A 144,179-nucleotide genomic window follows, 5' to 3' on the forward strand; every position below is an offset into this window, starting at 1 on the left:
GCTCTGTGAGCTGCGCAGGGCCGGAGTGCGCACCCTCCAGAGGGCACTCGCTGTTCAGGGCGGAGTGATTTGGAGCGCAGGATGCCTGCGGAGCCGAGCGTATCCGTGTATTGGCGTTGCTATGTGCACGCGAATCGTGTATTGGTGTTGCTGTGTGCACGCTAATCGTTTTAAAAACGTTAATCTGATGATCCGCTGATACGGTCTAATGTAAACCCCACCATAGACACAGACAACCATTCACACTCACATTCACACCTACGGTCAATTCAGAGTCACCAGTTAACCTAACCTGCATGTCTTTGGACTGTGGGGGAAACCGGAGCACCTGGAGGAAACCCACGCAGACATGGGGAGAACATGCAAACTCCACACAGAAAGGCCCTCGCCGGCCACGGGGCTCGAACCCGGATCTTCTTGCTGTGAGGCAACAGCGCTAACCACTACACCACCGTGCCACCCCCCAAGCAATCAAAAAGAGGAAATTTATTCAGTATTTTCACTCCTATGTGAAGGAGGGGCTTTAATTCTTCATGATGGAGTTATTTTATATCGAAATCAATTTTACAAAAGCATTTGAATTGTAATCAAAAAAATGTTCCACAGTGGAGGCCAGATAAAGCAAGATACTATCTTTATTCTTATTAAACACAACAAAAGAAACATTGAGTGTTAGGTAAATGCAAAAAAATAGTAAAATTAGAAAATGTATTTTTTGAACATAATGTCCCAAATGAGAGACCAGTTTCTGAGACGGACCCATATATACCGGTATATATATATATATATATATATATATATATATATATATATATATATATATATATATATATAAATCAGTGTTTTCCCCAGAAAAAAATTAAAAAATTAAAGCCCTAAATTCTGGTATAATAATACACAGACAATTGAGTGCCAGCGGTGATAAGCGAAACTAGGGGGGTGCGGGGGCATGCCCCCCCGGCAAATTTTTTGAAAATAGATGCTCTCAGGTGCATTTTCAGGGTCTCAGAGGTTTTAGATACATGATTATAGGATAGATTTTACCAGTGTTTCAATGATTTCTGACCTAAATAGTATTAATGTATACACATTTGAAATTTCACCTTAAAGTTCAACATGCAAGTTAAACTGTTTTGTTACAGATTCCTGAGGTCTATGATAGACTGAAAATCTACGAGGATTCCTTAATTATCTATGGTCAAGTAGTGTTGTAACAAAAATGTGCATGAAAATGTGAACAGTGGTTTGCCCCGTCTTCTGCAATCCAATGAAGAGAATCGATCATCATGACCTCCTGTTGATCACAAAGGGATCTGAACCTAAGACCTGCCACCTTAAAATAAGTTGCTGTATTACTATAACTGTAATGATTTAGAATGTTTCTGATGCAATTACCGTAATATATTTATAATGAAGATACATTGAAAAGAAAAGTAAGTATATTATAAAGTTAAAATTTTGGCACTTTATTAAATGGACTAGAATAAGATTAAAACATTTAAAGGAAAAGAAAACTTAATTCATACATTTAAGTTTGCACAAAGATTATGTACTTATAGACACATTCATGAATGATAATAGACGAGGTCAAACTTTTGTGATTAAAATCAGTCAGCTTTGTCCGTCTGGTGGGGGACGACATCGGCAGCCAATGAGATCGTTGATCATGAATCGGAAAATTCCAGGTCGTCTGATGTTTTCTTTCGATATTTTTATTGGACGGTTTGAACGTGTGATCTTGACATAGCCAACAGATTACAGTTTGTTTACATCATACCACGCGGACATATTACTTTGACAGAATCAACACAAACATTGGAAAAAAAGACCGCTTGTTTCACACAAATATCAATATGTAAATGGGTCTGTTATTTGCTCTCCTATGTATCTAGTTACTAGTGGGTGGGAAATTTAACGTATCAGTATAAATCTACACTACTGTTCAAAAGTTTGGGGTCACTTTGAAATGTCCTTATTTTTGAAAGAAAAGCACTGTTCTTTTCAATGAAGATCACTTTAAACTAATCAGAAATCCACTCTGTACATTGCTAATGTGGTAAATGACTATTCTAGCTGCAAATGTCTGGTTTTTGGTGCAATATCTCCATAGGTGTATAGAGGCCCATTTCCAGCAACTCTCACTCCAGTGTTCTAATGGTACAATGTGTTTGCTCATTGCCTCAGAAGGCTAATGGATGATTAGAAAACCCTTGTACAATCATGTTAGCACAGCTGAAAACAGTTTAGCTCTTTAGAGAAGCTATAAAACTGACCTTCCTTTGAGCAGATTGAGTTTCTGGAGCGTCACATTTGTGGGGTCGATTAAATGCTCAAAATGGCCAGAATAATGTCTTGACTATATTTTCTATTCATTTTACAACTTATGGTGGGAAATAAAAGTGTGACTTTTCATGGAAAACACAAAATTGTCTGGGTGACCCCAAACTTTTGAACGGTAGTGTAAGGGTATCAGATTTTAACTAAAGCGACTAAGCGTATCGGCAGGCAGAGCAAGCGCATCGGGCCCGATACGCTAAAACGCTTTGGGGAAAACCATGTTATATAAAATCATATTTAATTACATTTGAAACATTTGAACATATATAGGCCTACATAACATAATTGCACAAGGACAAGATAAAAAAATAATATGAGCTATATTTCAGCAAATTAATGTTTTGCTAACGCTGGTTGGTTAGCTAGCTAACAACATCTGTCCAATGTATTGTCATTGTATATGTCTAACATTAACATACTTGCCAACTCTACCAATTCACATGGTAGTCTAGCATTTTTAGTTCTAAAAAAATATTCCAAAATAACCTGACCTCATGGGCGGCATGGTGGTGTAATGGTTAGCACTGTTGCCTCACAGCAAGAAGGTCCTGGGTTCGAGCCCAGCGGCCAATGAGGGCCTTTCTGTGTGGAGTTTGCATGTTCTCCCTGTGTTTGTGTGTGTGGTTCCTCCGGGTGCTCCGGTTTCCCCCACATTCCAAAGACATGCAGGTTAGGCTAATTGATGGCTCTAAATTGACCGTAGGTGTGAATGGTTGTTTGTCTCTGTGTCTGATGACCTGGTAACTTGTCCAGGGTGGACCATAGCCCATGTTTACATTAGACCGTATCAGCGGATCATCAGATTAATGTTTTTAAAACGATTAGTGTGCACACAGCAACGCCAATACACGATTTGCGTGCACACAGCAATACCAATACACGGATATGCTCGGCTCCGCAGGCATCCTGCGCTCCAAATCACTCCGCCCTGAACAGCGAGTGCCCTCTGGAGGATGCGCACTCTGGCCTTGCGCAGCTCACAGAGCACGCGAGTGAAGTGAACAAGCTGTGATTCGGGACTGAGCCGCTGTGTGTGTGATCCCAGCGCATATCACTTACCACTTGCAAGTGGAAGGATGGCAAGCCTAAAGACAATCATAACTACACAATGGGCAGTATTTGCATCAGTATTTGCAGTATTTTCATACTTTTATACTCTTTAATGAAAGGTGATACAAGGCGGAAGTCCGCGCCGTTTTTCAGCAGTCGCGTCACATGACCAACGCCAGCGAATCAGGAAGGTGGATGTCACAGTGACGTTGTCCAATGAGACGCCAGCTAGAGCTCAGCACAGCGTATCCACGTATTCTGAATGTTTACACAGCACCGGACCAGACACGATCTGGATTGAATACGTGGACGCTGGCGGATTCCCGTTTCCCGGCGTTTCCAGGCGGTTTAATGTAAACGGACAGTGCATCCGCGAAGAAAATGAGACAGATACGGTCTAATGTAAACGTAGCCATAGTCAGCTGGGATAGGCTCCAGCTTGCCTGCGACCCTGTAGAACAGGATAAGTGGCTACAGATAATGGATGGACGGATGGAACCTAACCTCACTTCAGCTGTTTTCAGCACAGGAGATACAAGTATACAGCATCAAATAGTCATATTAAGTGAAGCCAAGAGTCGATGGAACGGTGCGATAATCATGTTGAATCTAAATTGTATCTCTCTACTGCGCCATTCCACTGGTTCTCATTATAATTCTAGCTAACCAGCAGTGAGATGACATGTTACAACAAATGGCACCAGTATGTATATAAAAACCAAACATGCTCTGGTGATCGTGAACAATGAAAACGCAGAAGAAAAAAGATTCACTATGACAACAAGTTCAAGGCGACTTGGTCGTCAGATCATCCAGCATCAAAGTAAGGTAGGAAGAATGCATTTTGTGAAATATGTCAGTCTGATTTCTCGAACAATTTTCTTCAAATATGACACTCAGAACACAGGAGACCCCCCCCAGGGGAGTATGCCATTAACACCCACTGTTAGATACCCACCTGACTACCATTAACCGCTATGGGAATTAGCTGCTGTTAACTAGCTGTTTAGAAAAGAAATACTGACTAACTTGACCACTTTTATTCAAAACATAAAGCATAACTGTGTAATGACAGCATCAAAAATTCACATTAGGTACTGAACCACCAATAGCCAACTTAACTAAAATTAGCCTACTACAATTCAGCATTTATCTAAGTTATGTTAGCTAGTGAGCTAGCCGGTGAAATCTGTCTAACACTTAATGTGAGGCTGTTTGTCCCACAAATATAGCATGACCAGACGTCCCGGTTTGACCGGGACAGTCCCGATTTTGAGTTGCGTGTCCCCAGTCCCAACAAAGGTCCGTCGGGACGCTGAAATGTCCCGGTTTACACCAAACACTAATAAACTGTCCCGTTTACAGCGATCATATATAGCCAACGAGATGTCAATAAAGCTTCTAGCAATTCAGCATCAATGTGCGTGTGTGCGCAATCAACCTTACAATGTATCTATTTGTACAATGTTACAATATAGAGGCTGCATTATAACGTTTTTTTTCGCTAGCGGCTGTCAACTACTACGTGACAATGCCGAATGGATGAGCGCTGGGCGGAGATGTTCGCGTACTTCAAGAGTAGGGAGATTCCTTACAGCAATGTCAGCCAGCTTTGCCAGTTTGCCATGTGCCTACCTGGCACCAATGCTCCAGTTGAGCGAATATTTTCACTCATGAGCAACACCTGGACTGATGAGAGGAATCGCATGACCGTGCCTACTCTCAAAGCCTTGCTCATTACCCAGGCCAATTTCGACGATACTTGCTCGCAGTTTCACAGCAGGCTCTTGGGCAATAAAGCGCTACTGGAGCAAATTCACTCATCATGTAAATATATGCAATAAAATGGCATCTTCTTTAGGGTGGGTGGGTTGGGTGGCTGTGTTTCTGAAACATTTTCTGTTGTCTTTCATCTGTTTCATCTGTCTTTAATCTGTATCACAGATTGTCTTGACTTGTTTGATGCTGTTGTCAACTCAGGGTTCACATTTTCAAAATAGTTAATAGCCTACACTGGTTAAGATTAAACAGAGGCATTTTGGGTAAAGGTTCGGAGGTGACAACGATTAGGCTCATGTGCTCGTTGCTGTTACAATGCATAGCCTATTGTTTAAAAAAAAGTTCATCGCATAAAATGCTGATGTTAATATGCAAGCAATGCATTTTCTTGGCGTTTTCACAAAGGTGAAATAAATCAGTTGAAATTTAGGCTATTGGCCTAGTCCCTATCCTCACATCTGTTGTCTGATTTTCTTACTTTAACTGAATTTTGAAAGAAGTACATGTAGATAACAAGAAAATACTTGATTATTCTCTGAAATGTATAATGAGCTTCTACAAAATGATAAAAGCACCTGTCTGAGCCATGGTTTGAGCCGGCGCATGTTTACATCAAAACGCGTGTGCGTGCACGAGTATCACGGTCACGCGCAAAGTGTCCCGGTTTTAGACTCAGGAAATCTGGTCACCCTACACAAATAGCTATTGTTAGATATCTAGCTAACTACTATTCACCGCTATGTATCTTAGCTGATGTCAGCTAGTTAGCTATTTAAATATTGTTAATGAGCTAGCTATAAAATTTTAACTTAACCCATTTTATTTAAAACATAATTTTAGTGTAATTACAATACCTAGTAGTCATGTTAGCTATAACCAATAATAGCCAGGGTGGCACGGTGGTGTAGTGGTTAGCGCTGTCGCCTCACAGCAAGAAGGTCCGGGTTCGAGCCCCGTGGCCGGCGAGGGCCTTTCTGTGTGAGTTTGCATGTTCTCCCCGTGTCTGCGTGGGTTTCCTCCGGGTGCTCCGGTTTCCCCCACAGTCCAAAGACATGCAGGTTAGGTTAACTGGTGACTCTAAATTGAGCGTAGGTGTGAATGTGAGTGTGAATGGTTGTCTGTGTCTATGTGTCAGCCCTGTGATGACCTGGCGACTTGTCCAGGGTGTACCCTGCCTTTCGCCCGTAGTCAGCTGGGATAGGATCCAGCTTGCCTGCGACCTTGTAGAAGGATAAAGCGGCTAGAGATAATGAGATGAGATGAGAATAATAGCCAACTTGGCTAACATTAGCAAACTACAATTTCAGTAACACTTGTTAGTTTGCTAGCTAACAGTATTTTCAGACCTGATGACTTTCAGATTCTTTGTAATTTGAAAAGCTACATTTTTAAAATAAGACATGTCTCAGGAACTGAGAGAGAGAGACAGGCTGATGAGGGAAGGACTGATAGTTACTATAACATAAGGGATAACAGGAATTAACTTGTTTCTTGTCTAATAAATAGAAAGTTGTAAATGTTGCCAAAGTATTGTGGTATAAGAGGAATAAAACACATTGGGGTGTGCTATTATAGGGAAATAAACAACTGTGGGCTGATAAGTCACTTGACCGTGAGGTGCACATCACTACATCGTTGATTTTTTTTCTATAAATGCAGACATCATCATGTTTTATTCCTTGCAATGCAGTCTGTCTTCACAGTTTAGAAAAAATATGACTCTTTGTACTGAATCTGCTCATATCCATAAGAGAACATTTCCAGGTAACAGCCACAGATGAAGCATTGTCTCCTAAACTGAAGAGATTAAAGTTATAATAAACAATCACAACAAATTAAAAATTGGGTTCAATTGGGGAAAATACATTTCCTAATGGAAAATAAATGAAACGCATTTTAAGTTAATAAATCTCCCATGGGACTTTTCCAAAGAAAAATAAAACGTTTGTCCGATTCGGAAAAAAAAGGGAGTCAACTGGAGCCAAACTGGGAGTCGACTCTTCATGGTTCCGACTCGGGAAGGAGAGATTGAACAAATCCCGGCTTCTACGCTCCGATTGGTCATTAGTTCATATGACGTATTTCTATAAGCCAACGGAAGCGAGGAGGAGGTTCTGCGCATGCGCACATGTACGCTACGTCAGCGGAGAATCTACGTGGCTTTAATCTAAACTCCACAAAGTGTAGCTGGAACACCGCTTTATCCCCTGCATTTACTCCTACAGGTAAATTCTCCCGGCTGTTTATGATGTAATATGCGGATTTGAATACATTTTTAGTAAAGTATGTTTGAAATATGAACCGGCGTCTTGTCGACCTAGAATATGAGTTACGTAACCGGTGTTAGCAACAGCGCGAGCGCCCTAGCAAATACACTGAGGGAGGAAATGGGTTTGTTACTTGTTGCGCTGTAGATAACATTTGTAGTTCTCTCCTAAAGCGCGCTATTAAATACTGTATAAGAAACATGAAGCGTTCAGGACTTGGACTCTTAACCAGTTTATAGAAAAGTCTGTACTTGTAGCTAGAAGCGGTTTTTCCTAATAACCCTAATAAAGAGGAATATATGCAATCAGCCAGGCTCCGTCCTGTTTCCTACCCTCCCCCGCTTTCTGTTACTCTGTCTCCCCCCTTTGTGTGTGTGTGTGTCCGTCCGTCCCCCCCCCCGTCCGTCCGTCCGTCCGTCCGTCCCCCCCCCCGTCCGTCCCCCGTCCGTCTGTCCCCCCCCCCGTCCGTCCCCCGTCCGTCTGTCCCCCCCCCCCGTCCGTCCGTGTCCCCCGTCCGTCCGTGTCCCCCGTCCGTCCGTGTCCCCCGTCCGTCCGTCTCCCCCGTCCGTCCGTCTCCCCCGTCCGTGTCCCCCGTCCGTCCGTGTCCCCCGTCCGTCCGTCTCCCCCGTCCGTGTCCCCCGTCCGTCCGTCTCCCCCGTCCGTGTCCCCCGTCCGTCCGTCTCCCCCGTCCGTCCGTCTCCCCCGTCCGTGTCCCCCGTCCGTCCGTCTCCCCCGTCCGTGTCCCCCGTCCGTCCGTGTCCCCCGTCCGTCCGTGTCCCCCGTCCGTCCGTGTCCCCCGTCCGTCCGTGTCCCCCGTCCGTCCGTGTCCCCCGTCCGTCCGTCTCCCCCGTCCGTCTCCCCCGTCTGTCTCCCCCCCTCTGTCCGTCTCCCCCGTCTGTCTCCCCCCCTCTGTCCGTCTCCCCCGTCTGTCTCCCCCCCTCTGTCCGTCTCCCCCGTCTGTCTCCCCCCCTCTGTCCGTGTCCCCCCCCCTCTGTCCGTGTCCCCCGTCCGTACCCCCCCTCTGTCCGTGTCCCCCGTCCGTACCCCCCCTCTGTCCGTGTCCCCCGTCCGTACCCCCCCTCTGTCCGTGTCCCCCGTCCGTACCCCCCCTCTGTCCGTGTCCCCCGTCCGTACCCCCCCTCTGTCCGTGTCCCCCGTCCGTACCCCCCCTCTGTCCGTGTCCCCCGTCCGTACCCCCCCTCTGTCCGTGTCCCCCGTCCGTACCCCCCCTCTGTCCGTGTCCCCCGTCCGTACCCCCCCTCTGTCCGTGTCCCCCGTCCGTACCCCCCCTCTGTCCGTGTCCCCCGTCCGTACCCCCCCTCTGTCCGTGTCCCCCGTCCGTACCCCCCCTCTGTCCGTGTCCCCCGTCCGTACCCCCCCTCTGTCCGTGTCCCCCGTCCGTACCCCCCCTCTGTCCGTGTCCCCCGTCCGTACCCCCCCTCTGTCCGTGTCCCCCGTCCGTACCCCCCCTCTGTCCGTGTCCCCCGTCCGTACCCCCCCTCTGTCCGTGTCCCCCGTCCGTACCCCCCCTCTGTCCGTGTCCCCCGTCCGTACCCCCCCTCTGTCCGTGTCCCCCGTCCGTACCCCCCCTCTGTCCGTGTCCCCCGTCCGTACCCCCCCTCTGTCCGTGTCCCCCGTCCGTACCCCCCCTCTGTCCGTGTCCCCCGTCCGTACCCCCCCTCTGTCCGTGTCCCCCGTCCGTACCCCCCCTCTGTCCGTGTCCCCCGTCCGTACCCCCCCTCTGTCCGTGTCCCCCGTCCGTACCCCCCCTCTGTCCGTGTCCCCCGTCCGTACCCCCCCTCTGTCCGTGTCCCCCGTCCGTACCCCCCCTCTGTCCGTGTCCCCCGTCCGTACCCCCCCTCTGTCCGTGTCCCCCGTCCGTACCCCCCCTCTGTCCGTGTCCCCCGTCCGTACCCCCCCTCTGTCCGTGTCCCCCGTCCGTACCCCCCCTCTGTCCGTGTCCCCCGTCTGTCTCCCCCCCCCTCTGTCCGTGTCCCCCGTCTGTCTCCCCCCCCTCTGTCCGTGTCCCCCGTCCGTACCCCCCCTCTGTCCGTGTCCCCCGTCCGTACCCCCCCTCTGTCCGTGTCCCCCGTCCGTACCCCCCCTCTGTCCGTGTCCCCCGTCCGTACCCCCCCTCTGTCCGTGTCCCCCGTCCGTACCCCCCCTCTGTCCGTGTCCCCCGTCCGTACCCCCCCTCTGTCCGTGTCCCCCGTCCGTACCCCCCCTCTGTCCGTGTCCCCCGTCTGTCTCCCCCCCCCTCTGTCCGTGTCCCCCGTCTGTCTCCCCCCCCCTCTGTCCGTGTCCCCCGTCTGTCTCCCCCCCCCTCTGTCCGTGTCCCCCGTCTGTCTCCCCCCCCTCTGTCCGTGTCCCCCGTCTGTCTCCCCCCCCTCTGTCCGTGTCCCCCGTCTGTCTCCCCCCCCCTCTGTCCGTGTCCCCCGTCTGTCTCCCCCCCCCTCTGTCCGTGTCCCCCGTCTGTCTCCCCCCCCCTCTGTCCGTGTCCCCCGTCTGTCTCCCCCCCTCTGTCCGTGTCCCCCGTCTGTCTCCTGTCCCCCGTCTGTCTCCTGTCCCCCGTCTGTCTCCTGTCCCCCGTCTGTCTCCTGTCCCCCGTCTGTCCCCTGTCCCCCGTCTGTCTCCTGTCCCCCGTCTGTCCGTCCCCCGTCTGTCCGTCCCCCCCCCTCTGTCCGTCCCCCCCCCTCTGTCCGTCCCCCCCCCTCTGTCCGTCCCCCCCCTCTGTCCGTCCCCCCGTCTGTCCCCCCCTCTCTGTCCGTGTCCCCGTCTGTCCCCCCCTCTCTGTCCGTGTCCCCGTCTGTCCCCCCCTCTCTGTCCGTGTCCCCCCCCTCTGTCCGTGTCCCCCGTCTGTCTCCCCCCCTCTGTCCGTGTCCCCCGTCTGTCTCCCCCCCCTCTCTGTCCGTGTCCCCCGTCTGTCTCCCCCCCTCTCTGTCCGTGTCCCCCGTCTGTCTCCCCCCCTCTCTGTCCGTGTCCCCCGTCTGTCTCCCCCCTCTCTGTCCGTGTCCCCCGTCTGTCTCCCCCCCTCTCTGTCCGTGTCCCCCGTCTGTCTCCCCCCCCTCTCTGTCCGTGTCCCCCGTCTGTCTCCCCCCCCTCTCTGTCCGTGTCCCCCGTCTGTCTCCCCCCCCTCTGTCCGTGTCCCCCGTCTGTCTCCCCCCCCTCTCTGTCCGTGTCCCCCGTCTGTCTCCCCCCCCTCTCTGTCCGTGTCCCCCGTCTGTCTCCCCCCCTCTCTGTCCGTGTCCCCCGTCTGTCTCCCCCCCTCTCTGTCCGTGTCCCCCGTCTGTCTCCCCCCCTCTCTGTCCGTGTCCCCCGTCTGTCTCCCCCCCTCTCTGTCCGTGTCCCCCGTCTGTCTCCCCCCCCTCTCTGTCCGTGTCCCCCGTCTGTCTCCCCCCCCTCTCTGTCCGTGTCCCCCGTCTGTCTCCCCCCCCTCTCTGTCCGTGTCCCCCGTCTGTCTTCCCCCGCTCTCTGTCCGTGTCCCCCGTCTGTCTCCCCCCCTCTCTGTCCGTGTCCCCCGTCTGTCTCCCCCCCTCTCTGTCCGTGTCCCCCGTCTGTCTCCCCCCCCTCTCTGTCCGTGTCCCCCGTCTGTCTCCCCCCCCTCTCTGTCCGTGTCCCCCGTCTGTCTCCCCCCCCTCTCTGTCCGTGTCCCCCGTCTGTCTCCCCCCCTCTCTGTCCGTGTCCCCCGTCTGTCTCCCCCCCTCTCTGTCCGTGTCCCCCGTCTGTCTCCCCCCCCTCTCTGTCCGTGTCCCCCGTCTGTCTCCCCCCCTCTCTGTCCGTGTCCCCCGTCTGTCTCCCCCCCCTCTCTGTCCGTGTCCCCCGTCTGTCTCCCCCCCCTCTCTGTCCGTGTCCCCCGTCTGTCTCCCCCCCCTCTCTGTCCGTGTCCCCCGTCTGTCTCCCCCCCCTCTCTGTCCGTGTCCCCCGTCTGTCTCCCCCCCCTCTCTGTCCGTGTCCCCCGTCTGTCTCCCCCCCCTCTCTGTCCGTGTCCCCCGTCTGTCTCCCCCCCCTCTCTGTCCGTGTCCCCCGTCTGTCTCCCCCCCCTCTCTGTCCGTGTCCCCCGTCTGTCTCCCCCCCTCTCTGTCCGTGTCCCCCGTCTCTCCCCCCCCTCTCTGTCCGTGTCCCCCGTCTGTCTCCCCCCCCTCTCTGTCCGTGTCCCCCGTCTGTCTCCCCCCCTCTCTGTCCGTGTCCCCCGTCTGTCTCCCCCCCCTCTGTCCGTGTCCCCCGTCTGTCTCCCCCCCCTCTCTGTCCGTGTCCCCCGTCTGTCTCCCCCCCTCTCTGTCCGTGTCCCCCGTCTGTCTCCCCCCCTCTCTGTCCGTGTCCCCCGTCTGTCTCCCCCCCTCTCTGTCCGTGTCCCCCGTCTGTCTCCCCCCCCTCTCTGTCCGTGTCCCCCGTCTGTCTCCCCCCCTCTCTGTCCGTGTCCCCCGTCTGTCTCCCCCGTCTGTCTCCCCCCCTCTCTGTCCGTGTCCCCCGTCTGTCTCCCCCCCCCTCTCTGTCCGTGTCCCCCGTCTGTCTCCCCCCCCTCTCTGTCCGTGTCCCCCGTCTGTCTCCCCCCCCTCTCTGTCCGTGTCCCCCGTCTGTCTCCCCTCCCTCTCTGTCCGTGTCCCCCGTCTGTCTCCCCTCCCTCTCTGTCCGTGTCCCCCGTCTGTCTCCCCCCCCTCTCTGTCCGTGTCCCCCGTCTGTCTCCCCCCCTCTCTGTCCGTGTCCCCCGTCTGTCTCCCCCCCCTCTCTGTCCGTGTCCCCCGTCTGTCTCCCCCCCCTCTCTGTCCGTGTCCCCCGTCTGTCTCCCCCCCTCTCTGTCCGTGTCCCCCGTCTGTCTCCCCCCCCCTCTCTGTCCGTGTCCCCCGTCTCTCCCCCCCCCTCTGTCCGTGTCCCCCGTCTGTCTCCCCCCCCTCTCTGTCCGTGTCCCCCGTCTGTCTCCCCCCCCTCTCTGTCCGTGTCCCCCGTCTGTCTCCCCCCCTCTCTGTCCGTGTCCCCCGTCTGTCTCCCCCCCTCTCTGTCCGTGTCCCCCGTCTGTCTCCCCCGTCTGTCTCCCCCCCTCTCTGTCCGTGTCCCCCGTCTGTCTCCCCCCCCTCTCTGTCCGTGTCCCCCGTCTGTCTCCCCCCCCTCTGTCCGTGTCCCCCGTCTGTCTCCCCCGTCTGTCTCCCCCCCTCTCTGTCCGTGTCCCCCGTCTGTCTCCCCCCCCTCTCTGTCCGTGTCCCCCGTCTGTCTCCCCCCCCTCTCTGTCCGTGTCCCCCGTCTGTCTCCCCCCCCTCTCTGTCCGTGTCCCCCGTCTGTCTCCCCCCCCTCTCTGTCCGTGTCCCCCGTCTGTCTCCCCCCCCTCTCTGTCCGTGTCCCCCGTCTGTCTCCCCCCCTCTCTGTCCGTGTCCCCCGTCTGTCTCCCCCCCCTCTCTGTCCGTGTCCCCCGTCTGTCTCCCCCCCCTCTCTGTCCGTGTCCCCCGTCTGTCTCCCCCCCCTCTCTGTCCGTGTCCCCCGTCTGTCTCCCCCCCCTCTCTGTCCGTGTCCCCCGTCTGTCTCCCCCCCCTCTCTGTCCGTGTCCCCCGTCTGTCTCCCCCCCCTCTCTGTCCGTGTCCCCCGTCTGTCTCCCCCCCCTCTCTGTCCGTGTCCCCCGTCTGTCTCCCCCCCCTCTCTGTCCGTGTCCCCCGTCTGTCTCCCCCCCCTCTCTGTCCGTGTCCCCCGTCTGTCTCCCCCCCTCTCTGTCCGTGTCCCCCGTCTGTCTCCCCCCTCTCTGTCCGTGTCCCCCGTCTCTCCCCCCCCCTCTGTCCGTGTCCCCCGTCTGTCTCCCCCCCCTCTCTGTCCGTGTCCCCCGTCTGTCTCCCCCCCCCTCTGTCCGTGTCCCCCGTCTGTCTCCCCCCCTCTCTGTCCGTGTCCCCCGTCTGTCTCCCCCCCCTCTCTGTCCGTGTCCCCCGTCTGTCTCCCCCCCCTCTGTCCGTGTCCCCCGTCTGTCTCCCCCCCTCTCTGTCCGTGTCCCCCGTCTGTCTCCCCCCCTCTCTGTCCGTGTCCCCCGTCTGTCTCCCCCCCCTCTCTGTCCGTGTCCCCCGTCTGTCTCCCCCCCTCTCTGTCCGTGTCCCCCGTCTGTCTCCCCCCTCTCTGTCCGTGTCCCCCGTCTCTCCCCCCCCTCTGTCCGTGTCCCCCGTCTGTCTCCCCCCCCTCTCTGTCCGTGTCCCCCGTCTGTCTCCCCCCCCCTCTGTCCGTGTCCCCCGTCTGTCTCCCCCCCTCTCTGTCCGTGTCCCCCGTCTGTCTCCCCCCCCTCTCTGTCCGTGTCCCCCCCCCCTCTCTGTCCGTGTCCCCCGTCTGTCTCCCCCCCCTCTCTGTCCGTGTCCCCCGTCTGTCTCCCCCCCTCTCTGTCCGTGTCCCCCGTCTGTCTCCCCCCCTCTCTGTCCGTGTCCCCCGTCTGTCTCCCCCCCCTCTCTGTCCGTGTCCCCCGTCTGTCTCCCCCCCCTCTGTCCGTGTCCCCCGTCTGTCTCCCCCGTCTGTCTCCCCCCCTCTCTGTCTGTGTCCCCCGTCTGTCTCCCCCCCCTCTCTGTCCGTGTCCCCCGTCTGTCTCCCCCCCCTCTCTGTCCGTGTCCCCCGTCTGTCTCCCCCCCCTCTCTGTCCGTGTCCCCCGTCTGTCTCCCCCCCCTCTCTGTCCGTGTCCCCCGTCTGTCTCCCCCCCCTCTCTGTCCGTGTCCCCCGTCTGTCTCCCCCCCCTCTCTGTCCGTGTCCCCCTTCTGTCTCCCCCCCCTCTCTGTCCGTGTCCCCCGTCTGTCTCCCCCCCCTCTCTGTCCGTGTCCCCCGTCTGTCTCCCCCCCCCCCTCTGTCCGTGTCCCCCGTCTGTCTCCCCCCCCCTCTGTCCGTGTCCCCCGTCTGTCTCCCCCCCCCTCTCTGTCCGTGTCCCCCGTCTGTCTCCCCCCCTCTCTGTCCGTGTCCCCCGTCTGTCTCCCCCCCCTCTCTGTCCGTGTCCCCCGTCTGTCTCCCCCCCCTCTCTGTCCGTGTCCCCCGTCTGTCTCCCCCCCCTCTCTGTCCGTGTCCCCCGTCTGTCTCCCCCCCCTCTCTGTCCGTGTCCCCCGTCTGTCTCCCCCCCCTCTCTGTCCGTGTCCCCCGTCTGTCTCCCCCCCCTCTCTGTCCGTGTCCCCCGTCTGTCTCCCCCCCCTCTCTGTCCGTGTCCCCCGTCTGTCCCCCCCCCCCCTCTCTGTCAGTGTCCCCCCTCTCTGTCGGTCTCTGTCTTTCTGTGTTGGCTGCCCCCCACAAAAAATTATTTTAAATTTGGATTAAAACCGTTTGTACTTTTCCTCCTCCTCAGCTTGAAGCCAACATGGATCAGGTCATGCAGTTTGTCGAACCTGGCCGCCAGTTTGTCAAGGACTCCATCAGGCTTGTGAAAAGATGCACAAAACCAGACAGAAAAGGTCAGTTTGCCACAGCTGGCACACAAGCTCATGGTCTGTTAAATCGATTATGCATATTATATCTGCATCATCCAGGGTCCCTGCGGCGATCCTGAGCTCTGATTATGGTCTCTGTTGTAATGTAAAGTCATTACAACTTTAGCACGTTTTTTGCAGTCATTAAAATATGACAACGGCTGACGTAAATATAATTAATATATGCATAAGTAATTTAAAAATGAACTTTTACAAGGACAACTTGTATTGAAAATGCAGTGTTAAAAAAGCTAGACTTAAAGGTAGACTACCTTTCAGATTTTTGAAGTGTAGGTGATGGAGAATTTTCCTTGACACGCAGTTATTTTTGTTTTGTGGACCGAAAGCTACTGAATTCAAATCACAGACTTTCAATTTTATTAGTTTTTTTTTTTAAATAGAATAATTAATGAATTTAGGGCCACATGGCTCTAAATTCTCTATTTTTTTCCTGCTTCACCATGACCCAATTCAAGAGACTGTCACGCATCATGTGGTGGGCTTTCCCTGTTTGCGCAAGGCATTATGGGATACAAATTTGAAACAGGAGAGGGCAATAAAGGATGCGAGTGTGCAAATGAAATGTGAAGGACCGACTACGGTAACAGAAAGCGAGAAGAAAACGCGTTATGTTGCGAAGGAAAAGAAACTCAGGACCAAACTAATAAATATCGGCGGTCAGCGAGCACCTTGGTGCGATCAGCTGTTCGTTTAGCGACAATGATGTAACTGTCAATACATGGTCAAGGTAAACCTGTGCATGTGCACACGGACCTCCTTTGTGCGAAGCGTGTGATTTTATGCACGTTATTTGCTAGGGAATTCCCTCAAATTAAATAACTTCCCAGCCACAGAATGGCCTGATATGTTTATTTCTGTAATCTTTCACAAAATATATCGCAATGACCAAATTTTAGAGGGAACTAAATTTCACCGACTTTTATGAAATTGAAAGGCCGTCTCGCTTTAAAACATTCAGTATTAATATGTGGAAGTTGACTTCCCGGATTTCTAAGGCACAAGGAACTGTGTGTTAATACGAGGTAAAAGAGGATGGCGACGCTTACTTGAAATTCTACTGAAAAGAGAGAGATCTGATTTTTCTACAAGGTCAGAGATAGTAATTGGTGGGGGAATGTACTTGTTTGTAACAGCGTGTAAGTTAGTTCTGGAGGAGAAGCGGCATAGACGGATAAAATGGTCAATATCAGGTTGCTGCCAACCTTCCTTATGTAAGGATCTAAAGCCTCGGTCACAACCGGCTGTATGTGCTCCTACGGCAGGTCTACGTGCAAAAAACGCACGGAGGGCGCGTGTGTGACGTGCTGATTTTCGAGCCGCAGAGGTTCTTTGTCATGTCAAGCAAACTCTACGGGCGCTTACGTTTTTTTCAGGTTGCAAGACAAACTTGCGGCCAACGTGCGTTTTTCTCCATGAACAAAATGCAGCGATTTGGGAAATGCCAAAAATCGCACAGCCAAAAAATCGTACGTCCGGTTGTGACCTAGGCTTAAGGCTGTATCAACACTTGTCTGTATGAGTTTTCATGCTCATTAAATTATTACTCACAGGTTACTCCTAGTATTTTAAGCTTCTCTACTTGCTTTGTTACTAACTGAATTCATGTCTACCTTAGTTTTCTTATGGATGACTAGTTCATTACACTTATTAATATTGCAAGATAATACAATTGTCCCTTGACCAATCAAAATATTGTTCAACCACTTCCTTATATATCTGATCATTAGTATTCTTGCTCTGTATACTTGGATGATAGTATTGTACACATTTAACAATATCAAGATTGTTAATGAACAAATTAAAAAGATGCAGGCCACTGACACTTTCTTGAGTTGTTCCCTTATTAACAAGAGGCTATTGATGAGAATTACCTTTAAAAACAAGCTCTTATTTTCCCTCTTTAAAGGATATGGGACATGGATTTTTACCTGGGCATAATTATGTATAAAGGACATAAGAAATGCCATCTAAATCACTGCAGGGCGTCAAAAATGTGAAAATCATCACATTATTCAAGTTTTTTTTATACATCAGCGTAAAACAAGGATTCGTTAATGAGCTAGGTGGTCACGTGACCCGTGACGTAACAAAAACTTTCCAAGGAGCCAGCGCTTGGGAATCTAATGTAAACAGTTTACCGAAATGGACACCATCGACAGTGATATTCCCGATGTTTCACAGAGATGTGAAGTTAGACCCTATCAATTCGAACCGATAGCTGGAAATTCACATGAACATGGATCTTGTCTTTACTCTGACGGGTCAGATGATTCTGAGAGTGAGAGTTCATTCAGTCCCCATGAAACTGAAAGCGGTCGGCTGGATAACACTTCCTGGTAAGTTAAAAACAATTCTGCTCAAAGGCTAATGATCTGTTGAAAGAAGTATTATTTTTGTATCATACATTGAAAGTTCATCATAGATCTAGCTAAAGTCCGTTGCAAGCTAGGGTTTTTTTGCTGATATTTTTCGAGATTGATTGAGATACAATGCTTCCAGAGTCCGAGATGAAAACATTCAAAATGGCGAAACGAGTCAGAATTATGATAATCAATAATTGATACACCCAAAATTATAATACTAATCCTTACCTTGGCTTTCAGTCGCTTAGCGCAGAGGTCTTCAACAGGGGGGTCGCAAAATCGCACCGGATCACTCATATCAACAAAAATATTCCTGCCCTGTCCCCTGGCCTCCGTGCAGGGATGCAAACAGCGCGCCTTTCGGCGGATGCCGCCTTTTTCACGGCTGAATCGTGCAGATCCGATTTAAAAAAAAAAAAAAAAAAGCGATATTAATTCATGAAACAGGAAGTATAAGGATGAGGAAAAAAAAAAACAGTTTAAATCGGGAAGCTGCGCACATTTGCGCCAGGCTGCACAAATGTGCGCAGCTTCCCGATTTAAACTGTTTGTTTTTTTTTTCTCATCCTTATACTTCCTGTTTCATGAATTAATATCGCTCAGTACCCGAGTATTAATGTTGAAAGAATCCTCAGTGAAATGGTCCGAACACAGTTTGTGGGAAACAGTAGGTGCAAAGGTGTGTTTCAACAGGTTTTCAAAGGTTTCAACAGGTGTTCTGTAAAGTTATCCTACCTCTTGGATTTGTCCTACGAAGCCTACTGCGCATGCGCGAAGCCTACTGCGCATGCGCGAAGCCTACTGCGCATGCGCGAAGCCTACTGCGCATGCGCGAAGCCTACTGCGCATGCGCGAAGCCTACTGCGCATGCGCAGGTGAGCCCACACTTTCCTCAGCTTCGGGTCCTTGGGGAATGCAAAAAACTTACTCCAGGGCATTTCCCATTGGAATTATTGCAACCATAAGCAGCACAATACACCATGATGCCCAATGTATGATGTCCAATGTACTTTAAAGACTATAAAAACAATTTTCTTGTCATCCACTTCTCCATTCATCTACCCGCTTGTGCTGTGCCCGAAAGTTTTTGTGACGTATGATCACGTGACAGCGGCCCTTCCGGTTGCAAAAAATGCATATCGGAAGTCGAGCAGAAATGCCATATAATCATCACGAATATAATGATTTTGCTGAATTTAATAGATGATTTTGTATTTGTTGATGCAATTAATTCATATTTTTAATGGAAAGAAACTGATATAGCGTGCATTTATGTTTCATGTTCCATATCCTTTAAGAAAATTCACTGGGACTTGAATTATCTTAAGGGGTCCATATTGTTATACACATTCCCCTTGTCTATAGGAGTTTCCTCTGGGTTCTCCAACTTCCTCCCAGTACAATTCTAGCCTGGGAAATCCCATGCTGCTTTGCACACTCGTTCCGATCTGAAAAGACAGCATGGAAACTATGGTCTAAAGGCTCGCCTGAGTTAGGGAGCCAATCAGAGAGTGGGGAGGGGTGGAAAGACGGTGATGCGTACTACTCGACAAACGGAAGCTTGTAGTTTATTTGGGACTGTTTACGGATCACATTTAACATGGCGGCGAGCGATACGAACCAAACTTTCGATCAAGCTTTGTCTTGCACAAACGGCAGTAATCGTTCGGTGCCATTGTTTTCCTATTTTTGTTTTGCCTTCTTTCTCTTTCCTTCTCTTCTTCGCCTCTTCGTTGCTCTAACTACGTCACCGGGTACAACTGCCATGACTGGCCATGGGCTACGTATACGCCAAATGATAGACATTCGCAACGTCCAATAAACGGCCATTGACAATCGTAAACCACACCTCCCCTACGAGAAATTCAATAGGCGGATTCCAGACCATATTTCACTTGTGATATGGTCTGGTGTTAACCAGACTAGGACAATTCATCATTTTGCCTTAAAATAAAACCCAAGTCAAAAATAACCTTTCATTTTTAATGACAACTGTAGGTGGATAAGGAGCACAAGTGAATACCAGAAATGGTGTGCATAATTTCTTGCCTGTAGGCATAATGCACCTTGTGGTGTTAAAGTGCATATCACGGGTAAATTCAGGAGCAAGATAAATGTAATTCTCCTATTTTATATTAAACTTTGGTCAAATATCTGTAACGTTTTGCATTTTGTGCAAATTTTTTTTTTTTACCTTGTGCAATACCAGAAAAATTCAGTTGCAATCAAGCCATTTGAGGCGAATTGGTCCGCCTCTGAAAAAACTTGGCATTTGCGTTTCCCGTGAAACACTGATTTTCGTGACGTCGCGTGCGGGACGCCTCCCTCTGAATCCTACATCAGCGCTGGTTTGTTTGAGAAAACGACCTGGTGGTTTTCTGCAAATTTCTTCAACGTTATCGCGTAATTATTAAAATGGTTAACAGATGTATCGTAGGAGGGTGTAGCAACACCAATCATGATGGGATTAGTACTCATTGTTTTCCACATTGTGCTCAGGTGACAATTCCATATTTCAATGCAAAATCGCTAGCTGCTAAACTTGGTCTACACAAGGCTGTGCACTGAAACCATGCAAGCTCTCGCACCCTGCTCGTGCTTCTGCAGGTGACGTCATGAATCTGGCTCCAGACTCCCTTGGGATTTTTCCAGATGCGTTTTTTTTTTTTCTTTTCTGCTGTAGACAGATGGCCTTGTGCAAAATTACCCTTCTGGATGAGTGTGTAAAGGGACATACTTTCATATGTATAAAAAACGAATTTGGTCCAGGATACGACAAGGTTCAAGGACTGAGTTAGATTTTAGTGACATTTAGGGTAAAAAATCAATTTGTGATATATGGACTGAAAATATATCAGTATAGGGTCAAATTTTCTCAGGAATCTGAAAATGACATCATTTATGCAAAATCTTTAATAGTTTTCACACAACAAGCCTTTTATTGATGCAAGGTTTAGAAGAGAGAAACAAATTCCGCCTACAGATTTTACTATATATTAACTGTCAAAATATTAGTCATTTCAGCCCACATGGCAGTTATTCTTCATGTAGATATACAAACTATTAGTCCTTCCTCAGGTCTGACAATGCAAGTTGGTATAGTAGGTGAATTTTGTCACTTTTAGCCGCTCTTGCAGCATCTACTTTGTTTTCTGCAAGAATGTCAACATTCACAGTTCTCACTTTACTGTATCTGTCTTCCCCATACCATTTTACAACAACAAAGTCCTTTCCTTTAGACCTGAATAAATTTTTTTGCAGTTTAGGTGGTACATCATAGCGAGAAACAATTTGAGCAGGGTAGAAGGTTTTTCCATACTTTGCCCACACAATTTCCCCTGGTGCCAGATTTTCATCATCTGATTCAGAGGACAAGTCACTTCCTCCAGTGTCCTCCATATCATGGACTGCTGGAGGAGCAGGCTCTTCTTGTTCATCTGGCACACTGACAGAGGGGGGTGCTTCCTTACATTCCTGGCAAAGTTCCTGAGGGGAACATGCAGTACACGAAAGTCTTTTAGCGAGTATTCCATCTTCCTTGAGCCTTAAACTGTGCATATTTAGTATACCTGACAGTGGATACTCAGGTGTCAAGTCCTCTGTCAAAATATGCAAACTCTTCTACAATAAAAAATGAAAATTTAGCAGTTGTTTCTTTGACCTCACGGCGAATTATTTCAGCAATATCAGAAGCACCTCTTACTCCCTCGCTGTCTTTTGTTATGCCCCTCTGAAACGCACATTTAACAATCGATCCAATACTGTCTGAGATGTTTTTTCCTTCATTGGCCTCGAAGTATTCATATGAAACCTCATTAAGATTGAATTCTTTTCTACAGGAAAGCAACTTGCCATTAACCTTGCGTGAGCGGAATTGTGATGCACAGCCATCACTATATCTTTGCCAGTTGATGATATTACCTGGACATTTCTGTCTTATTATTTGGAACATTCTTTTTTCAAAAGCTTCTACTTGTTGATAGTCCTGTTTTCTGTGGAAACAGTTGTGCTCACTTAATCTATAAAATGTATTATGTAGAAGCTTTTATTAGCTGTCTGGCTGGGTCGATTGACTTCATCATTCAATGGTCATGACAATACTTGAAAAATCTGTAAAAACGGATGTAAAATTTTGTCGTAAAAAAAACTTGATCTCATTTTCAGAAAAGATTTTAGACCAAAATAATGTAAATTGGTTGTAGTCCATATAAATGGGTATAATTGGTTAAATTTAGGTAACTCTACATTCAAAATTGAATGAATGCAAGTTTTTTTTTTTTTTACAACAGTGTTTTTTTTTTTTTCACGAACTGAAAATTGATAGGGGTAGGGTTAGTAAAAGTACTAATTTTACTTATCTGGTGTTAGAATTAACTTATGTATTGGGTACTGTCTTATTCCCAACAAAATTACAAAGAGATTGATGTATAATACATGCAGGTTTATCATTTATATAAACTCAACAGGAAGAATGAAAAGCCAAATCCTTACCCAGAAGCTCAAAATTCCTAAAATTTTTGTCACATGATGTTTGTTGATGAAACTGGCTGGTATGACATTACTTGCTGCAGCCACTGAAACTGATACTTATTTAAAAGAACACAACATAAACTCTTATTCTAAGGTTAATAGATAGCAAGTTTATCACTATTTTGCAAACTGCAACAGGATTAATGTGGATGTTCAAAATATTTTGTCACCAAAAATAGGTCATTTTCACCTACTTTTTAGTAAAAAATCATGCAAAAAGTCAAGTAAGGGCTGATCATACAGCTTTTTAGGTGTTATATTCTGAAACTACAGCATCTTTTCTATAAGGAAAACACAAAATATTGCATATAGGGCCTTTATTTATTCAACAATATTTTTTTCACACCGATGTCACAAAAATCTAACTCAAAGTTTCAACCTTGTCGTATGTACTTTGAGTTTCATGACTCAGTCTGTTAGATTGTGCTACGTTCACACTGCAAGGCTTAATGCTCAATTCCGATTTTTTTGTGAAATCCGATTTTTTTGTGAGGTCGTTCACATTAACAAATATATGCGACTTGTATGTGATCCTCAGTATGAACAAAAAGCGACCTAAAAGTGTTCCGCATGCGCATTGCAGGATACGACGACGTCACACGCAGTGAGCATGGCCAGTGTTTACGGAAGTAAAACCGCCCGGTTGCGGTATGACCCATCCAATCTAGCTTGAATAGCTGTATCCCCCCAAATGGAAATCAGCTCCCTAACCTCTGCGTCCTTCCATTGAGAAGATTCAGAACCTTCACAGCCCGAAGCGTTCCTCGCATTGATGTCATGCGCCATGTTGTTGTAACTTTTTTTGAGAGACCCGCTGCCTACTTCAGCGCAGAATAGTGACGTTTGTGGCTTGTTGATGACGTGTAAGTCGGATGAATGCGACCTGGCGGTTCAGACTGAAGTTGCATATGAAAAGAGCGGATAGGAATCGGAATTAGGACCACATATCCAAACGGCCTGGGTCGGATTTGAAAAAATCGGATCTGTGTCGTTCATATTGTCAATAAAAGATCGGATACAGGTCACATATGGGCGAAAAAATCGGATTTGAGTCACTTCAGCCTGCAGTGTGAACGTAGCCTTGGTTTCTGTTTTAGAACTCAGTTTCAGTGTTGGGTCTCAAGTAGTGGGAGGAGAAATCCTCAAAGTGGAGATGGATCACCCAGTGTGTGTTAATCCTGAGTTACATGTTTCTATGTTGTAGAATTTCAGAAGATTGCAATGGCGACAGCAATTGGGTTCGCCATCATGGGCTTTATCGGATTCTTTGTCAAACTCATCCACATCCCCATCAACAACATTATTGTGTAAGTTATGCTTATTTATATACATAGCCCTGCTTCATTGTTTCACACAATTCATAATTTTTGTGCTTTAGGTACAAAACAAGCGCACACCTCAATTTGTATAGTTTATCAAAAGTAATGTTCCGGCACTCAACTTAAAATGATGGAAGATGTGCTACAAATTTGTGGACACCTGCTCATCACACTCACTTTTTGAACATCCTGTTCCAGATTTAGTCCCCCTTTACTGTTCTAATAACCTCCACTCTTCTGGGGGAAAAAAAAAAGCTTTCCACTAGATCGGAGTGCAGCTGTAGGGCTGTGTTCATTCAGCCACAAGAGCTGTAGTGAGGTCCCCTGACGACACTCCAGTTCATCCTAGAAGTGTCCAGTGGGGTTGAGGTCAGGGCTTTGTGCAGGACACTTGAGTTCTTCCACTGAACTTGTCAAACCATGTGTTCACTGAGAGAGCTTTGTGCATGAGGGTATTGTCATGCTGTACCATACAATTTTTCCTTTCACTTCACATGCAAAGCTACAGCATACAGAAGCAATTTATGCCCAAAAAAAAAAAAATGCCCCCAACAGATTGACTTGAAGGACTGGTGTTATCTGATCAACTTATACTTGTTCCAAATTGGCAACAGTGGGCAGATCAGGTAACAGAATCTACTGTTTAACCCTAGCATTTAAGTTTTAACCCCTTTGGGTTTGGTAACAAGTGGCACTTGTTATAGGAGACTGCAAGTTCAAATCTCAAGGGGGTGAAACTATTCTTGATTTTTCTCAATTCTGTGCAAATTAGCAATTTGAATAAGCAATTTGAATAATGCCTCAGAACTAATCCTATGGTGCACGAGGCCTGGCTTCTTTCCAGTTCCCTAATGTTTCTACAGGCATTTAGCTTCCAACAGAGGCTGGACTGTGTACAAGCACCTTGTCAGCTGCTAGTGTGAACATAGCCCATGTTTACATTAGACCGTATCAGCAGATCAACGTTTTTAAAACGATTAGTGTGCACACAGCAATGCCAATACACGGATACGCTCAGCTCCGCAGGCATCCTGTGCTCCAAATCACTCCGCCCTGAACAGCGAGTGCCCTCTGGAGGGTGCGCACTCCGGCCTTGTGCAGCTCGCAGAGTGCGCGAGTGAAGTGCACAAGCTGTGATTCGGGACTGAGCCGCTGTGTGTGTGATCCCAGCGCATATCACTTACCACTTGCAAGTGGAAGGATGGCAAGCCTAAAGACAATCATAACTACACAATGGGCAGTATTTGCATCAGTATTTTCATACTTTTATACTCTTTAATGAAAGGTGATACAAGGCGGAAGTCCGTGCTGTTTTTCAGCAGTCGCGTCACATAACCAACGCCAGCGAATCAGGAAGGTGGATGTCACAGTGACGTTGTCCAATGAGACGCCAGCTAGAGCTCAGCACAGCGTATCCGCGTATTCTCAATGTTTACACAGCACCGGACCAGACACGATCTAGATTGAATACGTGGACGCTGGCGGATTCCCGTCTCCCGGCGGTTTAATGTAAACGGACAGTGCATCCGTGAAGAAAACGAGACAGATACGGTCTAATGTAAACGTGGCCTTAGTGTTGGGTGATTTCCCCCCCCCCCCCCCCCCCAAAAAAAAAAAACAACCACTATGCAGCACAATAGTGTATATACATTTGACATAATCTTAACGTAAAGTGAAATTCTCTCCTCCCTTTACAGTATAAGATTCAGTCAAATTTTAACACTGATCTGTTATACAAAACCCTGGCCCTGAAGTGTAGTGATTATCATAATTTTGGTCAGCTGTAGTGCATGTTTAGCCATAACTGTGGCACAGCTGCACCTGAGTGAGGCAAAGGTATTATTATTTTAAAAGTGAACTGTAATTTTGCTTCAAAGTCTGTTGTGACTGACTAGTAAACCTAATTTTGCTTTCCTCTTTCAGTGGTGGTTGAACAACCTTTTTTGAACTTCATTGGACATTCGAATCATGGAGCAGCAGTGGATAATGGATTAGGACTGTTTTTTTTTTTTTTTAAATAAATCAAAAAGGGGAAAAAGTGTTTTGTCTTTTTATTTAAAACGTGGTTATAAGGCACATGTATGTCCACTTGTTTATTTGTTGACCATTTTAATACCCATAGTCCATAGAAGAGGTCTGTCTGTGTTGATGGTCACAGGTTTTCTCTCGTCTTCGGCATCGAGCTCTTCGTATGTGTTTGAGGTGCTGACGAGCTTCCCGAACTCCAGCACCTGGTTATCTGTAAAAGATGTAATATAGCAAAGTATCATGCAACTTTTACATTGTCTGTCTGGGGGAAAATGTTCTTTTTGTTCTGAACATAGTCAAGGGGAAACTTTTAGAACGAATGTTTTAGAAGGAAGTACTCAGTGCTGTAGAATTCTAAGTGGTCAGAAGATGCTCATTAATTTAACACAGCAGCTCTTTATTGGTTTGCCAGCAACCTCTACATCAGTAGGACTCTTGACAGATGCTCAACATTAGTAGTCTAATTATTAACCAATTTAAAAGATGATTTTCCAGATGATGCTTAAAATTTATGGAAGGAGTCTCCAGGTGTCTGCACTATAAACAGTCAGGTAAAGCTGCAGCTAAGTTCGACACAGCCAAATCTTCAGGACAGACTTCTCATCTCATTATCTCTAGCCGCTTTATCCTGTTCTACAGGGTCGCAGGCAAGCTGGAGCCTGTCCCAGCTGACTACGGGCGAAAGGCGGGGTACACCCTGGACAAGTCGCCAGGTCATCACAGGGCTGACACAGACACAGACAACCATTCACACTCACATTCACACCTACGGTCAATTTAGAGTCACCAGTTAACCTAACCTGCATGTCTTTGGACTGTGGGGGAAACCGGAGCACCCGGAGGAAACCCACGCGGACACGGGGAGAACATGCAAACTCCACACAGAAAGGCCCTCGCCGGCCACGGGGCTCGAACCCAGGACCTTCTTGCTGTGAGGCGACAGCGCTAACCACTACACCACCGTGCCGCCCAGGACAGACTTTTTTTTTTTAATATTAAATGCCCTCCTACTAAAGGTAGGGGTGGGGGACTTTATAGCTGCTATAACTAACTTGTTCTGTGGTCATAGTACATAACTACAGTAACTAAATGAATAAAAATGATTCATAAATTAATAGTAACTTTGCAAAGTGCCAAATAAATGACAATTCTAATAAGACATGAGGCCAAAAGTAAGAAACATTTCCACTGGAAGAAGAAGAAACCTGTATGCAAGGTGTTGATACTAAGGAACACAGGTGGGGTGTGAGTGAAGGCATGTATGTGCAGCAGGAACTATGTTGAGCTGAACTAAGAGAGACTGAGAGAACCTTATAATTACAAGAGACAGATAAAAAAAAGACTTTAAAGTGGGAGTTCAAAACAAATGTTCACACCAATAAAATCGAATATGACTTAAAAGAAATGTGCAGTTCGTTTGCTGCAGACTGGTGAAGGACTTGGGACATTTTGATAAGCTCACATGAAAAACAGCTTTGAACTCTAAAGGAAAGGGGTATATACAAGACATTTAAAAAAAAAACCCCTCACTTCAAAGAAGTCTGAGGTTATGCAAAATATAAAACCCACCTTCCTCACCCATCTGGACACAAGACTCGTGAGAATGCCACTCACGGGTTTCAGTTCAGCATTTAGTACAATCATTCCTCAACAGCTGATAGAGAAACTGGGCCTGAACACCTCACTTGGCAACTGATTGCTGGATTTTCTCTCTGAGAGACCGCGATTAGTAAGGATTGGCAACAAGGCATCAGGTACCATCAGGCTAAACACGGGGGGGGGGCCCCCCCTAAGGGTGTGTACTCAGTCCCCTGCTGATCCTATCGCTGACCCATGACTGTTCCAACATCCAGCTCCAACCACATCAAATTTGCTGATGACATGACTCTGGTGGGTCTCATCAGCAACAATGACAGGGTTTCCCATACATAGACCACTGTGTGGTGCAGCGCCACACAATCAGACTCGCGATTTTGAAAAAAAAATTCTGTTGCGTATCGTTCTGTTCATTCATAGTGCTCTTTCTTCTCGTTCACACGCGTGTACACAGGCCTGCCATTGCGTATATGACAGGTGTCACGGTCTGATCGTGCGCTGGTATAAATTTACCATGCGCAGACCGATTTTTTTTTTTTTTTTTTCCCCCGGTCAACTTCCGGGAAGTCTAAATTTACCATTTCTTGCTGCGATTTTGTACCGAACATTTCAACACATTTGTGGACTAATAGAACACGAATTGTGACTACAGTTGTGAGATTTGATTATCAGTAGACAAGCTGTTGAATATGGATGAGGAAACAATCATTTCCCAGTCACAAAATGAAGATCAACAAAACACGTAGTCCAAAGAGGCACGAGACCAGCGATTCGCCATTTTCAAAAGAAAGATGACCCAATTCTGACTAGGTCCAATGACAGGAGTCTAATTATACCAGGTTGGTAAATTTGACAGAATAACTATATTATAATCATGATGAGTCTCACTCAAACAAATCAATATTCATCAAGATAAAGTGAAAATAATTTATTTTTGGATCAAGTATGATCATAAAATCATATTAGGCTGGTAAATTCCGACTAGGCCCAATGACAGCAGTCTAATTATACCAGGTTGGTAAATTTGAGAGAATAAATTATAATCATGAGGAGTCTTACTTAAATCAATATTCATCAAGATAAAGTGTAAATAATTCAAGTATGAACATAAATCTCATATTAGGCTGGTAAATTCAGACTAGGCCCAATTATACCAAGTTGGTAAATTTATACTGTGGTAAGGTTAGACTGTGGCTGCTACAGTTTAAATTTACCTGGTAAATTCAGACTGGTGGTAAATTCAGACCGTGACACCGGACTGCAAGTAGGCCTGTTAGGCAAATTAAAAATAACGCAGCCTTCCCGATTCGCCTTCCGACCCCTTATTTTAAAAGGTAGCCTACGTCGTGCTCGTGATGAGCTTTATCATAGCCTTCTTGGCTTACAGGAAACGGACATCCCTGAGTCAGGGTATAAACCAATTTTGATGCAGACAGTAGCAGCTTGACGCAAGGAACCAGCCTTATTGCATTATCCCGCTTCAGCATTCATGCAAGTTATTAATAATGGCTTGACATTCACAATAAATAAGGATTTCCCACTAGCCTAAATAAAATGTTATACTCGCGGGGATGCCTAGTTGATGCCATCTGAAGCATAAAATCTGAATATTTTAAGAAACAATGCGGTAGTTGAGAGAGGCTACTGTAGGATGCCCATAGGCTAATAATAACTTCGTATTTATTTGACTATTATAATTTCATTGACACGCAATGTTTGCTGCTTTTCTCAGCTGGGATTTCTCAGCTATGAATAGGGCAAGCACATAGAAATTCAGTATTCCTTTGTATATTTTTTTGATGTAATGGAAATTTTTAGTGCTTTGATGATGAAGAAAATGTACTTTTTTATCCATAGATTAAAACAGACCTCAGGAATAGGCTCCAAGAGGAACACCTGGCAGCCTGCTTACGAATCTCCATAAATGGTCCCGAACCCAATGACTTCCCTTACGATAGGGCACTTGAGGTTTTTTTCAGGAAGCCACGCAGAATTAAATGTTCTGATAGGGCATGCAGGCTTTGCACCAATTAGGGTAATGCTTTTTCATTACTGTTAGTTGCCTTGGTGTTACCTTAAGTGGTTTCTTACATCTTATTATGATATTTTATTTTATTATTATTTTGTTGTTACATTATACTATTTATTTCATTTTAGTATTGGTTGAGGTAAGTGTTAAGTTCAATATTTAAAATAAAAACCTCCAGCTTGTTTTTTGCAATTTATTCCTTGAATGTCAACTAAAGAATGATTGAAAGATTGCCACCAAAAAGGCAAAAAACTAAGGTAAAAAACTTCAATTTTGGTGAGTAATTTTCATAAATTTAAAAGACAGGTTTTCCACCAACATCAAACCCAGCAAACTAATGGCCTGCCCTGTAATGTAAAGTTGGGTCGAGGAATGAAACCAGGCAGGGTTCTGGTAAAAATTGTTTTAGCTGTCTTCTCTTAAAGAACTTAAAAGAATTTAGATTGAACTGAATAATCTCAAATGCTTCTTGTAGCTTTAAAATAGTCCCAGCAGGTGACTCTGAAGAAAAATACTGTGTGTTTGAGCACCGCCCGCTGTAAACACTTTGCATACACCCCAATGATCGACTCCACCGACCGCCACGACACCACAGCGCACGATTCCCTCATCGGCACAGTGGAGCACCACAAATTGCTACCTGGTCTGTGGGAAACACTGAATGATGAAGCAAATTACAGAAGTGAGGTGAACCAACTGGCCATGTAGTGCATGTATAACAATCTCTCCCTAAAAGTGGGAAGAAAAAAAAAAAAAAAGATTGTTACTGACTTCCTGAAGGTCCACACCCAGCACCCCCCACTGACCATCAAAGGAACTGCTGTGGAATGCGTGAGCAACACAGAGGACCGCTCTGAGAACAACAATGCAGGACTAGTCAAGAAAGCCCAACAGCACCTCTATTTCCTCCAGAAGCTGAAGAGAGCCACGACACACATCATGCACACTTTCTACTATGGCACCTTTGAGAGCATTCTGACCAACTGTGGTTTGGGAGCTGCATAGCTGCTAATCATTAGACCCTGCAGCACATAGTGAATCCAGCGGGGATGATCACTGCTACCTCACTGTCCCCCCTCCTGGACATCTACAACACCCACCACCTTCAGTCTCCTGCCTACTGATAAAAGGTACTGGATCAGCAGAAGTTTCTCAGCATCATATAAATTTTCCAGAAACGTCCATGCTGTTTAAAGAGACCATCCTCTTGGTGTATGTAAACATCTGACCCAAAGCAATTCTGATAAAATGATTGAACGCTGAAATAATTGTCTCCAGTCTACTGTTTTAAAATTACCTCTTAAGTGAACAAATTGGATCTCTTAATTCATCTCATTATCTCTAGCCGCTTATCCTGTTCTACAGGGTCGCAGGCAAGCTGGAGCCTATCCCAGCTGACTACGGGCGAAAGGCGGGGTACACCCTGGACAAGTCGCCAGGTCATCACAGGGCTGACACATAGACACAGACAACCATTCACACTCACATTCACACCTACGGTCAATTTAGAGTCACCAGTTAACCTAACCTGCATGTCTTTGGACTGTGGGGGAAACCGGAGCACCCGGAGGAAACCCACGCGGACACGGGGAGAACATGCAAACTCCGCACAGAAAGGCCCTCGCCGGCCACGGGGCTCGAACCCGGACCTTCTTGCTGTGAGGCGACAGCGCTAACCACTACACCATCGTGCCGCCCCGCAAAAGATACTGGATATTAAAAATATATTTTGTGTACGTTATGAAAAGTAAATAGCGTTTATCAATGTTGGGGGGAGAAACAAAGGAGTTTAACTGCTTACAAATTCACCGATTCAAGTAGCTTCACCCCTCACTGTCCAGTGCTGCATGCTTCATGCAAGTTCCCTTTTGAATTGAGAAAACATTTGTTTCATCAACTAATCATTCAAGTCAAGGTTGTTTTAAAAACAAACAAACAAACAAACAAACAAACAAACAACTGATGTTGGGGTCAAAGTATCACAGTTTTCTACTAAGAGCCGAAACAATTTCTCTTTTTATTTCCCTCTGAAGTTTTAGTGAAAGGCTTATTAGACGTTCTGTGGGCTCCTCGCCAAAAGTTCCCCAAGACACAATCATCTCTCGGTGCCAAATTCTCCTGATGACTCTTTAGTGACAGCCCTTAATATTTAGTCTTGATGTTTCACAGAAATAAAACAGCAAGTCGTCCCGTTCCTGCTTCTGTTACTGAGAATGAGATGCATTATTGTTAAATCGCTAGACGCCATAGTGAACATTTACTAAACGACTTCTTAATGTACAGCCTCTATGTGGCTTTCACCTTTATTGCCATCTCACGCACAATGAGCTTTTCAGCAGTTTAAACCTCTGACAGGAACCTTGACCAGCACAGCTAAGCGTTCTCTCTGTATTACTGCGAAGTAGCTGAAGCTGCAGATGCCTTTATCATTATGCATGGCTCCAGAAACCAGACTTGTTATAAATGGTTCTCCAAAGTTCAGAAGAGTGTCTAATGTGCTTTAACCTCCTAAGACCCAAGCTGTTTTTTTTACATGCATTTTTTATTTCTTTTTGCTATTTGGGCTTATTAGAACCTGATTAGAATAAAAACTAAGCATCATCTTTGATAAGATGTACTTTTTGAGAAAAAGTATGTCCACATATGTGGATTCTTGTTCTGAATTTCTAAAAAGTGCTGTCCACGTATGTGGACGCTAGGCCCTAGGAGGTTAAGCCTTTTTGTCACATTTATTTACCAAAAAAAAAAAGGGTGGGTGGGTGGAGGGGTGTTTCCCCAGCAAAAACTCAGGGAAAAATGTTCCAGGACGTTTGCTCTGTTGGTTTCAAAACAGATCTCAGCCCTCATACTTCCAGCTCTTTCATGTTCGACATAAATTGAATATACTCATTAGATCTAGGTTTATCAAACAAGAAATCAAAGGGGATCTGCTTTTAATCTGAAGAAAAACTGCTGCCTTAAGCACAAACTACGAATTGCAAGCAAACAAAGCATAGATCTCTTATTTTCGATGACCGTGCTATTTTTCCCCCTATGTGGGATTTTGTGAGCAGATCAGAGGATGTCAATTTGCCTCCTGCACACAATTGAGTCACAGAGCCAACCTCCACATCATTATTATTAGTTTTTTGGGTGAAAGCATTTGAAGAACACTCACCCAGGTTCCACTTGAGCCCCGAGGTGCTGGTGAGGCAGGAGCCGCCCACTGGGATCAAACCGCACCACTCTGCCTCCAAACCTGTGTTCACATACAGCTGGTGCTTCCTGCCCTGACAGACATAAACACACCGATACACACCAGTGAGGAAAATCTCTATTGCTTCAGCTTTAATTTCACTAGCGAATGTCCTGTAGGTCCAGAGCCCAGCACAGTTTAATGCTCACACACACAGTGCGCTGTGCTTAAGATCTTCACAGCACTAACCTCATAGTGAGACGACAACACATGGCAAAGTTTAATAAAGTACTTATTGCCCAGCACTCTGGGCATACCCCACCAGGAGGAGACCCCGGGGCAGACCCAGGACACGCTTATATCTCTTGGCTGGCCTGGGAATGCCTTGGTATTCCCCCGGAAGAGCTGGTGGTAGCCGGGAAGAGGGAAGTCTGGGCAGCTCTGCTTAGGCTGCTACCCCCGCGACCCAGATAAGCGGTAGAAAACGGATGGATGGATGTACTTATTGACTGAGTGGGAGGGCCGGACAAGAAAACATTTGGCTTGCGGTCAAGACGTACGGACCAAGCACAGCGGAGTCCCTACAAATGACAGAAAGCCAAATATTTTCCCGTCCAGCCCTCCCACTCAGTCGATAAGCATTTTATCATATGACCTTTTTAACTAACATCCACAGTGGAAAACAATGAACAACAGTGTGCGAAAAACAAACCAATCAATTTTTATTTGATTGACAGCAAACCATTTATATGCTGAATCACCTTTATTATCATATGGCCCATACGGACCCGTGCGTGCACTCTTAATAAAAACCATCGGGAAAAGTTGCATGACTGGGCAAAGTTTACACAGTGGAAAGCAATGAACAATGGTGTGCGAAAAGCGAATACATTTTTATTTGATTGACAGCATGTTTTCTTCTTCTTGTCCTTGTATAAACAAGTGAATTTCTTTGCTTGAAAAGTACCTTTTTTTCATTTTCCTTGACAATTTCAGCTTGTTCAATTAGGTCTGTGTCTGAGAAATCATCTGGATAATAAAAATTCGCTTTCACTGTGTTCAGTTGTGTCACTCATTTTTCAAAGTAACAATTCGGAGCAAAATGAAAAACGGCGGAAGCGAGAAAAAACGGGTCTGGGGCCGCATACGGCTTTTTCCGAACCAGATTCAAAAATCCGTATCTGCCCAGTCACGTGACTTTTCCCAATGGTTTTATTAAAGAGCATGCACACAGGTCCATCATGTGATAAATTTATTTACTTATGTTTATAAACTGTGCCACAGGGTCACACATGACTCATATCATTATTTAATGCCAAAGGTCAAATTAAGGCAAGAGAATATCTACAACCCCGATTCCAAAAACATTGGGACAAAGTACAAATTGTAAATAAAAACAGAATGCAATGATGTGGAAGTTTCAAAATTCCATATTTTATTCAGAATAGAACATAGATGACATATCAAATGTTTAAACTGAGAAAATGTATCATTTAAAGAGAAAAATTAGGTGATTTTAAATTTCATGACATGACAACACATCTCAAAAAAGTTGGGACAAGGCCATGTTTCCCACTGTGAGACATCCCCTTTTCTCTTTACAACAGTCTGTAAACGTCTGGGGACTGAGGAGACAAGTTGCTCAAGTTTAGGGATAGGAATGTTAACCCATTCTTGTCTAATGTAGGATTCTAGTTGCTCAACTGTCTTAGGTCTTTTTTGTCGTATCTTCTGTTGCTCAGTACCCGGACCCTTCTTCTACACAGCCATGATGCTGTAATTGATGCAGTATGTGGTTTGGCATTGTCATGTTGGAAAATGCAAGGTCTTCCCTGAAAGAGACGTCGTCTGGATGGGAGCATATGTTGCTCTAGAACCTGGATATACCTTTCAGCATTGATGATGTCTTTCCAGATGTGTAAGCTGCCCATGCCACACGCACTAATGCAACCCCATACCATCAGAGATGCAGGCTTCTGAACTGAGCGCTGATAACAACTTGGGTCGTCCTTCTCCTCTTTAGTCCGAATGACACGGCGTCCCTGATTTCCATAAAGAACTTCAAATTTTGATTCGTCTGACCACAGAACAGTTTTCCACTTTGCCACAGTCCATTTTAAATGAGCCTTGGCCCAGAGAAGACGTCTGCGCTTCTGGATCGTGTTTAGATACGGCTTCTTCTTTGAACTATAGAGTTTTAGCTGGCAACGGCGGATGGCACGGTGAATTGTGTTCACAGATAATGTTCTCTGGAAATATTCCTGAGCCCATTTTGTGATTTCCAATACAGAAGCATGCCTGTATGTGATGCAGTGCCGTCTAAGGGCCCGAAGATCACGGGCACCCAGTATGGTTTTCCGGCCTTGACCCTTACGCACAGAGATTCTTCCAGATTCTCTGAATCTTTTGATGATATTATGCACTGTAGATGATGATATGTTCAAACTCTGCAATTTTACACTGTCGAACTCCTTTCTGATATTGCTCCACTATTTGTCAGCACAGAATTAGGGAGATTGGTGATCCTCTTCCCATCTTTACTTCTGAGAGCCGCTGCCACTCCAAGATGCTCTTTTTATACCCAGTCATGTCAATGACCTATTGCCAATTGACCTAATGAGTTGCAATTTGGTCCTCCAGCTGTTCCTTTTTTGTACCTTTAACTTTTCCAGCCTCTTATTGCCCCTGTCCCAACTTTTTTGAGATGTGCTGCTGTCATGAAATTTCAAATGAGCCAATATTTGGCATGAAATTTCAAAATGTCTCACTTTCGACATTTGATATGTTGTCTATGTTCTATTGTGAATACAATATCAGTTTTTGAGATTTGTAAATTATTGCATTCCGTTTTTATTGACAATTTGTACTTTGTCCCAACTTTTTTGGAATCGGGGTTGTAATCACCAGTAATTCTTCCACTATAGTAAAATGCCCATAGAGTAATATATTTTTTTTTAACTTTGTGTCTGATGAACGCTTCTTATAGACAATGTGTGACTTAATCAGCAATGCAGCATCACCCACCTGAATATTCCTGCTGTTTAACACAACCAAAAGTGCTATTGTTCTTAGAGTAACATTCAACTGTGTGCTGATCCCAATTAGCACAAAAGCTAAATGCACATACAATCACATGCACACCAAGACCCTGAGAAACTGCCAAGATATCTCTTGGTTTAACACCAATTATCACCTTTTATATGTAACTGAAACTACAAAGATGATTCATCCTTGTCTGTGAACTGATGAAATTTTGATGATAAAAATGTGAAAAGTGGAGAACAATAAGAACAATGAAGCATGCGAGTACAAATAAATACCTATAATCTCAAGGGAGGTTTTTTTTTTGGAGGGGGGGCATCAATACATTTATGAAGTGCAACAAGAAACTTAATCATGATGAAAATATTATGATACAAAATCTTATCATTTGCTCATGTGTTTCAGAGATGTCTCCTGTATAGTAATATCACCATCTCAAAAATAACAGTTCGAGATATTTCCATTTTAGGTTTTATTGTTCATCACGTCTTGGAAATTTATTAATCCTGTATTCATCTTGTACTGTTGGACTATTCGTCCAGTTAAATGCTCTCTAGAATGTATATGCCCTGCACTAGGGGTGTGTCTTGCTATACAGTAGCAACTTGTTTGTAAATAACGTACCCCTTGGTTAAGGAAACAAGAGTGCTCCGAGAGCACAAGATCCCCCTCTACAATAAGTTGCAAACGAAATTGCAATATGCGTATTACTGTCTTATAACAGCATTTTGCCAAGTTTCGTGAAATTCCTCCAAAAATTATGAGGAGGAGGAGGAGGAGTTTATTTCAAAATGTGAGAATCCTTTCTGGGACGGATGGACAGACAGACGGACTTGCCACGACATAATCCCCCTTTGGGCCTTTTGGGCAGCAGGGGATAAAAATCTTTTGCCAAATTACATGAAATTCCTCCAAAAACTGTGAGGGAAGTTGATTTCAGAAAGCAAGAACACCTTGATGAAATTGCCAAAGTACAAGTATGTTAATGCCATAATGCGGGTAAAAATTTACCCAAATTAAACAAAAAAAGTTCAATATGCGTATAACTGCCATATAACAAAGCCTTTTGCCAAGTTTGGTGAAATTCCTCCACAAATTGTGAGAGTTGATTTCAGAAGAACGTACACCCTCATGAAAGTGTCAGAATGCAAGTTATTTAATCAAGGGTCAAAACTCTGGGAAAATTTTCACAAACGAAATTAAATCGCAACCTACGTATTACCAAGGCCTTTTACCCAAGCTTCGAGAAATTCGTCTAAAACTTGTGAGAGGAGTTGATGTCAGAAGGCGAGCGCACCTTCATGAAATTGTGAAAATACAAGGTTGTTAATCAAGGGCCACAACTCTGGGAAATTACGACTGAATTGAACAAAATTTCAACATGCGTACTACCGACATAAGGCCTTTTGCCAGGTTTCGTGAAATTCCTCCAACAACTGTAAGGGGAGGCGGCACAGTGGTGTAGTGGTTAGCGCTGTCGCCTCACAGCAAGAAGGTCCGGGTTCGAGCCCCGTGGCCGGCGAGGGCCTTTCTGTACGGAGTTTGCATGTTCTCCCCGTGGGTTTCCTCCGGGTGCTCTGGTTTCCCCCACAGTCCAAAGACATGCAGGTTAGGTTAACTGGTGACTCTAAATTGACCGTAGGTGTGAATGTGAGTGTGAATGGTTGTCTGTGTCAGCCCTGTGATGACCTGGCGACTTGTCCAGGGTGTACCCCGCCTTTCGCCCGTAGTCAGCTGGGATAGGCTCCAGCTTGCCTGCGACCCTGTAGAACAGGATAAAGCGGCTAGAGATAATGAGATGAGATGAATTGTAAGGGGAGTTGATTTCAGAAGGAAGAGACACACTCATGAAACTGTCAAAGTATAATTTTGTTAATCAAGGGCTGCAACTCTGGTAAAAATGTGACCGAATTGAACTAAATTACAATATGCATACTACCGACATATTTTGCCTCGTCAAGTTTCACGAAATTCCTCCAAAAATTGTCAGAGGAGTTGATTTCAGAAGGTGAGCACCCTTCCCGGGACAGACGGGCGGACAGACATTGCCATGACATAATCCCCCTTCGGCCCTTTCAGCCAGCGGGGGATAAAAATGGTTCTTAATCATTTCGAATAGGGTGGAATTTATGCAAGCTGGCACTTTTAGTATGATTGGCACTTTTTTTTGTAAGTGTGTTTTACCAACTTGGGGTTATTCAGTGCTGTAATGTCGTTACTTCAGGCAGCTTGAGAATGCAATTCGGTCTTTATACATCAAGTTTGGATGACTGATGACTCTGGTGACCGTGAGAAATCATCTACAGCTGAAAAAGTGCTCTTGCTGAACTCTTTGCTATTCTCCATTTTAGACAAATCACTAAGCTACAAGTATGTTTCAAAGATCGAAGGAGTAATTACCTCTCGGAGCAGACAGGCCAGAGAGGAACCCTGGATGACCACCACTGGGATCTCGGACATCTTCTGAATGTGAAAAAGTGTCTCTATGGAAGCCATGATCTGATCAAATCTCCCTCCTAAGCCTCCCAGCGTGACGATGGTGTCCACCTGCCAAAAAGAAGAACCAAATGGGCCATTAATGGATGCTCTCTTATCAATCCAAAACTCCTGTCCTGCAGCACATTAAGCACTGATACCCTTTTTATTCCAAAACGATCTCTCTCTCTCGTGAGAATATTGCAAGGTGAGGAGAGGAAAATCATCAACTTGGCAGAAGTGCTGTGATTACTTCATCCAAGCTGATCCTTGTGACTGATGTTCTTGTGTTCCGAGCTCTCTAAAAGTGTACCCCCAGAGCGAACTGTTATGAGACCCTGACACAAATTGTACGCATTACAGTGGTGGGGTAATTACATTGACATTTAGGGAAATGACTCTGAATCTGAATTACAAATCGTGATGTGAGGCCTCTGGGTTTCACTGCGACTGATTTTCTTTCTTATCTTCTTCACTGACTGCAACAAATTCAACCTGAGCATGAAGAGACTTGTAAATAACAACGCTATATTTTAATAAATAGAAATTTGGCCACATTTTGCACAATGATCGAATAGAGGATGACCTTTGAAATAGTCGGATTTTCCTGTATCTAGATAAATATCAACAGCAAAATTGTCAGCTCATGAACATGACCTCACGTGGGTAGTCTATAAACGGGTTCCTTCCAGGTGCTGGCTCATCCTCTGGCTATTCTGGTCAACCCGAGTGATCCAGGTGTCCTCTGTTCACTTCTAAAGCCTGTTATGCAAGTAGCATTCCATTGTACTTCCAAAACCACCCTTTCTTCTTAACTAATGCTATGTATTAGGCCAGTGGTTCTCAAACTTTTTTCACCAAGTACCACCTCAGAAAATACTTGGCTCTCCAAGTACCACCATAATGACCAACATTAAAATACAGTAGCGTAGTAGGCCTAAGTATTCATTAAAAACAAGGCGGAGGTTTTATTTAACAAGTATATTTAATATTGTTGGCCACTGTAACATTACACACAGTACTTTGAACAGTAACACTGTGTTTAAATATAGGAAAATAAAACACTGTACTTAAATAATGAATCAAATAAATTGGCCAAATCTGCAACATCTGTAGTCTCATCAAGCTGTATGGTAAAATATCTACTGCTCTTAATGCGCTCAATCAGTGTCTTTTTAACATCGTCAGCCATGTCGTTTATTCTCCTTGACACGGTGTCATTTGAAAGCGGCACCAAGTTGGCAGCTTTCTCTCCACACATGATACGTGTCATCTCTTTGGCTAATGGTAAACACAGCAGTTCCCCGATTGTGTGCGGCTTACCGGCTCTGGCGATCAGGAGGCTGGCACGATATGAAGCTTCCTGTGCTTTGGCTACAGGTGTACCATAGGACAGAATGGTGGACTTGGACTGCTTCAGTTCATCACGTTTTCGTAAAAAAAAAAAAAAAATCCATTGGTTTGTCCTTTAGTGCTGTGTGTTTGGTTGTAAGATGCCGTTTGAGATGCGATGGTTTCATGGACTCATTGCTCAGAACGTCCCCGCATACAACACACTGCGGCCTGGGCAGCTCCTCTGTCCCGCTCCAAATGAATCCCAGTTTTATGTATTTTTCGTCATACTTCCTCCTCACTGGTTTCTGCCGTTTGCTAGCAGTTCTGGGGCTGGTTTTGCTACTGTCGTTAGCATCTGCGCTCGGCTCACACACGTCCTCTTCAGTTCTCCCTCTCCCCGATCCACGCTCCCATTCGCGGATTTAAGCCACGACAGTAATTTTGTCGTACTCGTCATAATTAGCAAAGCCACCTCCACCTTTTCCCATCACAGCCTAGTCTATCAATGGCGGATAACCGTCTGTCAGCGGAACCGGCGGGAATGCGTACGTACGCTACGTATGGCTACCCAGAAGCACTTGCAAACTTTTTAAAATTATTAACTTAATTTGTATCTCCTTTCATTTTCTTGTCATCGGTTGATAAGATATTTTCATCCATTTGGATATTATGGATAGTATTTCACGTTTTATTTTATTTTTTAATTAAATATAAATAAAATTTAAGTGATTCTTTGGCATACCACTAGAATGGAGCCCGCATACCACTAGTGGTACGCGTACCACAGTTTGAGAATCACTGTATTAGGCTATGCATCACAAAAAAAAATAAAATAAATAAAGTTCAAAACATCATGATGGCATACCTTGCCAGACAATGGGCAGCACTTGAGTTGAATAGTGCTACATGATACTTTGAGACTGAGGTGGGGTTTACATTAGACCGTATCAGCGGATCATCAGATTAACGTTTTTAAAAACGATTAGCGTGCACACAGCAACACCAATATACGATTCGCGTGCACACAGCAACGCCAATACACGGATAGACGGCACGTAAGTTGAAATGTGTAAATGTGTAATATGTAAATTTCTCCTCAGCGGCTCGGCTCCGCAGGCATCCTGCGCTCCAAATCACTCCACCCTGAACAGCGAGTGCCCTCTGGAGGGTGCGCACTCCGGCCCTGCGCAGCTCACAGAGCGCGCGAGCAGTGATTCGGGACTGAGCCGCTGTGTGTGTGATCCCAGTGCATATCGGGCATGCGCAAGTCACTCACCACTTGCAAGTGGAAGGATGGCAATCATAACTACACAATGGGCAGTATTTGCATCAATATTTGCAGTATTTTCATACTTTTATACTCTTTAATGAAAGGTGATACAAGGCGGAAGTCCGCGCCGTTTTTCAGCAGTCGCGTCACATGACCAACGCCAGCGAATCAGGAAGGTGGATGTCACAGTGACGTTATCCAATGACGACGTCAGCTAGAGCTCAGCACAGCGTATCCGCGTATCCTCAATGTTTACACAGCACCGGACCAGACACGAACTGGGTTGAATACGTGGGCCCTGGCGGATTCCCGTTTCCCGGCGTTTTAATGTGAACGGACAGTGCATCCCCGAAGAAAACGAGACAGATACGGTCTAATGTAAACTTGGCCTGAAAATCACTAAAAGGTGTCAAGGCTTGATACTGCCTTGAGCAGAATCGCTCGATATACTGATACAGCCCTGTATTGAAGGTGAGAATTACTCAAAACGCTGATACTGTACTCTCTTCGGGATGAGAATCATTTGAGTCTTAATATCGTATTCCACCGAACTTGAGGATTACTTGAACACAATACCGGGTTGCAATGAAGGATCATTCAGTCCAAGTAAGTTGTCCAAGGTAGACGGTGACCTTCACACTCCTCTGGCTGTTGCCCAGGAGGTGGCCATAATGCATGTAGGATGTATGCCCTCCCCCACCCCCAACCAAATTTGATCATTTGCCAATTCCCACCCACAAACTAGCGCTCCCCCCTCTCCCAGATGACAGCTAATAACCAGAGGCAGTAAAGGCTAGACTCTTGGCTTCCAGCAACAGATAAGAGATATATCAATAGGATATCAAACCTACAATCTCCTGACGATAGGGTGTAACGGAGGGAAAAAAAAATTCTAGATCCGTGTTCAAGTATACTTCCTTTACCCAGGTTAAAGACGGGCTACAAAGCACACAAACATCTGATCAGCTACTTGCCAGGTGCTAGTCCCTTCCATGTAACCCTCGAGAACCTTTGTTGGATACATTTTAAGAAGAAGAAACCTTTATTTGTCACATGCACACTTCAAGCACAGTGAAATTCATCCACTGCATTTAACCCATCTGAAGCAGTGAACACACACACACACACACACACACACACACACCCAGAGCAGTGGGCAGGGAGCAGTCAAGGGTTAGGTACCTTGCTCAAGGCCACCTCAGCCCAAGGCCACCCCACGTCAACCTAACTGCATGTCTTTGGATCGTGGGGGAAACCGGAGCACCCGGAGGAAACCCACGCGGACACGGGGAGAACATCCACACAGAAAGGCCCTCGCCGGCCGCTGGGTTCGAACCTGGAAGCTTCTTGCTGTGAAGCGACCGTGCTAACCACTACACCACCGTGCCGCCCACGCAACAGCAGATAGGTTTGTAGATTTACTGACATGTTTGGTACGAGTCCTGAGTATTTGAACTCTAGTACCCAATTAGTGCCTGCAAATAATAATGTGTGTATTTGGGAATGTGTCATACACCATACAGTTCCCTGTAAATTAGTTGTTACTATAGTAAAGCATCCCAAGAAACTATTACCAGGTGAAGAGAGAACAGAGAAATACAGACACATGGAAGAAGAAAAAAAACAGCAGTAATAAGAAAGCTCAAAATGAACGTGTATTTGTTTTTGGGCCTCACTTTCTCACACAGTCAGTACGTTTACATGCACATCCAAATCGAGCTACTGTCGGTAATCGAGCAAAGGGTCCCAGCAGGGGTGCCAGAGAAATCCAATCCTACATGCAACTGTGAAATCGAGCTATTGTGTAAGGTGCATTGTGCACCCGAGCCACAGGTGGCGCTACACGCCCCATCGTGTTGGTACACTTCCGGTTGTCGTCATGAAGAAGAGCTATAGTGTTGCCAGATACTGCTGACGTTTTCCAGGCCAAAACATATTCAAATCCGCCAAAATGCACTTAAAACCTCTCAATCTGGCAACACTGGCAGTTCCGTGTTCAAGCTGTTAGGCTTGCTCTAACAGACTGTATGGCTACAAACAAACTGTCCTGCGCAGACCACTGTTTTGTAAGACAACTTATTTTGCACAATTGTATATTTTTCTAAAGTCCATTTTTTTGCTTACAAAAAAAATTTTTTTTTTGCTTACAATTTAACTTGTGTCTTAATAAACACGCAGTTCAATTGTTTTGTTTTTATTGACATTCTTCAGATGTTGGACATTTTATATATATATATATATATATATATATATATATATATATATATATATATACACACACACACACACACACACACACAAATACAATGACTTGTTTATGTACACAATTCACAGCTATGCAACAGCTGTACAGATGTATTTGGTGATGCAGTAAGTGAGCTAAATTTTAACAGTGCAAACAATGCCACAAAAAGAAAAGATTCATGCCGTTGTCATGATTCGTTGTCATGCCGACCGAGGCTGTTGTGTTTCCCGCTTGTGGTCTCGTCACTCGTCACTTCCGGAAGGGGCAGTGCTGAAGTAAGCGGCTCGACTCCGTAGCTCGATAGGGTATACATGCACTAAGTAGCTCGGCAAAAATCGCATAATCTAGGTCGTGTAGCTCGATTGCGAGAAATCAAGTTGGGTTCGATTTCAGCCGAGCTAAGGTGTTTACATGCCATTTAGAACTTCGATTTCAGTCGAGCAACGGCAGAAATTCGATTTTCTCTATGTGCATGTAAACACACTGAGTGGGGCAAAAATCCTGTAAGGCTAGAAGGAAAAAGAAAAAAAAAAAGGGGAAAGTCAGACGTGTGTGTGTGTATGTTTGACGTCTGATACACTGGGGAAGCACCAGAGTGAGAGTGCGCGATGGTCAGCAGGTCGATGTCCTTTAGACAAGCTGTCAAAGTCCAGAGCCACATACACGTGCGTGCACGCACACACACCTTGACAGCATGAGCAGGATGTGAATTCACACGCGTGTTAATCTGACAGCTCAGATACACAGAGGTATGAGGAAAGTAGTGGTGCAAACACCCTTTATCTCCTCGTGTATGAAAAGTTCATCACGTTTATTTCATGCTGCTGAAATATTTCATTTTCTCAAGCTGTCAAATGTTTTGCAGGATGGGCAGCCATATTAGACAGTGAATGATGAACACTGACTACACCTTTTTTCCCCTCACAGCATGCAGCTGGGATGAAGGCAAACCTGCTTCTGCAACCTGGTGAGATTTTGAAAGTGGGTTCAGAGGGCTGAGGATGGAGAAGCTTGGCTAGATGAGAGCAAGACGTACCGGCACTCTTCGCTTCTTGATCTCCTCCAGCATGAGGGCTAAACACTTAGTGAAATCTGTCAGGTCCTGATCAGCGGTTTCAATCAGCTTGCACTTCTGAGACACCACACATATGAGAGAGAGAGAGAGAGAGAGAGAGAGAGAGAGAGAGAGAGAGAGACAGACACAGTTATTATTCTTAAAGAATCTGGAATATCCTTGTGTGTATTAATTAAAGCGATTAACCAGGTCATTTTGAAGTCACAGGGTTATGTCATCATTATACATTAATACAAGATGCTCTAGACAAAAAAAATTAAGCAGACTTTAGCTTTAAAAATAAAAAATGTTAAAGTTGTAACATCAGTCCGTTGAACCATTTCCCCAGGCACGGCCATACTGGATTAGCCAGTATGGATATATGGATGTATTAGGAGACGAAAACAAGGGTGGTGCTGCGTGACGTAGGATTCAGCATGATGTCATGCATCAAATGGATGGAAGATAAGCAGGTAAATATATATTTTTTTAAATAAGCCAGGCAATAAACTAGCCACTATGTTTTTCCTAATACTTCATTGCCATAATTTTTGTGGAGAAATGCAAATAAATTGACCGAGACGTCACGCTAGACCATATTATAATACTATAGTCTAGTTGTCACAACAAAAGGACTCTCAGGCACGCTCTGGTCAGCGCATGCTCCAAGAATGACACACACCTACATGGGATTAAGGCATAATCAGTACGCCTAAATAAGGACTTCAGAATGCACTTGCTTTGCGAGGTATTGTGTTGTCGTGACACATTACCAAGCCTTGTTTTCTGACTGAGTTCCTGGTTTCCGATTCCTGTTCCTCGTTTTTGACCCTGCTTCTGTCCATAATATTCTGTTTGCGCCTCGCTAGACCTTTTGCCTGTTTTATTGTTCACAATATACAGTGTCTTGCAAAACTATTCATTCCCCTTGGTGTTTGTCCTGTTTTGTCGCATTACAAGCTGTTATTAAAATGGATTTTTGGGGGGTTAGCACCATTTGATTTACACAACATGCCTACCACTGTACAGGTGCAGATTGTTTTTATTTATTGTGACACAAAAAATAAGATGAAAAAAACAAACAAATCTGGAGCGTGTATAGGTATTCACCCCCCAGAGTCAATACTTTGTAGAGCCACTTTTTGCTGCAATTACAGCTGCAAGTCTCTTGGGGTATGTCTCTATTAGCTTAGCACATCTAGCCACTGAGATTTGTGCCCATTCCTCAAGGCAAAACTGCTCCAACTCCTTTAGGTTAGACGGATTGTGTTGGTGTACAGCAATCTTCAAGTTATGCCACAGATTCTCAATTGGATTGAGGTCTGGGCTTTGACTAGGCCATTCTAAGGCATTTAAATATTTACCTTTAAACCACTCCAGTGTATCTTTAGCAGTATGTTTAGGGTCATTGTCCTGCTGGAATGTGAACTTTCGTCCCATTCTCAAACCTCTGGCTGACTCATAGGTTTTCCTCAAGAATCGCCCTGTATTTAGTGCCATCCATCTTTCCTCCAGTCCTGACCAGCTTTCCTGTCCCTGCAGATGAAAAACATCCCCACAGCATGATGCTGCCACCACCATGTTTCACTGTAGGAATGGTGTTCTCAGGGTGATGGGTTTGTGGCACACATGGCATTTCCCATGATGGCCAAAAAGATCAATTTTAGTTTCATTTGACCAGAGAATCTTCCATGTGTTTGGGGAGTCTGCCACATGCTGTTCAGCAAACTCCAAATGTGTTTTCTTCTTTCTTTTTTTTCTTTAAGCAATGGCTTTTTTCTGGCCACTCTTCCATAAAGCCCCAGTCTGTGGAGTGTATGGCTTAAAGTGGTCCTATGGACAGATACTCCCATCTCCACTGTGGATCTTTGCAGCTCCTTCAGTGTTATCTTTGGTGTCTTTGTTGCATCTCTGATTAATGCCCTCCTTGCCTGGTCTGAGAGTTTTGGTGGGCAACTTTCTCATCAGGTTTGTAGTGGTGCCATATTCTTTCCATTTTGCTATAATGGATTTAATGGTGCTCCCTGGGATATCCAAAGTTTGGGATATTTTTTATAACCCAACCCTGATCTGTACTTCTCCACAACTTTGTCTCTGACCTGTTTGGAGTGCTCCTTGGTTTTCATGTTGCTTGCTTAGTAGTGTTGCAGAGTCAGGGTCCTTCCCGAACAGGTGGATCGATACAGACATCATGTGACTGATCATGTGACACTGATTGCACACAGGTGGATTTTAATTAATCAATTATGTGACTTAGGAAGTGAATTGGTCGGACCAGCTCTTATTTAGGGGTTTCATACAAAAGGGCGTGAATACCTATGCACACTCCAGATTTCTGTTTTTTCATCTTAATTATTGTTCGTCTCACAATAAAACAATTTTCACCTTAAATGAGGTAGACATGTGTCAATCAAATGGTGCTAACTCCCCAAAAATCCATTTTAATTTCATCTTGTAATGCAACAAAACAGGGCCAACACCAAGGGGGGTGAATACTTTTGCAAGACACTGTACACCTGCCAATTTGGACTGTTTGCCTGCTGCACTTTCCTTTATAATAAAGATCTTCTGCACTTACATCTGTCTCCAACCATCCCTGACAGGATACTGTGCTCTGCTGACACTAGTATAGCATGCACTTATACACCTCCGCTGTGCTTGTGGAAAATGACATCACATACAATGGAGTTATGGCGGCCTCCATGACGAAAAATAGTCCTGTCTATTTTCATCACTTTAGTGGTTATATTGTAAAGAAAAAAAAAATCAACATGCAGCTTTTTTTTTTATAAAGGACAGACAAAAAACGACTTTTAGCTCAATGTGTTTATTTGCGAGACATTTTCTTTAATGAATGTGTAACAAGTCATTAATTAAATGAAATTAATTACCATCAGTTTAATCTGAAAGTTTCTTTCTGGTTGGTGATTATATCAGAACAACTGGGTTATTGAACATTTCAGTTCAAGTCAATATAAATTTAATTAAATGTTAAAATATATAAATATCCCCAAATGAGCATGCCAGAGGCAATATGAGGAAGAAATCTTGAGAGGAACCAGATTGAAAAGGGAACCCATCCTCATCTGGGTGAGGCCATGTGATTAGTGCGATTATAAATTCCCTTCTATAATTGTGTGCTATATCGTCAAAAAGTGCAATTGTGTAACCAGGAAATTCATTACAGTTTTAACATGAAGTCTGCTTTGTCGAAGTTATCAACTGTTCACTGATGGAGACTTGAGTGCAAAACTGTTCAATGGCAATTACAGTCCAAAGCCATCTTCACGGTTTCTACCGGTAAGTGTACCCTTAGGCTCTCCATATGGGGCCGTCCTCAGTAGCAGCAAGTGGTTTCCCAGTGATGAGAACTCCAACCAGAAGATTTCACAAAGTTTATTAAACTTCACCAAGTTCAAATGATCAGTGTGGTTTTATGCTTGGTGTATAAACGACTTCTCTCATTTCAGACTCTTCTATGTGTCCGGAAGGATTGTGGGGAACATGGAGTCTCGCCGTTCTCTGTTCTGCCTGAATAGATGTGTGTACGTGCGCCGATCCAGGTGACTGCTCAGTCACAACAGGGATTACAAAACCGTGCTTCTGACATTCACGAGAGGAGAGCCTTCACATGGCTATTATTCTTACAAATGCTTTAAGCATTATGCCAGTGGCAAAGGTGCCGTGTTTCTTTGGAAATGATGCATTATGTAATAAAATTGTATGAGAGTGTAGGGTTTGGCAGTGAATAAAATGTCAGCCTGCACTCTGAAAGCTAAATTTCTAAATCAAAGCAATGGGACCAGAACAGGATGAAAATAAACAGTGCATCCTGTGCATTTATATAATTATTGCATTCGACAGAGAAAACAGTGCATTCAGTACAATTATAGAATCAATCTAAATTACATAGAAGGAAACCGTGAAACCAATGCAATTATGAATTTAACAGAAATGACAACAAAGAAAACGGTGCGTTCTGGAAAATTATAGAATGTATAGAAATGACATCAAAGAAAACAGTGCATTTATTATAATTTTACAACCCACAGTGCATTCAGTACAATTATAGAATTAATGTGTCACTTCAGTGAAGAATGATAAATGTGCGTGAAAGTGTGCGTGGGTGTGAGTGAGAGAAAGAGAGAGAAAAAGAGACAAAGATGAAGAGGGTGCAAAAAGAAAAAATACCTTTTCTGAATAGAAAGTCTTGACCTCGGGCATAATTGAATCAAAATCACCACTTATATAATCTGGAAGAAAACTTCAGAGAGAGAGAGAGAGAGAGAGAGAGAGAGAGAACACAAGAGATTTGAGAGACTTTTTAATATCAACTTTCGAGCATCATCCAAGATATTTTTGATCTGAAAGGAAGTTACGGCATTACAAAGACCACGCAGGTCCTGGCAATCACCTAGACTCAGATACAAGCAATTTTGTAACAGCAGCGCTGATTGAGATGGAGACTGATTCGAGAATGAAGCACAGGACTACTGATTCAATTCTGTGGTATTTTATACCCATTGCATACTGATACATACTGTATGCGATCGTATACAACTCCATATACACTTATGTGCAAAATAATAGCAGTCTAACATCACTAATGTGTTTAATTACTGATTTTGCCAGAAAAGATAATGCAACATGGGAAAAAATAGGTGTAGCCAAGTAATGGGCAACCAACAGAATCAACAGTCATGACATCCACTCTGCTAATTGGGTGTAATTGACTCATTTAATAAAAGGGGCGTGTTCAAATTAATAGCAGTGTGGAGTTCAATTAGTGAGGTCATTCATTCTGTGAAGAAACAGGCGTCAATTATGGCCCTTATTTAAAGAAGGAGGGCAGCAAATGTTGTACCTGCTGGTTTTAGCCCTTGTTCAGTGAGTAAAATGGGTCGTTCCAGACATTGTACCAAAGGAGAAAGAACTTTGATCAAGAAGTTGATTGGAGAGGGGAAAACATATAAAGAAGTGCAGAAAATAATTGGCTGCTCAGCTAAAATGATCTCAAATGCTTTAAAATGGCAAACAAAACCTGAAACACATGGTAGGAAAAGAAATGCTACCATCCGCATAGATCATAGAATAACAAGAATGGCAAAGAAGCATCCAATGATCAACTCCAGGGAAATCAAAGGTCTTCAGTTACTTGTGAGTACTGAAACAATCAGAAGACGCCTATGTGAAGCCAAACTATTTGCAAGAAACCCTCGTAAAGTACCATTGCTGAAAAAAAGCCGTGTTGAAAAGGTTACAGTTTGCCAAAGAACACACTGACTGGCCTAAAGAGAAGTGGCACAACATTCTATGGACAGATGAGAGCAAGACTGTTCTTATTGGGTCTAATGGCCACAGACAGTTTGTGAGACGACCCGTAAACACTGAATTCAAGCCACAGTACCCTGTGAAGACTGTAAAACATGGAGGTGCAAGCATAATGGTTTGGGGATGTTTCTCATACTTTGGAGTCGGGCCCATTTATCGCATACCAGGCACCATGGACCAGTTTGAATATATCAAAATACTGGAAGAGGTCATGCTGCCTTATGCTGAAGAAGAAATGCCCTTGAAATGGGTGTTTCAGCAGGACGACCCCAAACATACCAGCAAGCGGGCAACATCCTGGTTCCAGACCAACAAGATTGATGTTATGAAGTGGCCAGCCCAATCTCCAGACCTCAAGCTGATTGAGAATTTGTGGAGTGACATCAAAAATGCTGTTTTTGATGCAAAACGCAAGAATGCAGAAGAACTGTGGAATGTAGTCCAGTCAGCTTGGGCTGGAATATATCTCTTCGCAGGTGTCAGATGTTAGTTGACTCCATGCCACACAGATGTACAGCAGTTATCAGAAATAAAGGTTATACAACTAAATATTAGTTCAGTGATTAACAGAAAAGCTAAATCTGTAAACAAATTTCAGTTTATACTGTAAATATTCGAGTTTGTAAATGAAAATGCAGACACTGCTTTTTTTTTTTGAACAGCTTATGATTCTTTTTTCTTCATTTTCAGTTTAAAATTGATATTTTGTTCATGTTTTCATTTGGAATTGAACGTGCAGTGCTCCCAGTGCCTTTGTGGATATGGAAATAAATGCTATTATGAGGATTGAGCTTTTTCTCCATTGTTTTAAACACACTGCTACTATTTTGCACATAAAAGTGTACGTGTGCGTGCACACATAAAACTGGTTATTTTGTTACCTGGCTATATATCAGATATCTGTACACTCAATGCCATCCAAGCCAACCCAAATGTTTAGAACTCAATATGGGTCAGATTTGATCTGAAATGTGCACTGAAAAAAGTAACCTATAGAATTTACCCAATAAATCTGAGGTAACAATTTGCATTGACTTGTTTGGGGTAGATTTAATTCCATATATTGAGTATAAAATAACTGAAATAAAAAGCTATGAAATACTTAAATAAATTGGGTAAAATTTACCTCACATTTATGTATCTATTCAACAGCTACTTTCTCATTGAAATTGGGTAATCTCTTCTTTGCTAGTAGGTAATACCTGATAATTACTAATCAAATGTAATTAATATCACTTAGCAACCATTACTTATTCGGAGAAGGTAAGATGTACCCCCCAAAAAAAGACTTTCAGATGGTTCATCATCTCAATGTTTTTAATCCATAAAATCATCAAAAAAAAAAAAAAAAAAACACAGAATAAAGTGCAGTACAACAGCTTCACACAACATTTCAAGTAATGAACCTGTTTTATAACTCACTAACTAACAGCTTCAAATGTTGTTTCTGGACTGACCAAATCTGCAGTCCAGGTGCATTTATACAACAAATAACTGAACTGCCTTGTTTATATGCAGCAATGATGCACCAAATGATCAAAAAACACAAAATAAAGTGCAGTACAACAGCTTCACACAACATTTCAAGTAATGAACCTGTTTTATAACTCACTAAACTAACAGCCGGAGAGAGGAAGATGGCAGTCCGAGAGTTCCCTGTCCCGCTCACTCAAACGCGTGGTCTGACGCATGCGCAATTTGGAGGACAGGACTCACGGCTTTGGGGTACATTTTACTGTATTTTTCCATGTAACGGTTGTTACTGTTAACGAATAGGTAGCATATTTATAATTTACCCATTACTTTATAATTCCTTGGCTGACTGCAATAATCAAGTAAATTTTATCTGGTTTGCATAGATTATATTTACCACTCTCCAAAATCACTTCTTACAGTGTGTGTTTGGAGAGCTTGGAGAAAAATCTTATCAGTACACAGAGAATTTTTTTACCAAGCCTAAAATCATGTCTGTCCTAATAACAGACTGATTTGTTTAAAATAAATAAACTACTTCATCTTGTGATTCACTCTGATTTCCCTCTGGGTCCTACCACTGATGCAGAATAGTATTGTTAGATAGCTGTTCTAAATAAATAAATCCTACACAAACACCCAGTCTCTGCGTATTGGTGTTGGGAATCCATAAATAAAAAATAAGCTCCAGCCCAGAAAAGTCAGCAGCCACTTTAAAGTGGCCTCAATAGAGACCTTTCTTCCTGACATCTCCCTTACACATGAAACATTTTGGCGACAAAACTCCAATTGGAACCCAAGCGTGCCTTTCTTCCATTCAAATTAAAGTGTCACTTAAAGTGATAAGAATAATGGGAAAGCTTGGCCAGCTGTAAATAAGCTCAATTCTGACTGGCGTAGCCCAAATTACGATTACAGAATGCAGCCAGTGCAAGAGTTTGGGACTTAAATCGGCTTGAGAACAAAACACCCGTCATGCCTCATGCAGTTTGTTACAGCACAAAGTGAGAAAATTAGAGACTTCAGCTCGGTCGTCGCTTTTTTGTTCCACGCAGTCGGACCATGCTGATGGACACTGACTATCCACAAAACTGCTTTCAAGCTATACTTAAATTGAGATCTAAAGCTTGTTTGTTTTGGCTTCACATGGGCTAGGTAAAGGAAACTCTTTGAACAAACTACAAAAACATTAGTCATGCCTTATTCAGGAGACAAAAATTAATTAGAGGGACAAAATAATGTCCAGTCCAGTTCCTACTGGACTGGACACTATAGTAGCCCGGGTACCTGATAGGCTCCGGACAACTGATGATAGTTTCAGGAATCTTCCAGAGATCCCAACTATCATGATATCTACCAAGTCAGAAGATTTAAATGTGTCAGAGTTAATGCACTTAGCTAGCTAACGAGCCATTTTATGACATTATACAGTACTAGCTACTAGTTTTGTAGTAAAGACCACATAAACCAAGAACAAGTCATGACCAAGACACAAGTGTATCAACATCTGGCTCATTTATTTATCGAGATATTTGCTTGGCATGCTTGAGACTGGTACAGGCTGTTCTGATTGCTACTTGTGTTGGTTAGTTAAGTCCTTGAGATTTATCTTCACTCGTACGTTCTGTTTTGCTTAATGAAGGTTAAAGAAGCAGCTTAACGACCAATAGGTGGCCATTTCGATTCCCAGCAGAAATGGCTGAAGTGCACTTGAGCAAAGCATCTAACCCCCAACTGCTCCCCAGGCTGCTCTGGGTATGCTGTATGTCGCTCTGGATAAGAGTGTCTGCTAAAAACCATTAATGTAATGTTGACTAGTAATGCCTTTCTTCTTTCATAAGATTATGATCCTGATGGGTGATGTAATAGTACATACTGTCTCTTCTTTCATACAGTAGTGTCATCTAAACCTGTCAGGTTATGCTTCATTGGATGATGATTATGATGTGATGATGAAGCTAAATTATCTATGTATGACCGGGTAACGGAAATCCATTACCCTGTCATACACAGATAACTTAGCTTCATCAATCACATCATCATCCAAAATCACTTAGCAACAACACACTCTTGAATGTGAATATACTGTATTATACTCGTCCGTCAGTGAATGTTTACTCCCAGATATCGGTGAGGTAGAATCTCCTTGGCAGCAGAGGTTTACATTCCAAGACCATACTTTATCAATTCAACTTCCTTCAGTACAGACAGATCAAAACCTATCCGTTGCAGACAAGCTCCTAATCTAAAACACCCGGCTTGGTTGCAGACAAGCTCCTAATCTAAAACACCCGGCTCGGTTGCAGACAAGCTCCTAATCTAAAACACCCAGCTCGGTTGCAGACAAGCTCCTAATCTAAAACACCCGGCTCGGTTGCAGACAAGCTCCTAATCTAAAACACCCGGCTCGGTTGCAGACAAGCTCCTAATCTAAAACACCCGGCTCGGTTGCAGACAAGCTCCTAATCTAAAACACCCGGCTCGGTTGCAGACAAGCTCCTAATCTGAACACCCGGCTCGGTTGCAGACAAGCTCCTAATCTGAACACCCGGCTCGGTTGCAGACAAGCTCCTAATCTGAACACCCGGCTCGGTTACAGACAAGCTCCTAATCTGAACACCCGGCTCGGTTACAGACAAGCTCCTAATCTGAACATCTGGCTCAGTTACAGACAAGCTCTGAATATAAAATACCCGGCTCAGTTACAGACAAGCTCCTAATCTGAACACCCGGCTCGGTTACAGACAAGCTCCTAATCTGAACATCTGGCTCAGTTACAGACAAGCTCTGAATATAAAATACCCGGCTCGGTTGCAGACAAGCTCCTAATCTGAACACCCGGCTCGGTTACAGACAAGCTCCTAATCTGAACATCTGGCTCAGTTACAGACAAGCTCTGAATATAAAATACCCGGCTCGGTTGCAGACAAGCTCCTAATCTGAACACCCGGCTCGGTTGCAGACAAGCTCCTAATCTGAACACCCGGCTCGGTTGCAGACAAGCTCCTAATCTGAACACCCGGCTCGGTTACAGACAAGCTCCTAATCTGAACATCTGGCTCAGTTACAGACAAGCTCTGAATATAAAATACCCGGCTCAGTTACAGACAAGCTCCTAATCTGAACACCCGGCTCGGTTACAGACAAGCTCCTAATCTGAACATCTGGCTCAGTTACAGACAAGCTCTGAATATAAAATACCCGGCTCGGTTGCAGACAAGCTCCTAATCTGAACACCCGGCTCGGTTACAGACAAGCTCCTAATCTGAACATCTGGCTCGGTTATGGACAAGCTCCTAATCTGAACATCTGGCTCCGAGACCCTGAATCATTATATCAAGGACAAGAACACTTTCTTTACTCCAAGGTTGAACAAAGGAGCCATCATTCAGAATGCACAAAGGAGGATACACATTTATATTTTCATGTTCATTGTGCAGTATTTCAGTTCCAGCTCCCCTGTTTATTTAACCAATCTAAAGAGAGCTCAAATCTCTGTACTTACAGAAAGAATCCAGAGACACTAAAGATAAAATAATCCGCTTTTGTATCAGTCCTACTGTTATCAGCCTGCAGTAATACTATGTTCACAGCTCCTGCTCCAGTTAAATGCGTTCATCTAAAGCTAATCAAACAGTAAAGGTCACTAAGAAAATTACATTCACATAAACCAACAAATCCCAGTTCAGTCCATGACCCTACACTGTTAACAAAACTCCATCCTGTGCGTGTAATTCTCACATAACATTAAATAAAAAGTGAATAAGTCTGTTCTGAATACACGTGTGCAATTTTGGAATATAATCCTCATTAAACACGTATAACTGAACTCTCAGTATGGTCCTAATCATTATAGCTGCCCTTAACATGACAGGATGAGAGGTCACCAAGCCCTGAGAAAAGTTCTTTCAAACTCTGATGAACAAAACAAATCAAGAGCAAAAACGACAAGTGAGCAGCCTGATTTACAAGTACAATCAGCCCTGCACTGAGCGTTCAAGAGACCTCCCTGATCTCGCCCGTCTTTGATTACGCTTTCCTTGAGAAAGGGCAATTTAGCCAGGAGTCCGTTTTTTTTTTTTTAAGAACCCCTTCTTCTTTCAACCATAGCATCACAAAATCACAGAAGGTTTTGTTTATTCTTCAGACCATTATAATTGCAGTCTAACAATTTTGACACGTACAAGTGATTTGATGGATGATGGAGGACAACACTTTTTTTTTTTTTTAAAAACATCCTTTGAGACATCTTGATTAACAAACAGAATGCTACAAAGAATCCTAATCTGTTCACCAGATCATTAGGTTCCTCGTGTGGAGCTCCTGTTGTTTTAGTTCTCTTTAATACTGCCGTATGTTGTCGAATTGAATCACATTTTGCACAAATACACCAAGTATTAAAATATATTGTCACATGACCTCTATCTTATGGCACGTTTGTCGTGCTCTACTCCGATTTGCAAATTTCTTAGATGAAATGCCAATCTGCAAAATTAAAGGGCTCCTGACAGCAAAATTATCCTCTAAAATAGGTTTCTGTAATAAAACTACAAACACCACTGATCACTTTCATGATAGAACTAACCACCAACAGAACGAAATCAGTAGATTTGTCTTTGTGCCAAGTTGCGTCAATCTGGCCAAGCGCTAAGCCACTGTCAGTGGCCGCCATATTTGCCGTGATGTCACATGCAAAACGACTGCTCGGCCTTCAAGGCAGCTATGGCCGACGAAACAGAGCGATTTTCTGACCAGTCTTCAGAAACCGAGGCCCTTTTTGAGGTTGACACTGGACATGTCAGATTACATGAAGATGAAGCAGTGGGTGGCATTTTGCCTTATCGTTTTCAGCCGTATCTGGATGATTTGCCTGCAGAAGGCGAGATTTCCGACTCGGACACAGACGACGATGGGCCCAATGCAGAGGATGTCGTGATCCCAGTTGACATCGGGAGGCTCCAAAACACTGAATGGTAATATAATAATAATAGATCTAGTCCTCTGGGGGGGGGGCATGCAGACAATATTACCGCACTGATTTCCTTTTTAAAAAATATGCTCTCTTGAAAGTTCATGGTCTTTTAGATTTGGGCCGTTTTCTCACATTTTTATTTGATAAGAATAAAAACTTCTATGCACTGATGAAATTCAATTGCATGTTCGGCCTATAAGGTCCAGCCAACACGGTATTGCAGCGGAACTGTGGCAGAACTTTGAATCATGAACAAATTCACCTATTGCTATTATTTAGTAGTAAATATTACAAGATGGAGATCTACACCGAAAAATCATCAATCAACAGCTAATCAAACAAGTGTCACAAGTCTGTCAGAGGCCCACCTGTCATTGGGAGTCCACATGTCCCGTGTCCGGCGCACTTTGTTTTGCCCGCGTCTGATGGGATCCTTGGGAAAGGTATACAGACTATACCTGGCTTCCCTGGTGTTGGAGCAAAATCCAGCCACACAACGAGCAGGCATATTCACCAAAATAAACGACTCAGATGCAAAAATATTCACTTGCAAAAGCACTGGTGAACAACGAGAAGTTGAGAAAATGTCTGTCAGTGGTTCTGCATGTGACGTCATATCCGCCTTCTTCCTCAGCCCTGGGTTGGCTCGCTATGATATCGATTTATCTGCGTGGCGGGCCATTCAAAACGATGTTTCTTACTATTCTGTCACGCGATGTGTGAAGTAAATCTGTCATTTTATTCAACTCAATATGGCAGAAATTAACAAATTAACATTTTTTGCTGTCAGGAGCCCTTTAACTTTTATGGTTGAAATTCATATTTGGCTATAATAAAAATTCTGAAATTTATCATGTTCTCAGTAACACTGCATGTTTTTCAAAAAGGAAAGGAATTTATGGCAAAACTACTATTTGAAATTTATACAATTTATATGCGCTCCTTGTGTATATAAGGAATAAACACATTAGTGCATGCTGTTATAGGAAAACAATCAACGACAGGGTGGTGCTCCAATAACAATGCATCCCAAAGCATTTTATTTCTCTTATAAAACACAGCAATTTGTTATAGCACTCACTGTTTTATTTAAAGAATGATACATACCCTACGTCGGGGCGGCACGGTGGTGTAGTGGTTAGCGCTGTCGCCTCACAGCAAGAAGGTCCGGGTTCGAGCCCCGTGGCCGGTGAGGGCCTTTCTGTGCGGAGTTTGCATGTTCTCCCCGTGTCCGCGTGGGTTTCCTCCGGGTGCTCCGGTTTCCCCCACAGTCCAAAGACATGCAGGTTAGGTTAACTGGTGACTCTAAATTGACCGTAGGTGTGAATGTGAGTGTGAATGGTTGTCTGTGTCTATGTGTCAGCCCTGTGATGATCTGGCGACTTGTCCAGGGTGTACCCCGCCTTTCGCCCGTAGTCAGCTGGGATAGGCTCCAGCTTGCCTGCGACCCTGTAGAACAGGATAAAGCGGCTAGAGATAATGAGATGAGATAAGACATACCCTACGTCATAGATTTTATCTGTTTAAAGCAGGGCTTTGAACCAGAGTTTTTTTCCTATTGGTTCATTCCGAACAGAAACGGAATTTTAACGTTTCCGGTTTTGGGTTCCACCATTAAATAGACGTTCCCGAACCGGTTAGAACAAAAAAAAAAATCGTTCCCGGAACGGTTAATTATGTTCCCTGTCAGCTGTTTAACAAATGGCTATAAAATTATGTCTCTGTCTCATCCAGCTTAAGCCAAATGTAGGCTAATTCTATTACAACCTTCATTAAATAAGACAAGAAATAATTCAAAACTATTATTATTTCAAATGTTGGCAATTTGGATTCTCAGTATGTCTTCCCATCTACACAAACAGAAAAAGTGCCAAAAATGAAAGATAATTCGTTTAGTGTGTTACCAAAGGCTAGTCAGGCCCTATGCATTGATAGGCTAACAGAGGTTAACGTCATTTAATGTTCGCGAGCCTCTCATTAACGTGGACAAATATATTGATATCATGTTTGATGTTTTTGAATAATGATAGACTGCAATATTTACCTCTTATTTAAGATGTGGAGACGTGATAGTAGTCCACCCTCCCGCTCTCTCCATTCAGTCAGCGAATGTCACACAGGAAGTGAACCCCAGCGGGTCATAGAAACTTGCGCAGGAGAAGAATGACTTTATTTGTAGGCTACGGAAACTTTGAGGAACGAAATAAAAACCGGTATTAACCGGTTACCATTATTTTTAATAAGCGTTTCTGTTCCGGAACATAAAAACTAATAAAGTTTCTGGTTTCGTTTCTGTTCCATGTGAAATAGAAAAAGTTCCCGGTTTTCGTTTTTGTTCCTTGAACCGGTTCAAAGCCCTGGTTTAAAGGGCATATCCTGGATCAAATCCGTTTGTTTGTTTTTTTTTTTATATGAAAGTATGTCCCTTTACACACTCATCCAGAAGGGTAATTTTGCACAAGGCCATCTGTCTACAGCAGAAAAAAATAAAATAACAAAACACATCTGGAAAAATCCCAAGGGAGTCTGGAGCCAGATTCGTAACGTCACCTGCGGAAGCGCCAGCAGGCTGCGAGAGCTTGCGCAGTTTCAGTCTGTGTACACCAAGTTTAGCAGCTAGCGATTTTGCATTGAAATATGGAATTGTTGCCTGAGCGCAATGTTTCCGGTACTTCACCTTTGGATGAAGAATGTAATGAGATGTCAGAGTTGGGGCTTCATCTGTTTGGATTTGATGATGATTCAAGTAGTGAAGACGATGGAGACAACGTAAATAATACATGTGAAGCAAGTGTATTATCGCCCAGCGCTTTCGTGTTGTTTACTTTTGTGTGTGTCAAAAAACATTATCCGTGTACCCAGGGCTCTACAGTGCGCACATTTCACTCGCATTTGCGAGCGAATTTTTCGGCATGCGAATGACAAAAAAAAAAACGCGCATTCGTGCGAGGGCTTCTTGCGGCCGACAATTTAGGAAAGTACTGAGCACAGACGCGACGAGTTTAACATTCTAAAATGTATCAAACGTTAAACTGCAAAGTATGTAAATCCAGCGCTGGATAGCCTACCTAATATAGTGTAACGAGTAACGGCCTGTATTGTTGTACGTGTGTGTGTTCAGTGTTGTGTACGTGTGTGTGTGTTCTGCCTGCGCCTTGCTCCCTGTCTGTAGTTGCGTGCGTTGCCTCTGTCTAGCACTGCGGTGGTTCCCACGGTAGCCAGGGGGTTGGGGGGGGTGGGTGGGGTGAAAAAGTTACTTTTTTTTTTTTGCCGTTCTGCCATGCTAGTGCGTTCTACCGGGACATGAGATTTCAGCATTTTTATTCTTCTCAGTCTGTAGCTTCAGTTAAAGTTGAGTCTGGTGCTTTTGTGCTGACGCTACAATAGCCTACTATCACAATAAATATCCCCCGTAACATTTCCCATTTTCTACTCATCTTTCTGTGATTGCCCCTCTTTCCCACGGTTGTATGTTGTGGGTGTGGCATTAGGTGGGAAAAGTGCTTTTTAGGGATTCATCAGATCATTCAACTGAGAGATAACTGAGAGCTGGTTCGGACCGAGCTGAGAAATATATTCGCTATGCAGAGAATAACGGCGTTTTTTAAAAGCAATGATGGTGGAAACAAGAATAAAAGAACGGACGAGGAAGAAAGTGTAGTGAAGAAAGCTAGAACGACGGGAGAAGGTGCGGGAAAATTATACAAATTCAACCCTCAGTGGTTAAAAGATTTCGAGTGGCTGGAATATGATGCTACTACGAAGGAGATGTTCTGCAAATTTTGTAGGGCAGCCCCGTCAGCAACGGCAGGCTCCAACCGATAGTGACATGATTTTTGTTTAATAGAATAATGAGATGGAAATCACACACCCCAGTGCAAACATTTAGATGGGAACATACAACACAGCAGAAAAACAAATAATATACAGTATATACAAATGGTGCATGTCACAACACAGCAGAAAAACAAAGAATATATATACAGCTGGGCGTGTTGAGTTGCAGATGTTAATTGCACATTAGTTATAGAAACTCAGTTCAGCTACAAAACTCAGGATATTGCACTGTATTTGGTATTGCATTGTATTGGGTATGGATGTAAAAGTGTAGTAATATAAATATAAAATATACAAAAGCTATAAAAACTAAAAAGTTGCTCTGTGAGGTTGCACTGTAATAAGTATTGCACTGTATCAGGTAAGTGTGAGAATATTGTCCTTTTAGGTCCTTGTTGGTGCATTGCTGCACCTGCCAGAAGTGGCATCAGTCAGTGCATGTAATTAGCCTTTTTCACATTACATCACTTGCAGAAGAACCTCGCATCCGTTTTCAGCCTTTTGAATGGAAGAAGAGGCGGCATGCTAATCTGCTGGCTAACAAGTAGCAACCATAGAAAGTCAGTAAACTTCCTTTCCAAAACAAGGCAGATAGGTGACTGGAATGGTCGCTAACAATACGTAATGATAAACAACAATGCGCAATATTATTATCAATCTTATCTGTGAATGACACAGTTTTGTTAACACATGTTGCCACCTTATACCTCTTCTTCCATTCAAAAGGATGAAAACGGATACGAGTTCCCCTGCAAGTGACGTAATGTGAAAAAGGCTAACTGTTCAAGGTGGTTATGACCTGTGGGAAAAAACTGTTTGAGTCTGTTGGGCCTTGCTTTGATGCACCTGTAACGCCTGCCTGAGGGCAGCAAGTCAAAGAACTCAGAGCCAGGGTGGGAGCTGTCCTTGATGATGTTGTTAGCTCTGCTGAGCTCTGCTCTCTGTTTAGCTACTGTTTGTTCATTCATTCAGTTGTTCGTTATTCATTTGTTTGTTCATTCATTCATTCGTTCATTCTCAATTGAATTTTGCGTTTTGTGTGTTGGTGTGTCTAAGGTTTGCGCTGCAATAAACCTTTAAAATGAAAACCTACTTGTGCTTGTGCCCCCATTTTTTTTCCCTATGCTCCTAAAATTTTTAACTTAGGAGCACGTGTGCTCCTGAAAAAAAAAAGTTAGTTAGTGTAGAGCCCTGCGTGTACCACACAAACACAGGAACACCTAATTTAGAGTACAGTCTCTCTTATTTCTTACCCTGGCAACAGTCAACTTGTGAATTGCCGATTTTCTTGGTCTTTTTCTCGGCTCTGCTTGGTCCTCGGCTTCGAGGGCCTCAGTGGATGCGGCACTTCGCCTTCTGTTAGGGAAGACGAACACAGCTGGCTCCTTTGGTGACGCTGACACAGATAGAGACGGTGTTGCTTTGGGCATTCTGACAGATGGAACTGTGTCTTTTTTCAGATCAAGTTGCCTCGTGAAGCCCATTTCCCACTGCAAATAGTTCTCAAAGTCGTCGGGCCTTGTAGATGCTGTAGTCTGTAGCATGTAGCCAATTTTTCCGGGTGCCTCGCACGAAGCGCTCCCATTTCTCTCTCTTTGTCCGGTCTTTTGGGAAACGATGAGTACTAATCCCATCAAGATTGGTGTTGCTACACCCTCCTACGATACATCTGTTAACCATTTTAATAATTACGCGATAACGTTGAAGAAATTTGCAGAAAACCGCCAGGTCGTTTTCTCAAACAAACCAGAGCTGACGTAGGATTCAGAGGGAGGCGTCCCGCACGCGACGTCACGAAAATCAATGTTTGCCGGGAAATCCAAATGCCAAGTTTTTTCAGAGGCGGACCAATTCGCCTCAAATGGCTTGATTTCAACTGAATTTTTCTGGTATTGCGCAAGGTAAAAAAATTGCACAAAATGCAAAATGTTACAGATATTTGACCAAAGTTTAATATAAAATAGGAGAATTACATTGATCTGGTTCCTGAATTTACCTGTGATATGTACTTTAATGTTATGGAGCATCTGCAAAACAATGTAGTTCGTGTTCCCTTGACATTAATGAGGAAAAAAAAAATCACATTTCCTATGTAAAAAATAAATAAATAAAAAAAAGCCTTCAAGTATCTTTAACTGCTGCAAAGCACTGACACTTAAAATTAATCATCTTCTGAACAACTGACACTTCAACAAGATTGTGATATAATTAAACTATACTCAGAAATGTCTAATCTACAGTTCAAATGTTTAATATAAACATCCCTTTTATACAGAGCTGAGATTTTGGTTCATTTTGGCTCAAATGAAGGGACAAATAATAGAGAACTGAGAAGTGGAGCCAATATAAAAGGGGTCTACAAATGATTTTAACATATCACCAAGTGATGTATGTTAAACTATTAAAACCACTCAATCGTGATCTAGTAAACTCCCCCTTCCTGAAGGCATTTTAAACTCTTCGAGAGCATGAAAAGTTTACTGTATTCAAAATTAAGAAGGAGAGAAGGTGAAGTATTCAAAGTTAAGAAGGAGAGAAGGTGAAGTAGCTGTCCTTACCTTTCCTTTTGGCTCCCTGTCAGTTCGTAAAGATGGTTGGCCCCGCCATCTGCGCATGCTCGGATCACGGCTGAAACAACACGCAACACATCAGCTCACATAAGCTTCAGTCCAGCAGATTCCCCTGCTTGACATCTGACACTTAAAGGGGAACTGAAATCATTTTTAAACTGGCTTTATTTCTTAATTAACGTGCTATTCAATTACGTTTTCGGTTTTATTAACCTTATATCGTGACTCGTATTGGCATATTATATTACACTTATCAGCTTTTTTGGTTTTTAGCCATGCTGAATGTAGTTCATACAGTGGAAGAAATAATTATTTGATCCCTTGCTGATTTTGTAAGTTTGCCCACTGGCAAAGATATGAACAGTCTATAATTTTAAGGGTAGGTTTATTTTAACAGTGAGAGATACACTGTAAAAAAATATATTTGTTGTTTTAACTTAAAAAAGTTAGTGCAAGGGCTGCCTTAAAATTTTGAGTTCACTGGAATTCACATAGTAAGTTAAATTGTTGTGAACTTACTATATTAATTTCAGTGAACTCAAAATTTTAAGGCAGCCCTTAAGGCAACCCTTGCACTAACTTTAAGTTAAAACAACAAATCATTTTTTACAGTGTAGAATATCAAAAAGAAAATCCAGAAAATCACATTTTATAAAATAAATAAATTGATTTGCATTTCGTTGAGTATTTGATCCCCTACCAACCATTAAGAGTTCTGGCTCCCACAGACCGGTTAGACACTCCTAATCAACTCGTTACCTGCACTAAAGACAGCTGTCTTAAATTGACACCTGTATAAAAAAAAGACACCTGTCCACAGAATCAATCAATCAGACTCCAACCTCTCCAACATGGGCAAGACCAAAGAGCTGTCTAAGGATGTCAGGGACAAGATTGTAGAGCTGCACAAGGCTGGACTGGGCTACAAAACCATAAGCAAGAAGCTGGGTGAGAAGGAGACAACTGTTGGTGCAGTAGTTCGAAAATGGAAGAAATACAAAATGACCATCAATCGACCTTGGTCTGGGGCCCCACGCAAGATCTCACCTCGTGGGGTATCAATGATCACGAGAAAGGTGAGAGATCAGCCTAGAATTACACGGGAGGAGCTTGTGAATGATCTTAAGGCAGCTGGGACCACAGTCACCAAGAAAACCATTGGTAACACATTACGCCGTAATGGATTAAAATCCTGCAGTGCCTGCAAAGTCCCCCTGCTCAAGAAGGCACATGTGCAGGCCCGTCTGAAGTTTGCCAGCGAACACCTGAATGATTCTGAGAGTGATTGGGAGAAGGTGCTGTGGTCAGATGAAACCAAAATCGAGCTCTTTGGCATTAACTCAACTCGCCGTGTTTGGAGGAAGAAAAATGCTGACTATGACCCAAAGAACACCGTCCCCACTGTCAAGCATGGAGGTGGGAACATTATGCTTTGGGGGTGTTTCTCTGCTAAGGGCACAGGACTACTTCACCGCATCAACGGAAGAATGGACGCGGCCATGTACCGTAAAATCCTGAGTGACAACCTCCTTCCCTCTGCCAGGACACTGAAAATGGGTTGTGGATGGGTCTTCCAGCACGACAATGACCCAAAACATACAGTCAAGGCAACAAAGGAGTGGCTCAAGAAGAAGCACATTAAAGGTCATGGAGTGCAGGCTTTCGTCTAAACGGGGGAACAAGGGCGCTGCGCCCTCTTACTCTCGGCGTGCGCCCCCTTACCGACTCCGTGAAAACATCCCAGCAACACTACGTGACAATGTGTCTGATCATCAAATACGTTATAATTGCTCCAAAAATATTCCAATCATAGTAAATATACCGCCAGACGGTGCAAAAACAATCCGAATTGGCGTTTTCCAGACTGAGGCGCCATGTTGTTTAGTTGTTTACTTGTCGCGGCTGCTCTCGCGAGATTTGACATGGGTTACATAGAAGGTCAGCTGACTTGTAGAGCGAGATTTCTCGAGACTGAATGACCTTTCACCCACCGGCGCGGGAGCTTTTGACAGAAGTAGTTCGCGAGTTGTTTTTGTTGACACTTGGGCATTTAAAGATGTCATCCCGCGGCACGAAGCGGAAGAAAGCCAAAGACTGTCCGGGGCAGAAGATGATTACTTCTTTTTCAATGTTGACAGACAATTTGTTACAATTTCCCTCTCAGATAGCCTCAGAATGTCCCATTGGAGCATTTTTCAAAGGCTTTGCATGGCGGGGGGGGGGACAACCGATACCATCTCCCCCCCGCTTCGCTCCCTCGCCATGGTGAGCACCCTCATACTAAATTTTTCTAGAAAAAAAACCCTGGAGTGGCCTAGCCAGTCTCCGGACCTTAATCCCATAGAAAACCTATGGAGGGAGCTGAAGCTCCGAGTTGCAAAGCGACAGCCTCAAAACCTTAATGATCTAGAGATGATCTGCAAAGAGGAGTGGACCAAAATTCCTCCTGACGTGTGCGCAAACCTGGTCATCAACTACAAGAAACGTCTGACCGCTGTGCTTGCCAACAAAGGTTTAGCCACCAAATACTAAGTCTTGTTTGCTAGAGGGTTCAAATACTTATTTCACTCAAAGAAATGCAAGTCAGTTTATATCTTTTATATGAAGTTATTTTCTGGATTTTCTTTTTGATGTTTTGTCTCTCACAGTTAAAATAAACCTCCGATTAAAATTATAGAATGTTCATTTCTTTGTCAGTGGACGAACTTACAAAATCAGCAAGGGATCAAATAATTATTTCCTCCACTGTATGGTCAGCGGCAGGCGTCGCTTATCCGCGCGATCTTCACGAGACTTGTGCAAGACTTCAAACGTAAAGTGTCAGCACCGCCATTTTGAAAACTGTTTACACAGCAGCCAGATCGCCATATCATTCCAATTTAGATTAACTTCGAGATTTGCCAGCTTCATCAGTGATGGAGTGTCAGTCCTGTGCGCTGTGGCGCGTGCACCTGAAGGCGCGCCTCGGGCTGCGCGCGCCGTGAACAAGGCGCACCTGAGCTCAATTAAGGAACTGTGTTTGCGCCCATTTAAGGACTGTGCTGATGCATTTGCATTGCGAAGTATTACAATACACATGTACGCATTACCAAGCCTTTCTACCTGTTGTCTTGATTTCCTGTTTCTTGTTCTCGTCCTCGCTTAGCCTTTGATGTACTGTTTGTGCCTTGACCGACCCTTTTGCCTGTATTCTTGTTTTTGATCTCGCCTGCCGTTTTGGATAGTTTGCCTGTGTATATATTGTCTCACTGTATTAAACTGTATACTTCTGCACATACATCCGCCTCCCTCGCATACGTGACATCCATATTGTATCCCATACGACTTCGAACCAACATGGAGTAGAGAAGTGTCGGAAAGACGACAGGATAAGGACTAGTCTGTTGAGCTGGTATTTACGCCATTACTGTCGCACAATTAAAACATGCCAGATCAGGCGGCTGGTGGGTTTGCAAAATAATAAATACATGCATGTATTTTTGTGATAAATACATATTATACTGAGCGCATTTCCCACATTATCCTCACTAAGGTTTCGGACAGCACTACAAAATGGCGTCCCCACTATATAGTGCCCTGTATAGTGAGTAGGGAGCGATTTCGGACACAGGGAAAACTTCCGGCTTGATTACAATCAACAATCGAAGGAGGGCGCGCGCGTCTTTTGACAACGTTGGCAGATGTTGGTCACTTTGATTTCCGCTGTGATTTCCCCAGCGTGTTACACTGCTCTGTGATGAAGATGCTGTGGTTGACGTCACATGTCTCTGAAGAAGCACATTCATGGCCATGATTTGAATTTATTAAATTTAATTTTTTTTTACTGTGATTATCAGGCTGCATAACCTTAGTTTTTTCTAGCTGTAATTGCACTGTTGACAGCATAGGGTGCAATAATGTTCAATAGAGAGAATATGCACGACTTCACTCTAGGTGGAAGTAACACAGCTCTAATGCAGTGAAAAAAAAAAACCAACAAAAAAAAAAACGGATCTAAAAGGTGAAAGCGCTGTTGTACAATTGATTGTACAAATAGATTTAACAAGAAACCAGAGCTCTGTTTTTACAGACTGCTGAAAGCTAAAGAAAAGAGAAGCAAATGGAGGTAGTACAAAATATTCATAAATGTTTATTTTGAGAAGCCATTATATTTTACCACAGTCTACAAATGTGGGTAACTAAGTATTGTTGGTTATTAAGAAACAAAAGGGCTTTTTTTAAATAAACAAAATGAATACGAGTTGATAGGGCTGGATACCGGTTTGGCTGGACCGGTTTGGACCGGTAAAACATACAAGAACTGAGTCCAAAAAACCGAAAGTCGTGAACCGGTTTTTTGGACCTGAAAGTCGGAACAAAGTACAATATAATGATTTCTATTCAGACATTTTAGTAGTACTCTAGTCATGGAAGGTTAAAAAAAAAAAAAGCCCTGAATCAAACTAGATAACAGACATCCCAAGTCTCCCGGAAGTTCCGGGAGTCTCCCGCATATTGATAGTGGCTCCCTGATGCCCGCAAATTGGATAATATCTCCCGGAATCTCGAGCAAGCGAGCAAGAGCGTGCATGCGAAACATCAATGTCTGCATCGTGCATATGACGGAGTGCGTAAGGGAGAGCGAGAGAGACTGCGTGTGTGCCTGTTCATGTAGTGCATGCTAGACAAAGAGCATCCTGATTCGTTTACAGACATCCCAACCTACAGAAACCCCCCCCCGATGGGGGAAAAAAGTCATGCGGCACGACACCTCCCGGAAATGAGTTTCTGCAGGTTGGGATGTCTGAGATAAGCCCTAAATAAATTGATATTCTTCTCTTTCTGTAACTGCCGGTTCAGTTTTAGTCAACAATGAAAATGTGCTATGAATTAAAATAACATCAAAAGTTTACCACGAGGCCGATGTTGGTACGTACCAAACATACAGTCGTACTGTTGCAGCTAGCGGTGGACTGATTGCTGACAGCCACTTGTCAGTGTTGTAAAATCATGTTACATGTACTCTCTTTGGTTTGGTTTATGCTTATGTTTAATAAAGTAAAAGTGTTTTGAGTCGCCTCTCTGCTTGGTAGTCACTAATAGATAAGGCATTGAAAATAAAGTGCAAAATTCAACCATAAATATTGGTTTAATAAAACATAAGATTACTAAGATATCAACTAGACAGGATCGGGTCCAGGTTCAGGTCCGGACCTGAACCTGAATGTCTGGACCTGAACCTGGACTCGAACCTGATCAAGCCAAACCGGTATCCAGCCCTACGAGTTGATAATCTGAGAATCCATGTTGCATTTTCTGATAAATTTTTCTTCATTTAAAAATTTTGTTTTATATCATGAATCAAATTGAATCATGAACTGGGTGAATCGCTACATGTCTACTAAACGTAAATGCAGCTCAATGCTCTAACCATAGCTTGTGCTTACGGACCTCACCGCTTGCTGTATTGCACTCATCTGTCTGAAGGCAGAAATCATTAACTTTTCAGAATCAGGAACCTGGAGCTATGTGGAAACACTTGTCATATAACTCGCTGGACATTAACCAGGCTGAAACAAAACTGCATGCCACATTTCACAGCTGACCGCGTTTGCCAATAACTTGGTGACTTTTTGGTGAATTTATACAGCATACTTGTTCATTTCCCTTAGTCTATATTAAATGTACTTAACCAGCTAACTAGCTGGAAATCTGTTATTAGATTATGTTAGCTACAGCTTTTTAGCCTAGTTAATTATACAGGTTTTTGGGCCATTAAAACATGGGACTGGTTCATATACTGGAGCTTCTAGAAAATATCCATCGTCAACCCCTGTAAATAAAATTTCATCGTCCTAGTGAAATTCGTAGTCCTTGTCTCTTTAGATGGTTCTGAATGTTCAGTATATTGGAGGTTCATGGAGTTCATCTTTAATTAGCTGTGGTCTTTAAAGTATAATTATGGAGCATGATTTAGAGCCCCGAGTCCCAAAGAATTGTGACCCTGTGTAAAACGTAAATAAAAACAGAATGCAAATGATATGCAGATGGACTCACACAAAGTGGAAAACTGTGCTGTGGTCTGATGAGTCCACATTTCAAATTGTTTTTTGGACATCATGGGAAAATGTGTCCTTAGTGTTAAAGAGGAAAAGGACCATCCAGAATATTACCAGCACAAAGTTCAAAGGCTAGTATCTGTGATGGTAGTGGGGGTGTGTTAGTGCCCATGGCATGAGTAACTTGAACATCTGTGAAGGCATCGTTAATGCTGAAAGATACATATAGGTTTTGGAGCAACGTATGCTGCCATCCAGACTACGTCAAGTCAAGTTTATTTTTATAGCACTTTTAACAATAGACATTGTCGCAAAGCAGCTTTACAGAATTTGTGACTTTACACATGAGCTAATTTTATCCCTAATCCATCCCCAAATAAGCAAGCCTGTGGCGACGGTGGCAAGGAAAAACTCCTTCAGACGATATGAGGAAGAAACCTAGAGAGGAACCAGACACAAAAGGGAACCCAAACATCTTTTGCTGGAATAAGCAGGGACATCCCTGAAAGACAAATGCCAAGCTACATTCTGCACTTGTTACAACAGCATGGCCTTGTAGTTTAAAAATTAATTAAATCAATCAATCAATCAATCAATCAATCAATCAATAAATAAAAGTCCAGGTGCTCAACTGGCCGGCCGGCCTGCCTCTCATTGAAAATGTTACGGTGTTACAGTCCCCAGACTGTGAAGCAACTAAAGTTGTAGATCAAGAAAGTATGAGAAAGACTAACTGATCATTTGAAAGTAACATTTGGAGTGGGCCAAGTGTTCCCACCCCTCCAAGCAAGCCATCACCTTCATCAGAGCTGGAGCGCAGCCAAAAGCAGCTGCAAAAACATCTGCAGGCGTCCTGTCCTCTGCAAGGGACTGGCAGTTGTTGGTTGACCTTGAGCGGCAACTGAAGTTCCCCAACCACATTGTAACCACCACCTTAAAGGGATAGTTCGGGATTTTTGACATGAATCAGTATGGCATCCCCATCAATAGTGTCGTGCAAACACACTGACTTACCCCTGACAGCATCCTGTGAGTCCAGTTCTTGTCCATTTTGGTCCAGATGAAAGTAGTCCGGCAAGTTTGTTGGGGTCACGAAAGTAAAACGTTTTTCGTCTCAAAACAGTATGTGTTCAAAAGAGTGATATATTTGCATCACAAAACCGTTGCTAAATAAAAAGTCAGACCTCGAAATCGCTTGGCACTATTTTCTCTCCCTTCTTATCACTGCGCGCTGCCGCCAGGTGACAGCCACGGCTGTTTCATTCATTGTTTACTAGTGATGGGAATTTCGGCTCTTTTGGCTCTTCTTACTATAAGGAGCCGGCTCTTTCGGCTCCCAAGATTTTATTTTTGATTTAAAGGAATGCGCCACCCCCAGATGAAATTGAGTCAGTCCCTGCAGTCCCTAGAGTTGGATGAGTGAGCCAAAGCGTTTTATAGCCGACCCAGCCATTGTCCTGATCTATAAACGCCCAGGTTAGCTTAGCTTAGCGTAGTCGCTGTAATCCGGCGTGTCCAGCTAGCATTGTCGTTGCAAAAGTGAATTAAATAACTCAAGATTTTTTATAATTATTTCTCATGACTTGTACATTCACATCGAGTACACATCAATGTAAATTAACACGAAGGGATTTACTAGACCAATTTATATCTGGAACTATTTTCAGCCACAGCACAGGCAAAGACACCACGCAGCGCCTGAAAACCCGTTTTCAGGCGCTGCGCACCCGTTTTCAGGCGCTGCGTGGTGTCTTTGCCTGTGCTGTGGCTGAAAATAGTTCCAGATATAAATTGGTCTAGTAAATCCCTTCGTGTTAATTTACATTGATGTGTACTCGATGTGAATGTACAAGTCATGAGAAATAATTATAAAAAATCTTGAGTTATTTAATTCACTTTTGCAACGACAATGCTAGCTGGACACGCCGGATTACAGCGACTACGCTAAGCTAAGCTAACCTGGGCGTTTATAGATCAGGACAATGGCTGGGTCGGCTACAAAACGCTTTGGCTCACTCATCCAACTCTAGGGACTGCAGGGACTGACTCAATTTCATCTGGGGGTGGCGCATTCCTTTAAATCAAAAATAAAATCTTGGGAGCCGAAAGAGCCGGCTCCTTATAGTAAGAAGAGCCAAAAGAGCCGAAATTCCCATCACTAGTAAACAATGAATGAAACAGCCGTGGCTGTCACCTGGCGGCAGCGCGCAGTGATAAGAAGGGAGAGAAAATAGTGCCAAGCGATTTCGAGGTCTGACTTTTTATTTGGCAACGGTTTTGTGATGCAAATATATCACTCTTTTGAACACATACTGTTTTGAGACGAAAAACGTTTTACTTTCGTGACCCCAACAAACTTGCCGGACTACTTTCGTCTGGACCAAAACTGGACAAGAACTGGACTCACAGGATGCTGTCAGGGGTAAGTCAGTGTGTTTGCACGACACTATTGATGGGGATGCCATACAGATTCATGTCAAAAATCCCGAACTATCCTTTTAAGACCAGATATTGTTCTACTGTCTGAGTCTACCAAACAAGTGGTTCTGTTGGAGCTAACAGTCCCTTGGGAAGACTGCTTGGAAGAGGCCTTTGAAAGGAAGCTCGCCAAGTACAAGGGACTGGTTAACGGGTGTCGTCAAGCCGGATGGAGAGTAAGGTGTCTCCCAGTAGAGGTCGGATGCAGGGGCTTTACAGCCCAATCCCTGTCCAGAGCCTTTAATTTGTTGGCCATCGATGGAGTGAGGAAGAGAAGAGCCATTCGCGACACCACCGAAGCGGCAGAGAAAGCCTCAAGATGGCTGTGGCTTAAGAGAGGAGATCCATGGGGGCAGAATAGCTAGATTAGCCATCTGGACACAAGTTGGGGTCTGATCAGCCTCAGCTGGGTCGCCTGGATGAGGGTGTATGATGTTGAAAGACCCGAAACACCCAATGATTCCAGGAACATCACTGAAGATGTGTCCAGAAGCATCAGTAGATGTACTTGCATAGTGGCCATTTCACTTTTTTTAACAAATGAACTAAATAAGCATGTGTCATGTCTGCACCAGAATCCATTCTGGACTCCATTTCCCAGAGCACACCGCTGCCTACAAACCATGGACTACAGTTCCCATCACAACACACCACTCTCACGTCCACAGTCACCCAATATCTGATTACATGCATCTTTTCACAATCACAGCCACACAGTAGGACTCTCAGTTCACACATACATTGCGAGGTAAACACTCAGTATTTGCTACCTGACTTCAAGTCTTTTGTTTACATGCTGCTATTTTGTTTCTTGACTTTGTTTACCTGGTTCATGAAAAACAAAGATAACACTATGATACACCACCGAGAAGCAAAATACATAGTTAGTATTTTGTATCACAATATTTATTATATTTTTATAATAATATTACAATATTCAATAACTATTTTACACCTACAAGCAAAGGTACCATTCTCCCACCTTGTTGTTTTCTATTGCCTCACAAGTCAGAGGTTTGCAAATACTCAGGTCAGAGTTCATGTAGACCAAATTGGCTTGAAAGAGAAACAAATGCATCCATTCGCATCCTGCATCCTTTCCCTTTCAGTGAATTGCTTTTTCTTCCAGGCAAATTGTTTTTGCATTTGGTCTCACTGCTGCTTTAGCTGAAAAAGCAAAAGCAGTGTAGATTTCCTGGGAGGTGTCTCCCTCCCATATCACCACAGCAAGGGGCTAGAATTCTTAATGCTACAGCTAAACCCATGTTCTCCCTCATGGTATTACCTTTATAATGCTTTCCATGGTCATCTCCAGAGCACACAGACACAAGACAGGTAAACCACGCTCGTTACTGACAGATAACCTGTTCTACTTTTATTTTTCTAAATTTAAGCCGCTACATATTTTTTTGCAACTCGATTCTAAAACTTACTTTGTTGCCGAGAAACGCCTACATATGCTTGTGTCCATAAACTGTAGACTCAGCATCCATTGTGCTTCATCTCTCTTTATGTAAAGCACTAATTCCTACCAGACAGGCACTGAGAAGAGAAACTAAACTCAGTATGAGTCACACAAAACGACCCTGCTTTGATCGTTCACTCCCTAGGAGCAGACAGAAGTGGTGATGAATCCTCACAGGACTTAATTTCAGGGTTTTTTTCCCCCCCTTCCTTTTTTTTGGTGAGACAGGAAGTGACTTTCTCTGGTCCCTTCAAAACAACCATCTGGAGAACTGCACTCTGCTCCCAGCTACACACACCCATCACACCTGTCTCCGCTTCCACAGAACTTCCACTGCCTCACTAAGACGCACAGCTTTTCTGACGCACAGGTTTTTATAAAGAACAGTTGAACTTCATTAATAAACCATAAAGTAAATCAGGAACAAAAAAAAATTAATAAAATCTTTTTTTTGTTTTTTTTTTCCAGTATGGTGGGATGTTCAGGAGTTGAAGTCTATTTACGGTCCGATAAATCCCCAAAGTGCTTTATTCTTTCACCACAGAGATCCTGTTAAGAAGGCAGCAGATGCAAATGCTGACAGTTTATTTACAACACTGACTTAGATCACACATGAGAAACACGACTCAAACCAAGACTTGTGCACAAGCGAAACAACATGAGGAAAAACGAAAACATGAACTACATGACATGATTTAGAATTAAAGCGAGACATTGAACACTACAAAGCAAGGTCTCATCTCATCTCATTATCTGGAGCCGCTTTATCCTGTTCTACAGGGTCGCAGGCAAGCTGGAGCCTATCCCAGCTGACTACGGGCGAAAGGCAGGGTACACCCTGGACTAGGGATGGCGAAAACTAAAAAAAAAATCTTGACCGACCACCGAGCCTCATTAGCCAGTTAAAGTCGGTTAACCTAAATAAATAAATAAATAAATAAATAAATAATTTTATGTATCGCACACAGAATTTTCGGCGATACATTCGATATATCGCACAGCCCTAGTTCATGGACAGATGTCCTGACATTTTCCTTTAGAATTCGCTGGTATAATTCAGAATTCATTGTTCCGTCAGTGATGGCAAGCCGTCCTAGCCCAGATGCAGCAAAACAGGCCCAAACCATGATACTACCACCACCATGTTTCACAGATGGGATAAGGTTCTTATGCTGGAATGCAGTGTTTTCTTTTCTCCAAACATGATGCTTCTCATTTAAACCAAAAAGTTCTATTTTGGTCTCATCCGTCCACAAAACATTTTTCCAATAGCCTTCTGGCTTGTCCATGTGATCTTTAGCAAACTGCAAATGAGCAACAATGCTCTTTTTGGAAAGCAGTGGCTTTCTCCTTGTAACCCTGCCATGCACACCGTCTTTGTTCAGTGATTAATAATCACTTAATAATCACCGTCTTTGTTCATTCTCCTGATGGTGGACTCATGAACATTAGCCAATGTGAGAGAGGCCTTCAGTTGCTTAGAAGTTACCCTGGGATCCTTTGTGACCTCACCGACTATTACATGCCTTGCTCTTGGAGTGATCTTTGTTGGTCAACCACTCCTGGGGAGGGTAACAATGGTCTTGAATTTCGTCCATTTGTGCACAATCTGTCTGCATGGGTGCAAGTATAAAATTTTCAAAAACCTGAAAAGTCTGACAAGATCAGACGTGCATGGCACAGGCATGCGGGGGGGGGGGGGGGGTGAGCCCCCCTTAGGGCTCGAAAAAAATTTAAATTACAAGTTAAAATGGTTGTCTCTCATGCAATCTCATGCAAACATTTATAATATTAATAGTTATATGATTTGCATATTCACATCAAATGTTTAATACATTTCATCAATTCATCTGAAATAATATTTCAAGTACAAGGCTTGATATTTCAAAACATCTAGCAACTACTAATTTAAATGTTGAAACAACCATTTTTAATATGCTTTTGCTGTGATACCTTTTTTTACAATATCAGTCCCCCCAGGATTTCGCGGGCCTTTTTTGTGATTGTTGTGGGCTAAAATGTCTGATATTGCGGGGGGGGGGGGGGGGGGGGTTCCAAAAAACTGTGATGAAAGTTGCGGTGTTTAGGTTTTTGTTGCGATTACATTGCGGGAGGAAGTGAAAGTTGCGAGAAATTGTTGCGATTTTCTCTTTTTGTGATTAAAATTGAGTGATATGTTAAATATTAAGTTATTACTGAAAAACTATTGATTAAAAAAACAGACACTGAGAAATGGTCCTATAAACATCTTTACCAATATAAAAGATTACCAGGACTACAAAAATGCAGAAAAATAGGCTTTACTTATCCAAATGCACCTGTTGGTTCAAAAGTTAAAGTGCAGAGAACCTCACAGCACAACATGAAGTTACCTTAAAATATAATATAAATGCCTCAGCTTTCATGTAAGAAAAAAAAAATTAAATACTAGTACTGTGTGCAGGCAGTCTCTCCTGAAGACTAAATTAAACAATAATTATAAACTAATAAATGGCTCAGGCTTCATAGAAGAAAAAAACAAATTTGAACAGAATCTCACAGTATGATACTGAAGCTGCGTAAACAATGGAAAATAAAATACCATTTTGGCAAAAATGTTGGCATCTATTAATTTATTGTATTAAGTAAAAAAAATAAAGTGCACACAGTCCTTCACTGTAAACATCACACACTTTCAGCAACACCATAGAGAATTGAAGCCTATATAAACACTGACTCCAAATTCAAAAGGAAATGCCTCAGCCTTCATATAAGAAAAATATATATATTAATAATAGTGCTGTGTGCAGGCAGTCTCTCCTGAAGAATAAATTTAAATAATAATTATAAACCAATAAAATAATTGGCTCAGGCTTCATAGAAAGAAAAAAAAAAATCAGTTCAAAATTTGAACAGAATCTCACAGTATGATGCTGAAGCTGCCTAGACAATGGAAAATAAAATACCATTTTGCAAAATTTTGGCATCCATTAATTTCTTGTATTATGTAAAAAAAAAAAACGTAACGTGCACAGTGCTTCAATGTAAACATAACACACTTTCAGTAACACTATAAAGAATTGAAGCCTATATAAACACGGACTTCAAATTCAAAAGGAAATGCCTCAGCCTTCATATAAGAAAAAAAAAAAAAAAACTATTAATACTAGTACTGTGTGCAGGCAGTCTCTCTGGAGACTCGCACATGCTGCTTCTCTTGAACGTATACACGGAAGTAAGGTGGAAGGTAGTTTGTTGACGTCACCTCAAGACGACGCCAACGATTGGTCAAATTTGCGGGAAAGTTGCGGTGATTGGATATAATTGCAACACCGCCCTGAATTCGCGGGGATTGGTTGAATTTGCGTTGATGTTGCAAATCGCAACATTGCGAAATCCTGGAGGGTCTGACAATATAAATACTGGAATAGCGGTGTTGATTTGGTCGAACAACGTGCTACGTGCATGAAACATATCACACATGTATAACACCGTGAAACAACGGGCTAGTCAGGACCGATCGTCGGTGAGCGGCGTATAAATTGAATGAGGTTTGTGGCGAAGACGAGATGAAAAGATTTGTCTCGTGCAGAGACTGTACCACAGTAACCCGGTAATACGCTGAGAGTGAGACAGTGAGAAGGCCACCCCTATACCCCCCCTCAAAAAAAAAAAAATCTCAACAGATTTAGACTACGTTCAGACTGCACCCTGAAACGACCCATATCCGATTTTTTTTGCCCATATGCGACCTGTATCCGATTTGTTATTGACAATCTGAATGACACAGATCCGATTTTTTCACATGCGACCCAGGCTGCTTGGATATGTGGTCCTAATTCCGATGCATATCCGTTATTTTCACATGCGACTGCAGTCTGACCGGACAGGTCGCATTCATGCGACCTACACGTCATCAACAAGAGACAAACGTCACTATTCTGCGTTGGCTAATCCCGCCTCTTTGGTGGAAAACAACAACATTTGTACAGTTTTCAGAATTTAAATAGACTTTTATAGAATTGATCAAGCTAATGGTGGATTTGGTAGGGACCTGGATGTTGATCTGTTAGCCTGATTAAATAAAACAGTTTCTATAACTGATTTATAACTTAAACCATCCTGTATTACAAGATTGTTCTGGAAATTTCCAGTAATTTGACACCTTCGGTCTCATTAGTCTGCTGCCCACATTAATCAGATTATTGTGCGAGTTCCGCCGCCGCCACAAAAACCACATCGCCAGGTCTCGCCTCATCTCCATAGCAAACTGCACTGGTGTTTATGCACCTTGAGCCAGCGCTGAGAGAAGTTGCAGAATTCAGCTGGCTATAAACAATCTAAATAAATATTTATAAAAATGTAGAAAAAGTTTATTAATATGACGAAATAAATATGTGCAAATTATTAAGCCTGAATTAAGAGTTTGGTAATACAGCGGCCGTATCCCAAATGACTGCCTACTGAAGCTCGAGTGCACTATATAGAGTTTAAAAATCCATTACTTCCTAGTAACATGTAGTGCACTTATATAGAAATTAGAGAGACATTTAGGAGTCAACCCTCATTACCAGGCTACACGTTTTCATTTCAGTTCAGAAACAAAAACACACACAAGACCTCACACTTTAACACTAACCAGATAATTAAACAGACAAAAAAAAATCATTAAACTTGAAGAGTGCGCTTTTTTTTTTGTTTACGTATTACGTAGATGTGCTTATTACATGTCAATTTGCGCATGCGGGACACTTTTGGGTCGTTTTCCGTTCATATTAGAGATCGCATACAAGTCTCATATAATTGGTAATGTGAATGGCCTAACAAAAAAATTGGATTTCACAACAAATCGGATATGGGTCGTTTCAGGTTGCAGTCTGATCATAGTGTTACACGATTTGGAAAAATGACTTTTTCAGAACCGAAAAACACGGAGCTTCCGGCACATGCTGGAAAACTTGCACTCATCTGTCTGACTGCGGATTGCTGGAGTCCAAACTCTTTAGAGATGGTTTTGTAACCTTTTCCAGCCTGATGAGCATCAACAACGCTTTTTCTGAGGTCCTCAGAAATCTCCTTTGTTCGTGCCATGATACACTTCCACAAACATGTGTTGTGAAGATCAGACTTTGATAGATTCCTGTTCTTTAAATAAAACCGGGTGCCCACTCACACCTGATTGTCATCCCATTGATTGAAAACACCTGACTCTAATTTCACCTTCAAATTAACTGCTAATCCTAGAGGTTCACATACTTTTGCCACTCACAGATATGTAATATTGGATCATTTTCCTCAATAAATAAATGACCGAGTATAATATTTTTGTCTCATTTGTTTAACTGGGTTCTCTTTATCTACTTTTAGGACTTGTGTGAAAATCTGATGATGTTTTAGGTCATATTTATGCAGAAATATAGAAACTTCTAAAGGGTTCACAAACTTTCAAGCACCACTGTATAACAAAGAATCCTGTCAAGTTTCGTGAAATTCCTCCAAAAATTGAGAGAGGAGTTGATTTCAGAAGGCGAGTACCCTTCCAGGGACAGACAGACATCGCCACGACATAATCCCCCTTCGGGCCTTTCGGCCAGCGGGGGATAATAAAAATGGTGAGGGAAGTTGATTTCAGAAAGCAAGCACACCTTGATGAAACCGCCAAAGTACAAGTTTGTTAATAATCAAGGGCATAACTCTGGTAACATTTGCCCAAATTAAACAAAATTTAAATCTGCGTATAACTGTCTTATAACAAAGCCTTTTGCCAAGTTTGATGAAATTCCTCCAGAAACTCTGAGAGGAGTGGATTTCAGAAGGAAAAAACACACTCATGAAATTGTCAAAGTATAATTTTGTTAATTAAGGGCTGTAACTCTGGTAAAATGTGACCGAATTGAACGAAACTGCAATATGCATATTATCGACATATAACAACGAATCCTGCCAAGTTTTGTGAAATTCCTACAAAAATTGAGAGAGGAGTTGATTTCAGAATGTGAGCACCCTTCTCAGGACGGACAGACATCGCCACAACATAATCCCCCTTCGGGCCTTTCAGCCAGAGGGGGATAAAAACCAAAGAAACTCGTAAAGTCATGAAGATGTCCTTAACTCCAAGTTCTATGTGTGATGTCATGCCAACACAGCCCCTTAACACGAAATCAAACATCACTTCACTTCTTTAAATGAGTTTATAGTCATATTTACAACATAGACTCATTAGTTGATTAACCCTTTGGTGACTGACCCCTTGAAAATCGTTCCTCCAGGAACGATGACGTTTCAGTTGTCAAGACAACGGAAAAACTAAAATACAAGAGCATTTTGTTTTGTGCACAAGAGCATTGTGACGTATCTTTCTGTTTTGTATTTTAGTTTTTCCGTTGTCTTGACAACTGAAACGTCATCGTTCCTGGAGGAACCATTTTCAAGGGGTCAGTCACCAAAGGGTTAAATCTATTACATTTACCAAACATTTCTTGTCCTGAAGACTCCCACTGTGCAAAACAGCATGCAGACACTGCAGACGCCTTCCTAAATGTGAAACATCTATCTCCTAAGAGAAATATTTTTCTTTGTTAAATAACACATTAGGCTTTGTTGATGTGATGCATAAACAAAGCACTTTCTAAAATGAGTGCATTAATAATATAAACCTTGCAGCTGGAACTACTTTCAGTGTGTGTGTGTGTTGTGGAAAATGAATGAGAGTGAAACAGCACTGTGTTATCAAGTTCAATAATTAACAAATATACAGTGAATGGCCCAAACAACAAAAAAAAAAAACATGGCAGTAAATTGCCCAGACAGGGTTTAAGCCCTATAACTGATGGTTCATGGGTAAGATCATGGGTCTTTACTGTGGACGTTGCACCTCTATGTCCTTAATCAGGACAGAATGACCTTTCAGAGAATTCTAGACTGCTGCCTTTGCCATTTACCTAAGGCGCTATAAAGCCATACAAGGACCAAATCAAATGCTCGGATCTAATTATCACAAAATCAATACCTTTATTCCAGAGCAGATGGAAGAAGTGAGGGTCCAGCGGCTGATTCAGGATAACCAGGCAAATCTTCTGGGTTCCTGATAGAAAAGAAAAACAACATGAATCGTATTTGAGGGTGCATCCATCAAGCCCACATTCGCATATACAGTACGTGTTACATGTTTTACATGTACATTATAGCATGAACATTATGAGTGATGCTAGTTATGAAATAGAAAGACTGCAGACAATGTACTTGTGTTGATTTTCATACAGCATGCGTATAAATGATTAACATATTAAAGTGCACAGAATAGGAACTGCAGGAAAACATGATCTCAGTGACTTTAATCATGGCATGGTTGTTGGTGCCAGATTAGATCTCAGATTAAGGTTTGAGTATTTCAGAAACTGCTGACCTTTTGGGATTTTAATTTCATGCACAACAATCTTTAAAGGTTTACACAAAATAGTGCTCGGGGGGGAAAAAAAAAAAAACACATCAAGTGAACAGCCAGTGAGGGCAAAAAAAAAAAAGGCTTGTGGATGGCCGGTCAGAATGGAATAGTCAGAATACTTCGAGCTGACAGGAAGACTATTGCCGCTTTTCCACTACCAACGCGGCTGAGCCGTGCCGTGCTGAGTTGGGCTGAGTCGAGCTGAGTGGGGCTGTTGGAGTTGCATTTCGACTACAACCGCGCTGAACTGTGCTGGCTGGAAGTGGGTGGACACATTGGGTGGAGTTAGTGAAAGTGGGTGGACGTCACGTGATGTCGTTAGGCGGCGCAAACAGTGACATCAGTGAGCTTTTAAGTGGTAGTCTCACGACCCGGATAGTAAACAATAAACATGGAGGACATGGAGTCGTTAGTGTTGCTGGTCTTGGTGCTGTGGCTTGTTGTCACCGACAACGCAAACAGATACTGGCAAGAGCGTATAGATGAGGCGAGGCGCATAAGGCTTCAGAAATTCTCGCAATTCGTAATTATTCTTCTTCCGGGTTTGCGGTGTTTACAGATCCCAGCGCGCTCGCGGGGCGTGTGTGGGCATGTGAGGACACTCCTCCTCACCAATCAGTGCACAGGGGAGTGTCTCCTCACGCCCCTAGCCCCACTCGGCTCGGTTTGGCTCGCTTCAGCCCCACTCCAAAACCGTGCGAGTTTTGGGAGCTGAGCAGGGCTGAAGCGAGCTGAGTCGTGCTGCTCTGAGGTAGTCGAAACGCGAGCCGTGTCGGGCTGAAGTGAGCTGAAGCGAGCTGAAAAAGGGTAGTGGAAAAGGGCCATAAGGTGACCATTCTATCCACATTCACTGGACATGAGCAATCACGTGCTCTAATTGGCTAGTCTACTACTAGGATATCAGCTCATATACCATGAATAGAGAAAAACAAAAATGGTGGCGTGCGTTACTGAACAAACTGAGGATGAAATAAAACCCTATTCGAAAACAAAACCCGAAAAAAATACAAAAAATAAAAACTATGGAATGAAAGTATTTGATGGTAAGAACATATCTTTATTTTTCAATAATTTTATTATTATTTATTCACAAATTGCTACTGTCATTTCGCCGGTTTGTTTACATTCTAAGTAGAAACGATTGTCAGACATTTTGTATAAAGTTTTTATTTATTGAATTTGCAAAAAATAAAAATGCTCCGTTTCTCAAAATCCAGTGAATGTGGATAGAATAAAACAGTTATTCCACTCAATCTCGTCATACATGGCTTATAGCCAACTCGGTGCTACGTGCCTCGTTGGCTATCAGCTCATGTACGACTCGATTTCATGGAATAACTTAACTGTTTACAACCTTGATGAGCAAAAAAGCATTTCAGAAAGCACATGTTGAACCTTAAGGTGGATGGGCTACAACTGGAGAAGATCACATCAGGTTCCAATTCTGTCAGAAACCTGAAGGCATAAGCTCACCGAAAATGCACAAAACTGGGGGAGGAAAGGGGAAAAAAAAATCCAACAACTGTGAGCTACCGCTCACTTACGTATCCCCCCCCCCCCCCCCCCGCCCCCCCGCTCTCACTTATATCAGAATGCAAGCAATCGAAGGAACAGGACACTTACGAATGTTGACTTCAACAAATAATTAACCCTGAAACAAGTAAGTAAAGAGCAGTGTCTCTCCCCAGGGATTTCAAATAGCATCTTAATAAACTGTCATTTTGAAATAGCATTTTGCTTCTTGAAATAGCGTCAAAATCCACCCTGTGTGTTTCATAAATACATTCAGTCAGTAAACAGGAAGTTGATGTGTGACAGACCTGAAAATGGTGTACATGGTATAGAACCCCAACCTGAAGTTTGATACCAAGTGGCTATGATTTGTGCTTGCTGAGAAAAAGGGTGTTTCGGACGGACAGAAGTAAACCAGTATAACCCCCTGGGAGCGGGGGTATAATCTTCAGCTGTCTAGTTTTGGTGAGCCTCTGTAGAACAGTTACCATTCTAAGCAAAACTCTGGAATAAAAGCGATGCAATACAATTTTGTATTCTGATTACTTTCAGAATATAAGTCAATAAACCCCAGCGATAATAGAGTGGATTATTTTTCAATGTCTTGAATATGAAATCCTAAACTCATTCAGTGTTTAGCTAATCACAAAGACTTTCAAGGATCAAAAGCTGCTCCAAGGATCAATATTTCGCTCTAATTAACCTGCGCTGAGGGCGACATGGGGATCCTGAGCTTGGTTTACTGTCTGTACGAGCTTTCACATGTACTCCAACGTGTTGGTATGGGTTTCCCCTGGGTTCTAAAGTTCCCACAATCTAAAGACAAGCAGAAGATGTAAATGTGTGTATGCACGTGGGAACTGGCATCTCAACCAGAGCGTGTTTGCACTGGGAAAGGCCCAGATCCAGGAGAAAACAGTTACTGAAGATGAGTAAATGAGTAATCTACACTGTAGAGTATTGGGATAACCATGCTTGTATATTTTCAGACCTGAGAATGTTTGACATTACAGAATCTTGACCGTGTTCTTTGGTTTTTAAAAGCTGATGCAGTCTTAGCTTACAAATGAAAGCTCATCTGATTTAATTGGTTGTGCCTTGTTAACATTACATATTTTGATTGAGTTTGTTTTACTTTTAAAATATGTAACTGTTCCTTAACACTGCAATGTTGCCTCACAGCATGAAGGTTGAGTTCAATCCTTGTGGCTAACTGGGGCCTTTCATGAGTGAAGTTTGCATATTCTCCCCATGCCTGCATGGGTTTCCTCTGGGTGCCCCGGCTTCCTCCAAAGACATGCGGATTAGGTGAACTGGCCACTCTAAGGCTACATCCACACGACAACGGCAACGAGATGTTATTTAAAAAAATATCGCGTCCAAATGGGCAACGATCAGTAAAATATCAGGTCCATATGGCAACGCAACGCTTGCTGAAAACGATGCAATACACATGCCACACCTCTAGGGGCGCTGTAAGACGGTCCCTTCGGAGACACCAGAACAATAGAAGAAGTAAGGACGCATGCGCATAAACTATTACGTGCGAGACTTCATATTAGCCACAAAGTCAGGAAAATCTGTTCGTAAAATTACGTTATGATGACCAAATACAATGAAAAGTATTTTTCCAGTCTCACCTGTGAAAGGTAATCCCATGTGATCTCGTTTGGACGGTAAACCTGTTGGTACAGTTAAACGCAGCACATGAATGAGGCATCTTTATTCTCCGCTTTGACCTATCCAATATGGCAGCGAGGATGACGTATGATTCTACGCGGAAGGCGGTGTCTTTAATGGTCCGGAATAAATTGAATGATACACGTTGATGGATTAATTTGTTGTTCTATGCCCTTTTTGAGGAATGTATTGTAGGACTTAAACCAACATCTGAAGAGGTGAGATCACTCCTTTTTTTCCCTATTTTTGCTGGCGGGATTGACTCTGCCCTAAGGGCTATTTTCTCTCTCTCTCACTTTGCACCATTACACAATAAATATTCACAATGAAAATATTTTGTAAGCGCGTTTCATGAACCAAGTTATAGGATTTGTTGACAACTCGCATCGAGTTCGTTACACTTCTACCCGGCGTGAAGCACTCACAGTCATGTGGTTGTGACATCATCGTAAACAAATCCGTTCTACTCATCCAGACGACTTCGCAACGGCAACGTTGCCAGATCTTTCCACTCTGGAACCCGTTCTCAAAAGATTGCGTTTTAGGGCACCCAAAACGCCGGTGCCGTGTGGACGCCAGGCCTAAACGATAAACAATTGTATCGGATTCACCTGAATCCGTTGCCGTGTGGACAGGGCCTATATTGCCCATAGGTGTGAATGTGAATGGTTGTTCATTTCTGTGTTAGCCCTGCGATAGCTTGGTGAGCTGCCCAGTGCACCCTGCCTCTCAACCTAAGTCAACTCGACCCTCATGGACATGCAGCATACAGTGGTGCTTGAAAGTTTGTGAACCCTTTAGAATTTTCTATATTTCTGCATAAATATGACCTAAAACATCAGATTTTCACACAAGTCCTAAAAGTAGATAGAGAACCCAGTTAAACAAATGAGACAAAAATATTATGCTTGGTCATTTATTTATTGAGGAAAATGATCCAATATTACATATCTGTGAGTGGCAAAAGTATGTGAACCTCTAGGATTAGCAGTTCATTTGAAGATGAAATTAGAGTCAGGTGTTTTCTATCAATGGGATGACAATCAAGTGTGAGTGGGCACCCTGTTTTATTTAAAGAAAAGGGATCTATCAAAGTCTGATCTTCACAGCGCATGTTTGTGGCAGTGTGTCATGGCAAGAAAAAAAAAAGGAGATTTCTGAGGACCTCAGAAAAAGCGTTGTTGATGCTCATCAGGCTGGAAAAGGTTACAAAACCATCTCTAAAGGAGTTTGGATTCCACCAATCCACAGTCAGACAGATGGTGTACAAATGGAGGAAATTCAACACCACTGTTACCCTCCCCAGGAGTGGTCAACCAACAAAGATCACTCCAAGATCAAGGCGTGTAATGGTCAGTGAGGTCACAAAGGATCCCAGGGTAACTTCTAAGCAATTGAAGGCTTCTGTCACATTGGCTAATGCTAATGTTCATGAGTCCACCATCAGGAGAACACTGAACAACAATGGTGTGCATGGCAGGGTTGCAAGGAGAAAGCCACTGCTCTCCAAAAGGAACATTGCTGCTTGTCTGCCGTTTGTGAAAGATCACATGGACAAGCCAGAAGGCTATTGGAAAAATGTTTTGTGGATGGATGAGACCAAAATAGAACTTTTTGGTTTAAATGAGAAGCATTATATTTGGAGAAAGGAAAACACTGCATTCCAGCATAAGAACCTTATCCCATCTGTGAAACATGGTGGTGGCAGTATCATGGTTGGGCCTGTTTTGCTGCATCTGGGCCAGGACGGCTTGCCATCATTGATGGAACAATGAATTCTGAATTATACCAGCGAATTCTAAAGGAAAATGTCAGGATATCTGTCCATGAACTGAATCTCAAGAGAAGGTGGGTCATGCAGCAAGACAACGACCCTAAGCACACAAGTCGTTCTACCAAAGAATGGTTAAAGAAGAATAAAGTTAATGCTTTGGAATGGCCAAGTCAAAGTCCTGACCTTAATCCAATCGAAATGTTGTGGAAGGACCTGAAGCGAGCAGTTCATGTGAGGAAACCCACCAACATCCCAGAGTTGAAGCTGTTCTGTATGGAGGAATGGGCTAAAATTCCTCCAAGCCGGTGTGCAGGACTGATCAACAGTTACCGGAAACGTTTAGTTACAGTTATTGCTGCACAAGGGGGCCACACCAGATACTGAAAGCAAAGGTTCACATACTTTTGCCACTCACAGATATGTAATATTGGATCATTTTCCTCAATAAATAAATGATCAAGTATAATATTTTTGTCTCATTTCTTGAACTGGGTTCTCTTTATCTACTTTCGGGACTTGTGTGAAAATCTGATGTTTTCGGTCATATTTATGCAGAAATACAGAAAATTCTAAAGGGTTCACAAACTTTCAAGCACCACTGTAGATAATGGATGGAGTTCAATAAACTTAACGGGCCTTTGTCATGAATTTTGGTGAGGCATAATCGCTGTGTAAAGTTACTTTTCCATTTCTCGGTTGTGCTAAAATGACCTTTTCCTAACCCTATCCACTGCACTGCCTAACTTTGATTATAAGACGGCCAAAAATCACAGAATCTGTGAAAAATACTGTGTACCATCGGTATTCTTTAATACCAGACTTTCACTCTGGAAAGGAAGAAAAAAAAATGGACATAAAACTTATTCATAGTTACTCTCGTCAGTTGAACGCGCAAAGAAATTGTGAGAAACAGACGTTCACATTCTTAAGATGTTCCGAAGTCATGATGAATACATATGCATTGGCATGACACACTGATGCACAAATTGCTTACTGCAAACTTCTCCATGTATGTATGTATTAAAAGTTACTTTGTTAGACTGGCACTAATGAACAACAGTGATGAGATCAAGATGCAAAAGACGTAATATTCCAGCTTTATCGAATTCATGTTTCCTCCCAAAGATGGGCAGCTTCAGTGGTTGGATGTACAGTTGTAGTCAGAAGTTTACATACAGTGACATGAATGTCATCTTGGATATGAAGGTCATGGCAATATTTTGGCTTTTCAGTAAATTTTTTTTTTACTTTTTTTTTTCTGTGGCAGAATGTACAGCATACATCTTTATTTAAAAAAATAAACCCACTAGAATTTGGTGTACAAGTTTTTTATTTTCTTTGGGTTTTCTGAAATCTACATGCGCTCACTTAGATTATTAATTCAGAGGTATTGAAACTTCCAGAATGTCTCTTATCTTGCCAAGGCCTCTTAACTTCCTGTTAGTGATCATGATTGACTACAGCTGGTAGCTTCTCTGAGCCTTCATAAAAAGGGTTTGTTTCCAGCACTCATTGGATTGACCAACAAACAGTAAAATGGGAAAGTCCAAGGAGCTCAGTGCAGATCTGAGAAAGAGGATCGCAGATCTACACAACTCCGGAATGTCTCTTAGAGCCATTTCTAAACAACTGCAAATTCCAAGATCAGTTCAAACAATTGCATCCAAGTTATTGTGAGGTGTAGTCACTTTGCCAAGCCACTTTGCTTCAAGAAATCCCAAACTGCAGGGCTCGAAATTCGCAGTGGTCCAGTTGCCTGAGGCGACTTAATTTGTCATTTGGTGAGTAATTCCTGTCACTAGCCAGCCCAGCTGGCTAGTTGAAAATAAAAAATATATATAAAGCAAAGATTCAGACACACCGTCAACTAAAGCTGCCACATATTAAGCGCGTGCCGTGTCTGTTTTAATCAATGTGTTTATTGGCAGGATGGAAAAATACCGAAGAATTCCGAATCATATCGTGTACGAGTCAGGCTGTCGTTTTTTTCACTACTGCACATGCACAGAACGCACCTCATTGAATATCGCGGTAATCACATGTAGTATTGGACCAGGTGGGTGGAGCACAGAATCACGGCAGGCCAGAACTTAGTTCTCAATGAACTATTTATTGCTAGCTTTTCAGCCTTTTATCACTTCCCAGCCGCGCACGCACGCACGCACGCGCGCGCACACACACACACACACACACACACACACACGTGTTCTGGTTGGGGAGAGAGAGCTCCCTTTCTCTGCTCTCCTCTCCTTTTAAAGGGCGCGGTCTAGGGTTGGGCGGTATCCAAATTTTGATACCTTTAAACTGTCTCTGTGTTTTCCCGGGGTATACGGTATTACCGAGAAAAAAATATTTTTGTTTCGGCCTACTGTGTAACGTGCGCCTATACCGGCGGACCTTGTCCAGACCTGCGCCTATGCCTCAAATGTACTATTTAAAAGCAGCATAGCGAATTATGTGCATTGTGGTATGGATTAAGCAGCAAAGCGAATTTTGTGCATTGATGAATGGATTAAGAGATATTTCAAAGCATCACGCAACTCTTCCTTCATCTTGAAAATAGCATTCAACTGTCGTTTACACATGTCTGCGTTGAAACGCCATTTGCAGCACTATTTCACCTGCTCCATCAAAAAAAAGTACACGATGAGCAGGATCATACCCTTTCAAGCATGGGAAATAAAAAAAGAAAAGAAAAAGAATCAACCAACACCCAAGTCCGTTTAGACTGCGCGATAAACCATATTCTTCAGCGCAAATGAGGTGAACCCAATTCAAATGCGTGATAGCTGCACAAGGCAAAATCATATGGGCCCACGTCATGCCATGGCGGGGAAATTAATAATCAAATGGCCTTACCTTGCTTAAAACGTTATCTTGATCACATAACTCCTTACAATTATTCCACTTAAATCCATACGGTTTAACACACTCAACAAAGATAGCAAGCGCATTGCTAATTCCCACCAGAAACCTAACAGTTTACGCTACGATGTTTTCTTCCGTTTCTTCAGTAGATGACATTTCAAACGTTTATTACCCACATCCCAAATGTCATACGTTATATTATTTTACCTTGTTGTTACTCATGTAACCAACTCAAAACACAACTCATTGGAGAGATCTCGTGGAAGTGGAGTACCCCAGGCTATGGTGTGCCTTAGGGGACATATTAGATTTTTTTCGATTTTGCGCGGTCATTTACATTATTGCTGGCTCTTCCTTTTCGTTTGGTTTGAAACCAAAATACTGCCACACTGCCGATGTTGTATTTTTTTTTTGCCACTAACTCGTTATCTTGACTTGCCATCTTTCAACCGCGGTCTCAGTCTCTTGCGAAGCTTTCTGTCAGACTCCAAATGTCACGCAGGGTTGCCATGGTAACGACATAAACAACCCTGCACGCGATGAGAACTTCTTTAGGAAATTGATAGAATTAGTGAAAATACGATCACACAGTTATTCGGGATGATCTTCAATTTATTATTTTATATTATGACCTCATGTACTCCATATTTATTTAGATATTATATATTTTTTTAAAATGACGGTAATGAGACCGATACCGTTGGTGCTTTTGGATACCTCGGGATACCTTCTTACCGTAATACCGCCCAATCCTAGCGCGGTCACTGGGGAAGATACACAAACAGGTTAATCCCCATCAGGTGCAATGATTCCACCACTTACCTTCCCTGACTCCACCCTCCATTCACAGACAGACTTATTCAGGAACAGAGAGAACTCTTTATTTTATCTTATTTTTTGGGGCCCCTCTCCACACCAGTCCCGGGTGCAAATGCTACCGTTGCTACCCCTCCAGAACCAGCCCTGTTAACTAGTATTAAAAAGGACTGTGTATCGCACAGATTGTTCAATTTAAAGCGAGAAATAGACAGTGTATAATCTGAGGAGCTGGTTGTGGTTGCGCAACACTTCATATGAGAGGAGAATGAAATCGCGGTTGGAATCATAACGCCACAGACTCGGAAGTGGGAGTGTGAGTGTGCAAAGTGAGAGCTGTCAATCAAAGCGAGAGCTGTCAATCATGAGCGCATGCAGCGCTCAACTTGGAATGTGGCAGCAGAATGTCAGAGTCTAAACAATAAACTTACAATAAATGAAGGATCGGTCAGTGGAGAGCTCAGCTAAGCTCAGCATGTTTAATTCCCCAAGCCAATGACAAGAACTTTCGTGAGAAATAACACGAACGTCTGCATCATGCGGGATTTGCGGGCGGGAGCGGGACAAAATATGGCAGGCGTGGGCGGGAGCGGGACTGAAAATCATAATTCTTTGCGGGAGCGGGACTGAAAATTCTGTCCCACGCAGACCTCTAATCCACATTAAAATCGGATGAAGGGTTTAGAAGTTTCAGCTCCTTAACATGTGCCCCCCTGTTTTTAAAGGGACCAAAAGTAATTGGACAATTGACTCAAAGGCTATTTCATGGGCAGGTGTGGGAAATTCCTTCGTTATGTCATTCTCAATTACGGTAAGCAGATAAAAGGCCTAGAGTTGATTTGAGGTGTGATGCTTGCACTTGGAAGATTTTGCTGTGAAGAAAACATGCGGTCAAAGGAGCTCTCCATGCAGGTGAAACAAGCCATCCTTAAGCTGCGAAAACAGAAAAAACCCATCCGAGAAATTGCTACAATATTAGGAGTGGCAAAACCTACAGTTTGGTACATCCTGAGAAAGAAAGCAAGCACTGGTGAACTCATCAATGCAAAAAGACCTGGACACCCACAGAAGACAACAATGATGGATGATCGCAGAATAATTTCCATGGTGAAGAGAAACCCCTTCACAACAGCCAACCAAGTGAACAACACTCTCCAGGAGGTAGGCGTATCAATATCCAAATCTACCATAAAGAGAAGACTGCATGAAAGTAAATACAGAGGGTTCACTGCACGGTGAAAGCCTCAAGAATAAAAAGGCTAGATTGGACTTTGCTAAAAACATCTAAAAAAGCCAGTACAGTTCTGGAAGAACATTCTTTGGACAGATGAAACCAAGATCAACCTCTACCAGAATGATGGAAAGAAAAAAAAGTATGGCGAAGGCGTGGTACAGCTCATGATCCAAAGCATACCACATCATCTGTAAAACACGGCGGAGGCAGTGTGATGGCTTGGGAATGCATGGCTGCCAGTGGCACTGGGTCACTAGTGTTTATTGATGATGTGACACAGGACAGAAGCAGCCGGATGAATTCTGAGGTATTCAGAGACATACTGCGTGCTCAAATCCAGCCAAACTGATTGGTCGGCATTTCATAATACAGATGGACAATGACCCAAAACATAAAGCCAAAGCAACCCAGGAGTTTATTAAAGCAAAGAAGTGGAATATTCTTGAATGGCCAAGTCAGTCACCTGATCTCAACCCAATTGAGCATGCATTTCACTTGTTAAAGACTAAACTTCAGACAGAAAGGCCCACAAACAAACAGCAACTGAAAACCGCTACAGTAAAGGCCTGGCAGAGCATTAAAAAGGAGGAAGCACAGTGTCTGGTGATTTCCATGAGTTCAAGACTTCAGGCAGTCATCGCCAACAAAGGGTTTTCAACCAAGTATTAGAAATGAACATTTTATTTACAATTATTTAATTTGTCCAATTACTTTTGAGCCCCTGAAATGAAGGGATTGTGTTTAAGAAATGCTTTAGTTCCTCACATTTTTATGCAATCATTTTGTTCAACCCACTGAATTAAAGCTGAAAGTCTGAACTTCAACTGCATCTGAATTGTTTTGTTCAAAATTCATTGTGGTAATGTACAGAACCAAAATTAGAAAAATGTTGTCTCTATCCAAATATTTATGGACCTAACTGTACATCTGCCAAAGCTATGTCGCAATGTGGAATTTTCTGAAAGGTGTACAGAAACTGCCAGAGACGGGGACAAAGCGACCTCGGTCTGAAGAGGAGAAACAACAAAGGACTTATAAGCAAACGTGGGAGCAGGGTAGGCCTTGGCTGCGATATGATTTTTATGGAATAATTAATTTTTTTCAAGTTGATTCCTAGTCAATATGAAGCTCCTAATGCTTTCTCTCTCATAAATGGTTAAATACAGAAAGCATGTTGGACATATTTTGGGTGCTATAGTCATGATAGTAAGTATATTTGTTTTCAATACTCATACACCAAGTTGCCAAGTTTTCCAATATATTATTATTTGTTGATATTATATTATGGTGCTCTGTGTTGTTCTCATTTATGTATTTAACAACAGTATCAAAATACTCAGGTCTTGAAATAAATGCACATTAGTCATGAACAATGGTAACTACTCTCTTTTGCATTATTTTTGACAGAAGTAAAATTCATACATGAACAAATTGTGGCGAGTTGATTTTCTGTTTGGCTAGTTACTTTGGAAGGGAACTAGTCTGGCTGGCTGATGGAAAAAAAAAAAAAGAAAAGAATTTCGAGCCCTAAAACTGTCACCCTCAGCTGAAAGGACATTGGTTTGGAAGGTCAGGAACAAGCTTTGAACCACCATGGCACCGCCCTGCCATGAACTGGAAGCTGATGGATCACTGTCTACAGTTCAGATCACCATGGACTAAGAGGCTGCTATCCAAGAAATAACCCCCTGCTCCAAAATTGACACCTTCAAGCTTAACTAAAGTTTGAAGCTGACCACACAGACAAAGAAAAAGCCTTCTGGAGGATAGCTGTATGGTCAGATGAGACAAAGCTTCAGTTGTTTGGCCACAATGACCACCATGTACAGAGGGACACTGTACCAGCTGGTGGTGGTGGTAGGCTCATCATGCTCTGGGGCTGTTTTACTGCCAGTGGAACTGGTTCATTGCACAAAGTGGATGGAATAATGAAGGACGACTACCTCAGAATTCTTCAGCATAAACCATCAGAAACTTGAACACAACTTGGGAGTTAGAACAGGACAATGAATCCAAACACACATCAGAGCTGGTTGTGGAGGATAAAGCAGGCTAACATTAAGCTTAAAACAAGTCCTGACTTCAACCCTATTGAAAATATATGGACCGTGCTTAGAAGTGGAGTCCATGCCAAGAAAAATAAATAAATAAATAAATAAATAAATTGAACTCTACCATGAAGAGTCATGAAATATCCAACCATAATTCTGCCAGAAGCTTGTTCATGGTAAACAAAAACGTTTGGGTCAAGGTGAATCTTGCAAAAAGACATTTTACCCAAATATTAGGTGTGCTGTATGTATATTTTTGACCCTGCATGTATAATTTTGACCCTGTGTTGATTTCAGAAAACCCAGAGAAAAAAAAAAAAAAATTGTGCACCAAATTCTAGTGTTTTTTTTATTATTAAAGATGTACGCTGTACATTCTGCCACAGAAAAAGAACAATTCAAAGAAATTACTGCAAGCCCAAATATTGCCATGACATTCGTATCCAAGATGGCATTCATGTCACTGTATGTAAACTTCTGACCACAAGTGTAACTGACAGGTGAATGGGGAATTGTGATTGGGTTTGGGAGAACGTGATAGAAGAGCAGCATTTATCGTCTCAGTACTTGCCGATAATAGAGGTAGTATTGTGTATGACTGTATAACAAATCACGTGTTTTATAAGGTTTTAGCCTATTTTGAAAGTAGTTTGAAGTAATATTAGCCCATACTCATCCACAGCTAGTCTGAAACTGCATGTGGTGCATCATGTGTTAGCTAGGTCATTGAAAATATCTAAGTTGATCTCCATTCCTCTAACAAGACTAGTTAATGACATTAGAGATTGTGCATGATGTTAAGTGTTTTTGTCATGAATTATTCTAAAGTTTGCTCATTTTGGCAAAGTTTGCTACACATTCAAACTTACTACTTTGGCTGATAACTGCATGTAAAATACTTGGCTGACTATATTTCATTCGATTTAACCCACATTTTTGAACGGATAAATCAATATTACCATATTAACATGAAATATACAAAATCTGCAACCAATTTAATAATATAGGCTTTGTGAATATAAAGTCATCTCAGGACATTTCTGTGGTTTGGTAACATAAATTCCTTTATTGTTGACATTGTGTGTTAATGGTCAAAACCTGTTTTCATGTGATCTATTCTCCATACTTGCAGGTGAACAAAACGTATGAACCCACATGCAGTGGGCCAGCAAGTTCTGCGATTTCACCAATGACAGACAAGGTCATTTACTCAAACACTCCAAATTAAAGCATGGTGGTCTTACAAGGACATCACCCCAACATGCCTCCATATAGTGTGTATGCAACCTTCAAGTCCTTTCACATACTCAAGGTGCATTTTTCGAAAGTTTACTCTCAGAAAAATAAGTGACACAGGTGGTGATGAGAGAGCCGTCTTCATCTGCCTGCTTTGTGATTTTAAAGAGCCCTGTATTGAGCAAGATTTCTTTACACACGTACACACTTCAGAGTACCCAAAAAAACCACGTGTTTTTGTTGTTGTTTACATCTACATCTGCCAAAGCTATGTTACGATGTGGAATTTTCTGAAAGGTGTACAGAAACCGCCAGAGACGGGGACAAAGCGACCTCGGTCTGAAGAGGAGAAACGACAAAGGACTTATAAGCAAACGTGGGAGCAGGGTAGGCCTTGGCTGCGGTGATGAGAGAGCCGTCTTCATCTGCCTGCTTTGTGATTTTAAAGAGCCCTGTATTGAGCAAGATTTCTTTACACACTTCAGAGTACCCAAAAAAAAAACCCACAACCTCAAAATTGACCCATGGCTAACAGCTATTTAAGGCAGATATTTTGTCACGCACAATAGACCCTACCATGGATAATGTCCAATCCCAGGACTGTAATTTTGACAAAATGCCTGAATTTGAGGAAGATCATTTTAAGGATGATGACGGAGATGAATTGAGGTGTCAGCTCGAGCACAATTTAGCCACCCTTTTCCTTTAAATGAAGACTATACATAGCACCCCTGAGAGAGCTGCCCAAGATGTGATCCAACAATTGGACCAAATTCCCCTTCTATTACAGCCTTTGATGTACTGTGCAATTCAGACCATACTTGATCAACTTTACGGCAAAGTTGGTCGCTCTATTGTGACAGAAATAGTCAATGCTGTGTTCGACAAAAATGCCATTCTTAAACATCCATCTACAGGAGGCACCCTGTTAACCGCTTTCACAAAGGTATCTTATAGAGCAAGAGAACTTCCTTTTGTGAAGCTTGTGGAGTTCGTAATGGGGAAAGAGAAGCAATAAACTGTTTATGTTCCTGTTCTTAAAATGCTCCAAATTTTGTTCAACAAAGATGACACTTTAAAGGAGACACTCCCTTCTGACAATGTATAGACAGATGAATACAATAGTTCATGCCTTAAAGAGAATACTCTCTTGGAAGAGGAAGAACTCATTACATTACATTACATTAAATTAATGGCATTTAGCAGACGCTCTTATCCAGAGCAACGTACTAGGGGTCGACCGATAATTGGCCTGGCCGATATATCGGGCCGATATTCTGCATTTTTAGGGTTATCGGTATCGGCCATAATTTCCACCGATATGCCGATAACATGCCTTTTTGCAGCCATTTCGTTCCTAACGCGACTGTCACTGCCCATCCTTTCCTGCACTCTCCTCTCGGAGTTCAAGAACACGGTCCCGCCCACCACAACATCTGATTTGTTTGGCACAAGAGATATAGCCAATCGACACGTGTAGCTAAACGCTGTGAACTGTTTCAAGGCGGCTGTATGGGCACTCGGGCAGAAGCGGCACAAGGGATACAGCCAATCAACACGCGTAGCTAAACACTGAACTGTTTCAAGGCGGCCGTATGGGCACTCGGGCAGAAGCAGATCCCACTTCAAGGTAAGGACACGCTACTTTTGCCGCAATAAGGTCACAAACACACAAGTTGCAAAAGCACAACATCATTATATGTTTACATTCTTCATCTACTACTCGTTAAAATTGTCCATTTGCATCTGTGTAGCCACGCAAACTTAGCTTCAACAGCGCATTGCACTCCTGAGTGAAGGTATCAATGCGCTGTCGAAGCGCGCAGAAGGTGTTAGTACGCCTGTCATTATAGTGTGAACTTTCCATAGCATAGAAAATCGCCACGTTTCAATTTGTGTAACTGAACTTTGTTTCATGTCACTGGTCATATAAACCTATGTAAACAGGAAAAACGTGGAAGAGTTTGGTCACATCTAACTATAGCCCCAAAAAATACCATTGGCCATACTGAGCCTAGCTACATTGCTAACAGGAGTGACAGTGCGTCTGACTGACTGGGAAGTCACGCAAAGCTCGGAGAGGTACGGATCAGCTCGTCTCAATTCAGAGAAGAACATATTTCATTATGGAAGTACGGTGGACTGTTCCTTTAAGCCATGGCTTCCTCAGAATTCAGAATTGTCTTTAGTTTGTACATTGATAACTTTGAGGTAGCAAACCCTTTAGGAGCATCCAAAAAGAAGCACGTCTTCAGGATCTTGGCTTACTTGAGAAACATGAGTGGTATGTTGAGATTTTAGGTGCAAGCCTGAAAGGGACAGTGTTGTACGGAGCTGCAGAGAACCTGGCTGCCCATGATTTAGCAAGATTTCAGGAAAGTTTTTTTTTTTTTGTTGACAGATTTTTTTTGTTGTTGTTTGGCATGGCAACGCAACACTTTCTTGAGGTCATTATAAATCGAGATCAAAAGAGGCTCATGGTCCGTGAGGTTGAGCAGGATTCAAATATGACAAGGCGCGTCGAGTGATCATTTGGAACATTTCCACGTTGTGGATGGCTTCCCTCCTGATATACTCCATGATCTTTTTGGAGGGCATGGTCCTATTAGAGATGCTGCTTTACATAAAATGGCAATACATTTTTGGACAAAAACAAACCAACCAATCAACCTCAGGTAATTCCTAAGACATTTTCCATCAAATGGACCACTGGAGAAAATGCTCACGAAAATTGGACTCGGGTCTGACTACTTCACCTCACAGTAGGCCATCATGTCCCTGATGAAGCATGGGAGATGTGAACGAATTTGAAAGATATCCCTGAATTGACAATGTCTAATAAATTCAATAAGGAATTAATTGGAGTTTCTGAACTACAAAATTTCAGTACACAGACCGGGAAAAGAAGAGGGCAGCTTTCCTGGAACATAAGAAAAATCCAAACCAGAGAGCTCTTGAAACCTTACGAAAAGCAAGAAATGCCTTTTCAAACAAAAGTCAGAAAATGCACAACTCAATACTGGGTGAACCTCAGCAACAAAATTCAAGATGCATCCTCCACAGGAAATACCAAGAGAATGTATGATGGGATCAAAACAGCAACTGGCAGGCAGCATCAAAAATCCTCACCTATTAATTCCAATGAAGGCAACATACTACTGGACCAAGACCAACAACTAAAAAGATGGGCCAAATACTTCTATGAGCTTTACTCAAACATTCAACCAATATCAGAAGAAGCTACAAACCAAATACTGGAGTACCCAATGATGAATGAACTTGACCAGATACCATGTATCGAAGAACTTGAAAAGGCAACAGACATTAGGTATAAGGCATCAGGTAAAGCGCCTGGAGAGGACGGTATACCACTAGAAATAATAAAAACATTGCAAGACCATACTCCTCAAACCACTGTATGACTTGCTTGTTATCTGCTGGGAAAAAGGCTTACCTCAAGATCTTCATAACTCTAACATCATTGTCTTCCACAAAAAAGGTTCAAGAAAAGATTGCAACAATTACATTGGAATCTTACTGCTTAATATCGTCAGGAAAAGCATATGCTAGAATAGTACACAATCGGCTCTCCATCCTCACAGAAAGGGTGTACTCTGACTCACAGTGTGGATTTAGACAGGGCAGATCAACCATTGACATTTTCTCCCAAAGGCAGATAATGGAGAAATGCAGAGAGCAGAACATGCCACTTCATATCGCTTTCATCAACCTCACAAAAGGCGTTTGACCTCATCAACAAGGACACACTTTGGATCGTACTGAGGAAAATAGGTTGTCCTCCCAAGTTCTAAATATTATAAAAAGCTTCCATAACGGCCACCTTGGTAAGATCAGCTACAACAACGCAACATCAGACCCATTCCTTATCAGAAGTGGTATAAAACAAGGTGATGTTGAACGTACAACCTACTCAGATGGAGGTCTGGTCAATCAAAGCAGACTGAAAGCAAAGACAAACTAGAAAGGCAAACATGAACAATTTATTTATTTATTTTAATGCAGACGATGCCAGCCTGATTACGCTGAAAGCAGAAAAGCTGCAAATAGTCTTGCATAGTTTCTCTGCAACACGTGATGGTTTTGGTCTTACAGTGAGCATCCTTAAGACCAAAACAATGCATAACAATCAAGACGACACTGCCAAGATAAAAGTCAATGGACAAGAACTGGAACAAGTTCATGATTTTACATACCTGGGTTCAAAGGTTAATAATAAGATCTCTTTCGATGATGAAATCAAAGTACGACTATCAAAAGCAACACAGGTAATGGCTAAACTCAAAGTTCAGGTATGGGAAAACAAAAGTTAACCACTGCCACGAAGATAAAGATATAAGAAGCATGTGTTCTCAGCACTCTACTTTATGCCAGCGAGTCTTGGACAACCTACTCCAGACAAGAGAAACAACTGAATAACTTCCATATGTAGTAACTTTGTAGAGGTGTTTAAATTAGCGAAGGCGATGTCCGATGCTGTAGTATGCTCTGGCCCCATCCCAATGCGGCGTGGCGATGTAGCTTACAGCAGGTTATGGTCGCTGAACTGCTGGTTGTCCAGGTGGTGCTCTGAAAACAGTGTGGGCTTTATAGATAATTGGGCTAATTTTGAGGGCACTGCTGGCCTGTTAGGGCAGGACAGTATCCATCCCACTCGGGAAGGTGCTGCTCTCATTTCCTGCAGCATAGGTCATAGTCTCAGAACAGGCCTAGTTAACTTCTGACAATCCAGAGCCAAGGCCAGGGAGCAGACGAACAGGCTAAACCAACTGTCTACTAGCTGCACAGAGTCGTCACTCAGGGTCCACTACATCGAGACTGTGTCTGTCCCCTGAGCTCAAAAAAAAAAGGTAGAAATTTTCAGAGAGTTTGTTCCAGTAATCTAATCAATATAAAATTAGATCATACTGACTGTACAGCCGCTGCCAGCACCTTTGATCTCAAGGTGGGCTTATTAAATATTAGATCTCTTACATCTAAAGCGCTAATGGTTAATGAACTCATTACTGATCAGGAGTTTAACGTACTTTGTTTAACTGAAACATGGATTAAGCCAAATGGATATATAGCATTAAATGAAGCTAGTCCTCCTGGATACACTTATATACACCAGCCTCGTCTAACTGGTAGAGGAGGAGGCGTTGCGGTTATTTATAATGATTACCGTATCTAGGTGTAACACAAAAACCTGGTTATAAATTTAATACATTTGAAGTTCTTCATATTCATATAATGTATGTAGCCTCGAAAAATAGGTCTACCCAGTTAATTCCGTTACTTATTATTTACAGGCCCCCGGGGCCATATTCTGAGTTTCTTTCTGAATTTGCAGATTTTATCTCAGATCTGGTTATTTCCTTAGACAAAGCTTTAGTTGTCGGAGATTTTAATATTCACTTCGATAACCCAGAAGACCCTTTGAAAACAGCGTTTGTGTCCATTTTAGATTCAGTAGGGATTATGAGAATGTCATAGGACCGACCCATAATGGTGGTCACACCCTCGATCTAATACTAACATCCGGGTTAAATGTAGAAAATATAGTCATACTTCCACAGTCTGAAGTTCTCAGATCATTATCTCATCTCATTCAAAATATGTCTGAGTAATAATATATGCACCTCACCACGCTACTGTATTAAACATACATTCACGTCAACTACTGCACAAAGCTTTATAAATGATCTCCCAGAGTTATCAACTTTGATTGGGTCACTGTCAGCCCTTGCAGAACTTGATCAGGCAACTGAATGCTTAGAGTCAACGTTCCGCCATACTTTAGATAATGTAGCTCCTCTTAAATGGAAAACGGTCAGAGACAAAAAATTAGCACCCTGGTATAATGATGACACTCGCACTTTAAAACAGACCACTCGAAAATTGGAACGTAAATGACGTCAAACAAAATTGGTAGTGTTCAAATTAGCGTGGAAGGAGAGCTTCCTGAAGTATAGAAAAGCTCTTAGTGCTGCTAGATCAACATATCTCTCCTCCCTAATAGAAGATAACAAAAATAATCCTAGATTCCTATTTAATACTGTAGCAAAATTAACCAGGAATAAGTCCACTATAGACACATGCACACCTGCAGTATGTAGTAGCAACGACTTCATTAATTTTTTTAATGACAAAATTGAGAATATCCGACAAAAAATTCAAACTACTAATTTAAGGTTAGACAATGAAAGTGACCTTGTAGTTAACAATATAACTGTATCAGATCAGCAATTAGAATGTTTTACTCCCCTTAGAGAAATTGAATTACTTTCATTAATCTCCACACCAAAAGCCTCAACTTATGTACTAGATCCCTTACCTACACGTCTATTCAAACAGATAATACCTGAAGTAATTGAACAGCTTCTAAAAATAATAAATTCTTCTCTTATGATTGGCTATGTACCCAAATCCTTTAAACTAGCAGTTATCAAACCCCAGATTAAAAAACTTGACCTTGATCCCTGTCATCTGTCCAATTATCGGCCAATATCAAACCTCCCCTTTATCTCCAAGATCCTTGAAAAAGCTGTGGCACAGCAGTTATGCTTATATTTACATAGGAATAACATCCATGAAATGTATCAGCCAGGATTTAGACCTCATCATAGCACAGAGAAAGCTCTGGTTAAGGCAGCTGGGCCATAGAAGGTTCACACTGCACGCTGCATGCTGCACGCTACACGTTCACGTGAAGAACCGGACCCTGGGCCATTAAACTTCATGCTTGGATGTTCACGTGTTGCGTCTGTTCTACTTTGACCGAGTAACCAACAATATGGACTCTTCAGATGACGACGATTGCCTCATTCTGCTTTTACTGAGACAGAGGAAGAGAAAAAGGAACAGAATTTGGAGCCGAGAACACTTCCTTCTGAGAGAAACCCGTGGTGAATTTCACCGAACATTCTATAATCTGCTTGACAATCCCGATGAAGAACTATTTTTCAATTATACCATTCAATTATATTTTTTCTGAAGTTTTCCCCTGAAAGCATAGAGTTATCTCCCTAGACCCGTTCTGATTGGCTGGCGCGGCGGTGACCGCATGCATTGACTGGAATTTCCATCTTCACGCCTAGAAAAAAGTGTGCATGTTCATTTCACGCTTCACGCGTGAAGTGTGCAGCGTGCAACGTGAACGCCGTTCTATGGCCCAGAGCAAGTCATGCTACGTTTGTCCACTTTTCTTTACACGCGTGTAGCGTGTAGTGTGCAGCATGCAGCGTGCAGCGTGAACCTTCTATGGCCCAGCTGCCTTAAGTAGTAAACGACCTACTGTTGGCGTCTGATCAGAGTTGTGTCTCGCTGCTTGTGTTGCTTGACCTTAGTGCAGCATTTGATACCATTGATCATTCCGTTCTTCTGGATAGACTAGAAAACATTGTGGGAGTTAAGGGAACGGCCCTCTCCTGGCTCAGGTCTTATTTAACTGATCGCTATCAGTATGTTGACGTAAATGGTGATTTTTCTAGACATACTAAGGTAAAGTTTGGTGTTCCACAAGGTTCTGTCTTGGATCCACTGCTGTTTTCTTGATATACGTTACCTCTGGGTGATATTATTCGTAAACATTGTATTAGTTACCACTGTTATGCTGATGACACACAGTTGTACATTTCTGTAAAACCTGATGAGACACACCAGCTTAGCAAAATTGAGGAATGTGTAAAGGACATTAGACACTGGATGCTTATTAACTTGCTTCTGCTTAACTCTGACAAGACTGAAGTACTTGTACTAGGAGCACATGCAGCTAGAAGTCAGTTTTCTGATTACACAGTAACTCTGGATGGCCTTTCTGTTTCTTCACCTAGAGCAGTAAAAGACCTGAGTGATTATTGACCCCAGTCTTTCATTCGAAACTCACATTGATAACATTACCAGGATAGCTTTCTTTCATCTCAGAAATACTGCCAAGATAAGAAATTTAATGTCACTACATGACGCGGAAAAACTAGTTCATGCTTTCATTACCTCCAGGTTAGATTACTGTAATGCCTTACTGTCTGAATGTTCCAATAAGTGCATAAACAAGCTCCAGTTAGTTCAAAATGCAGCAGCAAGAGTCCTTACGAGAACTAGAAAATATGATCACATCACCCCGTCTTATCCACACTGCATTGGCTCCCAATCAAATTTCGTATTTTTTATAAAATACTACTATTGACCTTTAAAGCACTGAATGGTCTCGCACCACAGTACCTGACTGAACTTCTGGTCCTTTATGACCCACCACGCCTACTTAGATCAAAAGGTGCAGCTATCTGCTGGTACCTCGTATAGTGAAGGCTACATCAGGGGGCAGAGCCTTTTCTTATAAAGCCCCACAGTTATGGAACAGCCTTCCAAGTAATGTTCGGGAATCAGACACAGTCTCAGCGTTTAAGTCTAGGCTGAAAACGTATCTGTTTAGTCAAGCCTTTTGTTAATGGTGTTTATGAGGTAAAGGTGTAGATCTGGAGGGTCCTCAGACAGAGTGTTTTGGTAAACTGGGATGTATGGATGCTGTCAGTCCCCCACTCGCTTGCTCACTCGAGTTTGTTGACGGTGTAGTGGTTGGCTGCTTTATGTCCCAGGACTCCCTCATGCCTGTGTTACCTTCTGGCTCTCCCCTTTTAGTTATGCGGTCACAGTTAGTTTTGCCCAAGTCCCTGCTTGTACTCAGCGCAATATGTATACTGTTCCTACTTATTCAGGTGACATGGGGCATACCCAACAACCTGTGTCCCCCCCCCCAAAATCTGTCCCTCTGAATTACATGTCGGTCCTGGGATCGAGGTGCTGACCTCTTCTGCTCCTCGGACCTGCCTGATCCATCCTGGTGCCGTGTCTGGTTGGAGTCTCATCGCATCGCTCCTGTGGAGGACGGCCCCATGTGGACAGTTGAAAGTCACACTTGGAAGACGCTCTGGACTCTTACAGTAATGCTTTTATGGCTTAGGACTACAGTCAACTTGCTAACTTTAGGACTGCAGTTGTCATGAACAGTTTTGCACTCAAGTTTCCATCAATGAAGAGTTTATAACATCAATGAAACTGACTTCATGTTAAAACTGTTAATGTTACAGTCATGCTGTCTGTTGTTGCCAAAATGAGGATGGGTTCCCTTTTGAGTCTGGTTCCTCTCTAGGTTTCTTCCTCATGTCGTCTGAGGGAGTTTTTCCTTGCCACTGTTGCCACAGGCTTGCTCATTGGGGATAGATTAGGGATAAAATTAGCTCATGTTTTAAGTCATTCAAATTCTGTAAAGCTGCTTTGCGACAATGTCTACTGTAAAAAGCAATATACAAATAAACTTGACTTGACGAGTCTTTCAGAAGAATTCTAGGAATCAACTGGAAAGATAAATGCATCATTTCCAGAAAAGGCAGGATGTAATGACATCTACACAATGCTGACACAGGAGACTAAGGCTGGGACATGTAAGAACGTCTGATGACAGGATACCAAAACAAAATTGTGTATGGAGAACTTTCAGAAAGCCAAAAGAAACACTGGACGACCATTATTGAGATTTGAGGATGCATGTAAACAAGATCTAAGAACTGCTGAAATGGATCCTGCTAATCTCAAACAACTTGACGCTCGGTCATAAGAGATGCTACCAAGCAAAGAGGGGAGAAGTTCTATGCTAACAAAGCAGAGAAAAGAAAAGCAAGCAAAGGAAAGAAGTAAAGAAGGGACAGCTACAAACTTATGGACTTGCTCGATCTGTAACTGGAAATGTCAGTCAAGAATTGGACTATACGGTCACAGAAAGAAGTGCAGTGTAAACCATGATGTGAACCAAAGACAATTGTTTTGTATTACCTAGTTTTAAAATTTGTTTCTATGTTATTTTATAACGTTTTGTGCATGTTATGCATGGTCTTAAGACTGAAGCAGGCCAATATGGTGGTTTCCACTGATATTGCGTTTATCTGCAAGTCACTGATTGAACGGAGCAGTGTGTGCTTGGCTGACAATCAACTGAGCAACTTAAAATGATGTGTTCCCCGTCTGCCTAGAAAGCTAAAGAAAAGATGCTTGCTACCCTGAAATGTTTTATGTTGTGTTAACTCCTTAGATATGCTGATAATAAAAAGGTTCTTTTTTTTAATCCTTCAGAACCATGAACCAATGATGGTCAGCCAGAGCCATAGTCCGTGCAAGTGATGTCAGAAAAGCTACATTCAGCGTAAGACCTGACAACACCGGAACATTATTATTTGACATGAAAGAAAAATTGGCTCTGCAGTATGACTTCAAAGTTCAATATGAAGGCCGCGAGTTTAATCGTGCACTATGCAACCTCTGTGATCCATCTGAATTACCTGACAGACCAACACTGAAGATTCTCTCTCTTGAGATGGACATGCCAACTGCTAATCAATCATCCTGTTCGGACACTGCTATATAGCCAAATACCACTGAGGGATTAAGACTGACCTCCCATGATCAGTGGCCAAGAAGGTTTGAGAGACCACAATTCTCTGTAAATACTGAATACAGACTTGGGCAAGGAAATCATGTATTTGACAGATGGGACATGCATGCCAAGTTCATGAGATGTGAAGCATGACATTCTTGAGAAGCTGGCAGAGACAATGAAACAGTTCATGGACTACCCACAAGATGACCATTTCAGTACCGCTGCTTGTGCACTTATCTGCAAACATCCTTGCCTCACGGAGCCAGGTTCTGTTGCAGGACAGAGTGTGTGTGGGGGGGGATCCTTAAATTCATCAGGCAATTTCCATGCAAAACAGGAAAGGCAGATGTATCCAGAAAAATCAAAGAGAATACAGATGGAAATTTCTTGTAAAACCTCAAAAGACCATGGAGAAGCATAGCAAACTTTCTTAATGAGTTTCCTCAGGATGCAACCACTCTAGAAGTGAGCAGAATGGCTCTTGAGAATGAAAATGACAGTGGTTAGCACTGTCGCCTCACAGCAAGAAGGTTGGGGTTCAAGCCCCGTGGCCGGCGAGGGCCTTTCTGTCCGGAGTTTGGATGTTCTCCCCGTGTCCGCGTGGGTTTCCTCCGGGTGCTCCGGTTTCCCCCACAGTCCAAAGACATGCAGGTTAGGTTAACTGGTGACTCTAAATTGACCGTAGGTGTGAATGGTTGTCTATGTGCCAGCCCTGTGATGACCTGGCGACTTGTCCAGGGTGTACCCCGCCTTTTGCCCATAGTCAGCTGGGATAGGCTCCAGCTTGCCTGCAACCCTGTAGAACAGGATAAAGCGGCTAGAGATAATGAGATGAGATTACATGTTGAATATGATGCTCAGCAAATTTGCTTGTGTTTGAAGAGTGGTATAAATGTGAACAGCTAACAAAAGCACCTCAATACTCAGTTCACCCACCGTTGTTTTGAAAGCAACGCTGGTATGCTCAGGGTATTCATATTTCCGACGCATAGATACGTCACTCTAGATGACATTCCGTTGTGACCCATCACACCAACTCGCATCATAAAAACACACACTGGCGCAGCTTCATGTCGGCTTTATTTGGTTTAGTGTAAATCACTAAAGCCAGAATATTGAGGTGTCTTCTTTACGCCAATATTACAGAATATCTGTGTGGCTGTAGTTACCATCAGAGAGCTGAGGGACTATTTGCTGTCCAGGGTTTATTTAAAGTGTGAATTGGTCCAAAAATGTTGTGAAATGCCAACCCTGGACAACCATACCCCAGGTTTTATTGAAATCTTGAAATCCAAAAAGGGAATGGGTGGAAAAACACTTGCAGATTTCCTGCACCAGATTAGTACAAAGGTAAAAGAAATGAATATGTTGCAAATTTAGTAGAAGAATATGGAATCTGGCCAATAAGACATATTGCAGGAATTGCAGGAATGTTTCACTTGCACAGCTTGAGTAAATTAGGGACATCATTATTAACAACCTGCAGAGCTACCCAGAAGCCCGGTGTTTGTTGCTTGGCTCATGTATGTGCCATAGAGTATGCAAGTATGATGCACACATTTCAGTTTGTGCAGAAGGTGATGGAGTTAGCTCAGGAAAAATTAAGCCCAAAGCTGATGACCATGAAAAATGCTCTACTGAACGACAAGAGAAAGGAAAAAGAAAGTTTCACCGGTTTATGTTTTCATTCACTTTTTTATTTTTTTAATCACAGGACATTGGTGTGCACTTGGTTTCATATTTACAGTAAGTTTTCCAGTTTTTTTTATTTTTATTTTTAGTCACTCTTTGAGCATGATGTTCACAGACTTGGTTGGCAGAGCATTCACTTTATTGTTTTCTTACACTGACTTGATTTTTCTTACATTGAATTTGATTGAGTCAGTATTGCTTTTGTGAAGTTTTGTTGAAAAAAACACCAATAAGTATGCATTTGTTTCCTTTCAATGCTCTTGCCTTTGAGTGAAAACAGGAATTGCTGTACTAGTAAGTAATGGAGAATTTGCCAAGTGTGAAGTGCCATAAGTATGAGGCCAAGTAAAATTTAATGTGCAATATCATCCATCCATCAATCAATCATCTGTAGCCATTTATCCTGTGCAGAGTCACAGGCAAGAGGTGGGGTACACCCTGGACAAGTCACCAGATCATTACAGGGCTGATACATAGAGACAAACAACCATTCACACTCACATAAATTGACCTACGGTCAATTTAGAGCAGGCATCACCAAATGGTGGACCTCGGTCCGGATCCAGTGATGGTTCTGTCTGGACCCGTGACCAATGGTAAATTCACGAGATTAAGTAATTTTCATGGAGCATTATTTTGGACGGTCGTGGCTATTGACAGCAGGCGCTGCTACTCCAGTTAATACGACAATAGCTTCACTCAGTTGAGCCAATAAAATCGTTAGTTTACCCAGCGCACCACAGCACAGCAACAAGCAGAGAGGAAGAGAGTTAAGTTCAGAGACAACCGACCGAGACAACATGGCTTGCTCCAAAAGGCGGCGGAAAGTAGACAAGGAAAATCGTTGTTTTAAAGATGAATGGACGGAGAAATATATGTTCATTCTTCCGGCGAGCAGTTCAAAACCCAGTGTGCCTCATATGCGAAAACGTGGCATTAATTAAAAGCGGCAACGTGAAGCGCCACTACGAAACAAAGCACAGCTCTTTTGAGCAGTTCTCCCCTGAAGTCCGAGCTGAGGGCCCGCAAAATAACCCAACTGCAAGCACAGTATGACAGGTCTACCCGACTCATCACACATACATTTACAGCCCAGCAACGTGCAAACGAATGTTCCTTAAAAGTAGCGTGGATTTTGGGGCAACAAACACATTGGAGTGTGTTCCCTGGTCTAATCAAAGGAGCACTGCACACCTTGACTATGTTTGGATCAACTTACAGCTGTGAGTCAGCTTTTTCCACTATGAACATTGTCAAAACCAAGTACCGTTCTAGGCTCAACAATGAACACCTACATATCTGCATGAGAATGGCACTAACTCCATTCCAACCAAGATTTAAATTACTGGCAGGTCAGCCACATGCCCATTTTTCTCATTAAGAAGAGTAAAAGAAGAATTAAAAGAGAAAAGTTCAAAGAAAAATGTTCTGTTTGCATTTCCCCCCCAAAAAGCCACTTGTTTTCTGAAGATGTGGACTTTTTTTTTCTTGAAAAGTAGGCCCTCATTTTTTTAGGCTGGGACCTCCTTATTTTAAGAACAAAGAAGAGAAAATGTGAAGTCAATGCTCTGTTTGCACTTTTTAATGTTTTCTGAGTTGACTTTTTTACTTGAAATGTAGGCCTTCAATTCTTCAGGTTGGGATCTCTTGAATTTAAGAGAAAAAGGAGTTATTCCACTCTGTTTGCACTTTTTTATTTATTTTATTCTGATGTTTCTATTTTCTTTAATCTGAAATAAAGGCCTTGAATTTATTTTCCTGGGACTACTTTTATTTATGGTAAAAGAGATAGTTGTGCACTCAGTTCATTTCCTGCATTGGAAATTAACAATAAATATTGTTGAAACCATATGAAAATGTGGACATAGGGGAAGGCTATAAGACACAAGCTGGACTTCGGGTCGGACCTTCTACTTGGACAAAATTTAATAACTGGACCTCAGTGACTTAATTGAATACCCCTGATTTAGAGCCACCAATTAGCCTAACCTGCATGTCTTTGGACTGTGAGGGAAACTAGAGCACCCAGAGGAAACCCACACAGACGCGGGGAGAACAAACAAACTCCACACAGAAAGGCCCTTGTCAGCCACTGGGCTCAAACCCAGAACCTTCTTGCGGTGAGGCGTCAGTGCTAACCACTACACCACCATGCTGCCTCTGTGGAATATCAGTTGTATTGAATTAATTTTCCTATGGCAACAGGTTTCCTGGATTCAATTAGTTTTCAGTAGGTAAGCCTCCATTTTCCTGTCATTTCAACTTAACCTGCTGAAGTTAGTTAAAATGGCAAATCATTTCAATTCTAAATTACTTATCCACAACAAGTTAATCTCATCTCATTATCTCTAGCTGCTTTATCCTGTTCTACAGGGTCACAGGCAAGCTGCAGCCTATCCCAGCTGACTACGGGCGAAAGGAGGGGTACACCCTGGACAAGTCGCCAGGTCATCACAGGGCTGACACATAGAGACAAACAACCATTCACACTCACATTCACACCTACAGTCAATTTAGAGCCACCAGTTAACCTAACCTGCATGTCTTTGGACTGTGGGGGGAACTGGAGCACATGCAAACTCCACACAGGAAGGCCCTCGCCGGCGACTGGGCTTGAACCCAGGACCTTCTTATGCTAACCACTACACCACTGTGCCGCCCCCTAGTCTGACCAGACATCATTAAAAAAGGCTTTAAAGTGAAAACGTGTTTTTATGCAGGACTCATATTATAATATATATATGGGTCCGTCTCAGAAACTGCTCTCTCATTTGGGACATTATGGTCAAAAAATACATCTTCTAATTTTACTATTTTTTGCATTTACCTAACACTCAATGTTTCTTTTGTCACGTTTAATAAGAATAAAGATAGTATCTTGCTTTATCTGACCTCCACTGTGGAAATTTTTTTTTGATTACAATTCAAATGCTTTCGTAAAATTGATTTACATATAAAATAACTCCATCATGAAGAATTAAAGCCCCTCCTTCACAGAGGAGTGAAAATATTGAATAAATTTCCTCTTTTTGATTGCTTGGCTTAAAAATGCCAAGTTATGATGACTGAATTGATTATTCACTTAAATATGAATAATATGATACAGTTTGGGTATTTGATATGGCGAAATAGGACACAATGGAAAAATCAAGAACACACTGGAAAGATGAGAATAACGGCGCTGGTTAAAGAACAGCGACTGTACCGGCTGAAGGTCGTGCAGGTCTCTGCTGCGGCGCGCGAGCAACGGGACATCACTACCGCACCGGACGGAGCGCGAGGCGGGGGTGGGACAAAATGACTGGCTGTAGATTCTATCACAAGTTCGATCTAAATTGACCATGGTTGCAAAATATTGGCCAAAAATACGCAAACACTACGAAATATGAAAGTAAGATGAAAAAGAAACATTCTATTGCCTTATACTGCAAGACTAAAACAAAATAAAACTGTCAAAACTCACCTTTTCGGTGATAACGTCCGAACAGATCACCCGCGTAACAGAAAGACCGCAAATGGAAGCACGATCAACTTCTAACTGTTGCAGTGGAAAATTCCATTCTACACATGCAAATTGTTAATGTGTGTCCTTCCCCACACACAAATAACACGCTACGGTAAAAAATAGACCACAACTCATTTTATAGCTCAGAAATTCATACAAGACCAGCTACCATCGTAACATATTCTGTAAGAAACATACTCTATCCCTAACTTTCAGCTTTCGCTTTAAAAAACAAAATTGCAGATTTATAACTACATTTTTATATGGCGTAGTGATTTTAAGTTACTACTTTTGGTGAGGTAGTGACCTTGACCCTGAGGCTTTCTGTTTAGATCAAAACACACGATCGTATTGGTTTTGCGGAAAATGGAGTTACAACGGTGATCAAATATTTTGCATGATGCTTTATTACGGTTATGATTATTCTGTGAGCGCACCAATCCTTAGGTGTATAAAGTTACAACTTAGGCTCAGCAGAGGTTGTACTTTCTGCGCCAGCTCAGGAAGCTCAACCTGCCTAAGGAGCTGCTGACACAATTCTACACTACCATCATTCAGTCTGTTCTTTGCTCTTCCATCAGTGTTTGGTTTGGATCGGTCACCAAACAGGAGAAGAACAGACTGCAACGGACAATAAGGTCTGCAGAGAAAATTACTGGTGTCAACCTGCCCTCCATCCAAGACCAATACCTGTCCAGAGTCAGGAAACGGGCAGGTAACATCTCTGCGGACCCATCACACCCTGGTCACAAACTGTTTGAACTTCTCCCCTCAGGGAGGTGATATAGATCACTGTATGCAAAAACAACCAGACACAAGAATAGTTTCTTCCCTCAGGCTGTCTCTGTGATGAACAGCTAAAATCCACATTCATATATCAGTAATATCACTTGCAAAATATCTGCACACTCACAGTCATTCTGTGCTCACTGTTATATTATATTTATACTTATTTATATTTACTATTTCATCTTTGCACTATGCACCATATTGCACCAACAGAAAATCCTTTCTGTGATAAACAGCAAAAAACCAGACTCATATATCAGTAATATCACTTTAATATCTGAACACTCATACCGTCATTCTGTGCACACTGTATACTTTATATATTTATCTATTTCATACTTGACTTACCTGGATTACTTTGCATTATGCACCTATTGCACCCCCTTTTTTGTTGTTGGTTGGTTTGTTTGTGTATACGCTTTTTATCTGTTTTGTACTATGAGAGCCAAGTGAAACCGGAGTCAAATTCCTCGTGTGTGTCCACATACCTGGCAATAAAGGTGTTTCTGATTCTGAACTTAAAATACAATTAGTGATAAGTGTAGACTTTTCAGTGGACTGCAACCTTTTTAAGGGAATGCGATGTAGTCAACCATTTATCATGTCCCAGATCAAGCCACCATTTTCCCACAAATTTGCAGAATTTTTGCCAAATTCTGAAGAGTATTCACATCAAAAATTTAGTTTTATCTGTATTATTTCTTTTATCATTTTATTTCAAATTAAAACCAACATCACCATTCAAGGGCGGCACGGTGGTGTAGTGGTTAGCGCTGTCGCCTCACAGCAAGAAGGTCCGGGTTTGAGCCCCGTGGCCGGCGATGGCCTTTCTGTGTGGAGTTTGCATGTTCTCCCCGTGTCCGCGTGGGTTTCCTCCGGGTGCTCCGGTTTCCCCCACAGTCCAAAGACATGCAGGTTAGGTTAACTGGTGACTCTAAATTGACCGTAGGTGTGAATGTGAGTGTGAATGGTTGTCTTTGTCTATGTGTCAGCCCTGTGATGACCTGGCGACTTGTCCAGGGTGTACCCCGCCTTTCGCCCGTAGTCAGCTGGGATAGGCTCCAGCTTGCCTGCGACCCTGTAGAACAGGATAAAGCGGCTAGAGATAATGAGATGAGATCACCATTCAAAACCATATAGTTTATTGACAGAGTATATTTAGTGGGGTACCCCCACAGTACCCAGTTTCTGAGACAGACCCATATACACTACCGTTCAAAAGTTTGGGGTCACTTTGAAATGTCCTTATTTTTGAAAGAAAAGCACTGTTCTTTTCAATGAAGATCACTTTAAACTAATCAGAAATACACTCTATACATTGCTAATGTGGTAAATGACTATTCTAGCTGCAAATGTCTGGTTTTTGGTGCAATATCTCCATAGGTGTATAGAGGCCCATTTCCAGCAACTCTCACTCCAGTGTTCTAATGGTACAATGTGTTTGCTCATTGCCTCAGAAGGCTAATGGATGATTAGAAAACCCTTGTACAATCATGTTAGCACAGCTGAAAACAGTTGAGCTCTTTAGAGAAGCTATAAAACTGACCTTCCTTTGAGCAGATTGACACTACGTTCACACTGCAGGCTGAAGTGACTCAAATCCGATTTTTTTGCCCATATGTGACCTGTATCCGATCTTTTATTGACAATATGAACGAGACAGATCCGATTTTTTCAAATCCGACCCAGGCCGTTTGGATATGTGGTCCTAATTCCGATTCCTATCTGCTCTTTTCATATGCGACTTCAGTCTGAACCGCCAGGTCGCATTCATCCGACTTACACGTCATCAACAAGCCACAAACGTCACTATTCTGCGCTGAAGTAGGCGGCGGGTCTCTCAAAAAAAGTTACAACAACATGACTTTGATGTTCCTTTGAACGGAGGTTGCAGTCACTACCCCGCAGAACGCCTGAGCCAAAACCCTTGCCCTCTTCCTTCTCAACCTCCTCCTTAACATCAGGCTATTGTGCATGTTCTGACTCCGTCGCAACAACAACTGCATCATCGCCAGGTGCTGGCTACTGTCATACACAGGAAACTTTAGGTTACTTCCGTAAACACTGGCCATGCTCACTGCGTGTGACGTCGTCGTGTCCTGCAATGCGCATGCAGAACACTTTTAGGTCACTTTTCGTTCATACCGAGGATCACATACAAGTCGCATATATTTGTTAATGTGAACGACCTCACAAAAAAATCGGAATTGAGCATTAAGCCTTGCAGTGTGAACGTAGTGTGAGTTTCTGGAGCATCACATTTGTGGGGTCGATTAAATGCTCAAAATGGCCAGAAAAATGTCTTGACTATATTTTCTATTCATTTTACAACTTATGGTGGGAAATAAAAGTGTGACTTTTCATGGAAAACACAAAATTGTCTGGGTGACCCCAAACTTTTGAACGGTAGTGTATATGGCTGGCTGGCCATGTTTACCTGTGGACAGAAGGCAGTCTAATGGAGTGAACTCTTCATCCATGTCCTGATTTCCCTCAGTCGCAGTTTACTGGTGGAAAAGAAAGAACACTTTTACCAGACAAAATAAACACTTCCTCCACATTCATAAAATGAACGTTTATTTAATAAGCATAACTAATGTGTTACTGTGAGGCCGTTTTGAGAGGACAGATGTGCACACTCACGCACACCAAGTTCTGACTCGCACTTCCAGCAGTGCAACGCTCGCGCTCGTCGCGTAACGTGTGCGCGCACGAACGTGCATGATCTAAGGGAGAGCGCGCGCGCATAGTAAAAAAAGGCTTTCAGTGACGCGACTCGATTTGACTTCATGAGCAGGAATACTCCTGGATTAAACTCTGTGTCGTCAAAATCGTTAAAAAAAAAAAGTTTATGCATTTAAAAAAAAAAATTAAAGCTATCACCTGTTTATTTGTAGTCAATTTTGGGGAACTACATATCCGGGTTTGTTCTGGACAAATAGGAGTCCGCCGTTACATCCGGGTACTTACGTGTCTAATTCTGTTTCTAGCTAGCTAGCTCCATAAAAAATACCGATATCTCGTTGTCTAATCATATCAAACTTTTCATTGTTTCATCCATTAAGCGCAGTTATCGCTAAAGAATACTAATGCCTCCGAAATAACGAATATGAGCCAGCAGGTGGAGCGCAGGGGGTTGTGGGATGTGTAGTTTTTACACCGCACGAGACGCGTGGAAACGGTTCCAAACCCCCCACACACAACTAAATTAGGAATGCAGTGTATATCTTAGACGTCGTTTGCAAATTAGAAATCACGACAGAAACTAAAACGTGAGATATTGGGGAAAATAAAAACTACCTCTAACTGGATGACTTCCGGTATCCGGCTGTATTTTCCGCCAGCGCTCGAAGACGAGGCAGGAATTTAAAAAGCGGCGCTACTTTCTCACAGCGCCTCTAAAGGCGTGCGAACTCATCGTTTTGTTTCGACTCTTTTTTGGTGAGTCAAATCATTTGTTTCGGCTCATCGATTAGAGCCGACTCTTTCGGCTTCCAAATGACTCGTGGCATTGATTTTGTGTGTGTGTGTGTGTGTGTGTGTGTGTGTCCCATAACCTGGTACAGAAAGTATGAACGGAACCGGACCGGAACGACTCGGTACATTACAATAACGTTACGTTTTCTAAATATTCAGGGGTTTCCAGAGGTGGACAAAGTCTCTCATCTCATTATCTCTAGCCGCTTTATCCTGTTCTACAGGGTCGCAGGCAAGCTGGAGCCTATCCCAGCTGACTACGGGCGAAAGGCGGGGTACACCCTGGACAAGTCGCCAGGTCATCACAGGGCTGACACATAGACAACCATTCACACTTACGGTCAATTTAGAGTCACCAGTTAACCTAACCTGCATGTCTTTGGACTGTGGGGGAAACCGGAGCACCCGGAGGAAACCCACGCGGACATGGGGAGAACATGCAAACTCCGCACAGAAAGGCCCTCGCCGGCCACGGGGCTCGAACCCGGACCTTCTTGCTGTGAGGCGACAGCGCTAAGCACTACACCACCGTGCCGCGGTGGACAAAGTACCTAAGTTTATTACTTAAAGTGCACCTGACAGCAAAATTATGTTCTAAAATAGTTTTCTGTAATAAAACTACAAACACCACTGATCACTTTCATGATAGAACTAACCACCAACAGAACGAAACTCTTTGTGCGCAGCTGCATCAATCTGGCCAAGCGCCAAGCCGCTGTCAGTGGCCGCCATATTTGCCGTAATGCCACATGCAGAACAACTGCTCGGCCTTCAAGGCAGCTATGGCCGACGAAACGGAGCGATTTTCTGATCAGTCTTCAGAAACTGAGGCCCTTTTTGAGGTGGACACTGGACATGTCGGATTACATAAAGACGAAGCAGTGGGTGGCATTTTTCCTTATCGTTTTGAGCCGTATCTGGACGATTTGCCTGCAGAAGGTGAGATTTCCAACTCGGACACCGACGATGACGGGACCAATGCAGAGGACGTCATGATCCCAGCTGACATCGGGAGGCTCCAAAGCACTGAATGGTAATATAATAATAATAGATCTAGTCCTCAGGGGGGCATGAAGGATGAGGGAGGAAAGCGTGGGGGGGAAGGCGATTAGGCAGGGAATGACCCCTTGCCCAGTCTACGCCACCCCACATACGCACACACACACTGGGTCTTGACATGGACTGGTGCATAAATCCAGGCCTCTCCCCTATTACTGTAACCAAGCATCTAAAAACTTACCTAGGATATAGATGTACTGTGTAGTACAGAGTTTATGACTGAGTGATTGAACATTCATTATAATAATAATAAATTTGTAACACAAGTAGCAAGTCTGTATTATTCTGTATTATTCTGCAACAATTTCCTGGTTGCCATTGACAGTGGGATTGGTGAGGTACACATCCCGGCTGCCGCCTGAGCGGGATTTGTTTACCTTATACATCCTGCCATCAATGGCAACGTGATAATGATTAGGTCATTTCACTTGTTTGTGTTAATCACTTCCTGTTAAACAGAGTTAGTATGTTGAATTCTCTCAAGAGACAATACTGTGAAATATCCATGCAAGTAGTAAGATTGCCCATATCTTATACGACAACATCCTATTTGTATGCATTGGATTGGTTTTCATTGATATAATTACCAAAAATTGCCTTAGGTTTGCATACAAACCCTTCAATTCACATCAAATTTGAAGACTGAAGATTTGAAGATTCAGTAATTTGTGAACTATTGTGTTATTATGAATATTCATAATAGGAAATGTTATTTTTCATTGAAAAATAGGCCGTATCTTAGGTGGTAAATGATAACAGGATAAAATACTTCTATCATATAAAATTGACAATATTACCGCACTGATTTCCTTTTAAAAAAAATATGCTCTCTTGAAAGATCATGGTCTTTTAGATTTGGGCCGTTTTCTCACATTTTTATTTGATAAGAATAAAAACTTCTATGAACTGATGAAATTCAATTGCATGTTCGGCCTATAAGGTCCAGCCAACACGGTATTGCAGCGGAACTGTGGCAGAACTTTGAATCATGAACAAATTCACCTATTGCTATTATTTAGTAGTAAATATCTCATTACAAGATGGAGATCTACACCAAAAAATCATCAATCAACAGCTAATCAAACAAGTGTCACGTCTGTCAGAGGCCCACCTGTCATTGGGAGTCCACATGTCCCGTGTCCGGCACACTTTGTTTTGCCCACTCTTTGCGTCTGATGGGATCCTTGGGAAAGGTATACAGACTATACCCGGCTTCCCTGGTGTTGGAGCAAGACCCAGCCACACAACGAGCAGGCATATTCACCAAAATCCACAAGTCAGACGCAAAAATATTCACTTGCAAAAGCACTGGTGAACAACGAGAAGCTGAGAAAATGTCTGTCAGTGGTTCTGCATGTGACGTCATATCCACCTTCTTCCTCGGCCCTGGGTTGGCTCGCTGTGATATCGATTTATCTGCATGGCGGGCCATTCAAAACGATGTTTCTTACTATTCTGTCGCACGATGTGTGAAGTAAATCTGTCATTTTATTCAACTCAATATGGTGGAAATTAACAAATTAACATGTTTTTTGGTGTCAGGTGCACTTTAAGTCAAAGTACAGACCCCACTGGTCAAATGTTACCATGAAAGTTGTCCAGTCAAATTTTTACTTAAAGGGCATATCCTGGACCAATTTAGTGTTTTTTTTTTAATATGAAAGTATGTCCCTTTACACAAAATGCAATCATCAAAACATCGTCATAAACAAACAGAGTAGCGTAGCCACAAGGCAGTAACATAATGTTCAGAAAGGATTAGGAAGAAGTAAATAACTTATCAAATCCTAACCCTCTATACCACCGCTAATCAAACATCACTTTCTGCCATAATAAACTATATATACAAAAGAAGACAAAATCAACAAAAAAAGAAAACATACCAACATACCAAGACATACCAACATGGTGGTATAATATCGACCAAATCAAATCATACAGATACTTATGATATGCATATATAGACACACACAATACATATATACAGTACATACATATACACATACCTATAACTATACACATCCATACGTACACAGACACCCATATCATAATTATGCATATTATGCTTATATATAATGCGCATATATATATATATATATATATATATATATATATATATATATATAAAACACAAAAATACTCACATTTTATATTTTATATATATATATATATATATATATATATATATATATATATATATATATATATATATATATATCCGTATGTAACCATACCCACATATATACACTTATATTATCAATAGCATGTTATTGTAATTCCTCCTTCCTATACCTCATAAAGATCTGTTCCTTATACCTTTTTTTGAACTGGTTTATAGTTGTACATTTCATGAGCTCCACATTCAAACTGTTCCATAGCTTTACTCCACAAATAGAAATACTGGACATTTTTAACGTTGTCCTAGCACTGCGAATTTTAAATTTCAATTTCCCCCTAAAATTATAGCCCCCCTCTCTCTCCGAGAACATTGTTTGTTTGGATATTCCTTGGTATTTTATAATTCCTTACTTTGTACATTATTAAGGCAGTTTTGTATTCTATAATATCCCTGAATTTTAAACATTTTGAATTTAAGAATAGTGAATTAGTATGATCTCGGTAACCAGCACTATGAATTATTCTTAAATAATCACTCATCCAGAAGGGTAATTTTGCACAAGGCCATCTGTCTACAGCAGAAAAAAATAAAATAACAAAACACGTCTGGAAAAATCCCAAGGGAGTCTGGAGCCAGATTGATCCACATTCGTGACATCACGTGTGGATCCACCAGCAGGCTGAGAGACCCTGCACGGTTTCAGTGCACAGTCTGTGTACACCAAGTTTAGCAGCTAGCGATTTTGCATTGAAATATGGACTTGTCGCCTAAGCGCAATGTTACTTCACCTTTGGATGAAGAATGTAATGAGATGTCAGAGCTGGGGCTTCATCTGTTTGGATTTGATGATGATTCACGTAGTGAAGACGATGGAGACAACACCGGGGATGTAAATAATACGGTGGTGGAAGGGCCGTGGCCCTACCGGTTTGAGCCTCAGCGTGATCAGCAAACAGCCCCAAGCCAGGAAGACGAAGAAGAATCTCAAGAAATGGATACAGGAGAACCCAGGGCCAACAATAATGAATGATAAGATTGTTCAAGCAGTATTTTATCAAATTCTAACCCAATAATGTGTAGTTGGTGGATTTAATTGTGAATTATCGGATTTTGAAAGTACCGATACATGGGCGATAATAGACACACTTTCCATATGCGGTCTATTGCATGTTGCCAGTTTTTCTGGGTGCCTCACACGAAGCGCTCCCATTTCTTTCTCATTGTCCAGTCTTTTGGAAAACGATGAGTACTAATCCCATCAAGATTGGTGTTGTTACACCCTCCTACAACACATCTGTTAACCATTTTAATAATTATGTGATAACATTGAAGAAATTTGCAGAAAACCACCAGGTCGTATTTTCATTAACAAACCAACACTGACATGGGATTCATAATAATAATAATAATAATAATAATAATTTCAATTTATATAGCGCCTTTCACAAACCCAAGGACGCTTTACACAGGCGTTACCAAAAAAAAGCCACACTAGGAAGAGTAGTGTGAGGTAAAGAGAAAAGTTTTCAAGTTAGCTTTGAAGGAGGCGTCCCGTACGTGACGTCACGAAAATCAATGTTTGCCGGGAAATCCAAATGCCAAGTTTTTTCAGAGGCGGACCAATTCACCTCAAATGGCTTGATTTCAACTGAATTTTTCTGGTATTGTGCAAGGTAAAAAAATTGCACAAAATGCAAAATGTGACAGATATTTGACCAAAGTTTAATATAAAATAAGAGAATTACATTGATCTTGCTCCTAAATATACCCAAGATGTGCCATTTAAGTTAAAGTACTGAAGTACTTGCTTTTAAAAATAGTTAAGTATTAAAAGTACATTTTCTGTCAACGCATTGTTGTATTATTGCCACAACGCTTACAAAACCTAATGCCTCTGAAGCAACCGACTGGATTTACTGACGAGCTTGTAGAACCTGTAGCGCTGAAGCTCCACCTCACATGCTAGCAAACTCTTTTCAAACTCAAAATCATATTGGGTAGTTAATGCTACTAGAAAAGAAAGATTTCTACATTCTGTTTATTTGGCAAGATTATGCTAAAACATATTTCTGAAAGGACTTCAGATAAGTTATTCATGTTAGCATAACTCCGTTTTTACATGCTAACTAACAGGGTCAACGTTAGCCGTGGACAATGCTACGGCAACTTGGTGAGCAAATCCATAGAAAGTCATTTGACTAATCAGACTGTATAGCTATTGCAATGTTATCGCTAGCTCTAAAAGCACAGACAACTTTATTGCAAGCTTTCTCTTGGATTAAAACATTTACATCCCTCAATATGCTTCCACAGATTGGATGGCAAATTTTTGTAGGCCGTGATGTGGTTCGTTTTCGGCAAACAAAGCAAACATTTAAAACGAAATGAATCTTTAATCCTTTCAGAAAACTGAAACATGGGTTCTAGGTATGGGCATGAGTCCATGCATTCCTCAGAAGAACCGCCTCCTTCCATTCTGCCATCAGCTGAACAGTCTTGTTCAAATAATGCTGCTGAGTAATCAAATGAACTTGATTTTATCCCGTTTATGGACGTGACATGACCAGAGTGATTACTGATTGGCTGTCTCAGTGTCACCTGCAAAAAACCAATCACGTTTTAGAAAAGAAGAGAAAAAAACATCCACTTTCAAAGCTGCTTCATAGTAACAAGTAACGAGGACCTTGACAGAAATGTAGTGGAGTGAAAAGTACGATATTTGCCTTTGAAATGTAGTGAAGTTAAAGTCATAAGTTTCCAACAAAAATAATACTCAAGTAACGTATAGATACTCAAAAAGTGTACTTAAGTACAGTACTCAAGTAAATGTACTTCGTTACTGTCCACCTCTGGGGGTTTCATACTTAACATCTTGTACTCACACGTATCACTGTCATGTATTCTTATCCAGTATTATTATATCCCGTCACATTGTATTAACGTTATATTCACAATATTTTCAATCGAAATTGATCTAAAAACATGGAACTCCAATTACGGAATATACCTTGGCGTGACGTCACAAAGAAATTCCGTGTGGCGGAACGAGCGCCATCCTGTTGGGATGGGTTCTCACTGGATAGTTGTCTCCACTTTTAACCGTCATGATGGAGATATTGATGTGTTAGACAGTGGAGGAAGCAACTATCTCAGGTTAACATGTTTAAAAAGTGTGGCTCGGTTTGCAAGACCAGTATCATCAATGTCACTAATTTTGAAATTTGTAGATGTTCAATCCCAACCTGATACTAATCCCTGTGGTGTATTTGCCATAGCAAACTGTGTCAGTATTTTACATGGCATTGACCCATGTACTGTCGAGTATGATGTTTAGGTCATGAGAGAGCACTTACATACTTACTGTATATGCAAAACAAACTCTTTACCATGTTCCGATGTAAGATTGTTGAGAAAACTGACAGATATAGAACCATTCATGTAGAAAGGCTTTACTGTAGTTGGAAGATACTAGAAGATTCAGATTTGTATTTTATGTGCAATGAATGTAAAATGTGGTTTCACACCGATTGTGAAAACGTGGGTCATAAAACAGAAGCACAGATCAAAAAAAGAATTTGAAATGTATACAATGTCAGCTGAAGAAACAAAAAGGTAGAGGTAGGGGAAGAGGCAAGAAATTGTAAAATAGATAGTAGTTAAGTTATACACTATATTGCCAAAAGTATTTGCTCACCCATCCAAATTATCGGAATCAGGTGTTCCAATCACTTCCATGGCCACAGGTGTATAAAATCAAGCATCTAGGCATGCAGACTGTTTTTACAGTTTGGAGCTGGCCCCTTCCTCTTCCAACATGACTGTGCACCAGTGCACAAAGCAAGGTCCATAAAGACATGGATGACAGAGTCTGGTGTGGATGAACTTGACTGGCCTGCACAGAGTCCTGACCTCAACCCGATAGAACACCTTTGGGATGAATTAGAGCGGAGACTGAGAGCCAGGCCTTCTCGTCCAACATCAGTGTGTGACCTCACAAATGCGCTTCTGGAAGAATGGTCAAAAATTCACATAAACACACTCCTAAACCTTGTGGACAGCCTTCCCAGAAGAGTTGAAGCTGTTCTAGCTGCAAAGGGTGGACCGACGTCATATTGAACCCTATGGATTAGGAATAGGATGTCACTTAAGCTCATATGTGAGTCAAGGCAGGTGAGCGAATACTTTTGGCAATATAGTGTATGTTTTGACAATAAAACAACTAGACAATATATTTTGTTTTTCTTCTAACTTTATTTATCATACGGGACGGGTTCATCTATAAAGGCAGGGTGACTAATGTAAGTACCGATTAATAAAATAGCGGACGTGACGGATGTCTCTGTGAAACTGGAACAAAAAAGGTAAGATTATACATTATGTAAATAAATGTCACAAAAATGGTATTGCGGGACGGAACACTTGTTATACATGGGACATAACAGCATATAAAAACCCAGAAGTCAAATATAAGAAAATACGTGACACCACATTAAAATACGTGACGGTACTGTTCCGTCCCGTTCTGTTCCATACCAGGTTATGGGAGATGCGTGCATGTGTGTGAGATATTTTGCCAAATCATTGTTCTTCTTTTCCTAACTGTGGCTCCGTAGAATAATGATTTTACATGACATTTTTATATTTATATTATTGTACCTGTTGTGTCTACTTCATTAAGAAGATTCAGTTCCATGTTTGCTGCTTCATACACACAGCAGAGAGTCAAACACATATGAACGAACAGTTCAGAAGTTGGAAAGAAGTTTCAGTAAAAGCATTTTACATTGCAGGTGACACACACAAAAAAAAACCCCTGAAAGTTGTTGATGTGCCCACCCTCCCCCAGTATGCAGTTGAAGCTCTGCCGGATGTGGCAGTTGAAGATCTGCCAGACAGGAGCCTCCGCCAGACATTCCCAGCATACCCTCACTATTCGTTTGGGCCTGCCAGGTCTGTCTGGCCTCCTCCCCGGCCATCTGATCCAGCTTGCCACCAGGTAATGATCAGTTGACAGCTCTACTCCTATCTTCACCCGAGTGTCCAAGACATATGGTCGTAGATCAGATGAAACGACGACAAAGTCAATCATCAATCTATGGCCTAGGGTGTCCTCATGCCACGTGCGCTTATGCCACGTGGACCCTTATGCTCAAACATGGTGTTAATTATGGCCAAACTGTGCATAGCACAGAAGTCCAACAACTGAACACCACTTGGGTTCAGATTGGGCAGGTCTTTCCTCCCAATCACACCCCTCCAGGTCTCACTGTCATTGCCCATGTGAGCACTGAAGTCCCCCAGTAAAACAATGGAGTCCCCTCGTGGTGCACTGTCTAGCACCCCACTCAAGGACTCAAAGAAGTCCGGGTACTCTGAACTACCATTTGGCGCATAAGTACAAATGACAGTCAGAGACCGTTCCCCAACCCGAAGGCGCAGGGAAACAACCCTCTCATTCACTGGGGAGAACTCCGATGGTAGCGCGCCAAACTGGGGGCTACCAATAGTCCCATCCTTGCTCAGCACCGCTCACCCTTGGCAACTCCAGCATAGAAGGGAGTTCAACCCCTCTCCAGGAAATTGGTTCCAGAGCTTAAGCTATGCATTGAGGTGAGCCCAACTACATCTAGTAGGTACCGCTCAACCTCACGCACAAGCTCAGGCTCCTTTCCCACCAAAGAGGTGACATTCCATGCCCCAAAAGCCAGTTTTGTCAGCCAGGGATCAGTACGCCAGGGCCTCTGCCTTTGGCTGCCACCCGATCCACAGTGCACCGGACCCTTACAGCACCTCCTGCGGGTGGTGGGTCCACAGGAGAATGGTTCCGTGTTGCTCATTCGGGCTGGGCCTGGCCAGGCCCCACGGACATAGGCCCGACCACCAGGTGTTCGCTGACGAGCCCCTCCCCCAGGCCTGGTTCCAGGGTGGGGCCCCGGTATCCCTGGTCCGGGCGAGGGTACTCGGATACCTATTTTTTCTTTCATAAGGGTCATTTTGAACTGCTCTTTGTCTGACCTCTCATCCAGGACCTATTTGCCTTGGGAGACCCTACCAGGGGCAATTGCCATGACAACATAGCTCCTAGAATCCCTGAGGCACTCAAACCCCTCCAACCACGTTAAGGTGGCAATTCAAGGAGGGGATCCAACTTACAGTGGTGCTTGAAAGTTTGTGAACCCTTTAGAATTTTCTATATTTCTGCATAAATATGACCTAAAACATCATCAGATTTTCACAGAAGCCCTAAAAGTAGATAAAGAGAACCCAGTTAAACAAATGAGACAAAAATATTATACTTGGTCATTTATTTATTGAGGAAAATGATCCAATATTACATATCTGTGAGTGGCAAAAGTATGTGAACCTTTGCTTTTGGTATCTGGTGTGACCCCCTTGTGTAGCAATAACTGCAGCTAAACATTTCCAGTAACTGTTGATCAGTCCTGCACACCGGCTTGGAGGAATTTTAGCCCATTCCTCCATACAGAACAGCTTTAACTCTGGCATGTTGCTGGGTTTCCTCACATGAACTGCTCGCTTCAGGTCCTTCCACAACATTTTGATTGGATTAAGATCAGGACTTTGACTTGGCCATTCCAAAACATTAAATTTATTCTTCTTTAACCATGCTTTGGTAGAACGACTTGTGCGCTTAGGGTCGTTGTCTTGCTGCATGACCCACCTTCTCTTGAGATTCAGTTCATGGACAGATGTCCTGACATTTTCCTTTAGAATTTGCTGGTATAATTCAGAATTCATTGTTCCAACAATGATGGCAAGCTGTCCTGGCCCAGATGCAGCAAAACAGGCACAAACCATGATACTACCACCACCATGTTTCACAGATGGGATAAGGTTCTTATGCTGGAATGCAGTGTTTTCCTTTCTCCAAACATAATGCTTCTCATTTAAACCAAAAAGTTCTATTTTGGCCTCATCCATCCACAAAACATTTTTCCAATAGCCTTCTGGCTTGTCCACACGATCTTTAGCAAACTGCAGATGAGCAGCAATATTCTTTTTGGAGAGCAGTGGCTTTCTCCTTGCAACCCTGCCATGTACACCGCTGTTGTTCAGTGTTCTCCTGATGGTGGACTCATGAACATTAACATTAGCCAATGTGAGAGAGGCCTTCAGTTGCTTAGAAGTTAACCTGGGGTTCTTTGTGACCTTGCTGACTATTACACGCCTTGCTTTTGGAGTGATCTTTGTTGGTCGACCACTCCTGGGGAAGGTAACAATGGTCTTGAATTTCCTCCATTTGTACACAATCTGTCTGACTGTGGATTGGTGGAGTCCAAACTCTTTAGAGATAGTTTTGTAACCTTTTCCAGCCTGATGAGCATCAACAACGCTTTTTTCTGAGGTCCCCAGAAATCTCCTTTGTTCATGCCATGATGCACTTCCACAAATATGTGTTGTGAAGATCAGACTTTGATAGATCCCTGTTCTTTAAATAAAATATGGTGCCCACTCACACCTGCTTGTCATCCCATTGATTGAAAACACCTGACTCTAATTTCACCTTCAAATTAACTGCTAATCCTTGAGGTTCACATACTTTTGCCACTCACAGATATGTAATATTGGATCATTTTCCTCAATAAGTAAATGGCTAAGTATAATATTTTTGTCTCATTTGTTTAACTGGGTTCTCTTTGTCTACTTTTAGGACTCGTGTGAAAATCTGATGATGCTTTAGGTTATATTTATGCAGAAATATAGAAAATTCTAAAGGGTTCACAAACTTTCGAGCACCACTGTATATTATATTATATTATATTATATTATATTATATTATATTATATTATCTCATCTCATTATCTCTAGCCACTTTATCCTGTTCTACAGGGTCGCAGGCAAGCTGGAGCCTATCCCAGCTGACTATGGGCGAAAGGCAGGGTACACCCTGGACAAGTCGCCAGGTCATCACAGGGCTGACACATAGACACAGACAACCATTCAGACTCACATTCACACCTACGGTCAATTTAGAGTCACCAGTTAACCTAATCTGCATGTCTTTGGACTGTGGGGGAAACCGGAGCACCCAGATGAAACCCACGCAGACACGGGGAGAACATGCAAATTCCGCACAGAAAGGCCATCGCCGGCCACGGGGCTCTAACCCGGACCTTCTTGCTGTGAGGCGACAGCGCTAACCACTATACCACCGTGCCGCCCCATATTATATTATATTATATTATATTATATTATATTATATTATATTATATTATATTATATTATTGTGGCAGCGGGGGCGTGGTCAAGCGCCGGTCTGTGACAGGAGGGCAGAGTCGGGGAAGGTAAGTGGCAGAATCACTACACCTGATGTCAATTAACCTGTGTTTGTGTGTCTTCCCCGTGACCGCGCCCTACTTAAGGAGGGAGAGCATAGAGCAGAGGAGCTCATCCCTGAACCAGATGCCAATTGTGTGTGTGTCTGTTGTATTGACTTTATGTTCACTGAAAAGTGTGGCAATAAAAACCCGAGCTTTAAGAACATGATCTCTGTCCTGCCATCCTCTGTGCTCCGCCCCTTGGTAGAACTGTTACAGTGGTGCCGAAACCCGGGACATCTGGAGCGCAGAAGCCTAACAGCCCCATGGAGTCCTCCCCATTCGCCAAACTGGTCCACGCCCTCGCCACGGCCCAGCAAAGCCAGCACCAGGCGCTAGTCACCCTCCGAAAGGAGCAGGAACAGCAGTCCGAGGCCCTGGTGTTGGCCCAGCAAGCAGATCGTCAGGCGTTCCGGCACCTCCTCGCGTTGGCGGGGTCCACCAACGCTCCCACCGCGGGCCCGTCCCCCCTCACCCTAACAAAGATGGGCCCGCAGGACGACCTCAAGGCATTCATCACGCTCTTCGAGCAAGTCGCGGAGACCTTGGGGTGGCCGATGGAGCAGCGCGCGGCATGCCTCCTCCCCCTGCTAACGGGAGAGGCGCAGCTGGCCACGCTACAGCTCCCCGCCAACCGCCGGCTGGCCTACGCAGACCTTCGCCGGGCCGTCCTCCAGCGTGTGGGATGCACCCCTGAGCAGCAGCGCCAGTGCTTCTGCGCTTTGTGCTTGGAGGAAGTCAGCCGGCCGTTCGCATTTGGCCAGCAACTCCAGGACGCCTGCTGGTGGTGGTTGAGGGCCGACAACCGCGACGCCGAGGGGATCATCGACCAGGTGGTACTGGAGCAATTCGTTGCATGCTTGCCAGCAGGAGCCACGGAGTGGGTCCAGTGCCACTGCCCGGCGTCGCTGGATCAGGCAATCGAGCTGGCGGAGGACCATATGGCGGCTGTTCCGGTGGCAGGAGAGCAGACAGCCTCTTCTCTCCTCTTCTCTCTCTCTCTCTCCCCCTCTCCTCCTGTGTCTCATCCTCGCCCCATTCCCCCACCGCGGAGGCGCACCCGTGGTGCCCTCCTGTTTCTCCCTTCTGTGTCTGTCTCTCCCCCCCCCCAGGTGAGTGAGCCCCAGAACACCGGTGCGGAGAGGAAGCCCGGGCCGGTTTGCTGGCGCTGCCGGGAGCCGGGCCACCTCCAACAACAGTGCACAGTAATGGAGGTGGGCGCGGTGGTTCGGATCCCCGACGTGCCAGGAGCCGCCTTTGATCGGGCCGGAGCGTATCGCATACCAGTGAGTTTTCAAGGGGATACATATCAGGCGTTGGTGGATTCTGGTTGTAATCAGACCTCAATTCACCAAAGCCTGGTGCAAAACGAGGCATTGGGGGGAGCACAGGGGGTGAAGGTGTTGTGTGTGCACGGGGACATTCACAGCTACCCTTTGGTGTCGGTCCACATTTTTTTCCGAGGGGAAAAATTTATAGTGAAGGCGGCGGTTAATCCTCGCCTCACCCACTCGATAATTTTGGGGACTGATTGGCCGGGATTTCAGGATTTGATGACACACCTAGTAAAGAGTGGGTCCTGCCATTTAACAATGGGAGGTCCCGGTGTCGCTTTGGCGGGAGCAGCTGTCACAGAGCTGTCTACGTCATCTCCGTGTCAGAGTGAGGAGCCGCCGGCCCCTCCTCTCTCTGTTGGGGAATCTCTCGCGGATTTCCCATTAGAGCAGTCGCGAGACGAGACTCTGCGGCATGCGTTTAACCAAGTGAGAGTAATCGATGGTCAAACGCTCCAGCCGAATGCCACCCCGTCCTTCCCCTACTTCGCGATTATGAAGGATAGATTATACCGAGTGACGCAGGACACTCAAACTAAAGAGCGAGTCACACAGCTTTTAATTCCGAAGAGCCGCCGGGAATTGGTATTCCAGGCGGCTCACTTTAATCCCATGGCTGGACACCTAGGGCAGGATAAGACACTAGCCCGAATAATGGCCCAATTCTATTGGCTGGGGATTCGCTGCGATGTCCGTAGGTGGTGTACGGCGTGCCGCGAATGCCAGTTAGTAAATCCAGCGGCCATTCCAAAAGCGCCTTTGTGCCCTCTACCGTTAATCGAGACCCCGTTCGAAAGAATTGGGATGGATCTCGTCGGGCCATTAGATCGGTCAGCACGAGGGTACCGCTTTATATTAGTTCTGTTGGACTATGCAACACAATACCCGGAAGCCATGCCTCTTCGCAATATCTCAGCATGCAGTATGGCGGAGGCACTCTTCCGTGTCATCTCCCGAGTTGGAATCCCGAAAGAGATTCTGACTGATCAAGGCACCTCGTTTATGTCACGAACACTGAACAAACTGTATGGGTTATTAGGTATTAAGCCGATCCGCACCAGCGTGTATCACCCAAAAAACGGACGGTTTAGTTGAACGGTTTAATCACACCCTCAAGAACATAATTAAAAAATTCGTAAGTGAGGACGCACGTAACTGGGATAAATGGCTCGAACCCTTGTTGTTTGCAGTGCGAGAGGTCCCCCAAGCCTCCACGGGGTTCTCCCCATTTGAATTATTATATGGGCGTAAGCCGCGCGGCATTTTAGATGTGCTGCGAGAAAATTGGGAGGAGGGACCTTCACCAAGTAAAAACGAAATTCAATACGTTATTGACCTGCACGCAAAACTCCACACACTCACGCACCTAACCCAGGAGAATTTGCGGCAGGCCCAAGAGTGGGAAACCCGCCTGTACGACAAGGGTACGCGCCTTAGAGAGTTCGCACCGGGAGATAAAGTACTCGTACTGCTGCCCACATCGAGCTCTAAATTAGGCGCCAAGTGGCAAGGACCCTTTGAGGTCACACGGCGAGTCGGGGACGTCGACTATGAGGTGAGGCGAACGGACAGGGGCAGGGCGTTACAGATTTACCACCTCAATCTTCTCAAACTCTGGAACGAGGAGGTCCCCATAGCGTTGGTGTCGGTGGTTCCGGAGAAGGCGGAGCTGGGGCCGGAGGTTCAAAAAGGAGCATTAACATTGCATACCTCTCCGGTCCCCTGTGGAGACCACCTCTCCCCAACCCAACTCGCGGAGGTTGCCTAGTTGCAGACCGAATTTTCGGACATGTTCTTGCCCCTGCCCGGCCGCACCAACCTCATAGAGCACCACATTGAGACGCCCCCAGGGGTGGTAGTGTGTAGCCGCCCTTACAGGCTACCCGAACACAAGAAAAAAGTGCTTCGGGAAGAACTCGAGGCCATGCTCGAAATGGGCATCGTCGAGGAGTCCCACAGTGACTGGAGCAGCCCGGGGGTCTTGGTACCCAAGGCCGACGGGTCGGTCCGGTTCTGTGTGGACTATAGAAAAGTCAACGCGGTGTCTAAATTTGACACGTACCCAATGCCTCGTGTTGATGAGTTGCTCGATCGACTAGGCACGGCTTGCTTTTATTCGACACTGGATTTAACGAAGGGATATTGGCAGATCCCCTTGACTCCACTATCCCGAGAAAAAATGGCCTTTTCCACACTGTTCGGTTTACACCAATTTGTCACACTTCCGTTTGGGCTGTTTGGGGCGCCCGCTACGTTTCAGCAGCTGATGGACAGGGTCCTCCACCCCCACGCCACCTACGGTATGAGGGCGCCTACCTTGACGATATTATCATCTATAGTAATGACTGGCCGAGGCATCTCAAACATCTGAGGGCCATCCTTAGGTCACTGAGGCAAGCGGGTCTCACAGCCAACCCGAAGAAGTGTGCGATTGGGCGGGTGGAAGTATGGTATCTGGGCTTCCACTTGGGCAATGGGCAGGTGCGTCCCCAAATTAACAAGACCGCAGCAATTGCGGCCTGCCCGAGGCCCAAGACCAAAAAGGGGGTGAGACAGTTCTTGGGGCTGGCTGGCTATTATTGTAGGTTTATACCTAATTATTCGGACGTCACCAGCCCGCTGACTGATCTCACTAAAAAGGGGGCACCAGATCCAGTCCAGTGGACGGAGCAATGCCAGCGGGCTTTTTCTGAGGTAAAGGCCGCACTGTGTGGGGGGCCACTTTTACACTCCCCTGACTTTTCTCTCCCCTTTATGTTACAGACGGATGCGTCAGACAGAGGGCTGGGGGCGGTTTTGTCCCAGGAGGTGGAGGGGGAGGACCGCCCAGTCTTGTACATCAGCAGGAAGCTGTCGGTGCGTGAGGGGCACTACAGCACAATCGAAAAAGAGTGCCTGGCAATCAAGTGAGCGGTCCTCGCCCTCCGTTACTACCTGCTGGGGCGCCCTTTCACCCTCTGTTCGGACCACGCGCCCCTCCAGTGGCTCCAACGCATAAAAGATGCCAACGCGCGGATCACCCGTTGGTATCTGGCACTCCAACCCTTTAATTTCAAGGTGGTCCACAGGCCGGGGGCGCAGATGGTCGTGGCAGACTTCCTCTCCAGTCGGGGGGGGAGTCGGCTGCAGGCCGGACGGCCGCCCGGCCTGAGTCGGGCGGTGGGGGTATGTGGCAGCGGGGGCGTGGTCAAGCGCCGGTCTGTGACAGGAGGGCAGAGTCAGGGAAGGTAAGTGGCAGAATCACTACACCTGATGTCAATTAACCTGTGTTTGTGTGTGTCTTCCCAGTGACCGCGCCCTACTTAAGGAGGGAGAGCGTAGAGCAGAGGAGCTCATCCCCGAACCGGACGCCGATTGTGTGTGTGTCTGTCGTATTGACTTTATGTTCACTGAAAAGTGTGGCAATAAAAACCCGAGCTTTACGAACCTGATCTCTGTCCTGCCATCCTCTGTGCTCCGCCCCTTGGTAGAACTGTTACAATTATATTATATTATATTATATTATATTATATTATATTATATTATATTATATTATATTATATTATATTATATTATATTATATTGTGTGTGTGTGTGTATATACAGTATATGTATATATGTATGTGTGTGTGTGTGTGTGTGATCCACATTCGCTGGATATGAGTAATCGTGCGCTCTGATTAGCTACTCTGCTACTAGGCTATCAGCTCATATACCTTGAGTAGAGAAAAACAAAATGGTGGAGCGTGTTGCTGAACCAACCGAGGATGAAATAAAAACTCTACTCGAAAACAAAACCCCCAAAAATACAAAAAAGCAACAAAATGTGGAATAAAAGTATTTGATGATAAGAACATATCTTTTTTTTAAATATATTTTTCAATAATTATTATTGCAGCATTTTTCACAAATTGCTACTGTCATTTCACCAGTTTGTTTACATTCTAAGCGGAAATGATTTTGTCAGACGTTTGGTATGAAGTTTTTATTTATTGAATTTGCAAAAAATAAAAATGCTGTTTCTCAAAATCCAGTGAATGTATTTTGAGAATGTAATAAAAAAGTTATTCCACTCAGTCTCGTCGTACATGGCTTATAGCCAACTCGGTGCTATGTGTCTTGTCAGCTATCAGCTCATGTCCGACTCGATTTCATGGAATAACTGTGTATAATAATATACAATATACTGTGTAGTAATAATATGTGTGTGTGTGTGTGTGCCAAAATTCAATCAACCCCAGGCTATATTGGTACAATTCTGTATTGCCACTGCAGAAAGCATCTTTATGCCTGTTATTTATCTCCTATCTTGTTTGATACAGCCTCATCCAGAGAAAAAAGGAGGCTGCAATGCACTTTCAAGACCACTGAGAAAATCAGCAGCTGCAGTCTATCATCACTTGAAGACCTCCACATCACCAAAGAGGATAAGAGGCGAACAGGAAAACTCATCGCTAACACCTCCCACCCAAAAATTACTATCAGGAAGGTGATTCCACTCCCTGATAACCAAAACTGCACATCATCAAAACAGGTTCTTTACAGTGCCAGTTTCTGTTCGTAATCAGACTGGTTAGGCAGCATTCAGTGATGATTACAGTGCTGACCTGCCAGTAACAAGCAATCTAGCACTAAATGCTATTAGGAATAATTGTATTCCTAGTTCCTGGACTGCCACACTAGATACTTGATGATGATGATTAATATAATTTACTTCTATTTATTAAATAATGATATTACTCCATATAATTGCTATTATTATTTATTATCACAATTGTAGCAGGGCGGCACGGTGGTGTAGTGGTTAGCGCTGTCGCCTCACAGCAAGAAGGTCCTGGGTTCGAGCCCCAGGGCCGGCGAGGGCCTTTCTGTGTGGAGTTTGCATGTTCTCCCCGTGTCCGCGTGGGTTTCCTCCGGGTGCTCCAGTTTCCCCCACAGTCCAAAGACATGCAGGTTAGGTTAACTGGTGACTCTAAATTGACCGTAGGTGTGAATGTGAATGGTTGTCTGTGTCTATGTGTCAGCCCTGTGATGACCTGGTGACTTGTCCAGGGTGTACCCCGCCTTTCGCCCATAGTCAGCTGGGATAGGCTCCAGCTTGCCTGCGACCCTGTAGAAGGATAAAGCGGCTAGAGATAATGAGATGAGAATGAGACAATTGTAGCACTCTGTTTTAATGTAGTCTGAACTGCATTCTGCTGCTAGTTCCATCTCTACTGTAATATAAATTACAACTGAGTTGACCAATTTCTGCTGAAGGTGCCTGAGCTGGGTTTTTTCTTCTCCCTTTCTTTTTCAGTTTTCTCCTCTCTTCTCTATCTAAAAAAAAGATCTAAAAAAAATACTTTCTGGAAATAAAAATTCAGATTTAAGAGATCAGCTGATGTAGTCACATACCTTACAGCATGTTAACACAGCAAACAGATTTCTTCCAGTTTTCTTTTTTTAACTTATATTTGGATACATTCATGGCTGTGAATATAATGGATATTAGATATATAGATATGTACACACACTTCTTGTATTTTTTAAAAATATAAAGAACTGCAAATAAGCATTCCCATAGTCTCATCTCATCTCATTATCTCTAGCCGCTTTATCCTGTTCTACAGGGTCACAGGCAAGCTGGAGCCTATCCCAGCTGACTACGGGCGAAAGGCGGGGTACACCCTGGACAAGTCGCCAGGTGCATTCCCATAGTGAAAAAGCAAAATAATTTGTACAGGTACTATAATAAAATGTTTATATGAAACTATTGTCATCATCAGTTATACATTAGATCGAACAGACAGTAAAAGGACACAACAGTTCATGATTTCAGTAAATACATAGTTTAGCTCTGGCTGCTACCACACAAACCTTAATCTGGCCAAAATGTAACAGATTGACCTGCATCGTATACAGTACTGTAGGTCTATGTCTTCTTCTTTGTTGTTCAAGCTGGTCCTATTTTTTGATTGCAGTGACCTTGTGAGAAATAAACTTCACTTAATAGCATGTCAGAATTGTCAATATCATCATAAATATACATCATATATATACATAAATATACATTATATATATATCAGAGTGTACATCATATTATTTACATTTTAATACTAACATAATACTGTATCAGATAATATCAGAGGTGGACAGTAACGAAGTACATTTACTTGAGTACTGTACTTAAGTATTTTTTGAGTATCTTTACTTTACTTGAGTATTATTTTTGTTGGAAACTTATGACATTAACTTCACTACATTTGAAAGACAAATATCATACTTTTAACTCCACTACATTTCTATCAAGTTCCTTGTTACTTGTTACTATGAAGCAGCTTTGAAAGTGGATGTTTTTTCTTTTCTTTTCTAAAATGTGATTGGTTTTTTCACAGGTGGCACTGAGACAGCCTATCAGTAATCACTAGGGTCACGTCACATCCATAGACTGGATAAAATCAAGTTTAATGATTTCTCAGCAGCATTATTTAACACGATCAGTTGATGGAAGGAGACGGTTCTTCTGGGGAATGCATGCATCCATGGCAATACCTAGAACCCATGTTTCAGTTTTCTGAAAGGAATAAAGATTTGTTTCATTTTAAATATTTGCTTTGTTTGCTGAAAACAAACCACATCACAGCCAACAAAAACTCGCTGTCCAACCTGTGGGAGCATATTGAGGTATATAAACATTTTATTCCAAGAGAAAGCTTGCAGTGAAGTTGTCTGTGCTTTTAGAGCTAGAGATAACATTACAATAGCTATGCAGTCTGGTTAGTCAAATGACTTTCTATGGATTTGTCCGCCAAGTTGCCATCGCCTTGTCCACGGCTAACGTTAACACATAGCTAGTCAACTTGGACACTGTTAGCATAACTCCATTTTCACACTAACATGAATAATGTTAACTTATCTGAAGTCCTTTCAGAAATATGTTTTAGCATAATCTTGCCAAATAAAGAGAATGTAGAAATCTCTCTTTTCTTGTAACGTTTGCTACCCAATATGATTTCGAGTTTGAATAGAGTTTGCGAGCATGTCAGGTGGCGCTTCAGCTCCACAAGTTCTACAAACTAGTCAGTAAACCCAGTAGGTTGCTTCAAAGGCAATTAAGTATTGTATGAGTTGACAGAAAATGTACTTTTAATACTTAAGTATTTTTAAAAGCTAGTACTTCGGTACTTTGACTTAAGTAAAAATTTGACTGTACAACTTTCACTTGTATCAGAGTAACATTTGACCAGTGGGATCTGTACTTTGACTTAAGTAATGAAGTTGGGTACTTTGTTCATCTCTGGATAATATTTGAAATATCTCTATGATAATTGGAGGTATCTCGCCTCATTTCAATAATAATTAATGACATAGGTAGCTTGCTTGTGAGTAGATTGGTATTGACATGGCCAATCGGCAAGCAATTAACCCCTTAAACCTCTTGGATCCCTCAGTGGGTCAGAACTATATACCTTCCATATCCATTTCTCCATAAATAGTATCCTTAAACAGGAAGAAGCAGAGAGTTATACAGAAAATTCCACTAATTATACAATATGATTGTAAACCGTGTGTGCCCTAAGAGGCTATGCAAAATACATGAGCTCGATTTGTGCATGTCTGCTGCCTGGGCGTGTTTGTTCTGCTTGTTCTAAGCTTCAACAAAATCCCTTAACACTTACAGTCACTGGCTACTTTAGTAGGAACATCTGTGCATCTGCTCATTCATGCAATTATCTAATCAGCCAATCATGCAGCTGCAGGCCAAGAGCTTCAGTTACTGTTCACATCAAACAGCAGAATGGGGAAACAATTTCATCTCTGTGACTTTGACCATGGCGTGTGTGTTGATATAAGACGCAGGGGCAGTTCTAGCTGGTATGGTGCCCCAGGCTGTTTTTTCAGAAACTGCTGATTTCCTCTCTTTTCTTGGGATGCACAAGAATCTGTAGTGCTTAAGCAGAAAAGTGAGAAAAGCAAAGAACCAACAACAAAACAAGTCCGCAGTCAGCAATGATTCTGCAGGATCACTGTCAGAAAATAAAGTATATTATTGTTCCTTTAGGGGGACAACGGCTTGCCACTGGGGCAGGACCCTCTAAGGTATTTATTTGTACCCTGTATATACTGCTTTTTGGCACTAAAAAGGTACACATGGTTACCTTGAGATCCAGTAATGAGCCCTAGGGAGCATATTAGTGTAGACTGTACCTTGGGGAATGGAAATGGACTCCTACTGTACCCCTATACAGTATCTGACAGTGTTGGAAATGCTTGTTGATAAGAGACATGAGAGAAGAGTGGTCATATTAGTTGGAGGAGAAGCAGCAGAAGGGCTATAGTCACTCAAATAACCACTATTTACAACCATGGAAAGCAGAAAAGCATCTCAGAATGTACAGTATGTAAACCTTAAAGTGAATCTCCTTTAACAGGAGAAGACCACACTGGCTTCCATTCTTATCAGCCAAGAACAGGAATCTGAGGACACAGTGGGCACAGACTCAAGAAATCTGGACAGTTGAAGAGTGGAAAAACTTTTTTTTTTCCCCTCAGGATCAAACTGAGAACTTCGGAGCTGTGATGTGCAAACACTATTTGCTTGACATAGTTAGTTGCTTGGTGTACAACACACCCTTAGCTTGGTACATTCACTAAACAGCAAAGTGTAAAATGTGGTGTATTATTATTATTATTATTATTATTATTATTATTATTATTATTATGTCTTTCTCCATCTTCTGTTTCTATCTCAGGGGTGTGTAACTCACAAGTTACTCAGTTTGAAAGACCTCCATTCTGGCAACTGCAACATGACTTAATTGTGTTTGCTGTCATCTCAAGTCAAGTCAAGTCAACTTTATTTGTATAGCGCTTTTAACAATAGACGTTGTCACAAAGCAGCTTTACAGAATTTGAATGACTTTAAACATAAGCTAATTTTATCCCTAATTTATCCCCAATGAGAAGCCTGTGGCGACAGTGGCAAGGAAAAACTCCCTCAGACTATATGAGGAAGAAACCTCAAGAGGAACCAGACTCAAAAGGGAACCCATCCTCATTTGGGCGACAACAGACAACATGACTATAACATTAACAGTTTTAACATGAAGTCAGTTTCATTGATGTTATATCTCTTCATTAATGGAAACTTGAGTGCAAAACTGTTCATGACAACTGCAGTCCTAAAGTTAGCAAGTCAACTGTAGTCCTCAGCTATAAGAGCATTACTGTAAGAGTCCAGAGCATCTTCCAAGTGTGACTGTCTATCTGGGGCCGTCCTCCACAGGAGCAATGTGATGAGACTCCGACCAGACACAGGGCATCAGGATGGATCAGGCAGGTCAGAGGAGAAGAAGAGGTCAGCATCTCGATCTCAGGATTGACATGTAACTCAGACGGACGGACAGGGGGTGGGGGGGAAGGGATGAGGGATCTCTCATCCTTTCTTCAGGCTTCCTGCACTCATGGCACTTTAAAAACAAGTACCATTTTTATATTTTTGGATACATGATAATGATCTGTTTGAATAATTGAACACTGTGTCTTTTTGAGTCTGTCTTCTTTATTATATTAAGATCATCTACAGAATGTCACAAACAGTTGTGGTTTAGAGTCTTAATCAATGCAGAGCTTCAAATATGACTTCAGAGTTTGTTTAAAAATGGTAATATATGCCGAAACAGGAGAACTGGCACTGGCACTTCAGGTGAGAAAGAGTCCCCAAGTTACAGTGACATCAATTGTTGTAGAATTATAACTAGATTATTATTCAGTTTTTTTTTAAGATGATTACCATGTGAGTAGCTTTTGATTTTTTTTATTCAACCTAGAGATGAGATTTGAAAGTATAATTCTGGGCATTGGGGAGTAAGAAACAAATAAGGATGCTGCTGTGACAGGCAAATAACGTCAATGAGGTGGATTTGGTTAAAAACAAACATGCCTTACCTCATTGCACCATTTTTTCAGTCATGTGTACATTCCTGACAAACAAACCAACCACAAAATCAAATCATTTGAACCGAGGATAATACTAAAGCTGCACACCAAATTTCAAACAAATCCGTTCACTACTTTTTGAGTTTCTTTGGGAACAGACAAAAAAAAAGGGAGGTTATGTTTTTGGCTCCATTTGTTTGTTTGTTTGTTTGTTTGTTTGTTCCCAACATAACTCAAAAAATAGTGAATGGATTGTGATGAAATTTTGATTAAAAGTGGGCCATGGGGCAAGGTACTTTGTTTAGATTTTGATGCAAATCCAGATATGTATGAGGGTCCAGGATATTTTTTTTTTGTCTGTTCCCAACGAAGCTCAAAAAGTAGTGAACGGATTTGGATGAAATTTGGTAGGCAGCTTTAGTATTATCCTCGGTTCAAGTGATTTGATTTTGATGTTGTGGTTATAATGTGTGGCTTGGTGGAGGTACACACTTGACCGAGTGTACTTCTAGTTCCTGTTTTTGTTGTCTGGTTTTGTTTTGTTTTGTTCCAACTAACTTTTTTTATTATCATACCAATTAAGGCCATTCAGGATAAATAACCTTCTTGTTAGTGATATTTGTGTACATATTGTGCAGTATCTACTGTTGCCACATTACAGCTTCAGGACTCCCAGATTGATCCTGAACTCAGGTTTCTGTCTTGGTGGAATTTTGCATGTTTGTGGAATTTTCCATGTCTCTGTGGGATGAGTCAATTTCTTGAATAAGTACACTACTGAGTACTTATTGCATCATACATACAATGTCATACATCAATTTATTTGACATTTAGAAGCATATTTCTCATAGTTCAAAGCCTTATGCTATGTATTAAGCATATACTCCATACCATATTCACCATCTGAGAACAACATAAAGAAAACTACTGACTAGTACAATTATAGAATTATAGAATATATGTCAAATTATAGAATGACAAAACAGCACAGTTCTATCCTATAAATCTTTTCAGGATTTTCAGAATGTATTATGAGCGGAGAGCTTTTTGCAAAATATAAAATGATAGAATTTTTAAAACATATATATTTTATAAAAAGAAGAGAGCTGAACTTTGTAGACCATGGAAAAAAAAATAAAAGAAGAGTGCTGGCCATTTTATTAGGAACACACATCCACCTGCTGTTTGATACAGTTCTCTAATCAGCCAATCCCTTGACAGCAGCACAATGCATAAAATCATGCAGATACAAATCAAGAGCTTCAGTTAATGTTCACTTCAAACATCAGAATGGGAAAAATTGTGATCTCAAAGTGTGACTTTCACTGTGGCATGGGTGTTGGTTTGAGCCAGATGGACTGGTTTGAGTATTTCAGAAACTGCTGATCTCCTGGGGTTTTCACACACAACAGTCTCTAGAGTTTACACAGAATGGTGCAAAAAACAAAAGAACACTGAGTGAGTGACAGTTCTGTGGGTGGAAACAAACGCCTTGTTGATAAAAGAGATCAGAGGAAAATTGCCATATTGGTTCGAGCTGCCAGAACAATATACTAACTCATATAATCACTCTTTACAACCGTAGTGAGCAGAAAAGCACTTCAGCATGCAACAGCAGAAGACCACATTGGGTTCCACTCCTGCAGCCAAGAACTTAGAATCTTAGAATCAAGAACAAGTTCTTGTTAAAATGGCCAGTGAGTGTATATAACACTACTAGGATAAAATAGGACAACTGTAACAAAGAAAACAAATGAAGAATATTTCTACAAGATTCTTTCATATTTCTAGGTTACTATTTTAATTGAAGCAAATTTGTTCATTCCTTTGTGGGTCAGATTTTCTTTGAGTCTTATCCCTTTCATTGGAGCATGTGTTCAGATGACACTAATGGATTTAATCAACACAGCAAATACAATTCTAAAAAAAAAAAGAAAAATTAAGAAGACAATTTTCATGAGTGCTGTCAGACGTTCTTTTTTTTTTATCTCACCGTATCACAGAATTACATGCATCAGATATTGAAATTAGGGCAGTCATTGAAATCATTGCATGAAAGTTGAGGTATCTATCCTAATTTCAATGATAATTAATTAGATACATAGCTTGCTTGTGAGTAAACTGGTATTGACATGGCTAATTGATGTCAAAGTATAAGTTGATTCACCCTTTAAACTTCCCAGAGCCCTCAGTGGGTCAGAACTATATACTGTACGAACCTTCCATATTAATTTCTCTGTAATGAGTAAATTGCATCCTTCAGCAGGAATAACTGAAGAATAAGTCTGAAGTTTTACAGAGAATTCTGCTAATTATATGATTGTAAACACAGTGTGCCCTAAGAGGCCATGCAAAGTACAATAATTATACACAGCAACCATAAGGTACCTGTAGAGTCTAAGGGCAGGAGCTCAAGTCTTTGTGTGAGATTTATTTCTTCACATGCCTGCTGCCTGTTGTGCTTGTTCTAAGCCTCACTAAAATCCCCTAACACTTATAGTAATGCAGCAGCACCGTGCATAAAATCATGCAAATGCAGGCCAAGAACTTCAGTTAATGTTCACATCAAACATCAGAATGGGGAAAAAATATGATCTCCTGTGACCATGGCATATTTGTTGGTGGAAGATGCAGTGGTGGTTCTAGCTTGTACACTCACCGGCCACTTTAATAGGAAATCGTTCTTGATTCTAAGATTCCTGTTCTTGGCCGTAGGAGTGGAACCCAATGTGATCTTCTGCTGCTGCATGCTGAGATGCTTTTCTGCTCACCACGGTTGTAAAGAGTTGCAATGAGTTCCTATATCTTTCCTGGGAGCTCAAACCAATCTGGCCATTTTCCTCTGACCTCTCTTATCAACAAGGCATTTGTTTCCACCCACAGAACTGTCGCTCACTCAGTGTTTTTTTGTTTTTCGCACCATTCTGTGTACTCTAGAGACTGTTGTGTGTGAAAACCCCAGGAGATCAGCAGTTTCTGAAATACTCAGACCAGTCCATCTGGCTCAAACCAACACCCATGTCTCAGTGAAAGTCACACTTTGAGATCACAATTTTTCCCATTCTGATGTTTAACATGAGCATTAACTGAAGCTTTTGATTTGTATCTGCATGATTTGATGCATTGTGCTGCTGTCAAGGGATTGGCTGATTAGAGAACTGCATCAAACAGCAGGTGGATGGGTGTTCCTAATAAAGTGGCCAGTGAGTGTATACATTGTTTACTTGGTTGTACTAAATGGTTTCATTATCATAGCAAAGGCTGAGGGGAAAGAAAAAGTAAAAAGATGTTTTGCTCTTTTTCAATGCCTAAGTTTTTGGTCTACAGTGGTGCTTGAAAGTTTGTGAACCCTTTAGAAGTTTCTATATTTCTGCATAAATATGACCTAAAACATCATCAGATTTTCACACAAGTCCTAAAAGTACATAAAGACAACCCAGTTAAACAAATGAGACAAAAACATTATACTTGGTCATTTACTTATTGAGGAAAATGATCCAATATTACATATCTGTGAGTGGCAAAAGTATGTGAGCCTCTAGAATTAGCAGCTACTTTGAAGGTGAAATTAGAGTGAGGTGTTTTCAATCAATGGGATGACAATCAGGTGTGAGTGGGCACCCTGTTTTATTTAAAGAACAGGGATCTATCAAAGTCTGATCTTCACAACACATGGATTGGACTCCACCAATCCACAGTCAGACAGATTGTGTACAAATGGAGGAAATTCAAGACCACTGTTACCCTCCCCAGGAGTGGTCAACCAACAAAGATCACTCCAAGAGCAAGGCGTGTAATAGTCAGCGAGGTCACAAAGGATCCCAGGGTAACTTCTAAGCAACTGAAGGCCTCTCTTGCATTGGCTAATGTTAATGTTCATGAGTCCACCATCAGGAGAACACTGAACAACAATGGTGTGCATGGCAGGGTTGCAAGGAGAAAGCCACTGCTCTCCAAAAAGAACAATCCTGCTTGTCTGCAGTTTGCTAAAGATCACATGGACAAGCCAGAAGGCTATTGGAAAAATGTTTTGTGGATGGATGAGACCAAAATAGAACTTTTTGGTTTAAATGAGAAGCATTATGTTTGGAGAAAGGAAAACACTGCATTCCAGCATAAGAACCTTATCCCATCTGTGAAACATGGTGGTGGTAGTATCATGGTTTGGGTCTGTTTTGCTGCATCTGGGCCAGGACGGCTTGCCATCATTGATGGAACAATGAATTCTGAATTATACCAGCAAATTCTAAAGGAAAATGTCAGGATATCTGTCCATGAACTGAATCTCAAGAAAAGGTGGGTCATGCAGCAAGACAACGACCCTAAGCACACAAGTCATTCTACCAAAGAATGGTTAAAGAAGAATAAAGTTAATGTTTTGGAATGGCCAAATCAAAGTCCTGACCTTAATCCAAACGAAATGTTATGGAAGGACCTGAAACGAGCAGTTCATGTGAGGAAACCCACCAACATACCAGAGTTGAAGCTGTTCTGTACGGAGGAATGGGCTAAAATTCCTCCAAGCCGGTGTGCAGGACTGATCAACAGTTACCGGAAACATTTAGTTGCAGTTATTGCTACACAAGGGGGTCACACCAGATACTGAAAGCAAAGGTTCACATACTTTTGCCACTCACAGATATGTAATATTGGATCATTTTTCTCAATAAATAAATGACCAAGTATAATATTTTTGTCTCATTTGTTTAACTGGGCTCTCTTTATCTACTTTTAGGACTTGTGTGAAAATCTGATGATGTTTTAGGTCATATTTATGCAGAAATATAGAAAATTCTAAAGGGTTCACAAACTTTCAAGCAATACTGTAATTTTAGTCTTTCATCTTGTGTGTGGTGTTTGAGATTTAGATGGTGGTTTTATTTTAGCTAAAATTGAGGCCTGAAGCTAAAAGCACATTGTCTTGTGGAAGAAACAAATTGATGATGACGATGATGATCATGATGAGGGATATTTGCCTAGAGAGGCTATGCCTCACTTCACCTCTTTCAACACATCATACTGAACATCAAGTGTTTCAAATCAGATGCTAAATAATGTTGATTTTTTTTTATCATGCTTAATGTTCAAACAGATTTGAGAGACACATTTGTTTGATTTTTTTTTTTTTTCATATATGGTACATCGATAAAACAGAGAAGGGACCATTACCAGAAATAAGGCTGAAGCTTGGTTGTTAAGAGAAACCAAATTGCAACGATGTTTACATTGTTTGTTTCCTCAGGACAGTATTCAAAGTTATGCATCTTGGTTTGAATGTATTAGGTTACTGCTTCCATGAGTGATTTTATGTAAGACGTCTGTTCAGAACAGTGCTCAACCACATCACATCGAGACATGAAGGCTGTTCACTCTGTCCTACTGTTTGTGGTTGTAGCACAAGCAGCCAGTGTTCGGTTAGTGAGAAAGAACTTTTTTGTGAGCAGACTGTTGCCCTGGACTGATGCTCAGGCATACTGCAGGATGTATTATGATGACCTGTCGGTCATTAACGCACCATGGGATCTTGAAAAGTTTCAAAAAGATGTAGCAGCTTATCTTTCTGAGGAATGTTGGGTTGGCCTTAGCAAGAAGACAGATGAGTTTGTCTATACTCAGTGGTCTGATGGAAGCCTTATAGGATTTCCTGTGTGGAAACCTGGCAAACCAAATCACTTGAATACTTTTCACTGTGTGGCTGTCACAAATATGGAGTTGCATGATTTTGACTGTGAACAATCCCTGAAGTTCTTCTGCTACAAATGGGTTCCCCTGATGGTCTTGGTGGAGGAGATGATGACCTGGGAAGGGGCACTGCAGTACTGCAGAACACACTACACTGATCTGATAAGTGTGATCACCGACGATGATATGAAGGAGGTCAAATCGATGAGTTTGACCAGTCAGACTCCCAGCGTATGGACAGGCTTGCGCTTCATGGATGGCTCATGGTTTTGGGTGAACCAGGATCCTCTGGGGAGTCTGATCTCAGTGCCCTTGTGCCCCATCAAACCTTTTCGTTGTGGAGCCCTAAAAGCTGGAGATGATGTCTGGGAGAACAGAGACTGCAATGAGAAAATGAACTTCCTTTGCAGCACCTAAAAAGGGCAAGTTACATCACTACTAGTATAAGGTGCCTTAGTTTTATGTCAGTATTAAAAAATAAATAATATGATGCACACGATTGGTATTTATGATGATTTCCTATATTAACATTCCATACTGGTAATACTGACATGCTATTAAGTGAAGGTTTTTTTTTCCTTTTTTCTTTTCACAGGCTCAGTGCAATCAAAAAATGGGACCAGATGGAACAACAATGAAAAAGAAGAAGGAGAAGATAGAAGAAGACATAGACCTACTGTACATGATGCATGTCAATCTGTTATCTTGGCTCAATTAAGGTTTGTGTAGCAGCAGCCAGAATTAAATTAATTTACTAAAATCATTAACTATTATATCCTATTATTGTCTGTTAGTTATGATGTATAACATATTTTATGACAACAGTCTCATTTAAACCCTTTCATAATATCTGTAAATCATATTTTTCTCTTTCACTCTTTTTTAATGTAATATAATCCAACAGTGTATGCTATTGTATATCAATTGTCTATGATATTCACAGCCAATAATGTATACTACTATTAATAATTTTTAAAAAATGTTCTAGTGGGGGCAGAGAGAATTGCATAGAACAGGGGTTCTGAACCTTTTCTGCTTTGAGGCCCACCTATTCATACTTGTAACTAGTCGGGGCCCATTAAAAAAAAAAAGATCCCCAATTATTTTGGCTCATCTATTCTATTAGAATCCAATAATCTATTGTAAAGTGTATCAATGGGATGCAACGTCATTCCCTGTTACAGATGGGAGCCCAGGAATTAAATAAATGCAATAAAAACAAACTTTTTAACTGTAGGTATTGTACTTAAAACAGTATGGATGTGCCAGAAGCCAACATAAAATCATGCATGCGGGTCATACTCAGTCAAAAGGGATTAATGATCCAAAAGTGGAATCTGGTCCATTAACACAAGACATATTTGTGTACAGCAAACAAGCAAGTTATTAAAACCAAGAAGTCCACTCAAAAGAAGTGGATATAGAAACCACTCAATGGGATTAGATCCTTACACATTATATACAGACATTCAAGTACAATTAAAAATAGTAAGAGAATAGAAAATAAGCTAAAATAGAATAAGACAGATAAAATACAAGAATAAAAGTTACAGTGCAGAGCGAGGAATTAATCAAAAGCCTCAGAGCACACATGTTGCTCATATCTAGTGAATGTGGATAGAAATATATATATATATATATATATATATATATATATATATATATATATATATATGAGTGATTCCACGCTTATGGGTACTGAAATGGGGACATGAACTTATTTTTAAAAATTCACCTAAAACCATTTCTTTTTTACTATCAGGTCACAAAACATGTAATCTTTAATGAATGATATGTTAAAAGATAACTTTAATTTTCTGAGATGTAATAAAAACATATTTATATGCCAAAGTCAGAACGTAACAGAAGTGTTGTGGACATATATATTCTCAATTTTAACAATGTAGAATTACTTTTTGAAACATAGGAAGGTGAAGTTTTAGCAAATATAATTAATAAACATGTGTAGTAGAATAAACATACACATTCTTTCAATAAGATTAACATGGTATATAGCTAGATTGTAATTAATTTGTAACAGACACGAGATGGACAATCGTAACAGAAGTAATGTAACAGACATCATTTTGGAACTCATAGGCTTGACTTTGGCATATAAATATGTTTTTATTACATCTCAGAAAATTAAAGTTATCTTTTAACATATCATTCATTAAAGATTACATGTTTTGTGACCTGATGGTAAAAAAAGAAATGGTTTTAGGTGAATTTTTAAAAATAAGTTCATGTCCCCATTTCAGTACCCATAAGCGTGGAATCACTCATATATATATATATATATATATATATATATATATATATATATATATAAATAAATGTGTGTGTGTTTTTTTTTTTATTAACAGCACATCCTAAAATGTTTTATTCCTCATTCACCACAGCAAATTATCAATTATGAGAATTGTTAATTTATTAAGAGAACAGTATGTTGTATTTTTAACCATTTATAGTTATGTTTAATGTCGTGGAATGTCCATAAGGCAATTTGGTTGATATTTTATGCGTCATTCAGTAATTATGGTGAAACTAATTGGACAGTTTGGACATTGGGAATTAAAATGGACATATGAATGATGCCAGGGCATGCAAATAAAGTCCCCAAGGTATATTTGCTTAAAAGCAAACAGGCTACGCCTCACCTCCGTCAGTTTTTCAGCCGCATGTACTGTACCACAACTGTTGAACAGATGTTGAATATATGATTGTGTATGTGTATGGCTTCTTTAACGCTCATTACATTGTACAAAAACATGCTCTTAGAATTATACAGCTGTAGACTTTTACACTAAGTACTGATTATGTTACTGATGGAAACATTGGAACTGCTTTCTTCAAGAAATAATGTCTTTCAATGTCTATATATACTGTATATCATCATGACTATGCTGAAGTTTATTCTATGTTTGGAGAATCACAAATCACAAGGATATGCATTTTGCACTTGTGTACTCTTTGTGCCAAGACTCTTCAGTGTCCTGGTACAGTATGAGCTGGTGGAATGAGTGTCCCCTCACTGTGTGTAAGTCTTTTCACTAAGCACTTAAAGGAGCACTAACTTTAAAAAAAGTCACATACCCTTCCCCCCCTTGCTGTTCTATCTCATTGTACTAATTTCTTTATAGCAGGGTTTAAGCTTCATTTTAGACTCTTTACCAGGGTGGCATGGTGGTGTAGTGGTTAGCAAGAAGGGTCTGGGTTCAAACCTCACAGCCGACAGGGGCCTTTCTGTGTGGAGTTTGCATGTTCTTCCTGTCTCTGGGTGCTCCGGTTTCATGCAGATAAGGTAAAATAACCAGCCACTGGGGTTGTACAACCCCAATTCCAAAAACATTGGGACAAAGTACAAATTGTAAATAAAAACGGAATGCAATGATGTGGAAGTTTCAAAATTCCATATTTTATTCAGAATAGAACATAGATGATATATCAAATGTTTAAACTGAGAAAATATATCATTTAAAGAGAAAATTTAGGCAATCTTAAATTTCATGACAACAACATATCTCAAAAAAGTTGGGACAAGGCCATGTTTACCACTGTGAGACATCCCCTTTTCTCTTTACAACAGTCTGTAAACGTCTGGGGACTGAGGAGACAAGTTGCTCAAGTTTAGGGATAGGAATGTTAACCCATTCTTGTCTAATGTAGGATTCTAGTTGCTCAACTGTCTTAGGTCTTTTTTTTCGTATCTTCCGTTTTATGATGCGCCAAATGTTTTCTATGGGTGAAAGATCTGGACTGCAGGCTGGCTAGTTCAGTA

At 42.7% G+C, this 144,179-nt stretch overlaps 2 protein-coding genes across 6 annotated transcripts; one reads left to right on the forward strand and one right to left on the reverse strand.

The window, feature by feature from the left end:
* Positions 1 to 7,280: 7,280 nt before the first annotated feature.
* On the forward strand, positions 7,281 to 25,104 carry LOC132867163 (protein transport protein Sec61 subunit gamma). Its single transcript, XM_060899932.1, has 4 exons — positions 7,281 to 7,391; positions 14,713 to 14,818; positions 22,952 to 23,054; positions 24,990 to 25,104. The coding sequence occupies exons 2-4, from the start codon at positions 14,725 to 14,727 to the stop codon at positions 24,997 to 24,999; spliced, it is 207 nt and encodes a 68-aa protein (XP_060755915.1). The 5' UTR covers positions 7,281 to 7,391; positions 14,713 to 14,724; the 3' UTR covers positions 25,000 to 25,104.
* tpk1 (thiamin pyrophosphokinase 1) lies at positions 25,100 to 111,896 on the reverse strand. Of its 5 annotated transcripts, none has more exons than XM_060899927.1 (9): positions 111,789 to 111,896; positions 110,926 to 110,995; positions 78,468 to 78,542; positions 61,487 to 61,556; positions 47,507 to 47,579; positions 43,298 to 43,393; positions 37,337 to 37,483; positions 31,877 to 31,988; positions 25,100 to 25,305 (listed from the first exon to the last, which is right to left on the reverse strand). In XM_060899927.1, exons 2-9 carry the CDS (start codon positions 110,966 to 110,968, stop codon positions 25,160 to 25,162), a joined length of 762 nt encoding a protein of 253 aa, XP_060755910.1. In that variant the 5' UTR covers positions 110,969 to 110,995; positions 111,789 to 111,896; the 3' UTR covers positions 25,100 to 25,159. The 5 variants fall into 5 exon arrangements, with proteins under 5 accessions (XP_060755910.1, XP_060755911.1, XP_060755912.1 ...); XM_060899928.1 differs by lacking the exon at positions 111,789 to 111,896 and adding an exon at positions 111,132 to 111,191; XM_060899929.1 differs by lacking the exon at positions 111,789 to 111,896 and adding an exon at positions 111,094 to 111,167.
* Between the last annotated feature and the right edge of the window lie 32,283 nt (positions 111,897 to 144,179).

The sequence above is a fragment of the Neoarius graeffei genome, chromosome 19, assembly GCF_027579695.1.
Source record: "Neoarius graeffei isolate fNeoGra1 chromosome 19, fNeoGra1.pri, whole genome shotgun sequence".
Lineage (NCBI taxonomy): Eukaryota > Metazoa > Chordata > Actinopteri > Siluriformes > Ariidae > Neoarius > Neoarius graeffei.

What these genes read in the sequence shown, in the direction of transcription:
- tpk1 (XM_060899927.1), bottom strand. Translation starts at nt 110,968, where the DNA reads ATGGATGAAGAGTTCACTCCATTAGACTGCCTTCTGTCCACAG. An exon ending in ACAGGGAGCCAAAAGGAAAG is followed by an intron (nt 47,580 to 61,486) that starts GTAAGGACAGCT and finishes CTCTCTCTGAAG; the next exon opens with TTTTCTTCCAGATTATATAA. An exon ending in TCAAGAAGCGAAGAGTGCCG is followed by an intron (nt 37,484 to 43,297) that starts GTACGTCTTGCT and finishes TCTTTTTGGCAG; the next exon opens with GTGGACACCATCGTCACGCT.
- LOC132867163 (XM_060899932.1), top strand. Translation starts at nt 14,725, where the DNA reads ATGGATCAGGTCATGCAGTTTGTCGAACCTGGCCGCCAGTTTGTCAAG. An exon ending in CACAAAACCAGACAGAAAAG is followed by an intron (nt 14,819 to 22,951) that starts GTCAGTTTGCCA and finishes TCTATGTTGTAG; the next exon opens with AATTTCAGAAGATTGCAATG.